Below are 144,179 nucleotides of genomic sequence, written 5' to 3'. Positions count from 1 at the left end.
TGAACACTCTTGTCAAAATGCAACTTGGGAAAAATAAGCTTGTCGAGGGATCTATTCTCCACCAACTAATGTGAAACGTTGCATAAACGAAGAGGTAATATAGGTTGGTTTCTCGGTTTTCTATTGTGAAGGTATGGATATGATTGGTGGATTGAGGTTATTTTATTTTGAAAAAGAAATATGTACAATCTTGAATCGGGAGCTTTATGATCGTCTTCAATGTCTTGAGTTCACAAATTCTTGCCTCCATTTATCACCTATTTTGTGGTGATTTACTTGAAACCTTTTTTTTAAGTTAAAATGTTTACCGAAACATAAAGATTAAGTCTTGACTAGCATTAGCCATACTTGACTTGAACTAAATTTGAAAGGGTTGCTATGGGTAAATGATTCTGTATTGGACAAAAAAGGGAAGTTTTGAAGTGAAATGGAGTATGTGGTTATATATGGTGTTTAAGGGAAGGGTTAAGTTTGGTTATATATTACCTCCTTTTTTATGCAACGTTTCATTATGATCTCGAAAAGCATTCCCAAGACAAGTTCTAAATCACACGAAACAAATGACTCACTCAATCCGCCAAAATGTAAGCGATGATATATTGTTATAAGGCTTGAAGCTTTGCTCACGGGAACGGAGGGATTGGGTTTAAATGCCACATTTTGCATAAAGTTTTTCTCAAGAAATATAAACCATATTTTCGGTTTTCACATTAAGTTAAAGTTGATTCGGTGGTTAGTTTGAACGAGCGCTTTTCGAAAAACAACCTTAACCCTTGGTTTTGTCAAAAATTCAATCAAGGCTTAGCGATATTTTATTTATTATTATTATTAATATTATTTTTTTATTATAAATTTTTTATATGACACAAATTAAATTTTGGAGAGATTTTTCAAAAATATTTTATTGGACAAAACAAAGTTCAAGTAAACCCCTCCCCACACTTGAATCTCACATGCCTTCAATTTGAAAAGAAATAAGCATAAAGTGTGTCATAAAGTGTTAGGAGACGAGATAAAAATGAGACTCCGCTGAATGCCATAGTATCCCAAGCGTGTGGTTGGTGCCCACAGTAGCCTAAAATGCAAAAAATTCAAACAAACAAAATATAGATAGCATAAAAAGAAAAATCCTACAAAGTCAGCAAGCATAGACACAACTTAAAAGGTTTAGAACGACAAGATCAACTAAAACCGGCTACAAAAAACCTAAATAAAGTACAAAAATAAACGATAGGGAACGGCTAGCGTTAGCAAAAGAAAACAACTCACGGTTCGGCTATGCATCCTCCGATCCCGACTTCCTAGCCATGTGTTTGCGCAAAAAAATGATATCTTGTTCCGCACGTTGAAGCGTGGTCGCGAGCTCGCTAACCTGGTGAGAAGTTAACTGTGCAATTTCTAACACCTGACGAGAGTTATTGGAGGCGATCAGAATGGCCGTCATGAGATCCGCCATGGAATGAGATGAAGATGCGGTATAATGCGACTGAGAGCGGGGTGGCGAAAGTGGAACAGAATGGTCCTCATCATTTTGATCAAGTGCAACAATTTCCATGGTGGTTTGAGTGGGATCATTCGGGTCCCAAACCTGACATTAGAATCCTTATAACGACGAATAGGGCCCGGTAAGTCGGCAATTATCCCCATACTTGAACAAAGCTCAATGGCCAACTTTTTTGTAGATACCCCGGTAGTGCCCTGAGTCGGCACTCCATAATTTTTATAAAGCTCGACAATCCAAGACCTACCAAATAACGGTGTTTTGCTCGAGACGGCGGTGCTGTTGGTTTTGAAAATGTGTCAAAAAAGATAAGCGATGTTGCACGGTTCCTTTGTCACCATGGAGTGAAGGGCAAAAAGGTCCCTAAAGGTGACGACTCTCGGCGTCTGACCACACGCGGTAGCGGAACGTGCAAGAAGATGGTGGACATACTTGTGAAGAGGGTCTTTTAAAGCCGTACTCCTAGTTGAACTCAGATTATGTTCCCCTGTCCCAATAAATTTCCAGAATGCTGTTCGTTGATAACCACTACCGTAAAAATCCCCGGTTTACTAATCGGAAAAGGTATGTTTAGCAGTGTAGAATATAGGCTCTTCGATCTCATCAACTGTGTAAAGGCCCAGATCAACTAAAAATTGGGCGATAGAGGAATTTATCCACAAACCTCCAAGGCGAAACTTAATGATAGAATCGTCCCATTGGTCCAACTTTTGAGTGTCGAAAGTGAACGACGCTAAGAATTCCAAGGTAAGCTAACGAACGTATAGACTATCGTGTTCAAAAAGACAGCGCCATGGGCTCGTTACAAGTTCGTTGTAACGATCCATTTGACCGACTTGTCTTAAAGTTTCTTCACAAACCCGAAAGTTGGGTTCTTCACGACGATTGAGGAGGATGTGGTGGCGATCACGACAAAATTTCTCGTGATCGAGTTCAAAGACCAATTAAACGTGCTCCATGGTCCTAGGATGACGAATCAGATGAAAGAAAAAGGATTGCAGATCGAACAAGTTGAGGCATGTGTAGGTGTCAAATTTCGAGCAGATATGTGCAGGCGAATGGGTGGGGAAAAAAACAAGAACCGGTTTTAAAAAACCTCAGTTATTTATTTATTTATATTTTATGCAGATATGACGATGGGCATGGCCCGTGTCCAAGGTAGGCGTGCCCCATGTTGGGCTGTTTCACATTAATCTATAGGCATGGCCCTGTGTTCAAAGTAGGCGTGCCCATGTTGAGCTGCTGCAGAACTAGATTTTAACATTTTAACAGCTTCGAAGTTGAATACTTTGGAAAGAAGAGTGAAAAATAAAGGGTAAATAAACATTAATAAACACCATAACATTTCATTAAAATAGTAAACACGATTACAAATCCGAGTGAGCCAAAACAAACAAAATTAGGCTCACGAATCCTAAATTTCGAAATCGTAAAAGGAAAAATTACAATAGATAACGAAAACCTACTAGAGGATAATACAACCGATGACACTACATGAAACGACCCCTACCCATCCCGTACTCAGCGGGTGGATGCGGATTTGGGAAGTGAGTGGTGCGATTAACGGGTTCATTGAGTTGGTTGCTAATGCGTGCAAGAACGGCACGCAAGCGGTTGCGGTCAAGAGGTTCATGGAGTTGGTTACCGATGCTTGAAAATCGGTACGCAACCAATTGAGTTTCTGGTCAAGATCAAACGTACGTCTCTTGGCTTGAAGATGAATTTTGAGCCTCATGAGGTCGACCTTTTGTCCTAACTCAACCAAACGCTTCTCGTTTGCAACACTTGCCTCTGCCACTTGCTTCATTTTCTCTAGCAAGTCGAGCAAGGTTTCTTCGGATGTTGGCACACGTCTTTCTTTAGCAGTTTTCTTAACCGGACGACACTCCATTCTTTCTCTCAAACAGTTTTAGAAGTGTTTGAAGGTGTGAGAAAACCCAATAGAAGCAACATGGATTTATTATGAAACATTAGCATCAGGCACAACCTAAGTATGTCAGAGTGCCTCCATGCTGACGTACAAAATCAAGGATTCAGACAAAGGATGATTTGGTAATCAGCGATGATCAAGGAAAAGATTCTCCTTTGACCAAGCCACATGCCTGGTCAAGGCATGCCCTAAGCCTGCTCTTTTATGACAAAATTCAGCTTCTTTTTAATCTCCTTCTTAGAGTGAGCTAGAGTAACTAACACATTTTGAGTTCGAAAATAAACCCGGTTATGCAAAATCAGAAAATTAACTTAATTGTTAAAAGGAGGTAAAAAATATAAATTATAATAAATAAATTCGAAACTAAAAAAACTTCATTCATAGGAAACGGTTACAAATTCAGGTGAGCCTAACACGGGAAATACGGCTCACGAAATATAAGTAAGTACTATCATAAAAAAACGACATTCCTAAAAGAGGTTTCCGTTGAATAGGTCGGCCGGGAACGAGGGGATCGGGTAGTGCGAGGTGCGGTTTTCAAGTTCCTCGACTTGAGCTTTCACAGCCATGAGCTCGTTCTTGAGCTCCTTGATAGTTTCACTCATCTCTACCATCTTCTTCTTGTTTTTGATAGCCGAACAACTGAGCTCTGTGATTTGAGTATTAGCAAATGTAATCTCATTTTTGACATCGCTGGCTGTCTTGCCCACCTCAATGAGCTTTTGACCATTCATAATCACCAAGCATCTGAGCTCCTTAACGAGTTCATGAAGACGAAGCAACATTGCTGTCTGAGTTGCTTCTTGCGTTTCGGAATGGGATTTCTTTGGAATTGGGCTGATAATACTAGCTTTGGAAGACATAATTTAGTGAATGAGAAAAGTGTGCCTAAACTGGAAGTGAAAATGGCTCTTTATAGCCAAACCTACTTGTAGGCATGACCTCATGCCTGGACAAGGCATGCCCCAAGCCTGCTTCACTGTTGTTTGCATTGATGAAAAATCAACAGGTGCAGCACATATCAAGGAGCAGGATCTTCTGAAACATAAGACCAAGCCTAGACTTTACATGACCTCTTCCTAGGAACCTTTTTCTTTTCTTTTCTTTTCTTATTTATTTATTTTATTTATTTATTTATTGAAATAAAGATTTTTAAAATAACTACTTACAATTTCCTAGTTTTGATTGGGTCTTGGCGAGACCTGAGCATTATTTATTCGTTTTTGGGATGGAGGTGGACAACCTCCAAAGTTAACTCGGCCGGTCTGTCGACTTATTGTTTTAGGCGGTAGCCTTAAATTTGAAATTGCTACCGTCATCATGTTCTACCTCCACGGTTCCGTATGGGAAGACTTTTCGGACCGTGTATGGACCCGACCATCGAGACTTCAACTTTCTGGGAAATAAACGCAACCTAGAGTTGTAAAGCAAAACACGATCACCCGTTTCGAAATCTTTGTTTTCTTTCAAACGTTTATCATGTAACAACTTAGTGCGTTCCTTGTAGATTGTGGAATTCACATAAGCTTGATTTCTTAATTCTTCCATCTCATGAATTTGCATGAACCGAGTCTCGCTCGCATCGACCAAGTCAAGATTAACGACTTTTAACGCCCAGTAAGCTCGGTGCTCAAATTCCAAAGGAACATGAATAAATCAACCTAAACAATGTGGTACCGATAGGAGTTTTATAAGCGGTTCGTAAAGCCCATAATGCGTCATCTAACTTTTCTGACTAACTCTTACGATTTTGCCCAACTGTTTTCTCAAGAATTTGCTTAATGCCCCGGTTAGTGTGTTGGGTCAAGACTTAATGGTTTGTACTTAGTTGGGGTTAATATTGGGCTACGTTTATAAACCGAGATCCTTATGGAGATCCTTATGGATCTCGGTGGGCTTTGGGCTCTTGTTGGGCTAGCTTGTTAGTTACTCTATATATAGATCTCTTGTATAGGGTTTTGGTTGTTTGTTGATTCGAGTTTTGGTCGTCTAACATAGCTTGTGGGTTAGACGAGTATTGTAAGAGATAGTGCTTAAGCACCCGATGTTAATAATAATGTGTGTTTTGAAGCATTCCTTTGTGTTCTTCGTTATTTTTGGTTAAGGATTTGGTTAATTTGGAAGTAAATTTTAATCCCATAATTTATGGGATTCAGATGGTGGTAAATATAAATCAATTTCTTTGTTCTCTTCCTCTGACCAAGTGTTTTCGGCCTAGTCTGCTTGTTCTCGGCTCGAAATCAGTGTTCTCGATCAAAGATTTGGGTTATCGGTCAAAGATTTGGGTTTTCGATCAAGGATTTGTGTTCTCGGTCAACTTTCTCTGGTTCTCGGTCAACCCTGGTTCTTGGTCAACACAGAACAGTGAACATATTTGGGCCTGATCAACTTGATTTGGGATTTGTGTATTGGACTTTAGAGTTTCCCTAGATTAAAATTACCTTTGGATTAATTGAATTAAAATGCAACAATTAACTAACGCTAATGTGTCATCCAATGCCTCACTCCATTAAGAACTGGACTCCATAATGGGGACCACCACTCGTGTGCCCCGTCTTCTGTCTCTGAGGGGTTTAGCGAATGGAAGTTTTGATTCGAGAAGTATGTTAAGATGAAAGATGCCAAAATATGGAGAAGCATTGTTAGGGGACCTCAAAGAATCACTTATCAACGTGAGAACTCAACAGAAGTTATTGTGAAGCCTATTGCTTTGTATGATTATGATGATGATCTTGCTAAAGTTGAGTAGGATGAAAAGGCAATCTCAACTTTAACTATGGCACTCTCACCTAAGATTGCCCTGGGTTTTAGAGAATTGCAATCTGCTAAGGAGTTGTGGGAGGCGTTGATTGAGGTGTATGAAGAAAATGAAGACATGAAGAGAAGTCGCCAAGACCTGCCGCGTCATAAATTCAATATGTTTAATCATGTTCTAGGAGAGTCGTTGGAGACTCAGCTCAAAGGTTCGTAGCCCTATTGACTGAGATGAAATCTACAAGCATCTATCTAGAAACTTCTGAAATAAACAACAAGTTGGTGAATTCATTGCCTAAAAGCTGGGATATGAATGTTGCTGTCATCAAGAAAACCAAGATCTCAACATAATGTCTATTTTCGAGATCATGGCTACCATTAAGGCATGTGACATGGATGACAAGCAACGTGCAATAAATCATGCAAACTCTTACAGTGCACCTGGGTACAACGTTGCTTCCAACAATGCCCTCATCTCACAAGACAGTTTCTCAATGTTCAAGACCACTCAGCAACTTCCACCCTAAGGAAATTTCCAAACGTTTAAAGGCCAATCATCTTCCATTCCATCTCAACCAGCTCCAGTGTTCTTCACTAAGTCTGCTAAATCAACTACTAAAAATGGTAAATCTCTATCATTTGGCGCTGTTCCTGGTCAGAATTCCAGTCAGATTCCCTCCATCCCAAAAGAAACTCAAGAGAACATAGCTCTAATGGCTGGGTTCATGAACTGCTACAATGCATTCCTTTGTTGGAGATTTGGTTCGACCTGTAGTTGCTGCTGAGGTCGATCAGATCCATCCTGATGATGTTGAAGAAATGGATATCTCTTGGCAAATCTCCATGGCAGTATTCCGGGCTAAGAAATTCACTAAGAGGACGGGAAGGAATAATTGGAATATGACAAATAATAAGAAGGTGGGTTTCATCAAGGACACTTTGAGATGCTACAACTGTCACAAGCCAGGTCACTTTGCTCGTGAATGCACCAACCCAACAAAGGAAGGAAACATGGAAAGGGCGTTGGTTCCGGTGGAAAATTCTAGAGGAGAAGTTGGGGGTAGTTCGGGAAATGGTGAGAGGGGTTTAGTTGCTCAACAATTCTCATGGGCTGATCAGATGGCTGCTCTCATCATCAACAATCAAACCGCTAACTTTGCTCATGTTGAGGACACTAAGGAAGAAAATGCTGCTGAGGAGCAAGTCAAGGAACTTCAATTTGAATTCATGGCTTCACTCCTCCCGGCTCATCTGAGGTAAGTCTTCAATCATGTTCTCAAGATTGCATTGATACAATAAATTTATATAAGCTCCACAATGATAACTTGATTAGAGACATGGAAAGAGTAAATTCTGAAAACTTTAAACTTAAGAAAAATGAAAAAACATACCTAAACAAAATAGAAGCACATAAAAGGGACATCTCTAAGCTTAAATCTGATTTCAGTATAAAAAGTTGTCACCACCTTGATGCCAAACAGGAAATCGCTGAACTAACTACTAAACTGGAAGCCTCTAAGTTAGAAATTTTGTATCTAACTAGTAAATTTGAAAGGGCTAAACTAGACCTTAAAAAATTCGATGGTTCCAGTAAAGTAGTTAATTCAATGATTGAAAACCAATTATGGTGGTAAAAAAATGAAGGTGAGGGTATAGGATATAGTCAGGTACCCCCCCACCATATAATCATAACTACACTGGTCTCCTCTTACCAAAGAGTAGGAAGAAAAGGTTAAAGATATCAAATATTATAAACTTGATAATACTGAGACGGCTGACTCAGTAAAGACCGTTGCGTCTACTTCAAGGGTGAATGATACTAATGTGTTTGCCCCATGCGCAGATGAAGTAATTATTAAGGATTTGACTGATGTGGATGATGACACGGGTGTTTCAAATAATAAAGACATTAAATCAAATGTTTCTGTAGATTTACCTGTTTTGAATTCTGTTATTCCGAATGTTTGTGTGGGCTCTGGCTTTAAGAGCAAGGATTCTTGTGTGGTTGATTCTGTTAAGACTTTGAATTCTAATAATGCTGTTCCTAATAAACCTAAAAATTCAAAAATTCCAACATGTATTCACCGCCTATATTTGTCAAAGAGGGATGCTCTAATGACAAACAAGGTGGTGAACATCATGCTAGGCAAGCTGGTCCACACAATCGGTCCAGACAAGGAGTTGCCCAAAATAATTTCTTTGTTAAACGTCAAACTTGTTTTAATTGTGGCACTCCCGGTCATATTGCCAGAAATTGTCCACATCATCCATATGTTCCTTATTATGGATTTTATTAGAGGAATATGCCCTACATGCCTCATAACACCTACAAGCAAAATTTCAGGCACTATCAGGCTAATCCCTCTGACGATGACTAGAACAGAAACAAATTTGGCAGGTTTAGTCCTCATCAGACCAAACCCAACATGTTTCGTAAAGAGCGTAGAAAAGGTGCTTCGGTTTTAAGAACGAACAAGAATTTGAAACCGAAACCAGTGAAAAGGAAAAAATCGGTTGTTTCTAACCCTAAAAAACCGGAGATCAAGTCATCCATTCGTACATATAATGCTAAATCTTACAATGGTAGACATGAATGGTTGCCTAAATCTCTGGTGCAAGAGATTTTGAATTCAATGTTAGACGATCATAAGGACATATCATGGCAACCTGTGACAACTTTGGATGAGTCAGGATCACCCAGTGTAACTATCGACTAGGTACCAAATTCTAACTAATCTCACACATCGTGCAGGAACAGCTATGGAGGAATATCATTAGACCTTGGTATGTTGATAGTGGCTGTTTCAAGCACATGACAGGAGACATTATCCAGCTACATGACATTCAAATTTTTAATGGTGGGTATGTGTCCTTTGCGGGAGGAGAAAAGGGGAAGATTACACAAAAGGGTACTGTAAGTAACGGTGTTTTAAAATTCGATAATGTTAATTTTGCTCCAGAGTTGAAACACAGTTTGTTGAGCATGTCACAAATCTGTGACAAAGGGTTTTCAACTCACTTTACTAAGAAAGAGTGTTTGATTCTGAAACCTGGTATTATTATGCCAGACGATTGGATTCTTGTTCGATCACAAAGAAAAGATAATGCTTATATGATCGACATGAACACAAATGTTTCTGATGAAATAACCTGCTTGTTTTTGAAAGTGTCAGAACATAATGCCATGCTTTGGTATCGTCGTCTTGGTCATGCAAATATGAAAAACCTGTAATGTCTTGCTAAAATGATTTGGTAAGTGGTCTACCCGTTAAAGATTTTTTTACTATTGAAAAATGTGTGGCAAAACATCATCGGAAAACTCACAAGCCAAGATTGATTAATACCATTTCATCTGTTTTTCAATTGCTTCATATGGATCTCTTTGGTCCGGTTCTTGTCTTGAGTCTTTCTCACAGCTCTTATTGTCTCATTATTACTGATGACTACTCACGTTTTACTTGGGTGTTTTTCTTGTCAAATAAGAGTGAAACTGCCGAACTGATCAAGAGATTCGTAGTGCTTATAGAGAATCAACTAAACCTGATGCTGAAGGGCATTCATTGCGAAAATGGTACGGAATTCAAGAATGCCTCGTTGAATCATTCTTGCTCAGAAAGAGGGGTGCTTCGTTAGTACAGCTCAGCTCGCACACCGCAACAGAATGGTGTGGCTGAAAGGAGAAACAAAACTCTTATCGAGGCGGCAAGGACAATGTTGTGTGACTCTAAATTTCCATTATTTTTTTGGGCTGAAGCTATCAATACAGCATTCTACATTCAGAATCGGGTGATAATCAACAAGTCTCAAATGAAAACTCCATATGAGATTTGAGGCCAAAGCTGATGACTGTTACTCTACTATTGCACATTTGAGGCCAGAATCGGGTGCCAATGGTCATAAGCCAACTTTTTCACATTTCCGGGCATTTGGGTGCTCATGTACTCTACTAAATCTTGAGTCAACTCCGTAATTTGAGGCCAAAGCTGATGACTGGTACTTCATCGGTTATGCTGGTCGTACTGCCTACAGAGTATACAATAAGTCAACCAAGCAGATTATAGAGTAATATGATGTTCGTTGGTTGGAAGAAAACGAGACTGATTCCCGTGTTGGTCCTGACTGGTTGTTCGATTACAAATAACTTTTCAAACCGTTCAACGTGCTTCTGATTGCCAACATAGAAACCTCAGGGGATGCTACTGTAGACACTGAGAAAGAAGATCAGCATGCGGTGTCTCAAATCTCTCATATTCTGGATGATGATCTGACAGAACCACCTGATGCTAATCCGTCCATGCCTGTCAATCAAACAGAAAAGGTTACTGCATCACTGTATCAACCAACATCATCACAAAATACTTCAACAGTTGAGTGGGAGAGTCATATTTGTCAAATTCTCAGGAGCACTCTATTTCCCGATATCATTCCAAATGAATACATGGCCAATACTTCGTACTCACACAATACGGCGACTTCTGGGTGGAAAACTCCTCTCATTGAAGTAGATGAAAATTTATCAAACCTATCTCCTACCGGAGTTGTTCCTGAGTAACCGATTCCAACTAGAACTCAACGAAATCATCCAATAGAGAACGTAATAGGTCATCTTGAAACAGGCGTGTCCACCAGAAGTCAGACTGGACTCATAAACAGTTGCCTATTCTCTTGTTTTATCTCTCAGATTGAGCCAAAGTCGGTGGAAATGGCTCTTCAGGAACCAAGTTGGGTGGATGCTATGCACGAAGAGTTGAATCAGTTTGATAAATTGAAGGTATGGAGATTGGTTGAATTATCGGAAGGAAAGAAAGCGCTTGATACGAGATGGGTTTTCCGAAATAAGCAAGATGGCTCGTGAGTTATTATTAGAAACAAGGCACGGTTAGTGGTTCGTGGTTTTCGTCAAGTTGAAGGGTTAGATTACACTGAAGTCTATGCTCCCGTGCCTAGACTTGAGGCAATCAAGATTTTTCTGGCTTATGCGTCATACATGGGTTTCACAGTATATCAGATGGATGTTAAGACCGTGTTTCTGTACAACGAGGTTAAAGAAGAGATTTACGTGGATCAACCACCGGGTTTTGTAAATTCCATAAATCCCAATCATGTCTAAAAGTTAGATAAAGCGTTGTATGAGCTTCATCAGGATCCTCGAGCGTGGTATGCTACGCTGACAACTCATCTTCTGGGTCATGGTTATAAACGAGGGACCATTGATCAAACTCTGTTCCTTAAAACTGTCGGAAAGGATTTGATTCTAGTTCAGATTTGTGTGGATGACATTATCTTTGGATCCACCGGTGCTGAGTTGTGTACAGAATTTGAGGAAGTATTGAAGAAAAGATTTGAGATGAGCTCCCTGGGAGAAATTACAATGTTTCTGGGGTTGTAGGTTCGTCAGAGCTTGACGGGAATTTTGCTGCATCAAGGAAAATATGTTGAAGATATGCTTACAAAATTTGAGTTTCAAGATTCCAAGAGTGCTACCACTCCTATGGCAGAAAGGCCACTTTTGACGTCTGATCCGGAAGGGAGTCCTATAGATCAAACGTACCATCGATCGATGATTGGGTCCCTGATGTATCTCACCGACAGTCGTCCTGACATCATGTTCGCTGTTTGCCAGTGTGCTCGCTTCCAGGCTAACCCTAAACTCTCGCATTTAACTAATGTTAAACGTATCTTTAGATATCTGAAGGGACAACCGAAGTTAGGTCTTCGGTATCCCAAGAACTCAAATTTTGATTTATATGCATTTGCTGATAGCAATTATGGTGGAGATGACATTGACAGAAAATCCACGTCTGTCGGCTGCCAGTTTTTGGGCGATCGTCTTATCTCATGGAATGCAAGAAACGACATACGGTATCCACATCAACTACCGAGGCTGAATATGTTGCTGCATCAGCTTACTGCTCACAGGTTATCTGGATGCAAAATCAATTGCTGGATTACGGTTTGGAATTTGTTGACACTCCTATTTTCTGTGATAATGATGCTCCTATTGCAATTGTTAAGAATCCGGTTCAACACTCTAAAACCAAGCACATTGTTATTAAAATTCATTTTATTCGCGACTGTTATTGTAACGATTCCGACGAAACCAGGTATACTCTAACCGGTAGACAATAGTTACGTTATATTTAATGTCGGGTACATGAATTACCATAGTAATTATACGAGAATACAGGGTTCACTGTATTGATTGTACGTGAATATATAATTCATCGTATTGAATATGAGATTAATCGATCGATAGTTATTGAAACCCGAAAGAATCGAGGGTTAAATTATAGACGATATCTATAATATTTAGTGATTTTACGGAGCATTAATGCTTCGGGATAAGTAAAATACGGCAGAGAAAAAGAAACTTCGATTTAATGGTACGTCGGTACATTAAACGAAACCTTTAATACCAAACCAAGCAAGAGACGATCGATCAAGCCGAAAAAGATGCACAATTATTAATAATATGATGTTTTAAGTTAATAAATGTCATGGTTTAAATTTTTAAAGTTTTTAAATCGGTTTTATATAAATTTCATTTTTAAGCCGAAAAAACGACCGTTTTAGCCTCGTTTTAAGCCGAATTAGACATTTAACCGAAAAACGAACTGAACCAGATTATCCAAAACATTATCCAGATTTCGAGAATCCAAACATGTGGCTAAGAATGGAGAAGTGGGTCCCACCCCACCCCCCATCTAAACCGATCGGACATAAGGGGGTGTTACCCCATTACTTGTTATTTTTTTTTAATCAAACATTCCATGTTCTTCCTTTCCTCTCCACAAGATCATCTAAAAACCCGAGTTTTTAGCAAGAAAACCGAGGTAAAAATCGAGTTATTTACGTTTCCATCTTCGTTTCTTGAGTTTATTTGCAAGAAAATGAGGTTTCAAAGATGAAAACCGATTCTTGCATGATCAAGTGATGTATACGGGTTATACAAGGGATCTTGGTCCAAGAAACGAGTTCAACGAAACAAAAACGAATTTTTACGGTTCAAACTTTAGTTTTGAAACAATAACCGAAACTATAGTGTAAGAGGCTTGATCGTGAGTGTAACTTGCGTGGTATTGTGGTATGTTGGTTGTAGGTTCTGTATTTAGTGGTAGATAAGGCGGAAAAACGAGAAAACGAAATGTATATTCGGTTTATGTTCGGTTATGGATTTTTGGACAGATTGTGAACGGTTTAGAGTTAGGTCATGAAATTTTACAGAGGTGTTAAATACATGAAAATAAGAGTTCTGTGAATATTTGGTAATTTTTGGACAAAGGATGAATATTTGGTGAATTTAATGCTTGGTTTTGGCTAAAAATGCTGAAAAATAGTTAAATATCATGAAAAATTCTGGAAAATTGTAGATAAGCTTTTTATATCATTTAAAAGTCACACACAAAATTTTAGGTCAGTTGGAGAAGTCTAAGTAGGCATTTCGGTTAAACGAGTTCTAGGGTTTTCTAGCTCGGTTTTAGTGAAAATGGCATGTAAAAAGAGATTTCGGCTCTGGAAAAATTACAGGGAACTATGGAGATGGCAGGGGTCATCCAAGAAAAATTTGGGATTTTTCTAAGTTTGTTTGGTATTTACGACATATTTAGTGTTTAAATGGTGTTTAAAAATAGATAAATAAATTTTATATATAAAGATTAATTCTGGAAATATTTTTATAAATTTCCCCACTGTCAAAATGTTATTTGTGCAAAATCTCAAGATCCGAGGATGAACGGATATTTATTTGGAATAAAAGTGAACTTTTATAATATAAAACGCGTAAACCAGCAAAGTTCGGGTAGACGAACTGACTGGTGTATAAAAACCCTAAAAATGAACTATTTTCATATAACTGAGTTAAACAAGTAAAAATAAATCATCCGAAAATAATTCGAATGATTTGGGTAATTTTAAACGATTTAACAGTTTCCGGTGCACTAAAGACGGAAACGGGTCCCGCGGCCAATCGGGGCGTCTAAACCGAGCTCTAATTTCACAACTACAATTAAATTATCAGTCAACAACTATTTTCGGGTCGTGTGTGACCAAACTCATTTTTGAAACGTAAAAAACGGATAACCGTGCTAGGCACGCAAAACGGGAATAATGACTAATAGTGATTTTGACTAGTGAACTCTAAACGATATCACAATCTGAGTCCGGAGAAGTGTTTCTGGGTTAACATTGCCCCCGGAACGGGTACAGTACTGGGTTAACAGTGTCCCCAGATGTACCGATTAACACGGTTAAAGTTATATTAATAATGAGTGTATAGTAACGATCGTAGGGATCATATTACAGATTGGACGTGTTAACTGATAATGATTGTTGTTACCTGCTTGCATGTGCTAAGGTGAGTTTCACGAGCCCCTTTTTCTGAATTGTTTTTAAATATTTTCCCGGGGCGGAAAGCATGTTACTATTGAAATGTTTAAGTACATACTTAACGCGTGGATTTGCGTGTATTTATAAATATTTGATTGTACGGGAATCGTACGGAATGAGTACAGTACTGGGTTAACAGTGTCCCCAGATGTCCTTAGAAGTGTTTCTGGGTTAACATTGCCCCCGGAATGGGTACAGTACTGGGTTAACAGTGTCCCCAGATGTCCTTAGAAGTGTTTCTGGGTTAACATTGCCCCCGGAATGGGTACAGTACTGGGTTAACAGTGTCCCCAGATGTCCCTAGAAGTGTTTCTGGGTTAACATTGCCCCCGGAATGGGTACTGTACTGGGTTAACAGTGTCCCCAGATGTCCCTAGAAGTGTTTCTGGGTTAACATTGCCCCCGGAACGGGTACAGTACTGGGTTAACAGAGGTTTCACTTGTGGGCTCAGCATAATTACATCGGTAATATATGATTATTATAATGATTTGTCACAGTTGTTTAAATTAGTGAAACTCACCAACTATTCGTAGTTGACCCGTTTTCTCACATGCTTTTCAGGTACGATTAAGATGAAGTGATTGCTTACGTGCTAAGTGCTTGTTGTGTGTAAGATTTGCGTGCGGAATGTTATGATACATTATAATAGATAGAATTATGTATCGTATTGTATGATGTGTGTATCACCTAGACGGTAATGAAATATGAAATAATGTAAATTGAAGTATATTAATGTATTCAGTTTTCTTTATAAACAATGTGGTTGATATCAGAGGTGTCTGTGGCGCCCCGTTTACGTTTCCGCTGCGGTTACGGGGTGTTACAGAACTTGGTATCAGAGCCATTGGTTATAAAGAATTAGGATGTCTTTAAAAGATACCTAAAATATAACCAGTAGCTCAAGTATTGTAGGATCTGAATATCAACTAATAATATATAGTGACGGGATCTGGATGAACTTGGATGGACAAGTGAGTTATTATGGTCCGGAACATAATAACAGACTTGTCCGCACGAGGGAATTCAGGGGAAGTCACGGGGTACATTAATAGGTAAAAATGGCAACATATGTGTAAAGTATATAATATTATTTATGCGTGCTAATGTGTATATATACATATATATGTACATATCTTGTGGATACATGTATTGAGAAATAGGACCCGGATAAGGAACCGGGGGAATAAATTAATAAAAGTACCGAGGATGCTGAAATTTCTAGAGCATCGGTTGATGATAAGTCTGGCTTATCGGGCCATAGTTATGATATTACCAAGTTAGATCTCCCGTTTGACGTTAACCAGAAATATCTAGTAACCGTCACTCTCAACCAAAATTGATAAATCCCTTACCCTACCAACACCGGTACCGTATATCCTAATAACCCCATATGTTCACCCGAACCGCCGACCTACACGTATGGACGAATCTGTACCTGAACCCATTCCTATTCCATTAAGGTAAAAAAAAAATAAATAAAATAATAATAATAATAATAATAATAATAATAATAAATTTGATAATAAATGAGCAGATAAAAATAATATATATAAATATATATGTGTATCTCTCACTCTCAAACACATGAGACATACCACCTCCAGATCGAGAATTACTGATTTTAGTGAACCTAGAACGCCTGAGGACATTGACTGAGCAAGTGATAGAGTTTCCCATAATAGTAATTGATAATATTTGAAGGCAACATGGGTTGCGCGATTACCTTGAACCTTGCAACTCCCTATGTTATCCTTACATCCGTTAGATGCCTATACCCATGAATACTCGAATAGAATGATTACCCATACACAAAGAGGTGTTGGAATCATTATGACATAGTTGGTTGTTCGTTCGTAGGTGGTATACCGTGTATGCCGGATATACAAATAGACACGGATATTATAACTCCGTGGTACGTAATCGTTTGGTGCTCACGGTGAGCATGTATCGGTTATGCTGTCATGCAGAAGGATATTGAAATCAAGTATATTAAACATTAATCTTTGTTGAGAAAGATCTATATGTCAGTTGGTGACAAGAATTATGAAACATACTTAAACGTTAACCGACGTTAGGTTAAGTCCATATGCTATTATATTTGTGGGACATATATACTAGATACTGGTATGTGTAATATGTATGATAATATTTGGTGTGTATGTGTACCTGTTGTTATGAGTGAGCTGGTAACGAGTTATACAGTGAGATTAATATTGATTACTGCGTACGGGATGAGTACGGCAGAATGACATAATGGGAGTAACTCCAATGATGGAGATTGATATGATTCAGTTGATTGCTCAAAGATAGCAGATGATGATACCGAATGTCGTATCACAGATCACTGCTAGTGTTGATGCAAATGTGATCGCAGAATTATAGATCGAGCAATCACATGAATATGAATATTTCAATTCTTGGTGGTATTACTAAGAGTGATAATGTCCCACCGAATACTATTATGACTACAAGTATTAGTTATAAACTAAACATGAATAGTAGTCGTAATGATTAGATCCGGTATGAAGGATATGTTTGTGGTTGTGTTAAGGAAATTATTAATAGTTTACTGATGGTAAAGGGAGGAATAGATTAGCGAGTGGATAGAAAAGATCGAAATGGTTAAGGATATTGGTAAGAGTCTAGAACATTGTGTAGTGAAATTTGCTACAGATATGTTGGTAGATTATGTTGTATCGTGATGGAACACGATGGTACAAAATTATAGTTAGAAAATTATTACTCAGATGATATGGTCAGAATTTAAAATTCTTGTGCTAGAGCACTTTTATTTGAGTAATTAAGTTCAGAGATTGGAAACTGAGCTATGGAAGATAGAAATGTTGTGTGCTGATCCCTTAGAACACGCTAATCGTTTGAAGGAATTGTCATGTCTGGTAACATGGCTAATTACTCCTGAAACTAAGCGAAGTGAGCGCTATATTGGGGACTAACTCCATCGATAAGGAGTATAGTCAATCCTGTAAAATGTACAACCTTTGGAAGGGTTGTCACAAGCCAGCATTGATATATTTGACTCCATGGGAAGCGGACTGGAAGGACGTTAGGTGAGACGTCGAGTGTTAAAGAAGAGAAATGATAAAGGTATAGTGCATGATAGGCTTCTGAATAAGTAGGTATGTCCTACAACCCATAATTATACTAAAGACTAGTTCTGGTGTGAAAACATGAACCGCATGAAGGGTCCTTCCCTAAATGTGAAAAATATGGTTATCGGCAGGAAGAAGAATGTCGAGTGATAGTAGGCCACAGGTGTGGTACAGATGGATGTAATGCCCCAATTGTAGAACCAATTGAAGCCATGTGAACCGGCAACCCCAACCCATTCGTGTACAACCACTCCGAACCCAACAGTTTCAATAACAATCCATCCAAAGAAATCAAATTATGCCAAACGGTTGTACTTGCTATGAATGTGGCAGTACAGAACGTTTCAAGAGAAATTGCCCAAAGTTGAACCAAGGTGTCGTTGGAAGACGAACCTCATGACAAACATCAACCTCTGATCAAGCAAGGAGCTGTGCTTTTGTGAGTAATTCGAATAAAGCACGTCATGATCCAAAGGTGGTATTAAGTACGTGGTAGTTTTAAATCAATAGGCTTCAGTGATATTTTTACGGTCGTCGATAGAAGTTAGTTCCTATTGACCTCCTATAATTTGGAAAGATACCGATTAGTGAAACTATAGAACCCTATACTGTAGAATCGCTAACGGTAAATCCCTAATGGTTAACTAAATTGTGTGGAATTGTCCTATTATTCTGAACGATTAACCTTTCCTTATTGACCTACGACCAGTAAAGTTAAGAGGTTTTGACGTAATAGTTAACATGGATTGGCTAACTCAACATGAAGCTGAAATCAAATATGAAAAGAAGATGATTAGAAGCTCTCTTTCGGATGATGAAGCGATTAGATACAGAGAAAAGTATTTAAAAGAAAACATATAGAAGATGTTTCGGTAATACGTAAATATCCAGAAGTTTTCCCAGAAGAACTTCCTGGATTACCGCCAACCCGACAGTTCGAATTCAGAATCGATTTAATGCCTCAAGCTGACCCTGTTGCTAAAGCACCCTACCGACTTACACCAACTGAAATGCAAGAATTATTGGATAAGGTTTTATACGACCTAGTTAGTCACCATGGGGTGCACCAGTGTTATTTGGGAAATGAAGGACGGAAGTGTTAGGATATGTATTGGTTAGGGAGAATTGAATAAAGTGACGATCAAGGATAGGTATTCACTTCTTCGAAGTAAATGATCTATTTAATCAACTGCAAGGGGCGATTTATTTTTTAGAAAATTGATCTTAGATATAGTTTTCACCAAATGAAAAATCCAAGAGGAGGACATTGCAACAACAGCGTTTCGGACTCGTTACGGCCATTATGAATTCTTAGTTATGCCTTTCGAGCTAACGAATGCGCAGGCAGTGTTCATGGAACTCATGAACCGAGTCTGTAAACTTTATTTTGACAAATTTGTCATAGCATTCATTGATGATATTTTGATATATTTGCAACGTAAATAAGAGCACGAACGACGGTTAAGGAAAATTGTGGAAGTGATAAAGCAAGAGGAGTTGTACGCGAAGTTCTCGAAATGTGATTTTGAATACAGAAAGCATAATCCCTTGGTCATGCTGTAAAGCAACAAGGATTTCACATAGATCCAAATAAGGTAGAAACCATTAAAATTGGCAGTCACCCAAGACGCCAAAGGAAATGCGCCAATTTTTAGGACTAGCCGGAGACTATCAGCGGTTTATTGAAGAATTTGTAGCATTACCCAACTCATAATCCTTTGTGCGACGCAAATGTACAAATTTTATAGATGATAAGAGACCGCAGTCTCATATTCAACGAGGATGGGTCGAGTTGTTAAGCGATTATGACTGTGACATCCGTTATCACCCCAGCAAGGCTAACGTCGTAACCGATGCCTTGAGTAGGAAAGATCGGGTTAAGCCATTGCGAGTGCGGGAGCTGGGGATGATAGTCCAGTCAAACCTTTCGGACCTGATTCGAGTCGCTCAACGTGAGGCGTTGAAAGAGGAACAATTGGAAAAGGAGGGACTTTACGGCAATGAGAAGAATTTCGAACAGCGCGTGGACGAAATTCTCTATTTCAAAAATCGGGTTTGGATCCCGACCCTCCATGACCTTCGCGATTTAATCATGGACGAAGCGCATAGATCGAAATATTCCATGCATCCGGGATCGGATTGGACTATTGATGATTCGAATATCTGAAAGGATTTTATTAATGGCCGAGTTTGGAGAAAGATATGGTTACGTATGTTGGTGAATATTTAAGTTATGCAAGAGATAAGGCTGCACACCGAAAACCCTAGGGAACGCCACAACGACAGAAAATTCGCCAATGATAGTGGGAATAAAATTACAATGGATTTCGGGCTCAAATTCCCAAGATATATCCAAGGCATGAGGTAAATTGGGTAATCGCGGATCGATTAACCAATCCTCGCATTTCATCCCAATCCATGACGATTACCACAATGAATTCTCGCCCAAATTCTTGATGGTGGAATGGCATCTCATCGTGGAGTACCATTTTCAATTATCTCAGATCGAAATAATCATCCTACTTCCATTATTGGAAGGCGGGGAAGGAAGCATCGAGAGCTTGAAGCTTTCTATGGGTGAAGTAATTATCACCAAATTGTTAAATTGAAAATGGGCGTCAATCAAGCCATAAGATTTGAATCGATTCGAGAAACAACCAATCGGATTTATAATATTTAAGATAAGTTGAAAGCAGCACGAGATTGGCAAAGGATTTATGCCAACAGTCAAAGGAAACCATTGTCACTGGAAAGAGGTGACAAGGTATTTTTAAGGCATCACCTTAGAGAGGTGATATGAGGTTTGGGCAAAACCGAAAATAACTCCTTAATATATTGGACCTCATGAGACTATCTCCATGATTGGTCATTTAGTTTATCGATTAAAGTACTCCAGGGGCTAAGTACTATACATGATGTTTTGCCATGTATACGGATTGAAAAGTACCTAAGCGATGAGGCAACGAAAGTACTAGTAATGGAAGTACTCATAGAAGACATACTTGTTATCATAAATAATTCCGTAGAGTTAGTAGACGGGAAACTAATCAGTTTGGACTTACCAAGCTTTTATTGATTAAGATCAAGTGGAATTCACAGAGAGGACCAGATAATACCTGGTAACGCGAGGGTGAATTCTGAAGGAAAAACCCCCACCTTTCTCTCGGAAGGGGATAGTGGGCGTGTAAAATTTCGAGGACGAAATTTCTTAACGGGGGAAGAATGTAACGATTCCGACGAAACCAGGTATACTCTAACCGGTAGACAATAGTTACGGTATATTTAATGTCGGGTACATGAATTACCATAGTAATTATACGAGAATACAGGGTTCACTGTATTGATTGTACGTGAATATATAATTCATCGTATTGAATATGCGATTAATCGATCGATAGTTATTGAAACCCGAAAGAATCGAGGGTTCAATTATAGACGATATCTATAATATTTAGTGATTTTACGGAGCATTAATGCTTCGGGATAAGTAAAATACGGCACAGAAAAAGAAACTTCGATTTAATGGTACGTCGGTACATTAAACGAAACCTTTAATACCAAACCAAGCAAGAGACGATCGATCAAGCCGAAAAAGATGCACAATTATTAATAATATGATGTTTTAAGTTAATAAATGTCATGGTTTAAGTTTTTAAAGTTTTTAAATCGGTTTTATATAAATTTCATTTTTAAGCCGAAAAACGACCGTTTTAGCCTCGTTTTAAGCCGAATTAGACATTTAACCAAAAAACGAACTGAACCAGATTATCCAAAACATTATCCAGATTTCGAGAATCCAAACATGTGGCTAAGAATTGAGAAGTGGGTCCCACCCCACCCCCCATCTAAACCGATCGGACATAAGGGGGTGTTACCCCATTACTTGTTATTTTTTTTTAATCAAACATTCCATGTTCTTCCTTTCCTCTCCACAAGATCATCTAAAAACCCGAGTTTTTAGCAAGAAAACCGAGGTAAAAATCGAGTTATTTACGTTTCCATCTTCGTTTCTTGAGTTTATTTGCAAGAAAATGAGGTTTCAAAGATGAAAACCGATTCTTGCATGATCAAGTGATGTATACGGGTTATACAAGGGATCTTGGTCCAAGAAACGAGTTCAACGAACCAAAAACGAATTTTTACGGTTCAAACTTTAGTTTTGAAACAATAACCGAAACTATAGTGTAAGAGGCTTGATCGTGAGTGTAACTTGCTTGGTATTGTGGTATTTAGTGGTAGATAAGGCGGAAAAACGAGTTTGTAGCTTGTAGTGGCGGAAAACGAAAGGTATATTCGGTTTATGTTCGGTTATGGATTTTTGGACAGATTGTGAACGGTTTAGAGTTAGGTCATGAAATTTTACAGAGGTGTTAAATACATGAAATTAAGAGTTCTGTGAATATTTGGTAATTTTTGGACAAAGGATGAATATTTGGTGAATTTAATGCTCGGTTTTGGCTAAAAATGGTGAAAAATAGTTAAGTATCATGAAAAATTCTGGAAAATTGCAGATAAGCTTTTTATATCATTTAAAAGTCACACACAAAATTTTAGGTCAGTTGTAGAAGTCTAAGTAGGCTTTTTGGTTAAACGAGTTCTAGGGTTTTCTAGCTCGGTTTTAGTGAAAATGGCATGTAAAAAGAGATTTCGGCTCTGGAAAAATTACAGGGAACTATGGAGATGACAGGGGTCATCCAGGAATAAATTGGGATTTTTCTAAGTTTGTTTGGTATTTACGACCTATTTATTGTTTAAATGGTGTTTAAAAATAGATAAATAAATTTTATATATAAAGATTAATTCTGTAAATATTTTTATAAATTTCCCCACTGTCAAAATGTTATTTGTGCAAAATCTCAAGATCCGAGGATGAACGGATATTTATTTGGAATAAAAGTGAACTTTTATAATATAAAACGCGTAAACCAGCAAAGTTCGGGTAGACGAACTGACTGGTGTATAAAAACCCTAAAAATGAACTATTTTCATATAACTGAGTTAAACAAGTAAAAATAAATCATCCGAAAATAATTCGAATGATTTGGGTAATTTTAAACGATTTAACAGTTTCCGGCGCACTAAAGACGGAAACGGGTCACGCGGCCAATCGGGGCGTCTAAACCGATCTCTAATTTCACAACTACAATTAAATTATCAGTCAACAACTATTTTCGGGTCGTGTGTGACCAAACTCATTTTTGAAACGTAAAAAACGGATAACCGTGCTAGGCACGCAAAACGGGAATAATGACTAATAGTGATTTTGACTAGTAAACTCTAAACGATATCACAATCTGAGTCCGGAGAAGTGTTTCTGGGTTAACATTGCCCCCGGAACGGGTACAGTACTGGGTTAACAGTGTCCCCAGATGTACCGATTAACACGGTTAAAGTTATATTAATAATGAGTGTATAGTAACGATCGTAGGGATCATATTACAGATTGGACGTGTTAACTGATAATGATTGTTGTTACCTGCTTGCATGTGCTAAGGTGAGTTTCACGAGCCCCTTTTTCTGAATTGTTTTTAAATATTTTCCCGGGGCGGAAAGCATGTTACTATTGAAATGTTTAAGTACATACTTAACGCGTGGATTTGCGTGTATTTATAAATATTTGATTGTACGGGAATCGTACGGAATGAGTACAGTACTGGGTTAACAGTGTCCCCAGATGTCCTTAGAAGTGTTTCTGGGTTAACATTGCCCCCGGAATGGGTACAGTACTGGGTTAACAGTGTCCCCAGATGTCCTTAGAAGTGTTTCTGGGTTAACATTGCCCCCGGAATGGGTACAGTACTGGGTTAACAGTGTCCCCAGATATCCCTAGAAGTGTTTCTGGGTTAACATTGCCCCCGGAATGGGTACTGTACTGGGTTAACAGTGTCCCCAGATGTCCCTAGAAGTGTTTCTGGGTTAACATTGCCCCCGGAACGGGTACAGTACTGGGTTAACAGAGGTTTCACTTGTGGGCTCAGCATAATTACATCGGTAATATATGATTATTATAATGATTTGTCACAGTTGTTTAAATTAGTGAAACTCACCAACTATTCGTAGTTGACCCGTTTTCTCACATGCTTTTCAGGTACGATTAAGATGAAGTGATTGCTTACGTGCTAAGTGCTTGTTGTGTGTAAGATTTGCGTGCGGAATGTTATGATACATTATAATAGATAGAATTATGTATCGTATTGTATGATGTGTGTATCACCTAGACGGTAATGAAATATGAAATAATGTAAATTGAAGTATATTAATGTATTCAGTTTTCTTTATAAACAATGTGGTTGATATCAGAGGTGTCTGTGGCGCCCCGTTTACGTTTCCGCTGCGGTTACGGGGTGTTACAGTTATGACCGAAAATTGATTCATCTTGAACAAGTTCACACTGATAATAATGTGGCAGACTTATTTACAAAACCTGTCGGAACAACCAAATTTAATGTGCTTGTGAGTTTTTTTAAAATGCTTCTTTTTGAGGATTGAGTCTTTTTGAGGGTAAATTTGAACATATTTTATTTTTGCACAAATTTAGGGGGAGAAAATAAAAAAAAATCAAAAAGAGTGTGTATGTGTCTGTGTTTATTATTAAAAAATTCAAAAAGAGTGTGTGTTTTCACTATTAAAATTTTATTAAAAGGTTACTTATTCACTTTCACTTAAAATTATGTCGGTTGGTCCAGTTGGAAAGACATATACCTGTATATGTTTGGTTCGGTCATCTACTTGTAGATTCACATGATAGCCATTTACATAAAGACTGAAAGCATCCGGGGCGATTGTGATGTGCTTTTGTGTTTTGAACTCTTCAACTTAAAATTATTTCGGTAACTCTAAGTTGGAGGGACATGTATTCTTATATGTGTTTGGTCCTGTTAACCACATGCGGATATACGGGGTGACTGAGTTTTAAACTATTTTCTGGGAAATGATATGACTATTCAGTTAACAGCTTCTTGAAGCCTCAAAATATTTTTAAATGAAAATTGATCCAACCTTTGGAAAATGATAGGAAAATTGTTTTTGCGTGGCTAACGGGTGAAGTTATTAAGCTTAAAAGGCTCTAGAACAATCATTGATTTGTGTGGTAGCTTTCCATGATGCGTAAAAGTAGAAGTGATACAAACTAATTATGCTGAACTTACTGTGGAGAGGCATTTTAAAGAAATGTGCATGTCTCCATATCTCTCCGAATGATAGGCAGAAAAGCAATTACCCAGTCATACACGAGCCCGTTAGTGTCTTTATCACCAAAAATACTGTGATGCCTTACTGTAGTGATCCTGATTTGGGACTTACAGGTGCCTGTTGTTATTATTATTCTTAAAAAAAATAAAAAATAAAAAAAACAAATTTTTTTTTGATCAAGCACTAGGGGGTTGGAGTCAAATTGGGGTGATCTGGGGAAAGCCAAATACGATTTGAGAAGAGATAGGAGACATCACAGGTCCATAAGTGATGTCCATCTAAGCTTTATGCCTAACTAAACCTAATCAATATCACTGACGCAATGAAAATAATGCTAAGTTTATATACCTGCTATCAACCTGTCTCTTTATGTCATAATAACGCTCAACATGAATCCTTGTGACAACATCTTAAACCATAAGATTCCATGTTCGGATCTTTTCATAAAGGCGACACTTTTATCAGAAACTGAAATTTGATCCCAAAATTATGTTATATTTCAAGAGGGCTGGTGTTTGTGTTTATTTTGTTTATTTCTATTTTTTATTATTTTTACTTTTACAAGTTTGTCCCCTTTGTTTTCATCTCTAAAATACTCTCCTCGAAACATTCGTTCAAACTGGGCCTTCTTTTATGTGATTAAACTGTTTTGGACTTTGATTTCGTCTACTGGATATGTTGGAACTCGGTTTTGGTCCACAATGGTTATATGGGCTCATCTGACTAGTCCCTAGGAGTTCTCGGCCCAACTGTTGAGAACATAAGAGTGTTTATGTTTGGGCCTAGTCTGGTTGGTTCTTTCTTGGCTATGAGGGTTCTCGGCCCACGAAAATTGAGATATAAAAGGTCTTGATGTGTTGTAAAACACACTTACTTTCCATATCTTTTTATCATGTTTTAATTGCTTAATAGTATAATTAATGTGACTTATGGCTTATTTTTACATGATCTTACAAAGATTGATGATTTGGAAGAAAATTTTTAAGTTTGAAGAAATAAAAAAATATATTTTAAAAATATATAATATATTTAAAAAATAAAAAAAAATAAAAAACCTAACACCCTAGCAGCTGGTCCGATCGGGATTTTGGCAGCAAGAAGAAAGAAAGAAAAAAGTGTTGTGCAAGCTTCTTGGTGGCTAGGAAAGGAAGAAGAAGGCTAAGGAAGACTTGGTACAACAGCTAGGGTTGATGTTCATCAAGAAACTCAGCCATGTACTTAAGTATTACATCCATAAACTTTGTGTACTTGTTCAATACTTATAACAAGTTAATTTGATCTTTTAACTTGAATTGTTTTGCAAGTAAATTGAAGATTGACTTGTGCTTTATTGTTATTGATTCTTGAATGAGTTTAATTATGTTTATGTTGAGTTTTATGATGTTTACTTTTATGTAAAGCTGCTGTCCAAATAATATCTTAGGCTAAATTAGTTAATTCTACCTAGGTTAGATGAATACTGTTAGGTTTTAGTAAGTAATATGAATTGTTGACCATCGTGCCTTGAATTGTTGATGAAATTTTGGTTTAATATTGAATTAGGTTGTGTTTAGTGGCTGTGATTTGATTAATTATACTCATATACCTCTTGCTTTGATTGATTGAATAGGTTTTGGTTGATTTTAGCTTATTTGAACTCTTTACTTTGTGTTTAGAGATTGTTTGCGGGGTGTACAACCGTAGGGTTTAAGTTGGTATGTTAATTAGTTAAATTAAGCGGGTAGGTACCTTCTTAGAGACTAAGAGGTGATAGGAAGTAGGGTCGTCTCATAACTTTTACTTGTTAGAATTAAGATCGCGCGAGAGCGGGTTCGGTTATTGTCGGGTTTGGGTTTGTGAGCGGTTAGTTGACCTAGTTTAAGTTAAGCTAAATGGTTCCTCTATCCTTGGTTGCGTAGTATTCGTCTCCATTAGGGTAGTGTGTCGGTGAGACCGTGAGGAGAGTCGACATTAGAACACTTTAACAATTCGTTCCCTGGTCGTTCTTAAAATCAACTAAGTATAAGTTAGGGTTTGTTAGTGAGACCGAGAGGTGATCTAGCTTTCTTGAGTGAACTTTAGTTGTGTCATACTTAGATACCGGTGTCGTGAGATTCTTCAATCCATTATCTTATATACCTTCAATATGATTCTTACCTAGGTAGACGTTTTCTCCAATTGCGCTTAACTCTCTAAGTTTTATCAAGTGTTTAGTTAAGTTAAGTTTAGTTAATTAATTAGTTAAAGTAAGTTAGGTCAAGTAGTTAATTAATAAAAATCATTTAAATATTATTAGGTGAGTCTTGGTTAGGATTAAGTATTAAAAACGTTTTAACGTGTCCTTGTGTTCGATACTCGGACTTCCTTAGTTCTATACTATTAGTGATCGGTACACTTGCCAGTTTTGTGTGGTTTCTTTAGGAGTTTTGTTTAATAAATTTAAAGCTTAGTTGTGAGTTACTTAAGAAGAGTATTCATTAGACACACATCAACTTTTTGGCGTCATTGCCAGGGACATGGTTAGAGGCATATTGAGAACGACTCGAGTTAGGACTTTACTTGTTTGCTACTTTTTTTGTTTTTGTTTTTCTTTTTTTTTAATAGTTTAGCTAATTTTAGTTTCTTTCGTTTATTTTAATAGTTGTATGCGACTTAATCGATCTCTAGGACCGCCAGAATCTGAGGGATTTTCCTAACCAGAGAGAGTAGCGTGAGAGGCGTTGTGCCAGACCTTCTTCCAGTTCTTCTACGTCCGTCGGTTACACATCCTCTTCTCCTACTTCAACTGAATCCGTCGTTAGGGATAGGATTATGGGCGACACAATTCCACCACCGAGGAGGACAGTTGAAGACCGGGCCCGTCCGGTCGATGCGGGCGCGAGATCCAACATTAATCCACCAGCCATCGCAGTTCTGACGAATTGGTAGATTCCATCTAACATTCTGAACACCATCTCTCATTCTGCTCAATTTCACAGGTTGCTCCACGAGAACTGCACTCTCATCTGACTCGCATTACACGTATTTGTGACACGTTTCATCTGGCTGGGGTATCCGAAGACGTCATCAAAATCCGCATTTTTCCGTTAGCCATGAGTGGATACCAGCGACCACCCGCTAAGAGTACCAAGACCGTCGATTCCCTATCACGCGGCATGCGTCCAATCGACACGAGCACCGCACTTGCAGCACAGGTTGAGGCATTGGCAAAGATCGTGAAGGACTTGCAGGTGAAAAGTAAATTGCGCGAGATCTGTAGAGGGGGGCATGATACCGTTCAGTGCCCTGTAGGTTTCCAGGAGGAGGCAGTTGACTTTGTTAGTAATCCGAACCGAAATCAAAACTCTTTCAATTCTTCTAATTCGGGGTGGATAGGTAACCAAAATTCCAACTAGAGGAACGGAAATCAGTCCGGATTCCAGCAACGTCAGAGTCTTTTCCAGGATTCCAGTGAGGGAACGAGTAGTGGGAAGAAGAAGCCCTACGTTAGAGGAGATGATAGCACAGCAGACACAGATGTTGTCGCAGCTTATGACTCGAGAGGATTCCTGTCACAAAGTGACCCAAGAAAAATTTCGGGAGCACGAGTCATTCATAAGGAATCAGGGAAAATCAATTCAAAATCTTGAGCATCAGATGGGGTAAATAGCAAGTCGTCTGAATGAGAGGTCGCCAGGTACACTTCCAAGTAACACTAAACAAAATCCGAAGGCGTTCGCGAAGGCTGTGACAACGAGGAGCGGTGCACGGGCACGTAAAGAGCCCGTGAATCAGGAACCTGCAGTTGATGGAGAGGAGCAGGTGGATGAGGAGATTCAGTTGGAGTCTCCACCAGGCAAGGTGCATCAGAGGCGAAGCCCAGGAAGTACAACACATGCCGAGAATCAGCCGTTACTCAGCACACCGGCGAGAGTCTACAAACCTAGACTTCCATATCCCGAGAGACTCTGCAGGGATAGATATGAGGAGCAGAACTCCAAATTTCTTGATCTTCTAAAGAAGCTTCACCTTAACATTCAATTCCTTGAGGCACTTAATCAAATGCCAAAATATGCAAAGTTCCTTAAGGATATTCTTTCGAATAAGGAGAAGTTAGCTGAGGTCTCTTCCATCCCACTGAGTGTTGGTTGCTCTGTAGTCTTGCAGAGAAAGTTACGAGAGAAGATGTCCGATCCTGGGAGTTTCACGATTCCCTGCATCTTGAGTGATAATACGGTTGTTCATGCGCTGGCAGATCTTGGTGCCAGTATTAATCTCATTCCGTATTCCGTGTATCGCAAGTTGGGTTTAGGCGAGCGGAGGCCTAACCGTATGAGTCTCCATCTTGTTGATCGTTCTGTGAAATACCCCTGAGGGGTGGTCGAGAACATGCTTGTTCGTGTCGATAAGTTCATCTTCCCGGTGGACTTTGTCATCTTGGACATGAACGATGATGATATTGTCCAACTTATCTTGGGCCGACCATTCATTGCCACTGCACATGCTTTGATCGATGTATGCGAGGGTAAGTTGATTTTGAGAGTTGGGGATGAGAACGTCACCTTTGACGTTCGACAGTCACTGAAACACCCCAAGTCTGCTGATGACTCCTTATACTTCATCGATACCAACATGGAGCATGTGAGTTTTTCAGCGAGATCCGTGGAGGATCTGCCTCCGATACCCAGATCTTAGATAGGGAGATTCCAGAGATTGAGAAGGTTGCCCTGACCAATTAGTCCTTGGATGATGACACCGAGTCGCATATCCCTTAATCTGGTGTGTCTGCTGAGATCGTCCGAGACGATCCAATGGACCGACCTTCGGTCGAAAGTCCTCCTTCTTCCTTAGAGCTTAAGAATTTTCCAACCTACCTTGAGTATGCATTTTTAGATGAAGAGAGGAAACTGCCAGTTATCGTTCCATCTACTTTGACGGAGGTCGAGAAGGAGAAGTTGTTGAGGGTGCTACGAGAGCACAAAGAGGCGATTGCATGGAAGATTATCGACATTAAGGGTATCAACCGTTTGTTTTGCACTCATAAAATCCTCATGGAGGATAATTTCAAAACTGTCGTTCAGCCGCAACGGCGGCTTAATCTGAAAATGCAAGAGGTCGTGAAGAAGGAGATCATTAAACTCCTTGATGCAGGGATAATTTCCCCATTTCTGATAGTGCTTAGGTGAGTCCAGTCCAGGTGTTTCCTAAAAAGGGTGGCATGACTGTCGTCGCCAACGAGAGGAACGATCTTATTCCCACTAGGACTTTGACGGAAGGCGAGTCTGCATCGACTATCGTAGACTGAATGATACCACCAGGAAAGACCACATTCCTTTACCCTTCATTAATCAGATGTTAGAGCGTTTAGCAGATCAGCAGTACTACTACTTCCTAGATGGTTTATCCTGGAATTTCCAGGTTCCTGTAGCTTCCGACGACCAGGAGAAAACCACTTTTACCTGCCCTTACGGAACGTTTACTTACAAACGTATGCCGTTCGGACTGTGTAACGCTCCTCCGCATTCCAGAGGTGTATGGTGGCCATTTCCATGATATGATCGAGGACTCCATGGTGGTGTTCATGGACGATTTTTCCGTATTTGGGAGTTCCATCGATCATTGTTTGTCTAATCTTGAGAGGATGATGTCCCGCTGCGTTGACACCAACCTAGTCCTTAACTGGGAGAAGTTTCATTTCATGGTTCATGAGGGCATTGTTCTGGGGCTCGGATTTCGAGTGCGGGGACTGAGGTTGACCGAGTTAAGGTCGAGACCATTTCTAACCTTCCCCTACCCACTTCTATGAGATCCATTCGTAGTTTTCTACGTCATGCCGGGTTCTACCGCCAGTTCATCAAAGATTTTTCTAAGATCGCGAGTCCCATGACCAAACTTCTGGAGAAGGATGATCCATTTGTTTTTTCTGAGCAGTGTATTGAGGCGTTTGATCTTATCAAAGACAAACTCGTTAACGCCCCGATAATGGTTGCTCCCGACTGGTCGTTACCATTCGAGTTGATGTGTGACGCGAGCGACTTCGCAGTAGGAGCGGTTCTTGGACAACAGAAGGATAAACACTTCCATCCGATCTACTATTCCAACCGGAATTTAAACGGTGCACAGGAGAGCTATACCACCACCGAGAAAGAGCTTTTACCTGTGGTGTTTGCATTCGACAAATTTAGGTCCTATATGGTTCTGTCCAAGACGATTGTTTACACGGATCATGCTGCTATTCGATATCTCTTCAGCAAACAGGATGCTAAGCCTCATCTTATCCGATGGATCCTGTTGCTTCAAGAGTTTGATATTGAGATCCGCGATATAAAGGGGACCGAGTATGTGGCGGCCGATCATCTTTCGCGTTTAGAGGGAGCAGAGTTAGGAGATTCTGGGGTCAGGATTGACGATCGTTTTCCGACAGAGAGTCTAATGTTTGTTATGGCACATGAGGAAGGTTTTCAATGGTTCGCTGACTTCGCGAACTATCTCGCTGACGGGTACCTCCCGAAGATGCCTTACCAGCAAAAGAAGAAATTATTTGCTGATATTAGATTTTACCTTTTGGACGACCTGTATCTTTTCCGCATCGGTGCTGATCAGCTGATTAGGGGGTGTGTAGATGTCAAGGAGGGATGGCGAATTTCTGAGCCATTGTCATGTGGGACCGACAGGAGGTCACCAAGGTGTGACTTCGACGGCGAAGAAAGTCTTTGATTCTGGTTTTTACTGGCCTTCTATCTTTAAGGACGCACATGCATTTGTTAGGAGCTGTGATCGTTGCAAGCGTGTTGGCAACCTTTCGTCGAGAAACGAAATGCCCCAGAATGCTATTCAAGTTTGTGAGGTTTTCGATGTGTGGGGCATTGATTTCATGGGACCATTTACATCTTCCTGTGGGAACAAGTACATACTCGTGGCCGTCGATTACGTGTCAAAGTGGGTTGAAGCCAAAGCTCTACCCACGAATGATGCCGAGTGGTAGTTCATTTTCTAAAAAGTCTATTTGCTCGTTTTGGTGTTCTGAAAGCCTTTATCAGTGATCGAGGTACTCACTTCTGCAATTCGTAGATGGATAAGGCGTTGCAGCGCTATGGGGTTACCTATCGGCTTGCGACCGCCTACCACCCACAGACTAGTGAGGAGGTGGAAGTGAGTAATCGGGGAATCAACCGTATTCTCGAGTAAACGGTTGGTTCAAATCGTCGGGATGTGTCTGACAAATTAGATGACGCTTTGTGGGCCTTCCGTACAGCCTACAAGATTCCGACTGGTTCTCGGATGATTTATGGAAAGGCCTGTCATCTTCCTGTTGAGTTGGAACACCGCGCTTCATGGGCCCTTCAGAGGGTTAATGTTGTTTTATCTACCGCAGAGGGAAATAGTTTTCATCAGTTGCACGAGTTAGAGGAGCTCCGGGATCACGCATATGCTCAGTCATTTAGGTATAAGGAGCACATGAAGGAACTACATGATTGAATGCTGAAGAGTAATAAGCAGTTCAAGTGTGGGGATAAGGTCTTATTGAATAACTCCCGGTTGAGGTTATTCCCGGGAAAGTTAAAATCCCGATGGTCAGGACCGTTCACGGTCACTGAGATATTCCCGTATGGCACTATTGAGATACACGTTCAAAGCGGGAAGTTTAACGTGAACGGTCATAGGTTGAAGCATTACATAGGCGAGCCAGTTGCAGATCAGACAGTCGAGGTGTTCTACCTTGACTCATTCACCGAGGCATAGACGTGTTGGATGAATCACTCGGGAAACAGCCCGAGTTGTAAAGTGTGTATTATGATTTTCTTTATTATTTGTTTTCTTTTTTGTTATTTATAGATACATAAAAATAAAAATACAAAAAAATTAAAATTAATAAAAATCTAAAACAATACAAAAACACAAAAATATGTTTATTTTTTATGTTTCTATTTTTTGTGTTGTACGCCGCTACATGCGAGCGAGTTTGAGTTATTGCAGGTATTATTATGCGCATGGTAGCTTTGATGGCATTTTGGAACTGGTTCTCCTAAGGTTGCGAGCGCGAGTGAAATGCTATACGGTCGTTCGATTGATACACAGCTGATGAAGAATCTGCATATAAACTTGGGGAGTAACCCGTTCTCTATTTTACTTTTTGTTACTTTAAGTTTCAATTTTATTTTATTTCTTTTCCTTGTTCTCATCGAGGACAATTTCATTCTAAGTGTGGGGATGGGAATTTATTTTTCTTAGTTGTAGAAAAAAAATTAAAAAGAAAAAAAATTTGTTTTGTTCTTTCGCTGAAAATAATGTCGGCTACTTAAGTTCTAGGGACATATACTTTTATATGTTTGGTCCTGTTTTCTACATGTAGATGTACGAGATAGCCATTGACCCGAAAACTAAAAGTGGCTGGGGCGACTGAATGTTGAATAAAAAGATTAAAAAAAATGTACCTTGAAAATTGTTTTTGTTCTACGTTAAGCAGGAGATGATATTATTACCGTTGTGCTAACGAACTCTCGGAACTTTTGAAATATATAATATAATTATAAAAGAAGGGATGGTTTGCATATCTGATTTGGGATGTGTCGGTAGGCCCAACTAGCTTTGATAGTCCTCTTTAGCAGTTTTTATATATATAATAATTTGAAAATGGTGAAACCGAATTTCGATGCTTAGGGAGGATTACCATAATCTGAAAACTTTGAGATGGTAAGACTTAGATGCACTCAAACTAGCACACCACCACATGTCCATCTTTTGACGAGCTTAGGAATAGTTATAAATTTTAGGGTGATATAAAAGATTGAAAAAAAGGAGTATGTTTTGAAAGTTTGTTATGAAAGTTATGTATTGTATTGTATTATAAAAAGTTGTTCAAGAAAAGCAAATGCTTGTGAAAAAAAGTTATGTATTGTAAAATGCCAAAGAAACATTGTTTATAGTTAGTAAAAGAGGCCAAAGATGCACATACTAGACGAGACTTAGAGTTTACGTTTTACCTTGGGGATAGTGACTCTGAGGATACACTATTGGGGCTCGAAGGTTCTTAGTCAATAAATATCAAATTAGGAATTTATAGGACAAAGTCTAATAATATTTAGGTATAGCTCGTACGACTTCCACATGACCATTCATCCATCAAAATTTCACCGAGTGCATCTAATTAGTACCATCAACGAGTTTTTGGCTTATGGTGATTTGTCGAACCAGTTTGCTTCGACTCTAGTTTTTCTAGCTCTCTTTGTCTGAGATGGGGTAGGTTTAGCCTTAATTTTTGGACTTAAAATGCTTAATGCAAAAGGGAGGCTTGATTGGCTGGTGGCTGGGTTTAGGTTGACACCAATATTGGCAATCGCGGTTAATATGTTGAGCTGTTTCTTGTGCTTTGATAATGATTAATATTATGAGAGTTTGTTGTTTTTCACTTGGTTATGATCCTACGTAGATTTCTTTTTCAGGGACGAAAAAGTCTTAAGTGTGGGGATGTTTGATGTGTTTTAAAACACACTTACTTTCCGTATCTTTTTATCATGTTTTAATTACTTAATAGTATAATTAATGTGAGTTATGGCTTGTTTTTGCATGATCCTACAAAGATTGATGATTAATTGTAGATTATGAGTTTTAAGGAAGAAAAGTGTTAAGTTTGAAGACTTTAGGGGACTTTCTGAGCAACTTTGAAGACTACAACTCAAGGCCCGACCCAAGCCCACAAGATCCAAGCCTTTTACATGATAATATATAAGATATTTAAAAAATAAAAAAAAAAACCCTAACACCCTAGCAGCTGGTCCGATCGGGATTTTGGCAGCAAGAAGAAAGAAAGAAAAAAGTGTTGTGCAAGCTTCTTGGTGGCTAGGAAAGGAAGAAGAAGGCTAAGGAAGACTTGGTACAACAACTAGGGTCGATATTCATCAAGAAACTCAGCCATAAACTTAAGTATTACATCCTTAAACTTTGTTATCTTGTTCAAGACTTATAACTTGTTAATTTGATCTTTTAACTTGAATTGTTTTGCAAGTAAATTAAAGATTGACTTGTGCTTGATTGTTATTTATTCTTGAATGAGTTTCAATCAATCAATCAATCATGCCCAGTGAAATCCCACCGACAGCAAAGCTATAAGTAGGGTCTGGGGAGGGTGGGATGTAGGCACACCGTACCTCTATCCAAAGGAATAAAGAGGTGGCTTCCAGAGAGACCCTCGGCTCTAAGTACTGTTGAGTTTAATTATGTTAATGTTGAGTTTTATGATGTTTACTTTGATGTATAGCTGATGTCCAAATAATATGTTAGGCTAAACTAGTTAGTTCTACCTAGGTTAGTTTAATATTGTTAGGTTTTAGTAAGTAATATGGATTGTTGATCATTATGACTTGAATTGTTGATGAAAGTTTGGTTTAATATTGAATTAGGTTGTGTTTAGTGGCTGTGATTTGATTAATTATACACATATACCTCTTTCTTTGATTGATTGAATCGGTTTTGGTTGATTTTAGCTTGTTTGAACTCTTTACTTTGTGTTTAGAGATTGTTTGCGGGGTGTACAACCGTAGGGTTTAAGTTGGTGTGTTAATTAGTTAAATTCAGCGGGTAGGCACCTTCTTAGAGACCGAGAGGTGATAGGAAGTAGGGTCGTCTCATAGCTTTTACTTGTTAGGATTAGGATCGCGCGAGAGCGGGTTCGGTTCTTGTCGGGTTTGGGTTTGTGAGCGATTAGTTGACCTAGTTTAAGTTAAACTAAATGGTTCCTCTATCCTTGGTTGTGTAGTATTCGTCTCTATTATGGTAGTGTGTCGGTGAGACCGAGAGGAGAGTCGACATTAGAACACTTTAACAATTCGTTCCCCGGTTCGTTCTTAAAATCAACTAAGTGTAAGTTAGGGTTTGTTAGTGAGACCGAGAGGTGATCTAGCTCTCTTGAGTGAACCTTAGTTGTGTCATACTTAGATACCGGTGTCGTGAGATTCTTCAATCCATTATCTTATATACCTTCAATATGATTCTTACCTAGGTAGACGTTTTCTCCAATTGCAGTTAGGTCTCTAAGTTTTATCAAGTGTTTAGTTAAGTTAAGTTCAGTTAATTAATTTAGTTAAAGTAAGTTAGGTCAAGTGGTTAATTATTAAAAATCATTTAAATATTCTTAGGTGAGTCTTGATTATGGTTAAGTATTAAAAACGTTTTCACGTGTCCTTGTGTTCGATACTCGGACTTCCTTAGTTCTATACTATTAGTGATCGGTACACTTGCTTGTTTTGTGTGGTTTCTTTAGGAGTCTTGTTTAATAAATTTAAAGCTTAGTTGTGAGTTACTTAAAAAGAGTATTCATTAGACACGCATCAGGTCTCTTAAACTCAATTATTGTTATTATTTTCAAAATCAATTTCATCTCATCTCTCTCTCACAAGTCATCAGGATGAAAACCCTCTCTTGCTATACTCATCACAAGATTTAATTGGTGTTCATTTCTGATTAATACATAGGTAATAACACAAGCTCAAATTGATTTTTTTGAGAGACCTAATGAACTGTGTTCTCATGGATTGATGGATAGATGGATCTCGTAAATGATAGTGGGGTTATGGATTGTTAGATCTCTGGTTGAAACAATGATTGGAACATGTTAGGAGTTAAAGAGTTTTATTGCAGGTCTCATGGCGATTTCGTGTAGTTTGGAGAAGACGACACCAATCTCGAGGGAAAATCCAAAGGGTTTTTCTGTTTCCAACCTGTTTGACCGAAAACCCATGGTCAATCAAGAGTTCTCGGTTGATTTTGTTGACTGAGATCTTCTGTCTTTGATGGAGAACTCATGTTCTCGGTTTTTTTTGACAGAGAACATATTTCCTTGACCGAAAACTCACCTAATTGACCGAAATCCCACGTTTTGACAGAGAACTGCCATTTTTGGACCGAATTCACTCTTAAATCATTGATTACTTTACATTTTTGGTCCTTATAATCTTGTTTTTGTCACAATTGGTCCCTAATGTTTGAGAAATTAAAATCTCTTAAATTTATGTTTGTCATACAAGTTATGTAAACACTTACTAACTTGACTCGTTTGTTACATAAATGGCTGATCAAGCTCCTTTAAAGTTCGTTGACACTCATAATATAGTTGGATATGTGTTTGATCCTTCTCCAGCACACAATGAGTTCAAGTCCATGATCGTTGGTCTCAATACTTGCAGGATTTCTCACGCCTTACGAGAAAATCTTGTCATTTGCAAGAAAATGATCACAGACTTTTGGAACAATGCTTCGATCAACCAGTAAGGACCAAGTGGTGTCGTGTTTATAGACTCCAAAGTGCAAAAGAAGGCGGTCTTCATCACAGAGGCCATCATACGGGAGGTTCTTTTATTTGGGGATCAACCTGAATGCCCAACGAAATACCCGACTGCTGCTGTCTCCGAGGTTTTTACAAGAATGGGCTACGAGGGATCCTATCCTCCAGCGATTAAGAAGCTATTCCACCCGTACTGGAGATTTCTGATACACACATTGTTTACGTGTGTGTCGGGACGAAAGGGAGGTTCCGATGAGATTAGCCACATGCAGATGTCTGTTGTGGTTGCTTTGATCATGGATTAGAATTACAACTATTCCAGGTTCATTCTCGATGAGATGATGAGCAATCTGAAGGGAAAGAAGAAAGAGATGTTTCTTATGTATCCATGGTTTCTACATATGATCTTTGATTCACACTACACTGACCTCGTTAGATCTGTTGAGACACTGGATATGAAGTCGATGGAACCCAACACCTTTGGGTTGATGAAACTGTCAAGAAAATGGGCTAAAGTTGTCTACCAGGGTCTTCACGGACTGGTTAAATTTGGCCGATTTGTTGAAATAGAGACTGTACCGATTATAGCTCAAGTTGCTGAAGAGCATGTGTCGCCAGCTCAAAGGCATGCTGCTACACTTGAGATTTCTGATGATGAAGATGAAGAGACAGAACACCGTGAAAAGGATAGTGCTCCGACTACTGAGCAAATAAAGGATTTTGAAATTTTTAAAGAATTACTATAGTCAACAGCCTTGAAGCCTTCTCAAGCAGCCACTGTGAATTAAAATGATGAAGATATTCATAAGGAACCAAACGCCGATCTCACTCCACGTAAACGAAGAAAGAAAGATCTGAGACCTGGCTTGATGATTTTTGATACTACACCATAAATAACAAGCCAACATCAACAACAACATCAAAATGAGTCGAACGTTCCTGAGAATCATGTTGACCAAAGTCCATCCGTTGCTGGGCCTCAAACTCAAGAAAAAATTTTCGATGACATTGCTTGTGAGTTTGATTTTGACGCCGACATTCCATACACTAATGAGGCATATATTCCACATACTGATGCTCCCTCTGGATCATATGACCCAACAAATCAGAGTCAGTCAAGTTATAGTGCCTCCGAGAAGCTTGCTCAGATTCTCGCCATGCAAGAAACCTATTTGCAACATAAAGGAAGGGGATTTTTCTTGAAGATGCTCCTGTTGATATTCAAGCTCTGCGACGTCGAGTTTTTAAACTCAAACAAGACTGAGTGGTCAAAGACATACGTATTCAAGAACTTGAAGCGAGTAACACTAATAAAGACTTCAAGATTAAAAAGCTTCAGTCTGGTATGTGAGAATTAACTGCTATATATTTAGACCTCCAACAAAAACTTGTTCAGAAATTTGGAGATGAATTCGAGAGCAATGATGATGTATCTTCAAAGACACCCGATGCGAATCAAGGTGGAAATTCCAGTGGTCGTCCAATTACCTACATAGATGAATCTGAGACGCTGGAACAATATATTTCTGCTCCTCCAATGACAAAAGAGAAATCGGATCGAGTTCAGAAAATGCTCCTCGTAATGAAGAATTCTAATCAAAACGTTGAATCGTCCGATCATCCAGACATGTTTATTGTCACTTTTCCAAAGGGATTTTCTTATAAATATGGTGATCGTTCTGGAGTCATATCTTGGGGATTTGATGCTGAGAAGAATATGTGGTGGGTTAAACGAAGGTCTGGGAACACCAAGTACTATAAAAAGATGAAAGACTTTGGATATTGGACAAAGGTGGACCTTAGTGACCTGATCAATGCTCCATTCCATAACCCAACTAATGATAAGAGAGGTAGTGATTTCTGGAACTTCTTGAGGAGCCAAGTTGATAAAGGATTTTCGAACATAACTACTGCAGAATCATTCTTGAAGAAGGCTGAGGTAGTTAGGGATCCACGGACAGGAAAGACCATGGTAAACGTTATGTGGCCAGCCACAAATAAGGCTACTCATATTCCTGTGCCTAAAGCCATTTCAGATGGTACCCTGGATAACATTAGGATCTGGGTGTATAATAGTGAGACCGCCACCGTTGTTATACGTTACAGAAGGGAAAGGGGCAGCTCAGATTTTGTTGATCCAAGAGACTTGCTTAAGTTTGGGGAAAGAGATATCAAGACCCTTATCACTTTTCAAATAATAGCCGGCCCAATTTTTGAAGCGGCTGCAAAGGAATTCACAAATATGGCAGCTTCCATTATCAGAACTAATTTTTGGGCAGGTGGTCTGAAGGATGCTGACATTGATTACATGGAGCATGATTAATAACAAAGCTACAAACCAAGGGGGAGATTATTGGGCCTAGACTTAATGATTTGTACTTAGTTGGGATTAATACTGGGCTACGTATGTAAACCAAGATCCTTATGGATCTCAGTGGGCTTTGGGCTCTTATTGGGCTAGCTTGTTAGTTACTCTATATATAGATCTCTTGTATAGGGTTTTGGTTGGTTGTTGATTCGAGTTTTGGCCGTCTAGCATAGCTTGTGGGTTAGACGAGTATTGTAAGCGATAGTGCTTAAGCACACGACGTTAATAATAACGTGTGTTTTGAAGTATTCCGTTGTGTTCTTCGTTATTTGTTCTTGAATCATCTTGTGTTGGATTTCCGCACCAATATCAAGATCAGCTGATATCATATTGAAATATCCTCCTCGGTACTTATATAGTGACTTCAACTTGCCAACTGGTTGTTGGTGGTATGATGTTGAGAATTGGTGGTGGACACCATAGCGAGACAATGCCTTTTACATCCGGGCATTGCTAAAATGTGTTCAACGGCCACTAATGAGTGCTTTTGGGACACCAAAGTGTGAGAACAGTTTTTTTAGGAATTTAACAACTACCCTAGCATCTTGGTGGGTAAAGCCTGAGCCTCCACCCATTTTGAAACATAAATGACAGCAACTAGGATATACTGATTTCCAAACGAAGTCGGTAATGGTCCCATAAAGTCAATCCCCCAAACATCGAAAACTTCACAGACTTGTATGGCCTTTTAGGGCATTTCATCTCGTGTAGAAATGTTGCTTGCCCGTTGGCATGCATCACAAGATTTTACAAGGTAATGAGCATCTCGAAAGATGGTGGGCCAGAAGAAACCGGCATTAAAATCCTTCTTTACGGTGGATGTGACCCCATGATGTCCTCATGTGGGTCCTTCATGACAATGTTGGACGATTTTGGGTGCTTCATCTCCGAACACACATCGACGAATGACTTGCTCAGCTCCAATTCTGAACAAGTGTGGATCCTCCCAAAAGTAATGTTTAACATCGGAAAAGAATTTTCTTTTTTGTTTATGTGTCAAACCTTTGATCATGACCCCACTTGCGAGATAGTTGGCGATTGTAACACTCGTCAAATTTAAAACTCGAAAACCCGACCCGTTTATTTTTCTTTTACATTATTTATTATTTGAACGTTCGTTACTAAATAAATTCCCGCATTGGTTTAAGTATATATATTTCGTTTATTTATTTATAACTACAACTACTTAGCTTTGACACTTTTAACCCAAAAAATAAAGTTCTAACCCTTCGGTATCCATCCTCAAACTTTAGGGTTCTAGCTGTATATATTTTTATAATCCATATTATAAAGTGGATATCCGTTACCAAACCCGACCCATATTCATGTTTTCTTGTACCCGACTCAATCAATCAATCAATTAGTTGTCAAGATTCGTTTGTAATCAACTCATGATTTAGGAAATCGTTTTCGTATATTAATCTAGGCCTCATCGACGATTTAATTATGCTAATTACACCATTTTGACTCGTTTTTCCTTTTTAAACCTAACCGACAACCCTAAATCATTGTTGAACACGAAATCATCGATATTATTTCAATTAATTTCATAAAATCATTCCTTGATTACTCGCCGAGATTAACCCCCTATATAATTAGATTGTATTGGTCGTGACATTACTCGTTCATCACAATCTTTGGCCGGCCCTGTTTCATACTCGTTCTCCCTCTTCTGTTCACCATACAAGGAAAACCTGTGGAATTCACCGCGTGACACCGATCAACTCGCTTAATCCGACAACTTGTTAACAACACCTATATATTTCATGTGAGTTTACATATCCCCCTTTTTCATCCTTTAAATTTTGGGGGTGGCATGTATACCCTATTTAAATTACTCATTTTTATTTATTCATCTATTCATAACACAATTCAATATATGTTTATATGTGATTATTGCATGCTCTATGATAATGCTCTATGTGCTTAATTGTTTATTTTATGTTTGGACGGTTGGTATCTCATCCTCATCTATCCTCATCTAGTAGGATCATACACTTACCCGAGTACTTTGATTTCGTATCAATAGGAACGAGTCCACATCTATTTACTTGTTTACATTTTTCATGGGAATTGTGATGCTCAACATTAACATATGAATTGTGGTTTTATCTATATATGAATCTCAACGAAAACTTATGTATTCTCACCAACATTCTTGTTGACAAACTCTATTTTTATACATGCTACAGGTACAAGTAATTTACATTGATCAAGATTGAAGGCTATAAGATAGGTGGTTAGATATAACGGCCTAGTAGCATGTTTAGGGTCCCTATACGTGATATGCATTTCGTGTTTGCACCCTGAATTATATTATTGATTGCAGTAGCTTAAATACTATTTAATGATTTAATATTATTCTTGTACACAAAATCACACACTTAATCCGAGGCTATGCCTCACTCTAAAAATTGTTTTCAAAGTTTAGAAAAAAAATGGGAAATTCCTTAAGAAGTCCCGCCTTTTCACTCCCTTCTCCTCGAGGAAGATTTGTGTGACGGATTGTAGTAACTGTACGAGGGACACACTTGTTTACCAAACCCTTGACACCAAGGCTTGCGAGCCTAAGGAAGTGCAATGTGCATAAATCTCAACCAACCGTGAGACCTGGTTGCCTTCCTGGAGTGTTCGGTAAGGGTGTGGAACTTATTAGGCCAAAGCATATCACACCAAACGAAACCGAATTTGCTACCCTCATTGTATCAAACGTGTTCATGTGACGATCACACTCTTAAATCAACGATGAGATTTTTGTTTAAATTTTCTTTTTATCTTGTTAAGAATGATTTTTTTTTTTCAAATTATCAATTTCATCAATACCCTAAGTTAAGGTTATTTAAATTTTATTTTATATTCTCATGAATTTTCACAAAACTCGAAATTTCACATAGTTATACAATTTTTCTTTTTTCCAAAAACATAATAAAATTTTCACGTGTCGTCATTGTAGCATGCCTTCTTCCCGCCTTATCAACCGTAACCGTCGCACCGGCAACTCTGGCCGCAGCATGTCGTCCCGCATTGCTAAAGGTATCGTGGAAGCCCTCCCAACGATCATCTCTCAATTGCAATCTGTGAATGCTTCTTCATCATCCACAACTCCGAACCCTATTGCTTACCCCCTCAAACAATTCAAGAGTGCCAACCCGCCCGAATACTTCGGTATCGACGGTGCTACCATTCTCCTCCAATGGTTCGAAGAAATGGAGAGCATATTACTCCATTGTGAATGTCCTAAGGTCAAGAAAACCACTTATACCTCGATCATGCTCAAGAAGAATTCCCTCAATTGGTGGAATGGTGAGAAGCGCACGCTTGGCGCTGAGGTTGCCATGGCCTTGCCATGGGATGACCTCAAGAAACTCATGCTCAAGAAGTTTTGCCCGAAACATGAGCTTTGGAAGTTGGAAGAGGAGTTTTGGAATTTGAAAAAAGAAAGTGGAAATGACACCATCTACAACGATCGTTTCCATGAACTAAGCCTTCTCATCCCTCACATGGTCACTCCCCTTGAATGTTCAATCGAAAAGTACATCTCGGGTTTGCCTATACAAATCCAAGATTCTGTCCTAAGTCGTGACCCTCAAACCCTCCATGATGCCATCACCTTAGCCGATACCCTCACCGAAAACCACGTTAAGGCCGGGACCTTGACGCGGAAAAATTCCAAGAATCCCAATGATAAGCCTGCATCCAAGCCCACTAAAGAACCTAAGCCTGAATCTCCTAAACCCGAGTTTTCTAAGCCCGAATCTTTCAAGCACAACAACAATTCTCCCCACTACCGCAACACTAAAAGAAACTCCAATTCCCAAAACTATGTCTTGGCCCAATCGCAAACCCAGCCCACCAAGAAGCCCTAGGCAGGACCCCACCCATTATGTGATACGTGTAACTTTCACCATTCACCTAACCTCAAGTGTCGACAATGCACCCATTGCAATCGGTTTGGTCACCTCTTTACCACATGTCGTGAACACAACCAACTTTTGATGCAACCATTTACCTCACCTCTTACCCAACCCCAAACTTTACCCTATGCTCAACCGTTTACTCAATTACCCTCAACTATTAGATCCTGCTAAAATTGTGGAGACCCTAGCCATTATTGTAATGCATGCCCAAGGCTCGCACACATGAACCAAATTCAATCCTACCCAACTCAAACCACTCAATATCAAGCTTACCAATCCCAAGTAAATCAACTTCATCCAATCCAAGCTCAACCCATCCAAGCAATTCAAGTCCAATCCATTCAACCAATTCAAGTCAACCAAACCCCGATCAACCAATCAACCTCAAGTGACCAAGCTACTCAAGGACATGTGTGTTACATCAACGATTCCCAAGTTTAAGCCTAACTCTTTATAAATACATGCTACGAAAAAGATGTTTCTTTTAATTAGTTCTTTTCATTTAAATCTAATGTATTGACTTCATTAAATCTCCAATTTTGTTATGAATGAGAATTTTGGGTATTTATAATGGCATTCAATCTCTCAATTATTCCTATTATGTCGTTTAGTGCACTATTTAATGTTACACAATTTATTGTCTTGATTTAAGTGGTCTATGACCGGTTATTTACAGGGACTATGTGCACGGTGATGTGCATAGTAATCTAATAGTACCGTATTTGTATCATAAACTACCTATGACCGATTTCCTACAAGTGTTTTGAAAATTGGGACTATGAACATGTGTTGTACATAGTTATCTAATAGGAGTCACATGTACAAATTTTATTTTGATATTTTAATGCATGACTACCCAAACCCTCCAAACTCACCTCATTCTCGCGTCACTCTTCTCTCATTCGATTTTATAATCTTGATTTCGAGCCTCATATGTTATTATATTTCTCTAATCATTCGTTTGTTATGTGAAACTGTCTATGTGAATACATATTCCTGAATTTTGTTGTCATCCTAAGTATTTCTATTCAAAATTCCCTCTATCTATTTATTTAATTTAGTTATTATTACTTTTGACGATTAACTTAGTAATTTCGCTTTATTTTGCAAAGTTGTTACTAGCTATTTATGCTAATCAAATTTCACTCATTTATTTATTTATTTATTTTATTGCTCTTGCTCAGATATTTTCATTTATTTATCGACTTTAAAAGTTTTTCATTTACCTTGTTTTTCGAACCCGCACAACGGGACGAACTATGTGCATCATGCGAAGTCCTAAATAATTATAAGTGCACACATAATTATCAAAGATCTCGCATGGAACTCATGGTGAATACAGTTGTGTGTTATAACTCGGAACCTAGGGTGATTTTGGGTAACGGTACAAATATCGATGTGATAAAGGCATGATGGATACGCCGTTGGTACATCCTATATATAAGTGTCCTTATCATGTCTTCCGTTTGTAGCGTTATTTGGGTCACCTGAAGATCTGTGTTATATATATATATATATATATATATATATATATATATATATATATATATAAATCTCTTGGCAATTACCTTTTTTTCATTATGTTTTTCTATAATTTCGGGACGAAATTTTCAAAAGGTTGCGAATACTGTAACATTCTTCAAATTTAAAACCCGAAAACCCAACCAGTTTATTTTTCTTTTACCTCATTTATTATTCGAACGTTCGTTACTAAATAAATTCCCGCATTCGTTTAAGTATATATATTTTGTTTATTTATTTATAACTACAACTACTTAGCTTTGACACTTTTAACCCAAAATATAAAGTTCTAACCCTTCTGTGTCCATCCTCAAACTTTAGGGTCCTAGCTGTATATATTTTTATAATCCATATTATAAAGTGGATATCCGTTACCAAAACCGACCCATGTTCATGTTTTCTTGTACCCGACTCAATCAATCAATCAATTTGTTGTCAAGATTCGTTTGTAATCAACTCAATTTAGGAAATCGTTTTCGTATATTAATCTGGGCATCATCAACGATTTAATTATGCTAATTACACCATTTTGACTCGTTTTTCCTTTTTAAACCTAACCGAAAACCCTAAATCATTGTTGAACACGAAATCATCGATATTATTTCAATTAATTTCATAAAATCATTCCTTGATTACTCGCCGAGATTAACCCCCTATATAATTAGATTGTATTGGTCGTGACATTACTCGTTCATCACAATCTTTGGCCGGCCCTGTTTCATACTCGTTCTCCCTCTTCTGTTCACCATACAAGGATAACCTGTGGAATTCACCGCGTGACACCGATCAACTCGCTTAATCCGATAACTTGTTAACAACACCTGTATATTTCATGGGAGTTTACATATACCCCTTTTTCATCTTTTAAATTTTGGGGGTGGCATGTATACCCTAATTAAATTACTCATTTTTATTTATTCGTCTATTAATAACACAATTCAATATATGTTTATGTGTGATTATTGCATGCTCTATGATAATGCTTTATGTGCCTAATTGTTTATTTTATGTTTGGACGGTTGGTATCTCATCCTCATCTAGTACTTTGATTTCGTATCCATAGAACGGGTCCAATTCTATTTAGTTGTTTACATTTTTCATGGGAATTGTGATGCACAACATTAACATATGAATTGTGGTTTTATCTATATATGTATCTCAACTAAAACTTATGTATTCTCACCAACATTCGTGTTGACAGACTGTATTTTTATACATGCTATAGGTACAAGTAATTTACATTGATCAAGATTGAAGATATTAGTTTTTACCTTAGGATATTTATCCAAGCAATAAATATAATGTAATTGTTTTGATTATTATAATGGTGTGCTTGTTTTAATATTAATGAATTAAATAATTATTGTCACTTTAATTAATGTCTTTTGAGCTACTTTCCAATCAATACGTTACGCCCTGGCATGTTCCGCCTTTGGTCGGGGTGTGACAGCGATGTCAGCAAACCATGAACATTCCTCTTCATTTGTTTGGATATTCATAGGAAGTTCGTGGGAGAAATTGTCATTTATATGGGACCCCACTAACTCTTGTGAAGCTGGACATTCCAAACGGGAGAGGTGGTCAGCTACTACATTCTCGGCACCTTTCTTATCTTTGATTTCAATATCGAATTCTTGAAGAAGCAGAATCCATTGGATTAATCGAAGTTTGGCATCTAGTTTGCTAAAAGATATTTAATGGCTGCATGGTTCATGTAGACAATGGTTTTGGAAAGGATAAGATAAGAACGAAACTCATCAAATGCAAATACTACCGCCAAAAACTCCTTCTCAGTGGTGGTGTAGTTTTCTTGAGCATCATTAACAGTTTTGCTGGTGTAGTAAATTGGATGAAAGAGTTTATCCTTCCTTTGATCCAGCACTGCCCCAACGGCGAAATCATCACACATGAGTTCAAACGGGAGTGTCCAGTATGGAGCTACCATGATTGGGGAATCAACAAGCTTATCTTTTAAAAATTGGAATGCTTTTAGACATTCTTCAGAGAACACGAAGGGCGTATTTTTTTCTAGAAGTTGTGTCATTGGCCGAGCTATTTTTGAAAAGTATTTTATGAAGGGGCGATTAAAACCAGCATCCCCAAGAAAACTTCGAATGGATTTGACGGATGTGGGTGGCTGGAGCTTTGAAATGGTCTCGATTTTTGCTTTATCGACCTCAAGTCCTGCTTGTGATATCTTGTGTCCCAAGACAATGCCCTTTTTGACCATAAAGTGAAATTTTTCCCAGTTCAATACAAGATTGGCTTCTTCACATCTTGTTAGCATTTTTCTCGAATTTTCAAGACAATGATAAAAAGAATTTCCAAAAACAGAGAAATCATCCATGAATACGTCCATAGAGTTCTCAATCATGTCATGAAAAATAGCCACCATACAATGTTGAAAAGTCGTCGAGGAATTACACAATCCAAAGGGCATTCGCCTGTAGGAAAATGTGCCATAAGGGCATGTGAATGTCGTTTTCTCCTGATCTTCAGGGGATATAGGAATTTGGAAGTATCCAGAAAAACCATCAAGAAAACAATAATACATCTTCCCTGATAAATGCTCAAGCATCTGATCAATGAAAGGAAGGGGGATGTGATCTTTTCTTGTGGCGTCGTTTAGTTTGCGGTAATCAATGAAAACTCTCTAGCTGTGACGGTTCTCGGAGGAATTAATTCATTCTTATCATTTGTTACAACCGTCATACCATCCTTTTTGGTACCACATTTACTGGGCTTACCCAAGGGGAATCAGATATTGGGTATATCAATCCAGCATCTTAATGACTTCTTTCTTTACAACGTCTTGCATGTTTGGATTGAGGCGTCTTTGATGCTACACGACTGGTTTGAAGTCCTCTTCCATCAGGATTTTGTGAGTGCAAAATGATGGACTGACTCCTTTGATGTCCATTATTTTCCAAGCAATTGCTTTCTTGTGGAGTTTGAGAACTTCAAGCAATCTTTTGTTTTCCTCATTTGATAAACAGGAAGAGATGATAACAGGTAATTGTGATTTACCATCGAGATAGGTGTGCTCGAGATGGGAAGGAAGTTCCTTAAGTTCAAGAACTGGCGGATCTTCAATGGAAGGTTTCGCCTTTGGTTCCAATTTACGGTCAACGACATTGTACGTCTCTTGATGTTCACTTGCCTCCTGATCCTCAGTGGATTGCTCCTCATGGATGATGGCGTATGCCTTTTCCTCAATCAGTAGAGTTTTGCATGCTTCTTTTTCAGTGGTTTCACGAAGGTGACAACTTACTTTATAGATCACACACGTCAATATAATACACTGAATCATCAGTGTGGTGTGGGTGTTTCATGGATCTGCCTATATCAAATGTTACCTCCTCATATTCAGCCCTTAGTGTAAGTTTGCTTGTGCAAACATAAATGAGAGCCCTAGCGGTGGCTAGAAATGGTCTTCCTAATATGAGGGGTATAGATTTGTCCTTGTCCATATCGAGGATTACAAAATCAACCGGAAAAACAAATTTATCAATTTTGACTAACATGTTTTCAACTATGCCCCTAGGATACTTCATTGATACATCAGCTAGCTGGATGCTCATGCAGGTTGGTTTTGGTTCTCCTAGTCATAATTTAGAAAAAAACCGCATATTAATGCTAGCTCCGAGATAAGCTAGGGCATTGCTGACAAATAAATCTTCCCATAAGGTTTCCATGGCATTTTGTTGTCTCAACTAAATAATGAATCATGAGATAATGGAGTTTAACCGCCCATGAGAGTTTCATGAAATTTTAATTGGTTCAACTAATTAATGAATTATGAAATCAAATATGGGTAGTTGGAGCATCTCGGGAACCACCACAGATGGTAATGCTCCAACAAAATATCATAATTTAAATGAGTTGAGAAAATGAATAGTTGGAGTGTCCATGGCTTGTCATGGTTTTTTCACTCAAATAAAAATTTTAAACTAATAATATAAAATAATTGCAATTATCAAATTTAGCCACGAAATCACCATGAATTCGATTTGATAATTTGGGGAAGGTAATCATCACATTGGTTACGTTGACCACTTAAGGTTCTGATCGTATGAAGTATGTTCCACTTTGGCCTATAGGTTCGAATACTGTGGTCGGGAATTCTCTAGGAAAGGAATAACATCTTTATTTTGATTCTCGGAATCGTTTTGTCAAGTCCGGACTCACAATTTCCCCCCCTTCTAGTTACTGCAAGAGCTAATCATACTCTCCTGCTTTAAGAAGAATGAGTAAAATAAAACATATAATGGAAATTCTTAAGGAATTTCCTGTAATTAAAATCAAAAAAATGAAATCTATGGTTTTATAAAAATTTAAGGGAGAAAATATTTTGAGATTGAGGCGTAGCCTCGGAGTTTTGTGTGCGTGTACATGATTAAATAATAAAATAAATAAATAAATAATAAGATATAAAAAATTAAATAAACACATTATTTATGAATGTCTTCTTTACAATGTGTTTTTTTAAATGTTTTCTTTTAACAACGCATGGTTTTTTTATAATTATTCCACTAATAAATACAAGTTTACAGTACATACAAGTTTACAGTACATCTAGAGGTGGTTGGGCTGATATGCATATTGTCGTGGCACTGAAGGTGAGGAGCAACAAAACCATCAAGACGCATGCACTTAGCCTACCACTAATAATATCATGTCAACATTTCATCCATCCATTTTACACGACAAGTCATATGACGAAGCGTGGCATTGACATGGTATGGAATTTTCATAAATTTGACAACATGTTGACGATGTTGTTAATGCGACTTGTGCTCATGATGTTGTTGTTGAGGTAGTTCATGTTGTTCCTTCTGTTGTGTCTAGTGCAACACATGTTAAAGAGGCTAGTAAATCACTCGAGGCTTCACATAGAACCAAAGACTGACTGAAGCCGAATTAAACGATACACATCTACATAATTGTTTGGACTTGATACCCATCTACATGTAACATCATACTTTTCAAGTAATGAATAAAAGAGTTCTATTTATTTAGTTAACTGCTATTGTTTAAATTTTTTTAAGTATTAATAAGGTGAGTTGCGGGTTTGAAAAATAAAAAATGGAGTAGAGGATGGTTATAGGCCTTAAGGTCCATGGGCTTGGGGTATTTAAACACCCTAAACCCTCCCTAAAACCCTCATTTCCACCATCCAAGCCTCCCTACACAGTCAAAAACACACACAAACATCCCCCTTCCATCCGGATCCAGATCCGAGCTAAAATGGAGTAGATTTCGTGTTTAAGCATCATCAAGCAACAAGAAACACGTTTAGATCTATATCTAGACTCGAACTCGAACATAAAGAGGTAAGTTTTAGTTTAAAGCTCATGTTTGTGTCGGTTTGCCAAACGCTTTGGTAGGCTGACGAATCAGAATGTAGGGTTTAAGAAAAACTTCAACTTGATTACAAGCAAGTTGTTGGGAATGAATCTGGATGAACAGGTGACGCTTGGATCGTGTAAAATGAGTAGATGAAGTTGTTATGGCCCATAACTCGTTATATCTACAAAACAGGCATTGGTACGTAATATTAAAATATGTCATCCTCTTCAAATATCATAACATTCTTCTCAAGATGCAGCCTCTTCAGTTCAATGTCATGTGTCTCCCTCAAGCTAGCTGCCTAAGACTATTTACCTGCATGCATACTAAAAGTCAGCTACGCTGAGTGAGTTCTAGTTAATCAGGCAACATACATTTCATTCAAATACATACTCATATGCATCGGAAGACGCATATTAGTTACTTAACATACATATACTTATTTCATGCATGCATACATGCATGCATGCATACATACATACATGCATGCATACATACATACTTACATACATACATACATACATACATACATACATACATACATACATACATACCACGTACGTACGTACGTACATACATACATACATACATACATACATACATACATACATACATACATACATGCGTACGTACGTACTCATTTTACATACATACGCTTGGATGGTGTAAAATGAGTGTTTTTGAATGTGAGCAGCAAGTGAGTATGTGTATATGACCTAATTTGATCATAAACTCGATATTTAACTAAAATAACAACTAACAAAAATCTCCTATTAATCCGCCACCTTCCCATTATCTTCATCCACGCCATTTGACCACGTGATGAACAAGTCCAGTAGCGAAATATCTGGTAGACTAGGCCTTGGAGCCGTTACACTTGTTAAATATCAACCTTCACATAAGAAAAAACCATTAGGAATATCAACTACTGAGGATCCTTGATCCTGATACAACTTTGGAACTCTTCAGAAGGATAATTGATCCAGACTTGTCTCGAAGAATAACATATTCTCAATACTTAATTATTGGTGACCTAACAATCGCCCCCAATTTGGCGATTGATGATAAAATAACAGCTTTCAAATTGTATTCGAATTTCAAAAAGCTGCAAAACATCAGATGAAAAGACACAAAGAGGGGTTAGAGCAAAAATAATTAATTAACTTAGGGATTAAAGATAAAACCCGACTCCCTTTTTATTCTTTTTACTCCGGAAGCTTCTCATATCCAATCCTCTATAGTTCAGGTAATCCTTAATCACTTCCTTCTTTTGTATTCCGTATCATTCAATGTCTATCGATAGTTGTTTCTCAAATTCGTCCAGCCATATGGACGAAGATATGAAAAGTCAAGGTCTATTGCAAAACCCTTCGTCGGAAATTTGCAGATTCACCGACTCTGAAATAGACCAAATATCATCCTTGTTTCCTTCTGCTACCGTATTCAGACCTTATGACTCTTCTACGCTAAGCGCCATATCGTCGAATGTATGGGTCTGTTTTCTGGCTTGCCCTTTCTTACTTGGTTACTCGTATCCATTCCCAGACTTTACCCAACGATTCTTTACCCTCACCGGCATTAGCTACATCCAAGCCATGCCAATGATTTGGCGAACCTTGTTGACCCTTGAGGAAATCATAATTGACCACGACCTAGATTTTGGACTCTCCGAGCTCTCGTATCTGTATTCTCTGTACACTCACGGTTTGAGCCGATTTTTGCTTAAATCCAAGCCTCATCAACCGATACCTCTCGACAAAGTGACCCAAAATGGCTCTTTCTGGAGAAGCCAATACTTCTTCGTTAGACGGGATTCGATTCCGAATGGGAATACACTTCCAAGTAGATGGATTAGGCAGGGTAGGGTTATTGTAATTTTGACACTCTTTAGTAGATGTTGAAACTTTAATGCTGACTTGCTTTTCTTTTCTGTAGTTGAAAACTTCGCAAAATTGGTTGAGCTTTCAGGAACTAAGAAGAGAGTAGCTGCATTCCTCGCTTTGAGCCCCTCAAGCCGGACTTTCAAAATCAGGATCCTTGATTCTGATTCATAGATTGAACCGTCAAACACCTCACTTCATAGTAATATGTCGCGTAAATAAAAGTGTAGAGATAAGTCTATTGATTTTGTAAATAGAAAATGAAAACTTATCTATTTTATTTTTTTGTAGACATGCCTAAGTCTGCCAACAAGCCTGCTGCTCAGTTCTCGTTTGATGACATCGATCATTTGATCTCTCCCAAGACAGTCAAGAAGGAACCATCCAAGTCTGCCCAGGCTCCTAGCCCTCATACTGTGACCACCAGAGCTAAGGCTCAGTCGGGGAAGAAGAGGAAGCTACTAGAACCTCAAGCAGAAGTCCAGGAAATCGAGAAGCAGCTTCAGGAAGCGGTTACTCAGGTAAGGATCCTTTATTCTTCTTGCCAGTTTTGTTAGATAATTGTTGTTGATCCCAGGCTTTTGGTTTATAGGGCATCCAAGATTTCCACTCTTACTACGGTTCAGTCATCAAGAACCTCGAGGACACTTTGACAGGAATGAGGACTCTTGCTGCCGCCAAGGATAAGCTGGTTGCTAAGTTTACAAAGGAGAAGAAACAAGCTGACTCCCAAGTTCTCGCCATTGAAATGAAGATGAAGGATGGGATCAAGGCGGCGACCAATGAAGCAAAGCTGTCCGTGGCAAAGCTATCTTGCAGGCAAGGATCCAGTTCGTGTCTGAGGCGAATGATCCTTCTTTTGACAGGGCAAACTGGGAAGTGGATGAATGAAAGAAGTCTGTGGCTAGTTTGGGCGTGGTAGAGGAAGTGGAAGATGCTTCCGAAGAGAACAAGGCTGCAGAGGAAGGTGAAGCTGGAACCAGTGGCGTGAAGGATGCGGGTGACAAGGATGAAGGAAAGGAAGCAGCTATTGATGGTGAAGCTGCTAAGGCGGGCAATGAAGGATAAGATAGACAAGGCCAGAACCCGTCTCTTTATTTTGCTGATGTTTTTTAAGAATATTTGATCGTGGTTTGTAATAGACAATAGTAATCTAGGGTAAAGGATCTATGATCCTTAAGACAATTGTCAGGGGTAGCAAAGGTGGAGGGATCCTATGTTTGTGGGGATGAAGCCATTGATGCACCTGTTTTTATTTTTCTACACTTGGTTGAATTATTAGTAACAACTTACTTTAACCCGGGTGGATGGTCCATGCTTAAATGGTGAAGTCCGGGTTAAAACTTTTGGTAATTTTATGTAAGTTTAATAAATAATATCTTTTTAACAATCTGTTGATTGTCTATTATTCCGAAATCATGTTTGCTATAGTTTAAGTCTTGTTAAAAGTTTTAAGAAATATTATTGAGTAAAAAGCTTTAAGGATAGAATATCCTTGAAAAAAAATAAACTAAGAATCTTGAATCCTTATGAAAAAGAGTTAATAAAAATTTTAGCTAAGTAAATGTAATATGATAAATAGAAACCATACCATAAGATTTATTAGACTTAAATTACCATAAGTGTTGATTCTTCAGTGATCTTTGTATAAATGAGTTATCTTAAATCTATAAGTATTGATCCTTCTGTGATCCTTATAAGTGAACTTTGGATACCTGATACAAATAACTTATGATATTAATTGGGATTAAACCCAAGAAACTGGGGACAAGCTCAAATAAACTGGGGACAAGCCAAAATTGGAGACAAGTCCAAACTAGGGACAAGCCCAAATAAGCTGGTGTTAAACTGGGGACAAGCCCAAACTGGGGACTGGCCCAAATATACGAATGTCAACTGGGGATATGCCCAAACGTAAGTGACGTGAAAACGCCAAAACCTTAGATAACATGAAAATGTTAGAAACCGTTGTCTTGAGATAACATGAAAATGTTATAAAACGGTGGTATGGTACGTCTACCATAAATTATGGCTGTCACTTTTAAATGAAACCCAAAATCCGACCAAGATATAGTTTAAAACACTCGTTTAAAATATATATATATATATATATATATATATATATATATATATATATATATATATATAAAATAAAGTGGTATTGGATATGTGAAGTTAACTAAATAATTAGCAAAGCCTTATTTTGTGAACAACCCTAAATAATTATTGCTAATCAAGACAAGGTCCTAGCTAGTAGGTTCAAGGAAGGGATTTATAAGATAAAACTCTAGAAATCTAATCGAAATGAGGATCCTCCATATAGCCGAAAAAAATGAAATTGTCAGCCATTAAGCGTGTACTGGTCCCGCTGCCTCGAACTATACATTGGATAATGAGCGCTCCAGGAGAGAGTGTAAAAACTCTAATTTATAAGTAAGGTGAAAACCTTTAAACCTTAGAAGATATGACCATCGGGGTTCACACCTTAATCGTGGGCTAGGCCAAAGGAAACATTGATGTACCTTAAGCTTGAGGGAGAGGTGTCCAACCTCTTGAACTTTGAACCTCTTACTGAAATCTGCATTGTTACAAAAAACATGGAAAATGTAAACGCTAAGAATATATTATCTTTAGGTTAATAATAAGAATATGAAATGAACAAGTGATTAGATAGATATTACCAATTTTAGGATCCTTGATCCTTTAAGGATACTTGATCCTTATTAGAAAAAGTACTTCTTGAGATGGATAACATTCCATGCACTTGGTGGCCTGTTGCCTTCCATAGTCAGCAAGTGATATGCCCCCTTTCCAGCTTCTGACTCGATTAGGTAGGGGCCTTCCCACTTAGGTGCTAGCTTTCCATCTGCCGGATTAGTTGTATTTTGGAAGGCTTTCCTTAACAAAGATATCCTTCTTGGAATCTTCGAATCCAGATACTCTTGTTGTATGCCCCAACTACCCTTTGTTGATACACTGCCATTCTGATCTTGGCTAGGTCTCTAAGTTCTGCAAGAGTATCTAGGTCTTCAAGAAGGATTTCATTATTGGCTTCAGGATCACGGATGCTTGTTCTAGCAGTAGGAACCACCATTTTTGTAGTGATTACAGCTTCCGATCCAAACACCAATGAGAAGGGTGTTTGACATGTTTCATCTTTGGTGTTGTTCTATCAGCTCAAAGAACATAAGGAAGTTCCTCAACTCACTTGCCTTTCTTGGATCCTAATTTCTTCTTCAAGTTGTTGATGATAATCTTGTTACTTGGCCCTGCTTAACCATTGGCATGAGGGTGAACTGGTGTAGAAGTGATCATCTTGATGCCCCAACTGTCACAAAAGTTAGTGGTTCTTTTCCCGATAAACTGGGAACCAGTGTCACAAATAATTTCTAAAGGGATACCAAGTCTAGTAATAATATTTCTTTTAATGAAGGGATACCAAATTCTGAAGGATATCACCTCTTTTTCGCGGACTTGAACAAAAGCTTCTGCTTCTATCCACTTTGAAAAGTAATCAGTCATTGCAAGCATGAATACTTTTCCTCTTTGCGCTTTAGGTAGTTTACCTACGATATCCATGCCACACTTTATGAAAGGACATGATAAGGATATAGGATACATAAGTTCCACTGGCTGGTGTAGTATGTTGCCATGTCTTTGACAAGCATCACACTTCTTAAAATATTCCATAGCATCTCTCTTCATGGTTGGCCAGAAGTACCCTGTTCTTAGAATCCTAGAGAATAGGGCTCTGCCTCCAGTGTGATTACCACAATCTCCTTCGTGAAAGTTTTTAAGCACCTCTTGAATTTCAGGATTTTCGATACACCTCAAGTATGGAACTGCAAGAGATTTCCTATACTGAACATCATGTAATAAAATGTATTGTGATACCTTAAGTTTGAAGGATTTAGTATTCTCTGTCGCGGGAATCTCTCCATCTTGAATGAACTTCTTAATTGGGAGGATCCAAAATCCTTGATTATTTGAGGATAATGGATCCCAAAGCACTATCACTTTGTTATTTGTTATCTCCCCAACTTCTTGTTCTCCAATTGCTGGTGAGAGTAAGTGGATGATTGGAATCTTCGTGGCTTCCGGAATCTTCAAAGATGAAGCTAGATTTGCTAAGGCACCTGCCCCAACATTTTCTAGATTTGCTAAGGCTGACAAAACTGCTAAGTGTTTAAAAATATAAACAAAAACAAGTGTCCATACCCGGTTTTAAACCTGGGTCCCTTAGTTCATTGCCAAGTGACCTAGCCAGTGGACCAGCTTGTTTATTTAGTTTAAGAACTAAAACAAAAATATATAAACAAGCATACAAGTTCATCTTCTTCCTATAAAACCCTAGAACCTTAAATCCGTTAATTGGTTCCATGTATGCTAAAACTAAGTTAGGGGTTTCGATTAGTGACTAAAAATGATTCAAATGCATGTACAAATTACATGTAAGTTTTCCAGAATGATGGTGAACGACGATTTGGCCGGAATGAACTTGGACGAACTATTTCTAGTATTCACAGAATGTTTTAGATTAATTGATTGATTGGAACAAGTTTTGATGTTGATTAGGGTCCTATTTATAGGTTCAACTGGAACGTAATGGTTTGATTGCTTGCTATTGGATTTTTAATATAAATCTCGGCTGTTATACAGTTTAATTGACTCATTATTCATTGTTAAGTCGTGGACGATGATTAAGATTTGCCATTAAGGTCTAAGCGTGTTACATGCTTTAATTGAGTTAATTTGCAAGTTAAATAGTATTTTAAAGGTTGACGAAACCGTATTCCAGCCGCCAGAAATGTTGCCGGGAATACTTGAGGGTAGGGTATGGTGGGTTGGGTTTTAATTTAAAATACTATAATTTAAATGAATTTTACACAATTGGCCCATGTAGTTTCATATTGTTATAAAACAGAATTTAAAATATAGTTACATTTGAGACCTTGAACTTTGAAATGTTGTATAAATGTAATAAAAGTTATAAATTTGGATAATTTCAAATTATATCCGCAGAGTTTGGAAATTGATTAAATTTAATAAAACAGTAAACCACAGAGCTTAACACAAATAGAAAATGAATGATCGATAACTTAAATCATCGGGAATATTATATTAATGATGAACAATGAACAAGAATACATTGAAATGAAAAAAGGGGTTATTTTAACGAACCTAAATTCAAATACAAATAAAAGTTGACGAACATCACCCAAAATACATGAAATGAATCTTGAGATTTATATATATATATATAAACAAAAATCGAAATTTAATATGGGTCGGGTTTTTCGGGTTTAAAAATTAACGAATGTTACAAAACATCATATAAAAATATCTTAACATTCTTCTCAAGACGTCAGCCTCTCCAGTTCAATGTCATGTGTCTCCCTCATGCTAGCTGCCTTAGCCTAGTTACCTGCATGCATAGTAAAAGTCAGCTACGCTGAGAGAGTTCTAGTTAATCAGGCAACATACATTTCATTCAAATACATACTTATATGCATCGGGAGACGCATATTAGTTACTTAACATACATATACTTATTTCATGCATGCATACATGCATACATACATACATACATACGTACATACATACATACATACATACATACATACATACATACATACATACATACATACATACATACGTGCATACGGACATACGGACATACGTACATACGTGCATACATACACATACATACATACATACATACATGAACAGGTGACGCTTGGATCGTGTAAAATGAAACACAGTGATGATTTGATAATATATTTCGGTCCAATAGGTAGATTTCGGTCATAGGATAGTGTTTCTGGTCAAGTATCCTCTGTCCAGTCCCACCGAGAACAAGAGTTCTCGGTCAAAGATGAGAGATCTCCCTCAACAAAAGTCAACCAAGAACTCTTGGTTTGACCGAAGGTTTTCGGTCAACATATCAGAGAGGAGACTCTTTGAATTCAGCCCCTAAAGACGTGTTATCTTCTTTAACAAGACCGATAACTCCATGGAAAGAAGACCTACAACAAGATCTTAAGACCACCACAATGGTTTCAATCAAATCGAACAACCAACACGATACGAGTTCATTATCTGAATCAATGAACAAAGGTCCGGATAATCATTGACATCTCATCTCAAACAAGCCCACTAATATTATCACAGTAGTATCATGCCACATCCTCCATAGATCTCTTACCTTTAATCGAACACAAAGAAGCTAAAACACGATCAGACTTGATTAGGATACCAAGAGATTAGGGTTTTCGGCCAAAGAGATGAAAAGTGAATGTGAATTTGAAATATTGACAATAATGGAATCCAAAACCGTTTTATACTCCCAATTTAGTGGGCCAAGAACCCATATGGTTCCAGCCAAACGAGCCTAATTTTAAAGGTTCAGCCCAAAACAATTTATCAAATAGACATTTAAACAAAATCAAGGCCCAACCTGTTTTAACCAAATCAAAAATAGCCCATTTATAAAACTTGTTTCGAGAAGAGTATTTCCGAGATGAAAATAAATTTAAGCAATATAAAAAAACAAAATAATAATAATGACGGTCTTTTTGTAATTTGCCATAGTTTTGGGGATCAAATTTCAGTTTTTGATAAAGGACTGCCTTTATGAAAAGATCCAATCATGGAATCTTATTGATTAAGTTACTTTCACAAGGATTCATGTTCAGCGTTATTATGACATAAAGGGATAGGTTGATAGCAGGTATAAAGACAAAGCATGATTTTCATTGCGTCAGTGATATGGATTAGGTGCAATTAGGCATAAATATCATATTGACATCACTCATGGACCTGTGATCCCTCCTATCTCTTCTCTAAGCGTATTTGGTTTTCCCCAGATCACCCCAATTTGACTCCAACCCCTAGTTCTTGATCAAAAATTTTATAAAAACATAAAAATTTTAAGCTTTAATGTTGAACGTTGGACTTAAATGCCTTTCATTCAGAGTGTTTAGGACTTATTTGAATGCCCTACCCTTGAAGTTCTAGTTTGACCCTTTAAGCTTTAGAAAAACCAAGATTTTAACAACTCAAATCATATACATACATATATTAATTTGTTTTTATACAACAAAATATTTTTGGTGATCAAGACACTAACGGGCTCGTGTATGACTGGGTAATTGCTTTTCTACCTATTGTTCGGAGAATTTTATATGGAGACATGCACATTTCTTTAAAATGACTCTCCATAGTGACTTTAGTAGATTTAGATTATATCACTTCATCGTTTACACATCATGGAAAGCTACCATACAAATCAGTGACTGTTCTAGAGCCTTTTAAGCTGAATAACTTCACCCATTAGGCACACAGAAACAATTTATCTATCATTTTGCCAAGGTTGGATCAATTTTCATGTAAAAAGATGTTTTGAAGCTTTAAAAAGCTATTAACTGAATAATCATATCACTTCCCAGAGAATTACAGAAGACACAATTTTAAAACTCAGTTACCCCGGTCACTCTTAGTTTTTCAGGTAAATGGCTATCCCGTATATCCACAAGTGGTTAACAGGACCAAACATATATGAAAATACATGTCCCTCCAGCTTAGAATTACAGACATAATTTTAAGTGAAAGAATTTAAAATTAGAGATAACCTAAGCAATCGTGTTAACAATGTTATTTTAGAATTATCAAAACTAGAGAAATATGTAACACCCTTGGCAAAGACAACATCGTCCCACTCTTAGGAAAATCCCACAACGGCTGTGGACAAGAGAGATCCTTGGTTCATAAGTAAATGTTCTGCCTCTTCAATCACCAACGTGTTTTGGGCTTAGTTGGCTGTGGAGCATATGAAAATTCCACAGTTAAGAGTGCTTAGGTGGAAGTAGTACTAGGATGGGTGACCTCCTGGGAAGTCTACATCCGGGGAACCAAAAACAAATCCGTGAGCTCTTCCTGGGCAGAGAGGACAATATTGGTGGTGCGAGGGGTCGGATGTTACAGGTGGTATCAGATCCACTCTTGTGTCGTTTGGGATGATGGGACACGCCTCATCGAGGACGATGAGTCCGGAGGGGGTTGTTTGTAACACCCTTGGCAAACACAACATCGTCCCACTCTTAGGCAAATCCCACATCGGTCTTGGACAAGAGAGATCATTGGTTCATAAGTAAATGTCCTGCTTCTTCAATCACCAACGCGTTTAGGGCTTAGTTGGCTGTGGGGCACATGAAAACTCCACGGTTAAGCGTGCTTAGGTGGAAGTAGTACTAGGATGGGTGATCTCCTGGGAAGTCGACATTTGGGCAACCAAAAACAAATCCGTGAGCACTTTGTGGGCAGAGCGGACAATATTGGTGGTGCGAGGGGCCGGATGTTATAGGTTCTTCTAAGTCCACACTTCACATCAAACAGTGACCTGCATATGCGTTGAAAATAATATAGTTTGTCAACACAAGGTTGAGTGAGCAACACACCAGTTCAGTTATATATATATAATAAAATACGTAGCTGCAACGAGTCATATGAGATTAACAAATCAACCAATGAGCAAATAAAATGAGATGTCGAAAAGTACAAGGCTATAACGACTAGCGTATGATCATACTATTTTATGAGATTATGCTGGACCTCTCCGAATGCGCTTCACATTGAGCACATAAACATATAACAAGTATGGCATGAGATTAGTTAACACATAAGACAAACAGTTGCAGTTTTGTGTATAGATAAATGTGAAAATATACTAAGTTACACATATGTCCCCAAAACGTGATAAAACGAGTAAAATGGAGGGGAATGTGGTACACACCTCAAAGATGAACGAGGATGATTAAGGTAGCGTGAAATAGAGAAACGAATCACGAGCAAATGTTAATGCCTAAGAGAATAAAGAATACATAGATACTAAGTTAATGAATCGGATAGAAAACATTTTACTATTCTTATGATTTCCTCACTTTATTCTTCATCTTATAACTCCTCATTTTTTATCCCTCTAGTATGTCGTCTCTAAGAAACCACCATCGTCACCAATGTTGATCCGATTCTCGCGATCGCCGCTTGGCTGCTAGAATCACAAAGGAATTTGCTGCTGCAATGCCCACAATCATCACTCAAATCCAAAGCCTCAACTCCAATGGATCTGCTACTTCGGCCGCACTGAACAATTCTGGTTTCCGCAACTTCCTGAGCACTAAACCCCCATCCTTTCTTGGTGAGGAAAACGCCACCAAATTGCTGCAATGGTTGGAAGAGATGGAAAATATTTTCATCCACTGTGAATGTCCGGAAGCCTAACGGACTAAGTTCGCCTCGAGAAAGTTCGAGGGTCGAGCATTCATCTGGTGGAATGCCCTGAGGAATGGCCAAGGGTCTGACTTGGTTGTATCCATGCCTTGGGAGGAACTTAAGGAAGCAATGAAGAAAGAGTTTTGCTCGGAACATGAGCTGCAGAGACTTGAAGCCGAATTCTGAGAACTTAAGCAGATTGGTGGGGATAACTCCACCTACTCTAACCGGTTCCGCGAGCTTAGCCGTATTGTGCCCCATTTGGTAACCCCCGATTCTCGCGGTATTCAAAAGTACATTCGCGGTCTTCCGATCATTTTCCGCGGTGCCGTGATGAATCTAACCCGTTAACCATCGGTGAGGCGATAGACCTAGTTGCCTCTCTCACCGATAGTCATGTTAGGGATAGAACCTTGTCTCTCAAGGATTCCAAGCCTACTCCCGACAAGACTAAGACCGACTCCTCTTCTAATGCTGAAATTGAGACTTAGCCTTCCTACAAAAATCACCGCAACTACAACCCCAACAAAGCGTAAAGCCTATGCCATTAACCAACCCAATAACCAACCACCTCCTAACCAAAACCAAACTGCCCCAAACAAGAAGACTTACCTTGGCCCTCATCCCCTATGTGCCAAGTGTAACTTTCATCACTCTCCCCAAACCCCTTGCCGACTATGCACTCAATACAACCTTTATGGCCACCTTGCTAACACTTGTCGTATTCTGGTAAATGTACAAGCCACATCACATGCTCAACCTAGCACTCCCAATACCCGTGCTTGCTATCATTGTGGAGACCCAAACCACCTTCGTAACTTGTGCCCTCAACTTATCCTTTCCCATCAAGCCTAAACCATGACTACACCTTACTACTTGACCCATGCTCACCAAGTTCAAACTCAACCACCTCATGTCTTGCAAGTCCCTTCCATCAATCCAAGTCAACTTTGCCTAACCCAACACTATCAAGCTCCGCACCCCCAAGCTCAAGCGTACCAAGCCTACTTTGCTCAAGCCCCTGCTATGCAAGCTCAACCTATTCAAGCTATTCCAAGCCAGTCTACCTCAACTGCTCCTGCTCATGCAACTTCTCATGGTACTTCAAGTCAAGTCAATTAAGCTACACCACGATCGTGAAGACTTTTGCCATTCTCTTTGTCTATCTTGATTAATTTATCTTTTTCTTAATTATTGTAACGCCGCTTTACGACCTTGGATTATTTCCCATTTGAACTATTCATCTTTTATAATCTATCTCACGACTAAAGTTCCTTTTGGTTCAATAGATTTTTTATTTTACTTTTATCTTATTTATTTACCTATAAGTGATGTCTCCTTCAAATACTTATATGTGTGCGATGTCTTAATAAAATTCATTGCTACTTTTGGAATCATTTTATACATTTACTTTCTGACTAAAACTCCTTAAAATTTGTTCCCTCAAAAATCATGTTTTACTTAAACGTTTTGTAACCCACACAATGGGACGAATTATGTGGACCATCCGACGACCTAAGTAGTTATGGATGCATACATAATTACCAAATTCCTCGCATGGAAATCATGATCCGAATAGTTGTGTGTCATAATAAAGAACCGGAAGTAGTTGAGATAACGGTACGAATGCAAAGATGATAAGGACATGGTGGATACGCCGCTGGTACTTTCTATATATAAGTGCCCTTATCGAATTTTCATTTGGAGCATTACATCTACTATTTAAGGTTCTGTATTATGTATTTTTATTTAATGTTGTTGTTATGGTGTTCCTTAATTTCGGGACGAAATTCCCTAAAGTAGGGGAGACTGTAACAACTCGGGTTTTTAAATTTATATTTTTATTAAATACCCGACTCGATTCAGTGTACGGATTATTTTTATTTAAAAGCATTGCGTATATCGAATTAGTTTGACTATTTTATTAATATTTAATTATTAATAAATATATCCTTAACGCTTTTAGACTTTTAGCCCATACTATATAGTTTATGCCCTTTTGTGTCCATACTTAAACACCAGGGTCCAATCTGTAAATATTATTATAACCCAGATCATCAACCTGGATACCCATCTACCAAACCCGACCCATAATCAATATCGTGAACCCGCGATCAATCAATCAAGAAATTAACAGGCCAAAATCGTTTATAACCAACTTTTGATTAAGGAAATCAATTTCGTGCATGATTGCATCACCGTTAATATAATTGAACTAATTAGACCCTGTTGACTCGTTCTTCCGTGTTTAGACCTAGCCCAAAAACCCTAATCTCGTTATCTATATAAACGATCTCATAAACGCAATTAAACTCACACCTACATTCCCTCAGCCGTCGCTAACCGAAACCCTCTCATCAATTCTATTATCATTGTTCTTTACTAGCTCGTTCGTAAGCTTTTGTGGCCGGCAACTGTTAGGTCTCGTTCACCATCAAATAAAACACGTTAAGGTAATTGTTTTACATGGCTGAGATCGGTTTTTGGTGGGGAATGAAAGCCCTAACATAAGAACTGATAAACAATCACGGATTAACCCAATTGATTGTTTAGGGTTTATGTTCTAGTTTGCGATGAACTAGTTCAGTTTATAACTAATTGAAACTGGTCTTTAATCGCACGTCCCCCTTGGGCCAGCTGGGTAACTCACTTGACTATGGGGGCAGAGATCGAGTGTTCGAACCCCTGCCACCCTGTTTTCATATATATATTTTTGGTAACTTTGTCTTTAAATCATATTCTAATAATAATATAAGAATAACTAGATAAACTATTTTTTTCTAAAACCCGCTTATATAATACTTTTGTTCTCGTGTCTCTCATCCGTATACGTATGTATAGGCGTAATTAGTTATACATGTTCGTATATATAACACCACGTAAACTAATGTTTTTGGTTATATATATATATATATATATATATATATATATATATATATATATATATATATATGTATACACACACGTGGACAAACTTATTAAATGTTTCAACAAACTAATAAATGTTTTTAAGGATGTAATTTACTTAAATAACATTTTTATATAAAGAAAATGTTATAACATAATAAACTAATAGTATTTTTAGAGATGTGTTTTATTTATATAGTATTTTTATATATAATAAAGTATTATAATATAACTTATATAATTTAACAAAACTAATAATTGTTTTCATATAATATCTTTATATATAATAAAATATTATATTAAGTATGATTAAAAAGAATATAATATGACTCAATAACTTTATAAATATCGAACTTGATTATCCGATCTAGTTTATTAACTTAGCGTATCTATATTCTATCTTCCTTTATAGGCCTTGTCATCAACGCGTGGTTTCCGCGATTTGTCATTTTTGATATTTCTTTTCACTTTGGTTCGTCTTTGAGGTGAGTACTACATTCCCCCTTTTTACTCATTTTCTCACGTTTTGGGGACATATTGCGTAAAATTTACTTTTCATATATACTTATATACAAAACTGCAACTTTGTTTTATGTGTTAACAACTTATACTTTACTTGCTTATTTGCTTTGTATGCTTCCGCATTCGGAGAGGTCCAACATAATCTCAGTCTAGTATGATCATACGCCAGTCGTTATAGCTTTGTGCTTCTCGACATCTCAGTTATACTTGCTTATTTGGTTAATTTGTTATACTCATATGACTTGTTGCAAATACTTATTTTCTATATGAACATTTAAATTGGTATGTTGCTCACTCAACCTTGTGTTGACAAAACCTTTCTACTTTCAACGCATATGCAGGTTATCATTTGATATTCAAGCTTGTTTGGAAGAAAAACTTAGGATTGCACGCTAGAGAAAATAAACAAGATTATAGACTTTGATATATTTGTATTGTCTTACTTATTGAAATATGGATTTTGTATTTGTTGTTTTTGATTATTTAATTAACGTAATAGATATTGTCACATTTATTATTGCATGATAGTAACCTTTGAAAAGTTGTGAGCAATCAGTCCGCCCCGGCATTTCTGTCGTAGGTTGGGGTGTGACAAAATAGATCATAGCTTATATCTCATTATTTCTAAGTACAACATAAAGATCCATGTTTTATCTTAAATAAGGTATCAAAGTATTCTTTTTACCATTTCTAGTTTCCAAGAACATGAGTTAACATGAATTATTATAAATCATCAACTTTTATGTATTGAGTTAAAGTGATAAAACATTTCTTCATCAATGGATAATTGTAAAATAACCATGTACTATACCAAACTAAACCACATGTTTCACATAATCATCAAGTAAAACAAAGTTTCTTCATAGATTATGGTAATTGGAGTTTAGCTCATGATGAGCATTGTTATGAACATAAAAAGAGATTATGATAACAAATACATGATTAAACTAGAACAATCTAACCAAATGTGGATGAATCTCCCTTCTTAATGATGATGGATTATGGTGATGTTGATGATGATGGATGATGATGATAACCTCCAAGCCTTCAACTCCTCACAAGATCTTCAATATGAGTGTAATGTGGGTGTTTTTATAAGAGAAACCCGTTTAGAGATCTTCTTCCAGCACACCAAGTGATTGCAACTTAAGCCTCTATTTATAGGTTGTCTGAGGGAGGGGCACGGCCCCGTGCTTAATGAGGCACGGACCCATGTCCATGTGTCCCAGTTGCATGTTGTCAGATCGTACATGATGGCTCACCACGAGGGCATGCTTCTGAGGCATGACCCCGTGATTTTTATTGACATGTGCTTAGATTCATTTTGTCTTATCTGAAGGTGACCATGGCCCCGTGGTTGAGGAGGCACGGTCCCGTGCTTTTGTCTTCAGCGTTTGTCGCTTCTTGTAGATTTGTGTCTTTCCTTGTGATCAGAAACATGGGGGCGTGTTTCTTGTTTTTCTTGTGTTTTCTTCCGTTTTTCTTTGTCTTTTTGCTTGTTTCTTCATTTAAGGCTTGGATTTACCTAAATTTGCATTTTATTATGATAAGTAACCTTCTGAGCTATGTTATTTGATAGAAGTTGCAATTTTTATAGATTATTTGATGTTGAAAAGATGTATAATTTTATATACATCAATAGGCCTGGGGTTGGCATGTCGTAAGTGTTCACTGTCTATTCTTAAATTTTAATAGTCGAGGGAAAAATAGTCAATTTACCAAATCCCGAACCTTTTGATTTTTTCCAAAAATTTCCTTGAAAACAAATATGAAACCCAAATCATGTTTAAAATTCTAACTTTCATTCGTTTGACATTTTTATGTCAACACTTTGAACCTGTAATAAATTTGATGATAAATCTATTTGCATTCTCAAACTTTTAAAAGTAATTAGATTTCTCATTTTTGACCCATAACGGATTATGAAACAAATTTAAATTCCACAAAACCTGAAACAATCATTGATAAAATCCAAGAAATTAAATATGATGAACTTTGTTATATATGAAAGTGATTTGTATATATTTACTAAATTAACCAAAAAAATATATAGTTTACTAAATTAACAGAAAAAATAAATTGATAGATTTAAAGGAAATACTTGTGATATAAAAATTTGTATAAAAATTTGCAATAATAATAATAATAATAGATAAATGGATTGATTTAAAAAAATTGGATCATCTGTTAAGCATAGATTTAGATTTAATATTAATAAAATTACTTTGTAAAATGAAAGCATGTTCGAGTTTTGTTTTCCTTTATAATCTTCAACAATATACATAGTAAAATATGTTAACGATAACCTTTTAAATTATATATTCCTTTCAATTTTTAACAAAAATGGTTTGTTGTTATTTTTTGGATTTCACCAAGTATTTTGAAATATCAAGTAAAATAATATGTTAATATTTATTATTATAAAAATGTATAAATAAAATAGAATAGGAAAGTGAATATGGACATATATTATAATCAATTAAGATTTGGAGGGAGGAGGGGTAGAGGACGACCTAAACTGACGTAGGATGAGAGGATTGAGCATGATTTGATAGACTAAAACCTTTCTGAGGACATGGTTGAGGATAGGAATTCATGGAGAAGTAGAATTAAAGTTAAGGATTTTTAGTGAGAAAGGAATTCCTTAGGGCTTCTATTTACCTTATTTTGGTAACATTTATAGTATTAGTATTAGTATTACTATTAGTATTATTCTTCCCATATACATAGTATTAGTATATTCCTTTCATATATATTATTATTAGTATTATGATTATTATTACTATTATTATTATTATCATTAATATTATTATTATTACTGTTAAACTTTGATTTCCTTTGTATTGCTTCATACATATGGACTTTAGAGCTTAGGGTCTCTCTGGAAGCCACCTCTTTATCCCTTTGGATAGAGGTACGGTGTGCCTACATCTCACCCTCCCCAGACCCTACCTATAGCTTTGCTGTTGGTGGAACTTCACTGGGTATGATTGATTGATTGATTGATTGATTGAATTAAGATTTGGAGGGAAAAAGGTTGTGAAGTTTAACCATAAACTAACATTTGTCACAATTATTTTACTTTATTAGAATAGGTTGATAAAAAATCCAAGAAATTAAATATGATAAACTTTGTTATATATGAAAGTGATTTGTATATATTTACTAAATTAACTTAAAAAATATATAGTTTACTAAATTAACCAAAAAATAAATTGATTATAATATACAAATTTGTATGACAATTTGCAGCAGCAATAACAACAACAACAACAACAATAATAATAGATAAATAGATTGATTTAAAAAAAATGGATCAACTGTTAAGCATAGATTTATGATTTAATAGTTAATAAAATTACTTTGTAAAATGAAAGCATGTTCGAGTTTTGTTTTTCTTTATAATCTTCAACAATATACATAGTAAAAATGATAACATTTTAAATTATATATTCTTTTCAATCTTTAACAAACATGGTTTGTTGTTATTTTTTGGATTTCACCAAGTATATTGAAATATCAAGTAAAATAATATGTTAATATTTATTATTATAAAAATGTATAAATATAATATAAATAAAATATAAAAGGAAAATGAATATGGACATATATTATGATCAATTAAGATTTTGAGGGAAAAAGGTTGTGAGTTTTAACCATAAACTGACATGTGTCACATTTATTTTACTTTATTAGAATATGTTATAATTATAATTAATTATTTTTTTGGGTTAAGGTCTATACATAACGAACGTAACTGATATCAACTAAATTCATGTCGTTTCGATCATAGGTTGTATGCAGGGGCGGACCCACATAGTTCCCATCGGGGTCCCGGGACACCAATGTTTTTTAAAAATTACTTAGAGACGATATATTAAATTTTGTAAGGACCCCATAAAAATTAATACTTGGAACCCATACTATTAAGGCTGAACTAGTCTAGTGGAAAGTCCCTTGTTTTTTCTTTGAGAGGTTGCAGGTTCAAGCCTCACCATACCCAGTTTTTGTTGTTTTTTTAATATTCTAGTCAATATTAGTTATTTAGTTAGGGTATTTGTGTTTTTTCTTTAGTTTATCCCATATAACCATTATCACTTTAGTTTATCCCATATAACCATTATCACCATGCAACATATATAATGACAACATGAGTTTTACATATACTTAAATTATTTATCTTGTGTATGTATATTATAATTAATCATTTATTTGTGTCAGAGTTAGTTTTTCATGTCTTGGTTATTCATGTAAGACCATATATATATAGCTTACGCTTATGTTTTTCGGGTATGAATAAAAATGAATTAAAAGTGTATGTTCTATCTAGTTTCTAATCTATATTCTTTCTACTTACTCGTTTCCGATGACACCATATTTTCGTGTTTTATTATGTTCCTCCTCTTGACCCGACCCGAATAACGACCGACCCAAAAATTTTGTAAACCGGAAAAATTGGGACCCCATTGACAAAAAATCCTGGGTCCGCCACTGGTTGTATGCTATACTGTTTTGGGCCTTTTGGCTTGTACGTAACGTAACGAAATTAACCGATGCCTACCATATTCTTGTCGTTGTACTGCCGCAACGCGGCGAGTTTGTTACCTAGTTAGATTATTAAGATCCACATCCACACAAGATTGGAAACATGTATATTGCAGGGTCCAAAAATATTGTGATATCTAAATGCAATCATACGGACCACTTTGAGATTCCTTAAGCATAATTAATGGAGAGTAAGCCAATAGGAATAAAACACACCAATTAGGAAGACCCAAAACCGAACATGAGTATATTGTAAGTCTTCTAAAAGAGGACACATTATTCACTGTCATAGGGTACATGGACCTTAGTGTCCCAAACACCCTAAATCAACTTACTCGTTTTCATTGGTTACATGGATGGTGTATGTTCCAAACGACTCAAATCAAGTTATAATCTTGTCTTTTAAAGTGCCCGTAATGTGGCAGATGAATACAGGGCAAGACCAATTCAGTGTTTGAGACCTATCAAGTCATACCTAAGAAACAGTAATCTCAAGCATATATTTCAAAAAGGCAATCATCACGTAGTGACTAAATAACTTAGTTAGGTTTCTCAACTCTTGGATCATATTAGTTAGTGGTTAAGTTTAAAGGAATAGCAATTTTGTAAATTATGTTATATTTTAAACCTTTTTTTTTGTCACTAAAGGGTAATTGTGTGATAAAACTCCTTTAATCATCTCTACCAAGGGTTGTTGCCCGCCTACCTGCTATATTGATGTAATATCTATGTTTCTAAAAAAAATATATATGAAAAACACTAAATTTGAAACTTAGGAACTAAAACACCCTATATAATAAAACACCATGGTCGCGTTTCTTGTCAATATCATATTATTGTTTGCCAAAAACTATGTTTGGAACTTATGAAATAAAACACAATGTTGAAACTTTTGAACTAAAATAGATTGTTGAACTAAAACACTATAGTCACGTTTCTTATCAATGCCATCTCTGCCAATTTAAAAACACCATGTTTTGAAACTTATGAATTAAAATTACCGTTTTCACTATTGTGTTTGCCATGATCAATTTAAGTCTTCGGGGAAATCTATTGAAAACAATAAACATATGATAGATGTATTGTGTAAGGAAAAAATAAATAACCATGCGTTCCCTTCGTTCAAAAATGAGATATATTTCTAGATAATTATCAAATTTTACTTTTGAGAATAAAAGACAATTTTACCCTTACGTGCTATATTTGAAACATGACATGTGGGACAAGGTTAACCATTGTAAACTCTATGGTAAAATCTAATCTTTGAATATACTAGAGTACAAATGGAAAAACGTAACTGTAGATTTGATAACTAAACTACGTTTCAACGATCGAATTTTTCTTATTTCTTTTTTTGAGGATCGACGAATCAAATGATATTTCAGTTCCAATTTTTGCCTCTTCTTTTCCCTCTGAATCAAACTTTTTTTTCCCATACTCGTTAAGTTTCTACTAGTATCCATGATACAAGTCGGATCCTAGATGTAGAAATATAAGATAAAAAGTTGGATCTCTTCTTCATCGAAAGAAATGAGATTGTCGCGGATACAAAACATTCAATTAAAAAAATTAACCAAATTTCCCTGATGTAGAGGCAATCAAGAAAGCTGCATAAGTAAATATATAACCTACAGAAAAGTGGGCTAATCCCACCAACCTTGCTTGTACAATGGAAAGTGTCACTGGTTTATCTCTCCGACGATTCAAATTGGCCAAAGGTGTGCGTTCATGAGCCCATGCTAAAGTTTCAATCAATTACTGCCAATATCCACGTTAGCAAATTACAAACATAAATCCAGTAGCCCAAACAAGATGTCCAAATAAAAACATTTATGCCCAGACTGATAAACTATTCATACCAAAAAGATTATATCCATTAATAAGTTGTTAAGAGTTTAACCATAAATAATCAGTTAAAGATAATGACAGTGTTTGCGTAATTGTAGACCATTTGATGACGAGTACTCACTTTCCGTCAGTTTGTGGGACTTTTACTTTGGAAAGACTAACAAAGATGTTCATCAGTGAGATAGTTGCTTGACATGATGTACCATTGCCAATGATATTAGACCAAGACACGCAATTCATTTCCAAGTTCTAGAAGACTTTTTGATGAGTCTTTGGTAACTAGATTGAATATCAGCATAGCATAACATCCTTAGAAATGGACACTCTGAAAGAACCCTTCAAACCCTGGAGGACATGCTCCATGTTTGCGTTATTGACAAAGACATATTTATTACATATTCTCCCGTCCCATTAAAGTGTCCATGTTTCCTTTTTATTTGTCTCATTACAAATTGTCAAATTTCAAAATTTATTAGTTAATTTTCAAGTTTACCCTTAAACACACACAACTAGCATTAATAAACAATACTGATAGACCCAATATCCAAGAGCATTATTGTAATTTGATAAGCAAAAAAAAAGTAATCATTCAATCTACTTTAAACTTTTTTTGTTTTTCAAGCTATGACACTTAAAGATAAACGAAAAGAGTAATATTAACGTGCTCATTGAGGTGGATCCAAATACCACTAATTTATCATTTACGTAATATATTATCAAGCTTCTTGATATGGAACTAATTTCCTTCAATTTATCACACTAGCTTTTTACAATTGGGATAAAGTTTATATTCTCACAGAATTCCCCGGAACCTACTTGATATTTCAGCTTAGTTTTACGTGAGTTTTTATCAACTAAAAGTTACACACATGACGTTCCTAACGTCTCACGTCTCGAAAAAACTCACTAGGGTGTTGAAGATATTTCGAAACATTGTTTGAAAAAAAAGGGTACAGAATCATCATGCATGGCAAGTGTTTGGAAAAAAAGGGTACAGAATCATCATGCATGGCAAGTGTGTTTGACCCTTTGTATATGATTTGTTCACACATGTCATTTTGTTGTATCTCATTTGTATAGGCTTGCTTGCCACATAGAAAATAAAAATCTTACAGATGGGATACGAGAATCTATCTATTTATATAATTGTTTATATTTAAAGCTCTCACGTTGCCCCCCACCCCCCCCCCCCCTCTCGTGCCACCAGATTACTCCATTTGTGAATACTTGTTTCTCATTCATTCTTTCCTATAAAATCCACAGGTCTTCGGCTTTTCTCATGGGTCAGGATACCCATATCATCAAAACGAGTTACATATTTTATCTCAAGGGTTTGTGCCATAGCTTCAAACCTCCACCTCTCTCCTCCACCACTCTCTCCATCTCTGCCCCTCAGCCTCCGCCGCCTCCTCCACACCCTCCGCCGGTCACCCCACACCCTCCTCCGGCCACCACAGCCGCTGTCGCTGGTTAATTTCACCGTCGGCCATCACAGCCGCCCCACACCCGCCGGCCACCAGAAACCTCAGTCCACTATTGCTTTTTTAATTTTGGCTACCACTTCTTCGATTCGTCAGCAAACTACAAGAAACGTCGCTCAAATCATCTTCCCCATTTTATTTTTTATATAAATGTTTTACAACATAAATAGGGTGTTAATTTGTTATCGATTCTCCCTGTTGCTCTCTGATAAATATACACCCACAATGTAACATTCGTCAATTTCTGTTTATTTGTTAACCCGACTCGGGCTCGTATTCGAATTCTTATTATTTATTAAACCAAGTTTTTATTAGTAATTTATGTTATTTAATTGGTTTTACTATTTAAACATGTCAAAACTTCCTAAAAACATGTATTTCAGCTTAAAAACACAATTTCGGTAAGTACATGGACTAGTTTTGACAAGATGTGAAAGTTGGTTGCTCACTCCGCCGCGTAACATGATCGGCAGGCCTGCAGCAGCTATGGTTTTTGGTTGCAACAGATCAACAGATGGTTCGTGTCTGGTGGTTTAGCTCGTTTGGGCTTGATTCAGCTAGATTGTCATATGATTCCTATCAAATCATCTTGGTAATTCAAATTTTGTGTTTATAGAATAATCCTAAGTGAAATCCTATCCTAAAACACTGAACACCATCCCGAATTTACAAAGTTATCTCAAATTTATATTTTATCTTATCAATGGTTCAAGTTTAAAGTGGGTTTATCTTTAAATTTGTGATAAACACAACCTAGATCTGTTCTCCTATATATACAAGAGCATTAGATCATTCATAACTTGTATCTCAACTCATAAATTTGCACCTTAATCTCGAATTCAAGCTCAATCTAAGTGTTCTTTCATAGTTGACCACACAAAGTCAAATGGGTCCTTTAATCCACAATCAACTAGTTCTTATTCGATTCTCATGTAAGTTTGTGAATATTTTCAGTTGCAAATCATCTAAAGAACAAGCCCCTCTATCAATTTTGATTATTGACGGGTTTTGTCGGTCAATTTCTGCCCGACCAACCATTTTAGGGTTCATTAAGGGTTAAAAACCGTGTTTTCTCAATTACTATATCTTCTGGTCAAAAACATCTTTCGGTCTAGGAGAGGTTTATGTGTATTTTTCATGTTTTACATCTGACGGACGAAAACTTGAACTCAGATTCGTAGTTCGCATTCTGATTCGGATAAGCTCTCTTAAAACTAGTTTATTCCATAACTCGAGTTATATTTATCCATGTGTTGTGATTTCAGTGGTGTTATTCTCGGTTTTAACTCTAGATTGTTATCTTAAATTTGCTGGTCTTTTTTGTGCCAGATCAGTCGGCACGTTAATTTACTCGTTTATTATTAATTTATTATTATCTCGCCTAAATAATAAAGGTGAGTAATTCACACCCCTTTTTCATCTTTTACTTTTGGGGGTAACATGCGTACCATATATATCAAATTTATCTATTTGCATATATACATCATCAATTACAATTCGATATTATGTTTTTATGGATTTATTGCTCATCGATGACATGTTATATGATTACGTGCTTATTTTTATTGTTTGGCGGCTGGGCCACCTCATCCTCATCGAGTATGCATATCTTACCCGGTAAGCTGGCTTTGTGCTAGACCGAAAGGGTCCACGTCTATTTATTTGTAATTGTTATATATTATTAATGTTGTAATTGTTTATAATCACATACGAATTGTTTGCTTTACAATATAATAATAAATCTAAACTTTTATATTGCTCACTCAACTTTATGTTGATCAAACTCTATTTTTACGCATGTTAGAGGTTTGCTAGTTTTGGATGAAGGAAGTTTGAATCAAGTAGATGATACATTTAGGATATCAACGAACATTTATCTAAAGTTTATTTGTGTTGAATTTTGTTAAGTTGGGATAATGTTTTGTTTGGATTGTGTGATGTACTTGAATATTTAAATTAAATAATTAGGTATTGTCACTATCTTAATGTTAGTGTCTTGGGAGCTAATGTGTAATCAGTTGCACCCTGACATTCTGCCGTAGGTTGGGGTGTGACACACAATCCTTCCTACTTTTAGTCTGCAATACTATCTTTAACCTCAAATTGGTTGTTTTTCAGTCGTAAAACATCCTCGGAGTTGCTCCGAAAGGTATAATTCTTACCTTAATTTTTCGTAATCATCGATTATTGTTTCATTATTATTATTATTATTATCATCATCGTCGTCGTCGTCGTCGTCGTTGTTGTTGTTGTTATTATTATTATCAACTTTCAGTTTATTATTAATATGTGTTGAGCAGATGAAGAATACTACGTGGAAGGAGTTAAGTGAGGCATCAACCACATATTTTTTCTTTATTTTGTGTTTGCTAGATGATTGATACAGTTTCAGTTTCAAAACTGATTGGATTCGATTTATTTTGTATGAATTACGGTTTAGGTTAAAGACGAATAGCCTCTTATTGTTAAGTGCATCTTTTAACTGAAGATGTTTAAGACTTCATTTGGGGTTAGTTTAGGGTTTTCGTCTTTTAAAATCATGATTAAGTACAACAAAACTGCTGTAGATAAACATGCTGAAATATCATATTTTAGTTTTGAAACTTGTTGAAACCGGTCTAAAACATGCTGAAACGAGCTGTTTAACGCGTTGAAACGTATTGAACTACTGATAAACGAGTTGTTTAACGTGTCGAAGCAGCTAAAACGTGCCGAAAACGTGTTGTTAAACACGCTGACACGTGCTGAACTGCTGATAAACAATCTGATTAAGTGCTGAAACGTGCTTAAACTTGTTGAAACGAGCCAATAAACGTGCTATTAAACGTGCTATTAACATTACACCGACGCTATGCCTCATTTCCAAAATTGTTTTCTAAATCCTAATTATTATTAATTTAATTTTTTTGGGAAATTCATTAAGATTTCCCTCGATTTTTTTCCATTATTCCTTGAGGATGATTCATGTGACGGGTATGTAGTAACTGGAAGGGGGCACACTTGTTTTCTGAACCCTTGACACCAAGGCTTACGAGCCTAAGGAAATTCAATGCGTATAAATCTCAATCAACTACGAGACCCGATTGCTTTCTTGAAGGGTTCAGTTAGGGTCTTGAAATATCTTTAGCCAATGCATATCACACCAAATGTTATATGAATCTACCAACCTCATTGAATCAACGTGGTTATGTGATCACATTCCTCGTTTATAACCGGATTCACAATGATATGTGTCTAAACTCGGTTTTCCCATTATTATTTTGTGGAATGAATGAGTAAAGTATAGGGTGAGACCTAAAATACTTCAGTTGTTCACTTCAACCCCTTCATCAAATATTTTTGATTGTTTTGTTGGAGATCCATGGTGATTCATGGATAACCCAACACCCAAATCTTGATTTTATTTTGAATTTTGATTGCTTTGTTGGATAATCATGGCAGTTCATGAAAATTCAATCATTTATTTCAATTATTTCAAATGTTATTTGTTGATTGAAACATGAAAATGGGGGTTCATGGATGTTTCAATTATCCGATAAATTTTTTAAACTTTTAACCTTTTTGTTGTTTTTATCATATTTAAGAATGTTTTAAATTTTCCAATCTCAACCTCAATCAAACCACAACCTCAAAATAGTGATCAAACATAAATTATTTTAATGTTTTATTCGATTTTCATAACAACCTTATGAATTTTCTCATCTTATAAAAGTTCATATTTGTCCTAATAGAATGTCTTCCGGTAGATACGTTCACACTTCTGGAAACAAAAAGAACTCCTAGAAGAAGATGGCCTCCTACTTCGCCAAGTAGATGGCTATAATGCTTCCCGGGCTCATGATCCAAATGCAATCCATTAATGCTGCCACCACAACCGCAAATTCCGTTGCTTGTTCCTATAAGCAATTCACCTCTGCTTATCCTCCCAAGTTTGTTGGAGATAAGGATGCTACTATCCTATGGTTTGAGCACATGGAGAGCCTTTTCCTCCATTGCCAATGTCCCGAGGACAAGAAAACCACCTATGCTTCAAGTGTCTTCGAGACGAGAGCCCTTACTTGGTGGAACAATGAAAAATACTCCAGTGGAGCCGAAGTCGCTATGGCTATATCGTGGGACGATCTCAAGGAAATCATGCTAACGGAATTCTGCCGTAAACACAAGATACAAAGGTTGGAAGCGGAATTTTGGGTACTCAAGCAAGATAGTGATACTTACAACAACCGTTTCCATGAACTTAGTTTGTTGGTTCTCTATTTGGTTACTCCTCTCTCCCGAGCCATTGATAAGTAAATAGTCGAATTACCTCTACAAATCCAAGACTCCTTCTTCAGTAGCAACTCGCAAAGCCTTCATGATGCCATCTCTCTTGCTGCTACTTTGACCTAAAACCACGTTAAGGCCGGGACCTTGAAGAGGAGAAACTCAAAGAAACCAACCGAGAAAACCATTGAGACGGCTATGACCGAAACTCCAAAGGAGGTCAAGGCTGAATCATCATCAAACCCTACCCATACCAAAAACTATCAACCCTCCAAACGTAGGTACTATGCCCTAACCAACTCAACTCCTACACAAGCCCATGAACCTTAAACCCAAACCAACAAGAAGCCTTACACCAGACTACATCCATTATGTAGCACGTGCAAGTATCATCATCCAACTACTTCGCCATGTCGTCAATGCTCCAATTGTGGTCGTCATGGTCATGTCACCTACACATGTCGTGATTTTTCGCAAACCCAACCCACCTATGGCTCAAACCATTACTGCACCTTTTGCTCAATCCCATGCCATATCGTATACTCAACCCTTTAACCAACCATTCCCGACATATCGAGCTTGCTACAATTGGGGTGATCTGAGTCATCTTCTTAATGCATGCCCTAGACTTGTATATGCGAATCAAGCTCAAGTCTACCCAAATCAAGTTAACTAAAGTCAAACTTATCAAATTCAAACTTATCATTCCCAAGAACCGCAAGCCCAAGTACATCAAGCCCATTTCAATCAAATTATATTCATGCAACTCATCCAAGCCCAGCCTATTCAAACCATTCTAGCCCAACCAAACTCAACTACTCAAATTCCGTAAAGATCAAATTCTTCAAGGTGCTCAAGGTCAGATGTTCCAAGTCAACCGCGAAAAAGGATTTCAACTACTCGAAAATTTTCATCACTCGCCTGATTCTATTTTATTTATTTTACTTTTTCGGTTTAAGTATTGTAACGACTTTTTCTTATTTGTGGTATCATATTAGAATTTTTATGTTTAACTAAAGTCCGTCTCAATTCTATTTATTTCAAGTTTATATCAAGTCTAATTCATTTATCGTTATTATTGTTATTCATATATAATCTACCCTCATCTATATTTCATTCAAATATCCCAACTAAAAGGCCTACGACGTGTTACCTTAAGCATTCATTACTCATTAAAACTAGGTGCTGTAAGTATCTCTATGATCATAGCTAAACTAATAGAAGTCGTATTGTACAATTTTCAACATTTTGTTCATCTATCTAAACTCAATTCATCTTAATTTTTCTTCTAATGTTGTTCACATTTATATTTATGACCCCAAAAGAATTCATCATCACGATATTTGTAATCTTTAAACATTTTCGCGTATTTGTTATCATTGTTTGTCGTTTTTTGTATATAACAAAGACTTTCTTTATTTTAAACTCAGAAGGTTCACTTAATACATTTTTGATGATGTTTGTATATTTATAACGATATTGTTGATGTATATTAAGTTCATCAAAGTTCGTTGATTAATTTATTTCGTGAAAAGATATATATTATTGACAACCTATGTTTTTATAACCCACACAATGGGACGAATTATGTGGACCATCCAACGATAAAGGTAATTAAGGTTCGAAACATAATTATCCAAGTCCTCGCATGGAAATCAAAGTATGTACGATTGAGAGTCATAACTTAACCGAACGTGGTTTTGGGTAGGGGTTACAAATGTAAAATAGTAAGGGCGTGGTAGATACACCACTGGTACATCCTATATATAAGTGGCCTTATTGTATTTTCATTTAGAGCGTTTCTCCGAGTCACGCAAAGTTCTATGTTATGTTAATTTAAAATAGTTATTATGAAGATTTCTTATAATATTCTTTTATTTTATTTAATCGATTTTTTTTTCCATAGTTCATCCTTTATTTCAAGATGAAATTTCCAAAAGTAGGGTATACTGTGACATTCTCCAATTTCGGTTTATTTGTTAACCCGTCCCGGGCTCGTGTTCGGATGTTTATTATTTATGAAACCAAGTATTTATTAGTAATTTATGTTATTTAATTTATTTTATACTGTTTTGATGTTTAAACATGTTAAAACTCCCTAAAACATGTACTTCGGCTTAAAAACGCAATTTCGGTTACATGGACTAGTTTTGACAAGATGTGCGTAAGGCTCTAATCCCCTTGCCCTACATTGTCGTTGGATTTACTCATAAACACAGTTATAAATATCATAGTTAATTAAAACTTTTACGAAAATAATAAAACTTCAATCATTCGTTACAAAACATTCAAACTTGTCTTTAAAAACAAAACATAAAAAAATATCTTATTTAATCATCATGACAAATTTTCCGATGTCGGCTTCCTCAGTTCCTGCCATGTGTCTCCCTCAAGCTAGCTGCTTCATTCTATTTACCTACGTGCATAGTTAAAGTCAGCTACGTTGAGTGAGGTCTAGTTAAACAGTTTACATACAACACATCCACATACTTACTATTACTTATCCGGAGATACATATTTCTTAATTAACCTGTTCATTCTTTCTTTCACACTTCTTCATATATTTTACGAGCATTTCGCCCTATAACATTCGCATATATTATTAGGGTCTGCTACCTACATTCGCAGATATTATTAGGGTCTATTCCCTTCATTCGAATATATTATTAGGGTATGCTCCCTACATTCGTAGATATTTTTAGGGTTTGTTCCCTACATTCGCAGATATAATTAGGGTATGTTCCCTTCATTCGCACAACCATACATTCATACGATTTCATACATACCCTGCTTTATCATTCATACATACCTTATACACAACTACATATTCTAACATTTACCTTCCTTGAAGATATATGCAAATATGAGTTACTATGAGTTATTATGAGTCGGGCTAGTGTTGGGTTAAATGGATATGGGTTATGGACTTGGGTTATGAAGGAAAGAGGGAAAGACCATGGGCTTAAGCCCATGATCCATAATTATATAAACCTTAAATCACCCATTTAATTGATTTTACACATATTCCATACACCACCAAAACACACACTTAAGCTCTCTCTCTAATTTCTCTCCTTTCTCTAGCCGAACCAAGATAGAAAACCAATCCCGATCCAAGGTAATGATAATATGATATTGTACGAACTCAATCCGTTAGATTTAGTCAGGAAACGACAAGCTGACACCTCTAAACCGTTAAAGTCACGAGATCCGGGTGGAATCGGGTATAAACCGAACCTAAGATAAGCTTCGGGGTCACCCTAACTCAGATCTGGATCGAACGGGACGAAAAACAGAGGAAAACAAGTGAGATCTCGTTTTTCCGGCGAAGTCGCGGTTTTCTGGCGAAGTCGCGGTTTTCCGGCGACGGCGGAGCCGGAAAACGGCATACGAGGATAATGAAGATGTCAGAGAATGTCTGACATTCTCCGACCTAACCATAATTCGTTAACGGAGAGTTAACGAACTAGGGGTAATTCGTTATGCGAATCGTTAGTGAAAGGTTAACTAACTAGTGTTCAAGTTCGTTAAGGAAAAGATAACGAACTAAACCCCAATTCGTTATGACCATTCGTTAAAAGAGATAACAAATTAGAAGGTTCAATTCGTTACATGGACGGATTCGTTATATGGATTGGTTCATTATATGGACTGATTCGTCAAAGGACCAGTTCGCTAGAGGGTCCAATTCGTTACAAGGACCAGTTCGTTATGATAAGCCTATTCTTTAAAGAACCAAGTAACGAACTAGAAGTTTAATGGAATTACAGAATGGTCCCTAGACGTAGAAAAAGAATGATTTAATTACAAAGAAGCCCTTGGACTTTTAAGTTAGCAAATTAATTAATGATTCAAAATCCTAATGCAATATGTGTTAAGACAACTTGACCCCAGCCAGGGGCTCTGCCCCTTGGAACCCGCTAGGGTCTGCCGCCCCTAGAACCCTGCTGCCAGGGGCGCTGCCCCCGGACCCCGTTCGTTGAGGGTTATAATTGAACTAGAATGTGATATGGATAGCGATAAAAATTAATAAGCGTAGTTTTTATACAGTTAGCCGTGCACAACTAAAGAAAGGGATAACCATTAACGGTGAACGTAATAGAGTTCAAGTGAGTTTCTAGCCCCACTTCCTTGTTATGTTTTATGGGCTGTGTGCATACTCGATGTGATAGTTAATACACTTACCTTAAGCGGTAAGTGTATGCTTGGTATGATTTATGTATGATGATTGCTTGACGGTGCGTGAATAGGGACCAGACCCCAATAATATCTGTGAGGATAGGGACCAGACCCAAATAATATCTGTGAAGATAGGGACCAGACCCAAATATTATCTGTGAGGATAGGGACCAGACCCTAATAATATTTATGAGGATAGGGACCAGACCCTAAAAATATCTGTGATGTTGGGGACCAGACCCTTAAAATATCTGTGAGGTTATAGGGCGGAATGCCTTATAAAGTATGAATAATGTACACACCTTCAGGCGTGTGTGCAAGTATGTAAACAGATTGTATGTAGTATGATTAACTAGAACTCACTCATCGTAGCTGACTTTTAGTATGCACGCAAGTGAGTAGAATGAGGCAGCTCGCTTGAGGGGAAGCACATGGCATGGAATTGAAGACATTGGCATCTCAATGAAATGTTATGTTATTTTAAAAGACATGTTTTTATGATTAAATGATTCGGATGCTTGTTAAGACAAGAAATGATGGTTATGTAATACATGGTTGAATGTTTTTGATATTCCGCGAATGTTTTAATTAACTCTGATATTATGAACGGTGTTTATAAGTAAATCCAACGTCCAGTGTAGGGCACCGGGAACGGGGCCTTACATATTAGGGTATGCTCCCTACATTCGCATATATTATTAGGGTCTGTTCCCTACATTCGTAGGTATTATTAGGGTATGTTCCCTACATTCGCACAACCATACATTCATACTATCATTCATACGATTTCATACATACCTTGCTTTATCATTCATACATACTTTATACACAATTACATATTCTAACATTTACCTTCCTTGAAGATATATGCAATATCCGAAGATCGTTCACGTACCGACAAGCATTCATTCATAACCTCAATAACTGTCACACGTATCATATATGGCATACACTTACCCCTTAAGGTAAGTGTATTAAATACTCACATAGAGTATGCACACAGCCCTGAAAACATAACAAGGAAATGGGGCTAGAAACTCACATGTAAACGGTTCCTCTATGAATTTACTGTTATGCCCTTCCTAAGTTGTGCACGGCTAACTGTGTATTAATCATAGTTATCAATTAATTACTTCTAGCTATACCATACTTCTAAGTTATTGTAACCCCTAGCTACGGGGGTCAGGGGGTAGCGCCCCTGGCAGCGGGGTTCTAGGGGCGGCATCCCATAGCAGGGTCTAGGTCAGCTTGGAAAAAGTTTATTTTCATTAATAAGTCTTTACTAAAAACCTCATCAGAAAACTGAAGTTCGGTCTTTCTTTCTAGGTCATTTCCCGTTTTAAACGTTACCTTTATTTATTAAATAATTGCTTATTTTAGTCCATATATTACATAAGTCCATATCTATTGTTTACGCACGTATACGATGTCTATCTTTCGTTTATTTTATATAAAAATTTAAGCGTATAAGTACATCTGGCGTATAAGTTCTCTTTCTAGAGCATAAGTACATCTGGCGTATAATTCCTCCTACCAGCACACAAGTACAACTGGCGTATAAGTCATACATACACATCCACATACATACATGTTACATGCATACATATACGCTGCGTGCATACATATACGTTTATATACATACACGCTGGTCACACTTATACGTGGCATATACATACATGCTGGTCATACTTATGCGTTACTCATATATACACGACGTATAATCTTATACATTGCTTATACTTATACGGCTATGTCATGCATATACGCTACTTGGAATTATACGCTGCAACTTATACGGCGTATAAGTGTAGGTCAACCTTCTTTCATGCGGTTTTATGGTTTTTCTTCGATTCCGGTGCTGTCGGCCGTTGTTAACCACCACAGTTGGTCGGGGTTTGATCGTTTAAGATCTAAGTAGCTTTGGGGTGTCAAGATCTGAGCTACGGTGGCACTTAATCTCGTTTTTGGTTGATCAAACACCCGAATAAAGCTAGATCTAGATCTAAACGACTCATACGACATCACGAGGCTATGGTGTCGGGCTCTAATATGTTGGGTCAGCTAAGATGAATGATTTCTTACCTTTGGTTGGTCTCGGATCGTTGAATATAATATAGTAGGGAGTGTTTGGTTTACGTGTGTGTTTTTGATGATGTAGGCTAAGATTTAAAGCGAAAGAGATAGATGGAAATGTTAGGGTTTTAGGATACTTATACCCTTGGCCCATGGACCTTAGGCCCATCTTTCTTGTCTAAGTCCATAATTAATTAAAGTCCATCATCCTTTAATCTTATTATTATTTTATTATTATTTCCCTACTAACTCAAATTAGTTCTTCCAACGTAATTAATATATTAAATATGATTCTAGGAAATTTTAGAATGTAACAATGTGAAAGCTGGCAGCTCACCCCGCCGCGTAACATGGCCATCAAGTCTGAAGCAGCTGCATTTTTGCTACAGTAGCTGCGTTTTTTGGCTGCAGCAGATCAACAAATGGTCTGTGTCAGCTGGTTCAGTTTGTTTGGGCTCGGTTCTACTCGATTGTCATCTGATTCCTATCCAATCATCTTGGTAATTCCAATTCTGTGTTTCTAGAATAATCCTAAATTAAATCCTATCCTAAAACACTAAACATCATCCCGATTTGCAAAGTTATCTCAAATTTATGTTTTATCTTATCATTGGTTCAAGTTTAAAGTGGGTTTAACTCTAAATTCGTGATAAACATGACCTAGATCTGTTCTCCTATATATACAAGAGCATTAGGTCTTTCATAACTTGTATCTTAACTCATAAATCTACACCTTAATCCAAAATTCAAGCTCAATCTAAGTGTACACCAAGAGTTGACCACACAAAGTCAAACGATTCCTTTAATCCACAATCAACTAGTTCTTATTTGATTCTCAAGTAAGTTTGTGCATATTTTCTGTTAAAAATCATCTAAGGAACAATACCCCTCAATCAATTTCAATTACTGACGGGATTTTTTTTCGGTCAATTTCCTCCCTTAGGGTTCATTAAGGGTTAAAAACCGTGTTTTTCTCAATTACTACATCTTCTAGTCAAAAACAGCTTTCGGTCTTGAAGAGGTTTATTTTTATTTTCATGTTTTACATTTGACGGACAAGAACCCGAACTCATATTAGTTGTTCGCATTCTGACCCGCATCAGCTCCCTTAAAACTTGTTTATTCCATAACTCTAGTTCTATTTATCCGTTTGTTGTGATTCCAGTGGTGTTATTCTCAGTTTTGACTCTAGATTGTTATCTCAAATTTGCAGGTCTTTTTTTGTCATATCAGTCGGCACGTTAATTTCCTCGTTTATTATTATTTTATTATTATCTCGCCTAAATAATAAAGGTGAGTAATTCACACCCCTTTTTCATCTTTTACTTTCGGGGGTAGCATGTGTACCATATATATCAAATTTATTTATTTGCATATATACATCATCAATCACAATTCGATATTATGTGTTTATGGATTTATTGCTCATAGATGACGTGTTATATGATTACGTGTTTATTTTTATTGTTTGGCGGCTGGGCCACCTCATCCTCATCGAGTATGCATATCTTACCCGGTAAGCTGGCTTTGTGCTAGACCGAAAGGGTCCACGTCTATTTATTTGGTAATTGTTATTTATTATTAATGTTGTAATTGTTTATAATCACATACGAATTGTTTGCTTTACAATATAATAATAAATCTAAACTTTTGTATTGCTCACACAACTTTATGTTGATCAAATCTATTTTTACGCATGTAATAGGTTTGCTAGTTTTGGATGAAGGAAGTTTGAAGAAAGTAGATGATACATTTAGGATATCAACGAACATTTATCTAACGTTTATTCGTGTTAAATTTTCTTATGTTTGGATAATGTTTTGTTTTGATCGTGTGATGTAGTTGAATATTTAAATTAAATAATTATGTATTGTCACTATCTTAATGTTAGTGTCTTGGGAGCTAATGTGCAATCAGTTGCGCCCTTACATTCTGCCGTAGGTTGGGGTGTGACACACAATCCATCCTTCTCTAAGTATTCTCTTCGATCTTTATCCTCAAATAGGTTGTTGTTCCATCGTAAAACATCCTCAGAGCTGCTAAAACGCACCAAAAACTGCTTAACACATTGAAACGTGCTGAATTGCTCATAAACAATCTAATTAAGTGCTAAAACATGCTTAAACTTGCCGAAACGGGCTGATGAACATGTTGTTAAGATGCTGTAACTGTCGTTAACGTGTGGTCAACGCGCTAAGTTTATTGAAATGTGTTGTTAATGAGATCAAATTGTTGTTAACATGTTTAACGTGCTAATTTTTCTTAAAAAGATTAAAGTTCAAGCTAAAGAACTTGGTAGTTGACCTAAAAAGGTCAATCGGGTTTATATTCCAAGTTTTAATGGGTTGATGGTCACGGAGCTGTCGTGCGTGCATGAAAGGGGCTTATTCCGAGTTTTAGCCTTAGGGAAAACCTCAGGAATGATCTCACCCTCTTCCAATTCATTACGTATTTACGTAACACCAAAATTATTTATGTAAATAAACGAATGATAAAGCTTGACAAAAACAATACATGCACTTCATAAGACAAATATTTGTGTTCATGTTTGTTCTTTTAAAAATGTATGTGTTTGTGGTCGTTTATGTTTGTTTGTTATAAATCTAAAAAAACCTATGCATCACAATTGGAATAGCTCAAACACTAAAATATAATGAACATTACAAACTAATTGTACTGAATCAAAACGAAACAAAACAAGTCACTACAAAAAATAATATAGCAAAATTATTAAAAACAAAAACCTTAAAAAACTCACGTATGAAGTGCATGGAGGGGGCTTATTTCAAGTTTTAACCTCGGGACAGACCTCAAGAATGATCTCCACCTCTTCCAACTCATTACGTGACACCAAAATCATTTATATTAATAAAAGAATGATAAAGTTTGTGAATAAGGACAAAAACGATACATACATTTTATAAGACAAATATTTCTGTTCATGTTTGTTCATTTAAAAATGGATGTGTTCATGTTCGTTTATGTTTGTTTGTTAAAAATCTAAAAACACTACGCATCACAATTGAAATAGCTAAAACATTAAAATATAACATTACAAACGAATTGTACTAAATCAAAATGAAATAAAACAAGTCATTACAAGAAATAAAAAAATAGAAAAATGATTAAAAACAAATACCTAAATAAACCCCTCATAACATGGGGGCCAATAACTAGTATATACATATATTCTAACATTCATAGCATGGGTAAGGTTAAAATACAAAGTATAACAAAAATGAGAAGTGTGAGAATGAATCTATTTCATTGATCTTAGATTTAGATGGTGAAGATTAATTTAAGAATAAAGAAGGGCATTAAGGTAATAACCCAATTATGATGACTTTTTCTCTCTACGTTCAAAGCACATGTCAATTCTCCCATCATTTTAAAACGTTCATAACTTTTTAATATGATTGTTATTAAAAAAAGAATTCACCATAATAACAAGCATATTTTTTAATGTTTTATATTAATATCATATTTTTATATATAAATTAAAAAATAGTGGGTTTTTTCACATTGTGTTATTTGGTTTTCATTGTGTTTTTTTTTCTATGCATTGTGTTATAAATTTTGGTTATCGTGTTGTCAATTGTTACGCATATTAAAGATGAAAATTAAAACAAAGATTACGTCATTGTGTCTTTGTGCTCAACATTTGTCTTTATACATATCATTGTGTTTAGTTTTTGTGTAATACGTTCATTGTTTTTTGTTCGAAATTGACAGGTGGCATTCATTTAATTGAGAAAAATGGTATTATGTATATTGTGTATTACGTTCAAGTCATTGTGTAATATTAGTTTCCATTATGTTATACGGTTCAGGTCATTGTTTTCTATGTATTCACCATTGTGCCTTACGTTTCGGGTCATTTTGTTATACATATACATCATTATCTTTTACATTTTAGGTTATTGTGTAATATGTATTCATCATTGTGTTTTATGTATTAGATTATTTGTTGGTATTTTTCATTATATTTACATATTATTTTTACACAACGGTGTTATTACTATTTAAAAAAAAACACAATGATGAGTTGAAAGACACAATGACAAACAAAAAGTCATAATGACGAAAAATGAAACAATGGTAAGCTGTAAGGCCTTGAGCTCGGTGCCCTACTTTTTATGTTGGATTTACTCATAAACGCATTTCTAATATTTGAGTGAATTAAAACTTCAATCATAAGTTACAAAACTTAACATTCTTGTTTAAAACATTCAAATTGTCTTAACTTAAAATATCATAAATAAAATCTCAAGTATTCCTTCTCTAGATGTCAGCCACATAGTTCCTACCATGTGTCTTCCTCAAGCCAGATCGTTTAACATATTTACTTGTGTGCATACTAAAAGTCAGCTACGCTGAGTTAGTTTGTAAGGTCGTGGTCCCGGTGCCATACTTTAGCGTTGGATTACTCATAAACACAGTTCTAAATGTCAGATTGAATTACAACTTTTCGCAGAATATAAAAATATCAAACATTCATTACAAAATAATAAAATCATAATTTTTAACTTTCAAATTATCTTAACATAAAACATCATAACTTTTCTTCACAAGATTCCAGTCAGCTTAATCCATGCCATGCGTCCCTCAAACCAGCTCCTTCGTCTTATCTTCCTGCGTGCATACTAAAAGTCAGCTACGCTGAGTGAGTTTTAGTTAATCAGGCAACATGCATTACATTCATATATATATACATATATATGTATGTATGTATGCATATGTATCCATAGATACATATTACATACTTAAGTTGCTTCTTTCGTTCATACATACATACTTCTATACTTTCATACTTGCATTCTTTCATACTTTCATACTTACATTATTTCATACTTTCATACTTTCATTCTTTCATACTTTCTTGTTTTAGCTTACTTGTACATAGATAATTATTTCTACGTTTTAAAGAGCCTTTCGTTCTATAACCTCACATATATTATTAGGGTCTGGTTCTTACATTCGCAGATATTATTAGGGTCTATTCCCTACATTCGCATATATTATTAGGGTCTGTCATCTACATTCGCAGATATTATTAGGGTATGTCCCCCTACATTCGCATATATAATTAGGGTCTATTCCCTACATTCGCAGATATTATTAGGGTTTGTTCCCTACGTTCGCAAATATTATTAGGGTCTGCCCCCTACATTCGCAGATATTATTAGGGTCTATTCCCAATATTCGTAGATATTATTAGGGTATGTTCCCTTCTTAACTATACAACCATACAATCATACAACCATATATACATTTCTTTATATATATATATATACACACACTTTCATATATACTTTTAACATTTTCTATATCATTCATATATAATTCGTATATCATTCATAACATTCATGTATTATACACTTACCACTTAAGATAAGTGTATTAACTAAACAAATAGGAGTATGCACACAGCCCCGAAAAACAAAACAAAGAAAAGGGGATAGAAACTCACCATTGTCCTGCTTCTTTCGGAATTGATGGTAACACCTCTCTTCAATTGAGCAGGGATAACTGTGTAACAAGGCACGTAAGTTTAACTACTACTCTCGTGCTTCTACGAATCTAATCTAGCCTCGGCCTTTCTTTCTAGGCTTTTATCATTTTTAAACATTACCTTTAGTTATTAATTAATTAGTTATTGTTGTCTTACATGTCGCATAAGTTCTTGGCGCACAAGTCATTTCCACGTATAAGTCAGCGCATAAGTTATTATGTATAAGTTACTTCTCAACGTATAAGCTAGGCTAGCGTATAGGTAATGGTGGCGTATATGTAATGTTAGAGCATAATTTTTGGGAAGTATATGTTATACGTTTGCATAAATTATGCGCCCGGTATAACTTATACTCCCATACTTATACACTTCATACATATACGTGGCCACACATATGTGCTCCCAGAACTTATACGTGATACATACATATGCGTGGTTCATACATATGCGCTCCTCATTTATTTACGTCCTTACTACATGTGCGCCTCTAATCATATACTATCACACATACATATACGTACATGTACACATATACGCTGGTATACATATGCGCCCACAAACATATACTGCACATATGTTCATATATGATTATCCTTAATGCGTTTTTTTGGGTTTTTCTTCGATTCAGGCGCCGTCAGCCGTCGTTTATCACCATGCTTGGCCGGATTTTGATCGTTTATAACTCAGGTAGCTTTGAGTGGTCCAGATCTAAGCTAAGGTGACCCTTAAGCTCGTTTTTGATTGTTTAAACATCCGATTAAAGCTAGATCTAATTTTAAATGGCTCATTCGGCATCTCGGAGCTGCGGTGTTGGGTTCTAAAATGTTGGGTCAGCTGAGATAAATTATTTCTACCAAGTTTCATGCAAAACCGACTTCGTTTACCCGTCTTTTTCATGAACCGAACACTACTTGTTTCACCCGAAACGAACCAACTAACCCGTTTACTATCAAGTTCATTACTTTATCAAGAATCATGGCCCGTTCTATCATCCTAGAATTTTTCATGCAAATCCGTACACGAAAAGTAAACCTTTTTAATAAAAACGTATTATGTTCGAAATTAAGTGATTCAAGTGGCCATGGAACCGTCTCGCCCCCGATCTACAAACCCGCTAGCTCTTCTTTACCAGAAAATGCCACGATAGTCGCCAGAAAAGCTGAACAGTGGCTGGAAAAGTCCATTTTTAGTTGCTATGGTTTTGCTGATAAAAACCGGACTTACCTACCTCTAATCGAAGATCTGATCGATGTAAATCTTAATTTATATGCCATGAACACGCAGTTAAAATTTGAGACCGATCTAACGGTTAGATCTCCCAGGAATCGTCGTGTCTTTGTGGGTTATTTTTTCAAAAATGGGAATTTGGTAAAGTATGAGTTTCGAGGCTAGGATGGGTATAAATGAGATGGTGGCTACATTTATAGGAAGAGGATATGGTTTCATGTTTAACTTTTCATCTAATAACACTTATTCCCCTCCTACTTTAGATCATTACATTTATCTTTCATAATTTAATTAAACCCAATTCCATTTAAATACCGACGAAACTTGGGATGTTACATAGTTCTAGTTAATCAGACAACATACATTACGTTCACTTATGTAACACCCCAGCCAAAGCGGAATACACCAGAGTGTGACATACAGATTGTTCAAAACACAAGTGACAATATTATTATTATTTCATTGATAATTCAAATAACATGTTGTTTTGAAAATAAGAAAGTTACAAGGAAATGAAACATATCAAACACTTTATTAATAATCATAAGTCTAGTGTCTTCTCTTGTCTCATACTCTAATAAGCATACCTGTAGCATATGTGTAGAACAATGTCAACTAACTTAATAGTTGGTGAGTTTACACAATTTGATATAAGTACATAAAAATCATACAATTCCATGAACAAGTGTAAATGAGCAAGTAAGGTCCTTTCCAGTTGGTAACAACCAACGTACTCGGATAAACGCTGGTAAGGTCCTTTCCAGTTGGGATTGTGCACCAACGTACTCGGATAATGAGGCCATTTTCCACTCATAACAACTAATGTCTTGAGCTCAAGGGGGTATGATCTTACTATCTTGAAGTAATTTATGAGCAAGTAATTTTGAGCATGTAATGAGTAAACACACAAGTCCATGTAACGAATTGTAGTTTGTAAGCGAAAAAATAAGTAATGAGTTTTGTAGGATACATATGTTACCCCCAAAAGTAATAAAAGAGTAAAAATGGGGTGTGAGAAACTCACCTTGAAATTAAAGCTAAACTAGAAATATAATTTAAAGCGAGTTAACGAACCCAAAGCGATCGAACCTCACAAACTATAATAGATAATACAAAAATTACAGACTAACTAACGGGAGTATAAGAGTTAAAATAATTTAGTTTTAGGGATTATGCATTTATTTTCTATTGTATCTTTTATGGCAATTGGTATTATAATATTTTAAAGATGTAACCGTAATTTAACGATTTTATTTATTTTAATATCGTTTAGATAACATGAGAATTATAATATTTGTTGAACACAAATTTTAGCGGTTTATTAATATTTATAAGTAACTTATTATAAATTTGAGAATTTTAATATCCAAGGATCATGACTTTATCGGACAAAGTTTATTTTGAAAACAAGTATCTTGATGTGTTATAAGGTTAATGAAAAGATATTTTAATAATAATATAATAATAGTCGGGTTTCACGAAACTTTAATGAAAATAAAAGTCTGTTTTTAGGTAAAAAGTGATTAACATAATTTATAACTTATTTTATTTAACATAAAATTATATTATTTAATTTATAATGATTTTTAACATACTTATTTGATTTATAAGAAAATAAAAAAAATGTTTAAAAATAAACTGTCACACCCTCAAAATCCACTAACGGAGTTTTACAGTCAGAGGGTGTGAACTGACAGGATCGGAATCATCAGTTATAATCAAACCATAAAATAAAGTTTCAAAACCATGAAAATGTTACGAGTAATTAAATGCGGAAGCGTAAAAACATTTAATCAAAAGTTGCGTCACGCAAGACGACTTAAAACCAAAGATAACCGTTAAAAATAAGTTTGCAGAACAAAAGCGTTTTCAATCAATGCATGTTCCTAAACCGCGCGCCCGCCTCGGCTACCTGAGAATAACATACTAAAAGTGTCAACACAAGGTTGGTGAGTTCACAAGTTATATAGAAATAAATCGTTTAGCGTTTGCGTTCAGCGTTACAGCGTTTTGCGTTACAGCGTTTTGCGTTACCAGATAGTGTTATGTCAAATTATATATCGATAGGTAGCTAGTCTATACAACAAGTATTACTAAGTGTTCGACACCGAAGCTGACTCATTTATTAAGTGCCTTGTCACCAGGTCCTCCAGACCATGGTACGTGTTAGCCAAGATTACACCCGCTCGACCTCCAGTCGAGTTTAGCGTTGGGTGGGGTTTTTCAAACCCAGTAGTACTACTCAACAGTGACTCGCTATTCTAAATATTAACCGGTTCGATGTGTAGGACTTCAAATGTTTCGTTTGCCACTTAGCCTTTACAAGTGATATATAATTTATAACAAAATCTTAATTGCATTGTGGAGTATGTTATCTCCCCCAAGTGAAAAGCGTTTGAAAACAGTTTAAAGAGGGGAAAGTGAAACTCACTGTTTGCGAAGAATTTCCCAAAATAAATCACCAAGATGCGCGTCACCGAAAAACTCTCTCTAACGTTCTAAAACAACAAAGAGATTTTTCTAAGTGTCGGAATATTATCGAGTCTCTAGACCCGGCACATAATACCTATGCACCTAACATGTTTCGTGTTTCGTTTGTGAATCGTGTGTGACTTTAACAAGTGTTTTTGTGACACATCACATTTGTAAGCAATCATATACGTGTCATGTATTCATAACGTACATTACTAGCAATTATTCCCCGTAAGGGCATTTTGGTCAACAAATAACAATTAACTAGCCATTATTCCCTATGAGGGCAATTTGGTCAAATCATGGCAATCAATTAGCAATTATTCCCCACAAGGGTATTTTGGTCAAAACATAACAATTATATAACAAGTATCATGTTTCATGCATTTTTACACAACTCAGCAGCTAGTTTCACCGAGACAGAAATCCTACTAGAAAGATTGTACTATTTCACTGATCATAGCATCTCAATTAATTTACCAAAAATCATCACAGAAGCACATATGTCTTAGGTTTCCAGAACATATTTTATTACATTTTTATTCCTCATAGTTTTCTCACAATCATCAAATCATTACAGCAAACTCATAACAGTCAAATTCATGCGCAACAGAATGTTATTTGCAATTCCCGTTAAACGAAAAATCCAATAAATGCAAGACCACTTGGGTTAGGTTCCTAACTCAATAAGTCAACTTCCAGAAGTGGAACCAACCCAATTGGTCTCGTAGTTCATGAGATAGAACATTTACAACACAACCTAACAGCAGGTCTAACAGCTCAGCTTGGCACAATGTTTTTGTAAAATCATAAAAGTTAACTTCTACCTGTCCAAAAATTACAAGTTTATATTCTTTAGAAACTAGACTCAACCTAGTTTACTGTAGTACCAACAATCTCAACCAATTTTCATGTTTACACTTCGTTACAGTCACTTAAACATCAAATACACATTCTGTCCAGAAACTGTTTGCATCCAAACTCAATATATTAACAACCTATGAACTATCATGCATTCATATAACCCTCTAGACTCCATAAACACCATCCATGCACATCAATTACATATTACATACTTGATTAGGGTTTTTGTTTGAACTCAAATCATAGACACAACAATCAACATGTAACAACATCAATACTAGTTATCAATCATCATTAATTCAACAACAATCATGTTAACTTCATACATACACATGAAATCGGCTCACTAGGGTTTGTAATTAACCCAACAAACATCAAAATCAATTAACAAGGATGTGAAGGATGATCAATTATACCTTCCTAGCACCTAGTTCTTCAATCAAACACTTGATTTGATGGTTGAATGTGTGTATAGAGTGGACGGCAGCCAAGGGAAGTGGGGGTGGGGTTTCCGATCGGACTTGTGTAAGAAGAAAGAATAATAAGTTAGGGTTTGTGGTTAATGATATATTTATAAACATACAAGTTACACTCAAGTCCCTCCACTTTCCAATTGTTGTTTTTCTAACTTAAATAACTAGTTTACATCTTGAGTTAACGTTTATAACCATGTTATCACATAACACATAAGTCTAACACATAATTATCACATAATTACTGTTTTGACGTTTTTCGTTTATTTATCAATCGTTTGCGTCAACTCGTTTGCGTTTCGGTGCAATTCCCGAAAGACTACACATGTAGTAAGTGTTAAGCGTCATTTAAACCCTAGTTTAAATGTAATGAAGTGTGTGTTATAGATTCAGTGATCTTAAGTTTGAATTGACGGAGTTGAGTTAACGGAGTTAACCTGAAATTAACGATTGTCACATAAACTACCAAAATGATATGTTTTGACCCGGGTTCAAACCCGGGTCCTTCTATCGATACTCATTTGTCTTAACCACTAGGCCAGTTGGATATTTGATTAATAATTAGAAATAGTTATTTATATAGAATATGTTTAAAGTTCATCATCTTCCTCACAAATCCTAGAAATTCAGAACTGATAATATGATCCTTGTTTGTTAAAATTGAGTTAGGGGTTTTGTTAGACGGCTCAATGTGATTCAAATCCATATAAACATTACCCGGTAAGGTGTCGAAAAGGGGATGAATGATGGTTGGTCGGAATCTTACTTCGATGAACAAGACGGGATCATGGAGAATATATTAGTGTAAATTGATGTTGTGGACGTGTTTATGTGATGACTTACATCCTAATTATAGACTCAATTGAAGCGTTTAGAGTTAATTGATCATTATTAGAATGCGTATTACATTTCCGACGGTTACGTGATTAAATCGGACATTATAGGTTGTAACGAAACATTATTTGACTTGATTACGAGTCCTAATTAGTGAAGAAACGTGTTAAACGAGATATATGGGTCAAAGAACGAGTTTTTACGGGGTTAAAACGGTCGCCGAAATAGTTTTGGATCGTCGGCGGCGAGCCTCGCTGGAAAAACGTGGCCAAGGGATGGGGAAGTGTCACACCCTAGACCCCGGCCTAGGCATGCGAAACTTATGTTAGTACCACATTTTAAAACAAATCAGAGTTACGTATTAAAATCGGAAGTCTTTAAAACATGTGTATTTAAAATATAATATTTACATTAACAAAAAGACGGGATTATAAAATACTCGTTTTAAGTTTAACAAAGGTATTACTTGCTTAATTACAAAACCACCATTTCATATTTTAACATATAACAAAAAGATCCAAGTCATCGGATATCTTGAGCACTTCGAGCTTCCAAGCCCTATTCTTGATTACCTGCAAAATGTTTAGAAAATACGTCAGCAACAAATGCTGGTGAATATGTTGACGCTAAAATATTTTCTTTTACTTGATTACCCCTCGAGACATAGTTATGTCTTGCCCAACGTGGCTTAGGAATAACCAAGCATTAAAACAGCACAATTATAAACTCAAGTCTCTGCACTAAATACCCCAGCAAACACCGCAGCGTTCAACACTAGTTAGGTAGCATTCGTATAAACATGGCCATGCTCTCTGCAAGTGATGATCGTCGTTTTAGTCATTCAAAAACCTAATTAAACTATATAGATAGAGTAAGCATGGTATCGTATCCACGAGGAGGATGTGGTCAGTGTTACAAAATTTGTTTGATTATTTAATCTAATTATAACTAACTAAGATGGACAAACGATGTCAAGCAGAAATTGAAAGATTGATTTTAAAACAATTAAGGATAATGCAACCTCCTCCAGGTTTCAGGTTCTAGGTTTCACATAAAACTCGTTTTATTAACTAGACACCACATAGATATGGTGTTGGAAAATCGGTTAATTAAGTAACCAAAAACAGATCTTTATCATCATATCTTTTATAATTCAATTACCTTATTTACCAGTATGAATCAAACTACTCTATGTCACCCAACAAGCTACCAGGTTTTGTCATCAACCAAACAAGTTGCAAAGTAAATATAACTAACACATGCAAATAGTTTAAATAACCAACACTTCAAATTGTTTATACAACGTTGTCAATGTCAAAAACAAATCCAAACATGAATAAAACAAAGTTTAATGTTTAACCTAAACGAACCGTTCATCCGGAGGAAGTTACAAATGGTTTAGCCTTGCATCTTGATCTTTAATAGCTTCATTGATTGTTGCAAGGATGATAACATGGATGATTATGATGATTGGAAGGTGTTATGATGGTGGAGAATTGCCCCAAAATCGCCCAAGGATGTCAGGGTATGAAGCATAATCGATTTAGGGATTTATTGGGCTTAAATATGGAAGAAACACAAGAAAAAATGATTTTCCATCAGACCCGGCCGTAGCTTACGGCCTTTGGTCACTGCCTTACGGCTGCTACAGCACCAAAACACCGTTTTCTTCATAAAATCTTCATTTCAACTCCGTTTTCCTCCCCGTTTGCGGCCACGTCTTCGTATTTTAATTCTCTATCATATCATATATCATTACTTTCTATTCCACTCCATCATGAATGATCCAAATTCGCTCCTTTAATCTTTTCTAAGCTTCGATCACCTGTAACATAAAACCAATCAAAATACTTTTGTTCGATACATATAAACAAGTAAAACACACAATATAAAACATTTAAAGCACGTTATTTCATCCTTACATTTGCCGGAAAGGGTCATATGACCAGGTGTGTTGCGGTGTGCCCACCGCATTTACCACATATATAAGGATCCAGACAAGCGTACACGACAACCTGAGGGCTAGCGCTTTTACTTTTGTTTATAACGTTTTAGAGACACGTAGTCCTATGTAAACCTTTTCATTTAATTCATTTGACTCGTTTTAAACAAGTTTGTAAAGTTTGGGGCGTATTCACCTTTTTCGATTTGGATCAGCTTCAATACACTGTCCATCGCACCTATAGTACGAGTATAACTTTTTTTTAGTCGGATATACAATCCGGCTTAAGAACTTTAGTCTTTTTATAATCTTTTCCTCGATTATATTTTCTTTACTTTAAAACCTCAGTTTAAAAGTATTCTTTCTTTCTTTTCTTTCATAACTTAAAAGTCTTTCTTTTAACTTATTTTCTGTTTTTTTCTTTAATAAGATAACCTTTAGTTAAATCTTATTTTCTTTAAAACCCTACGTTTCTTCTTCTCTAAGAAACATATTCTTTTCTTTTTGTTATTATTTAAGAATATTCATAATTACTTAAAATATTCAATAACAAAGAATTATATATAATCACATTGATATATATATATATATATATATGTATACGGATATATATATATATATTCATATTTCTTTCATTTTTTTTCTTTGTTATATTTTCTTTAATTTATCGAGGTATCGAGTATATCCTCGACTTAGGGTTTTAAGCATTTTCATTATTTTATTATTATTTTATTCGGGCATCGTGCCTACCTTGGTCGGCTTATAGAAAACCCTACACACTTTAGAAGCACTTCAACGCCGCCTTGACTTCTTTATCTTCAAACACCTTCCTTCCGACACCTTTTTCTTTGCACGCAAAACGAGGAACCAACACTTCTTCCCACGTCGGCACGTTTTACGAAGCGGGTTGTCGGGACGTCGGGATCGCAACACCTTCTTTGTTGGAACGTCATCGGTATGTGGCACGAATATCGAGGAAACGTCGGTATTTGAGTGCGGAAATCGAGGAATCAGGGGCACACTTTACGAGGTGATTTCTAGTGAGAGAGTGGATGTTTTAGAGAGCGAAGAGAGCTGTGAAAATGGTGTGTGAAATGAGAGAACCCATGGCCACTATTTATAGGCAAAATCATCAGGCTCATCGCGATACGCGATGGCTTTTGATCAGCCCGTCGCGTATCGCGACGTAGCCATCGCCATTCACAACTAGGTCCGCCACGTGACGGATGCGGTGCCATGTGGTGACACGTAGCGACACATAGTGCCACCATTTGATACGTGGTGACACGTGTCTTAGCCTCCAGACCACGTCATCGCGATACACGACGACGTTGGTTCTTTTGGCGATCGCATATCGCCATTGACCATTTTCTTGGATTCAGGACCAATCCCTTCGTGATACGTGATGGGCTTGTCCCTTTTCCCGTCGCGTATCGCTATCGAACAGAAAGACAAAATATCATTTTAAGCCCTTGATTTTGATTTTGACAATTTTGGTCTTTTAACTTTTGAACTTGGCTCTTTTTAACCCGAAACTTTCACATGTTATAGGAAGGGCTGGGTATGATTTATTTTATCATTTTATTATAATAATTTGAATAGTTTGCAGAATGGCCCCTGAACTTTCAATCTTTATTAAAGCTAAATTTGTATTATACTTACACTTTGAACCTTGAAATTCATAAATGTTATATAAACATGTTAAAATTCAATATCTTTGGACTACTTACATATTATACTCGCATAGTTTGGAGATTTATTATTTTATTAACTCCGACGTTTCGTTATTTGAACAAAATGTATGGAAATCGAACGAATAATAATCTTAAATCATCGTGGATGTGGTATTATTGATAAACAACAATAAAGAATATATTGAAAGACAAAACGGGTTGGTATAACGAATACAAATACAAAAGATATATGAAACGTAACTTGAGATATACATTACATGCTTATAAACAAAACCGAAAATTTAAAATGGGTCGGGTTTTTGTGTTTGTAAATTAACGAATGTTACAAGATTCACAACTTTTTGAAATTTCGTTCCGAAATTAAAATAAAATAAAAATTTTAAAAGAAAACAACTACTACATATAGTTGGTAAAATTTTAACATTATTTATATATATATATTTAAATGAAAGGAATAACGCCGATCTTTGAATAACATGGAAAACGCCACAAATGGAAAATATGACAAGAACACTTATGTATATGATGTACCAGCGGCGTATCCACCATGCTCTTATCATATTGCATTTGTCCCGTTTTTCTTAAATCATTCCAAGTTTCGAGTTATTGCACACAACTGTTCTTACTATGATTTCCATGCGAGGATTTTGATAATTACGTGTGCACTCGTAATTACTTACTTCGTCGCATGGTCCACATGGCTTGCCCTATTGTGTAGTTTTGCAAGACATCAATAAAAGAGAACTCTTTAATGTACAAAAACTTTATAATTCAAAATTACAGATTTTATAAATGAGCTATTGGGGTTCAAATTAACAAAAATAAATAAATGAAACTTTCGAAGTCAATAATACCACTGTAAATGTAAATATTGCCGTTCGAAAATAATAAAATTGATGAATAAGACTTTTGATTTCTGAAATAAGAACATGGAAGTCAGGAAAACTTAGGTTATCAATAACAACATGGATAACACAGCGAAGTCGTGACTGTCACAGTAATTAGTTGTAAATAACGGGGTTTGAGAATAACATGGCAACTTAATGTAGCATTGAGCTAACAAAATATCAACACGTAAATCGAAAATGCATTTTGCATAAAATAGATAAGTTAAACTTTAATATCGAAATATCAAAATATTTTTTAGTTCTTTGAGTCATACAACGTAAAACATCAATTTGAAACTTCGTTTAACGAATGAAAATTACCCATAAAACATCAATTTTTGAATAACAGCAAGATTAACCAAGTTTATACTTGAAACTTCGAAATCAAAGTGAAACATTGGTCTCGGATTGATGAGACATTAAGAAAATAATTCGGTGAAACATTGGACGAAAAGGGAACCACGCAAATAATAAAAACAATTCGTGTAAAAGTAATATAAACTCAACATGTATTTAAACATGTTTGAAATCCCAACTTCCACTAAACGGTTACGTTTATGGGAAATCGGTCATAAAACGCGAGATTGAGATAATAGTAAACAAATTTAGAAATGAAACCATGAATGATAACGAAAATGGCTCAGCAATCATAAATAGCCAAACTCAGTTATAAATTTCGTAAATAATCCTTGAAAGGTCCAAGGGGCAGGGTCGAGCTGTATCTATTTTGTAAGGCCCCGTTACCGGTAGTCCTACTTTCGTGTTGGATTTACTCATAAACACAGTTCTAAATATCAGAGTTAATTAAAACATTTACGCGGAATATAAAACTTTCATAAAACATTACATAATTCATAACTTGTCTCAAAACATCCTTTGTCTTTCAACATTAAAGCATTAAAATTAAAACATCATAAGTCTTCAGATGCCAGACTCTTGTTCAGTGCCACGTGTCTCCTCAAGCGAGCTGCCTCATCCTACTCACCTGCGTGCATACTAAAAGTCAGCTACGCTGAGTGAGTTCTAGTTAATCACATACTATACAATACACATAAACTTATATTCATTCATTCATACTTTCTTACTTTCTTTTGTATTAACTTACTTTCATATCTTACGTTATAAAGAGCATTACGCCCTACATTCCTCGAGTATTATTAGGGCTCGGTACCCTCCTTCCTCGAGTATTATTAGGGCTCGGTACCCTCTTTCCTCGAGTATTATTAGGGCTCGGTACCCTCTTTCCTCGAGTATTATTAGGGCTCGGTCCCTCTTTCCTCGAATATTAGTAGGGTTCGGTTCCCTAGTTCTCGAATATTAGTAGGGTTCGATTCCCTCTTCGATACCATACAACCATCCTTTCCTTCTTTTATTAACTTTATCACATTCATACACATAAGCATACATATCATACTTACCTTATACTTAGCGTTATAACCTGACAGTACGTGCAATATCCGAAGATCGTTCACGTACCATCAAGCAATCATTCATACATATTACATCATTCACATAAGGCATACACTTATCTCTTAGGATAAGTGTATTAACAAACATATCGAGTATGCACACAGCCCCAAGAACATAACACATAAATGGGGCTAGAAACTCACCTGAACACGGTTACGTTCACCGTTAATCGTAATCCTTTTCCACAGTTGTGCACGGTTGACTGTATAACAAGTATACATATCAATTAACTATCACTACTTATATCATCTTTCTAGTCTTAATTAGTACCCACAACGAACGGGGGTCCGGGGGCAGCGCCCCTGGCAGCGGGGTCTAGGGGCGGCAGCCCCTAGCAGGGTCCAAGGGGCAGAGCCCCTGGCTGGGGTCGAGCTGCCAGGTCAGCTTGGAAAAATTTTATTTCCATTAACTGTCTTAACACATTATTCATTAGATTTTTAATTTATTTTCTAATCGAACTTGACTTTAAGCGAAGTTAAACCTTAGGCGAACTTAGCTTTAGGCGAAGTTATCCGGCGAACTTGGCTTTGGGCGAAGTTAAACCTCAGGCGAACTTAGCTCTAGGCGAAGTTGTCATCAGGCGAACTTGGCTTTAGGCGAAGTTAAACCTCAGGTGAACTTAGCTCTAGGCGAAGTTGTCATCAGGCGAACTTGGCTTTAGGCGAAGTTAAACCTCAGGCGAACTTAGCTCTAGGCGAAGTTGTCATCAGGCGAACTTGGCTTGCAGGCGAAGTTCATCAGGCGAACTTAGCTTACAGGCGAAGTTGTCGTCTGCAGCTACTGTTCGTTCTTAAATCCCTTAATCACCTTCGTTTCTTAACCAAATAACTCGATTTAGGTACCCACGGGATCGTCTGACCAGCGCCTACAAACCCCAACCATCAAATCGACCTAACATCGATGTTTAAAGGGTGCGATTTAGGCATATAGGTTACGGGTTCTTTTTATCAATCGATTAACCTATCAAACCATAACCATTTTCAGTAAGATTAGCTTTGTTGGATTCGTTTTTACCATACAAACTCAGATCTATCATTTCTCAAATCAAACCGAACCTATACGAACGATTTCTAACTATAAACGTACCTTGAACGAGTCGAACTACGAACACGGTTAAGCCTTGATGTTGTTTTGGTCCGTCACGACGTTCCAGCACCAACAAGCTCGGGTTTTCGCCTTCGGATCTTGGTTCGGGTCGTGTGCGTATGGAATATGTGAGAATGAGGATTAAAGGGTGATTAATGGTATTTATATTTAGGGATCATGGGCTTAAGCCCATGGACTCTCCTTCCTTCTTTCATAACCCAAGTCCATAACCCATATCCATTACCCAACACTAGCCCGACCCATACCAACTCCTACTCTATTTATTTATTTCCCGATAATCCGAGTAAACTTTCCCTCTATTATTAAGTAATAAAATTAATATCATTTTGGAAATTTCGGGATGTTACATATTTTATGCATTTGCACAAAATAGCTAGGGCCAAGCTGTATCTTTAAACGGGTTTAATCGAGTTTCATTTGAGTCAAGTCTCATTTTAATCAAGTTCCATTTTAATCGAATCGAGTTATTATTCGATACGATTTGTTTCGTTTTTTGATTCGATTTATCTTCCAAACGAATTGAGTTTTCTCAAAAACTCGATTCGAATATGCCTTTCCATGCCTTTAAGCTATAAAGGTCTCTTTCAATCCTATATGACTGTATTATCAATATAATGGGTTCTGAGTTATACAACTTCATTTCCTTACTTTAACAAGGTCGGAACATCAGTAGTTCGTCCCGACTCATTCCAAACAACTTGTTTACTAAAAATTTTATGTTTTTTCTTACACCGTACATTTTTATTTCTCATCCTACCAAAGCGTTTTGCCAAACGATATAAATACACAACCTTTAAGCTAAAACTTACCTCTTTTGGTTTCGGGTTCGAGCCTAGATGCAGATTTGAATGTGTTTCTTACTTCGGATATGGTTCGACACTCGAATCTGACTATGATTCTTGTTTCTCGACAATGCAAGACTCAAAACCTACTCTCCTTTAGCTCGGATTTGAATCCGAAAATGGAAGGGGGAGTGTTTGTGTATGGAGGCTGGTGATGGAATAAGGGTTTTTAGGGTTTTAAAGAGATTTAAGGGTGTTTAAATACCCCTAAGCCTATGGATCTAACGCCATCATCATCCCTTATTTTATCTTTTATTTTCCAAGATCACACTCTATTATTATTACTTAACCTAATTAAATAATAACACACAATTAAGTAAACAAAATTCTTTTATATATTATTATCAAAAGTAGGATGCTACATAAGCAAAAAGACACAATAACGTAATTTTTGTTTTAATTTTATATAACAAAATCATACTTATATTAAAAATAAAAAATGCTTGTTATTATGGTGAATTTTTTTAAAAACATATCATATGAAAAAGTTATAAACGTTTAAAATGATGGGGGAATTAACATGTGACTTGCATATGGAGAGAGAAAATATGTGTTATTACTTTTATATACAATTTTTCATTTGGTCTCCACTTGACACATGTCAATTAGTTATTTTCAACTAATATTTTACCCGACGGGTTCAGGTCGGTAACGCACCTGGTAGGTTGAATTTGTTTATGCACCCCTTACGTTGCAGTTGTGTATTACGGTGGGTTTGGTTGATTAACATATAAATCATGAAAATATAAAAAAACGACATTTGTTCGGTCAGTAAAACCCGAATATTGTGGGTTTCGGGCGCCGCCAAATGAGTTGGTAAAACTCGGGCGATGGTAAAACCTAAGTGTTGTCGATCCCGGGCATTGCGGCGGTGACTCGACGCGAATCCGATCGGTTTGTTTACGTTTTTTACGATACCAAAAGTAAACAAAAAGGTCGATAAAACTCGGGCGTTGGTAAAAAACCTAATATTGTCCATTCTGAGTGTTTTATCTGTGAGTTGAGAGAATAACCATTTAATTATCAAATTTTGTTAAAAGAAAAAAACAAAATGATATGGAACGCTTTAGACAACTTGTACTCATAAAAATTACAAAAGTTTAGAATACAAGGTGGACATTATTTCAAGGCTAATTGCAAGAACAAACTTGATGGTGCTTATGAATACTTAAGTTGTTCACATCCCAACCTTCAGGGTGCACAGAGTGGTTACGTGGAGGAGGGCGGGACCGGTGGGGACATTGTCCCGCACTCCTCGGTCCCAATAAAAATCAATCACGATTGGAGTGTGTATGCCGATGCTCTCGTGCTTCAATGTCAAAGGTCAATGTGAGGCACAAGCTTTAGTGAATTTGTGATGATATTGACATGGTGAACTATGAGTAATCTTCGTCAGTGATAATTACCTCGATGGCCGTTTATCATTCGTCAAATTACTTACTTTTGTATAGATATATTGTCTCTCCTCTATTTTAGAAATGGACCGTTCAAATCCTACAAGTTACAGTTATATTTATAAGTGTTTATTGAAAGTATATAGAAGTAAGCTAATTTGTCGTTAAAAAACATCCATTTTACAATATATAATATTTTTTTAATATTTTTTATTTTCAAAGTAACATTCTAAAAGTTAATAAATAATCACTTTTGAATTTTATAGTATACCAACACTAGCTATATACACTATTTCACCTTCGCGGGACCGTTGATCACCTCCTACTAAAAATCTAAAATGAAAGATCCCATTCCGGTCGTGTCATTGTCGTGGGATATTTAGGTTCGAATAATTAAGGAACCATTCACCTTTGGTGCTCACTAGTTGTCAATAGGATCAAACCGAAGATCCCTTGTGGTACCATCCTAACCCATAGGGCAAGCATGTTTCGAAGTAAGAGTAGCATCCATACATTCCAATATATGATCTATCCCATGTCACTTTAAACATCACATGGCAGAAAAAGGAAACAATAAATAAAACTGCATATACTATTCATATTAAAATAGTAATGTTGGATGCGGGTCGTAGTTCATGTTTTGTTAGGTATGAGTAAAACTCGTAACTAGCGAGTAAAATTAAACCTTGATTTCTAGAGATGTCATTGGATCAAGAATGGGTGATATTATAGTGTTCTTAGTCTCATATCAAATTATAAAATTAGTTTGGTTTATAAAACTTACGATAATATCGTTAGTCAACATGATAGAGCTTGCTTCGAGTTATGCTTATTTATGGGTTTAAATATCATGTAAACAAACAACTTTTATAATCTTTTATAATAGAACAACAAAAGCAATCTAAGGTTTTGATTGACGAAACAGAAAAGACGAGAGGTAATGTCTCAAACATATTTAAAACAATACTTTAATTTAACTGCAATATTTCTCAATTTATGATAAAGTTTATCATTTATAGTATATTATAAAGTTAGGGAAATACAAGTTAATTATTTTTGGATTTTAAAAGTTTTAAGTTAAGAAGTAAATAGTATAACATTTGCGGGTTGCGTTATTTTGGGCCAATAAAAATTAGAATTGTGATAAACCATAATTATTTAACATGTGTCAGTTGGGGATAAAAGGAAAAAAGAGTATAAAAACAATTATGCACATTTTCTCTCTTCACATGTAAGTCATATGTTAATTTTTTCAATCATTTTAAAACGTCTATAATTTTTTCATAGGATATATAAAAAATATAAAAAAATTACTATAATAACAAACGTTTTTATCTTTAATATGATTTGTTATATAAAAATTAAAATAAAAATTACGTCATTGTGTCTTTTTGTTTTTTCTCGTCATTGTGTCTTTCTGTTTGTCATTGTGTTTTTATACGTCATTGTGTCTTTCAACTCATTATTGTGTTTTTTAAGTACTAATAACACCGTTGTGTAATAATAATATGTAAATATAATAAAAAATACCAAGAAATTATCTAGTACATAAAACACATTGATGAATACATATTAAACAATAACCAGAAACATAAAACACAATGATGAATACATATAACACAATGATTGCAAAAGTAAGACACAATGGTGAATACATATAACACAATGACCTGAAACAAAAAACACAATGGAAACTACATATTACACAATTACTTGAACGTAATACATAATGAACATAATACTATTTTTCTCAAATTAAGTTAATGTCACATGTTAATTCCGAACAAAAGACAATGAACGTATTACAGAATGACTAAAACGAAATGATAAGTAGAAAGACAAATGTTGAACACAAAGACACAATAATGCATTCTTTGTTTTAATTTTTATCTTTAATATAAGTATCAGTTGAAAAACACAATGATCAAAATCTATAACACAATACATAGAAAAACCCAATAAAAAACAAAATGAACAACCAAATAACACAATATAAAAATTCCACTATTTTTGTTATATTTATATAACATTATGATATTTATATTAAAGATAAAAAATGCTTATTATTATGATGATTTTTTTAATTGTCGTATGTAAAAATAATGGACATTTGAGAAATTGACATGTGCATTGCATGTGAAGAGAGAAAGTTATCATAAGTGAATTTTTACTTAAATGTCTTTCTTATCAATTTTTATTCTTAAATTAATCTCAATCATTCAAATATAAGATCGGCGAATTAGATTAATCTCATTTTTGTTGTACTTTGTATTTCAACCTTACCGTAACATTTGATACATTCAACTTATAAGTACTAATAATTTTTTAATTAGTATACAATATTTAATAAATATTTAATTAACTAATAATTAGTATACATTCTTAAAGGGTAAAGCATTAATACATATTTAATCAATGTTTAAGTCAGGAAGGGTTAGAGGTCTAGTTAAATTTTATTTACCTCATAAATCCGTAGTGAAACACGGACCATCTACTAGTTTAGTTAAATACGTTCCTATTAATCATGTCGGGCCCAGTCTCCACCCTTCCCTTATATGTTTCTTTTTCTCCAATAATTCATTCAAAAAAGTGTGTGTAAACAAAAATCGGAATATATATACATCTTTCTTTATCTTATCGGTGATTTAGTGGACCACGTACTATTGAGATTTATAGTCCACATCTCCTCTAGAAGGAAGTTTTATCCTTCTTTCATGCGGGTCTCCTCCCACACACTCTCTCTAGATACTATATTGTATAATGTATACACGCATAAACAAACTTGTGTTACACTCGTTCATACACGTACTAATGACCCCTTCTAATAGATTTCTTTTGTGTTAGCATTTAGGCAAGATACAAGAAGGTCTAGATCGATCATCTTGTATTGAGACTGTATGTGAATTAAACATTTTATTGTAAATAATGTCATTCGGATGTGAAGCGTGATAGAAATGCCCGACCCTGATAAATGGTGACTCTTCAACAAAGGCCAGTCTTTGAAGAAAGAAGAACTCATGAATTTAGAAACATTTTATGAAGGTATTTTGTATAGAAAATTATACATTTGAAAATATGAAGAAATAAACTTGGTAAATGAAATGACATTAAAAAGAACGTAAAGTTTTATTTGTTATAAATTTGATTAATAATAGTTGGTTGTAAAATTATTAAAGAAGTGGGAGTGTGGTGGTGACTATGATTGTTGTATTTCTGGTGGTAGTGATGGTGAATTGGTGGTGGGGACGGTGCTAGTGAGTAGTGGCAAGGTCAGGAGTGAACAATCTAACTTGCTTGTGATCGACCTAGTTAGTTACTTACAGTGGTGGATCTAAAAGAAAAGTTGAGTGGTAGCGCGGGATAAATATTTTTTGTTCTGGGTAACCGACACATAAAACGAAGATGAAAAGCAGGCTATTTTTTTATTATTATTTTTTTGTTTTTGGATAGGCTAGCTGATACATTGTATAGAAGAAAAAATTGCACTAAATGGTACTTCCCCAAGAAAGTTGAGGGTTAGCACGGGCTACCCGAATGCCTATGGATATTAAATGGGCACACTCGCTAAATTCTCGAGCCAAATGGATATTAAACTGGCCTGAACCAGAGGTTAAAAATAAGCTAGCTTAAAAAACATGTTCGATCTATAAGCTTCATACATCGAGCTTGCAAGCTCGTAAGCTTACCCGAGTGTAGGTCTTTAAATACAGATCAAACAACTAGTTCTTGAATCAATCTCAACTACAAGCTAGCGGTAATCACTTGTAGCAAACCGAGATCTTTGAATAACAAAGTCAATCCTACTAAAAACGAAGCTTTGGGACCTAGGAGCTGAAGAGGTTCTGTGTACGACACGTTGAATCCTACTCAAAAAATTTACAGCCTCTGAGGCCAGAAAACTAAAAGTATCAAAAGAAAATGGGAGAAAGACATAATGATTCTCTAAACAAGCTTTATCGTGTTTAACAACTTTGCTTGATTCAGCCTTCAACACCGCCTGACCAACAACAACCCACGGTCCCTTAACCTAACAAGAGCAGACACTCCTGTAAGATCCACACAAGCGTGTTCCCGCCCCCCCTCCCCTGCCCACCCGAACCAAGAATATCAGCTGGTCGTAAAGTAGACCTCCTTTCAAGAGGATCCGTGAGAAAGTTAACAGGGCCTCCTTTTTAGCAGAAATCCCTGCCCGTTTAAGAACATCACACAGAACATCCCTAACCAAATCATGTCTGTATTTAAAGCCAGACAATTTTTTGCAATGCACCGCATGGTCTCCAAAAGAATCCAAACAGACCTTGCGACAAATTGGGCAAGGCTCATCAGTTGGGAGCATAGGGATCATTAACCGGTACTTAAGGATAGCCTGATACTCCAAACCCGACATATGTTGGCCCAATCCTTCAATGGGGATGGCCGTAGAAAATCCTGAGCCCGAGGAGCCCGAAGACATTCAAACACCGCTTTTTGGAGTGGGGATAGATTAAACTTCACTTCTAAACTTTGGACAATTCCACTAAATAAGGCACTCGCCAAAACATGTTGGGCCTTAGGGGGGCGGTGTCCTTATTAGAGAACCCGCTAATATCAAAATCTTGAAGTGAAGTACGTAAACGATCCATATCATACCCATAATCAGAGTCCAAACCATAAATATCACAACCCCGAAAAATATAGTCTTGCAAACACCTTGATTGTGCTCTCGAAGCCATAAAAGCATATGTATATACATCCTCGGCCGAACATAGAACCAACCCCCTAAAACGGGTTGGAAGTGATGTCAACCTCCATTGGAGATCCCCGAAGAACGGTCTCCCACAAACCACGATGTCCTCAATCACCATTTGAAGGCCATTGTCAAATATATAAACAACTTCCCCCACATACATAGGTTGGCACGTTCTCAAACCAAACAAAAGCTTTGCGACTCCCATACATGAGCGAAGCAAAAGAAGGCGCATTGAGGATCCCGGAGTCTTGGGAGACAACTCATTAGTTCCACAGCGCTAGACGCCCTTTTCATAGCCAGACTGCTGATAAACCCCGCATCCCGGCTAACAGCACCACCAAGGAGTTTCACACCAAGCACCGGCCTTCCAATCTCGCAAGGGAACAACCCCTCCTGCACCTTCACCCCATTGCATGCAGGCCAAACTAACTCTGTTTTCTTAACGTTTAATTCAAAACCCAAACAAGGCCCCTCGGACCTGATAATATCGAATGCTTTGGCCACCTCTCTAGCGTCCCCGATAATCGTACCATCATCCAAGTACCAAGCATGAAAGAGAAGCTTGCACCGATCTCTAATTTGGTGAAAAAGTGTGTGCAAAACTAAGGCAAAAAGGAGAGGCCCAAGAGGGTCCCCCTGTTGAACCCCAGTGGTGGATTTAATGTAAGTATCACCCACATATAACCTAGCCGACTGCCCATATAAAAAATCCACCCAAAGAGAAATAAAGGAACATCGACTTCGGACCTCATGTAGAAGGGTCGTCCTATCGACTAAGTTTAAGGCATTAGAGAAATCAACAGTAAACATAGCCAATAGCCAATGACCCATCTGAATTAAATTGATTTAAAAACTTGTTCGCGCTATGGAGCACGGCCTCTGCTCCACTAGGGACTCCCACCCCAAATTGAAAGTCACCGAGGTATTTAGCCATCTCCTTCCCGACACGCATCATAGCCACTTTAAAATGAACATGGTATTCCTTTAGGTGAAGGACTTAGATTAAATTTGTTACAAATTCAATTTCGTCCAATCAGGAATGCAATCATTTAAAATTAGATTTATAGTTTTTCGAAAACAAATGGGTAAAGAACATATTTAAGATTTTCTAACGAAATTCGAAATCAAACGCACCTAATACAAACATTAGGTGAATCGGTGAAGATTATTGGGTGAATCAGTGGTTCATAAGTGAACCATGACCGTTAAAAAGAATAATTTTTTCACATCCATTGAGACAAAAAAAAAAGGAAAAAAAAAGGATTTTCACGTCTTTAGATACACGCATTGTTGAAACATTGATTAAAAGTTCATTAGAAGTTTCCAAGTATTTAAGTTCTTTTGTACTGAATCCAGTGACTTGACCAAAATCCATAAGATAATATCCATCGACACCTTTGTGGCTGCTGAGATAAACAAAGTTTGCTACTAAGTGGAAAATAAATGATAATCAGGAAATGATTTGTTACACACTATGTAATGCCCAATAAATATACCTCACTGTGAGACTAATTACCAGGATATGATTTACGTATTTCAACTAGAAAAAAATCCATGTAAAACAAACAATAAGAAAAGGCCCGCCACAACTTGGTAAGAAGTTAAATAACTTGTTTGAACCTTCAGTAAGTTTAATCATGCATGAAATCACTTTCATATTCGTATGTCACGTGTAACGATATCAATAATCGTATTAGTATTTTGCGTATAACGGAATTGATAATCGGATTACGAATTACCCAAACCTCCTTACTCTTAGCATTTCTTATTCAAATTTCTCATTACAAGTAAATCTCGATTATCAAAAATAGTATGATGACACTAAAATCACCGACATAAGTTTTGGTGATTCAAGTTTTACGAATTCCATGTCAGAGTTTCGTCAAGAAGTTTAAAATGCATCCCTGTCTCACCTTCAAAGGGCCAAAAAAGGATTTTTCAATCAACGATAAAAACAAAAACCAGCTGGGATGATCACAAAAGTGAATGAATTATTGCACAGGGGATTTTAGGTATGGTACCTAGCTACCTATAGATGATATACAGGCAAGAACAATGTTTTGCATGCGAAGGATAAGATTTTGACAGCTCTTAAGATTCCCACTCACTGATAGTATCTTGATTCCTGGTGAATAATCCTATGTTCTGCATGCACAAGATCCACCACCTTCTCCAGTACCCACCTAGAATGGTGTTAATGTATTTAACTCCTATATGTTAAAACTATTACACATTAGATCAGATGGTGATTAACTTAATCGTAGCTCGAAAGTCTAATGGGATTAAGCTGACCCATGTATTCTAAATCAACACCTAATTCACTTATAACTAGGTTTCGATGCTGAAGAGATATGACTAGGATTCACGGGTAAACACATATTAGGAGAACCAACCCGACAAAATGGCATGGCATGTGAGGAACGCAAGGAACAAAAGGAGTGTTCCCATTCGACCGATAGAGTTTCCGTTTAATAAATGAACCGGACATGGACAAAAAATTTTCGTTCGGTAAGCTTAACGGATGAACATGTACAAAGGCCGAGCCCGTTCAATAGTATTCGTGAACGTCCGGTAACGTCCGTTAATGTCCGTCCAGCGTCCGCTTAAGTATATTTGAATATTATGTGGTGTAATTACAAATTTGTAGGTGAAGCTGTTTGAATTTATGTTTGAAATTAATATGTAACCATTTATGTTTGTCCATTAGTGTCAGTTGTCCATTAATGCTCATATGTTCATTTGTCTATTAATGTTCATGTGTTTATTTGTTCATTAGATTAGTGTTTGTTTGTCCATAAGTGTTCGTTAACGTCCGTTTACAGTATTAACGAACGGACACGGACATACACAAACAAACTCAATTTCTTAATGGGCGGACACGGACATGAGTTTTCGTTCGATAAAGTGTTCGTGAACCGTCCATTTGTCCTTCAAAAGCTTAACGGATGAACACATACATGGTCTCGTCAGGCCCGTTTCGGTCCATGTACACCCCTAGCTATCATATACCGTAAGGTACTAAGTTCGTTCACCTATGGGGACCGATGACTTAGATGGTGAGATCAATCCTAATCTCTAAATTATAAATATAAATGTGAAAGAAGATATCCGGTTTGCTCTCATTCCAACTTACACTAGTACTTATCAATTCATTTCCTCCAAAACAATTAAAGTACTGATACTTATGCCGGATGATTGATCACAAAAGAAACACTCGACTTGTGATGACACTGGCAATGTTAGCTTAGTTGGGTGATTATCAAATGAAGATTGATTAGAGAGTTAATATCTTGGAAGGATTATCCACGTTAGCGGACCTATCTTATGGGCAGGGAGTGTGCCATCTCCTGTGAAAACATTTTTAGTAATATATATGTTAAAATCCCGACCGAACCCTGTGATATTTGACAATAACCATTGTGGAATTTTGAGAATGATAGAACGACCCATATAGAATTTCGAGAACGACCCCCATGATATTTCGAGACCAATCTTAATTAAAGAAATTTACACATTTATATTTATAATTATACAAATGTATCTAAATAAGTTATCCAATTAAATTGAGTTTAATAATAACATTTAAGACAAAATGTCCAATCAATCTATACTAAATGTTTAAGCTCAAGCCCTGTAACGATTCCGGCGAAATCAGGTATACCCTAACCGGTATATACTATTTATGTGTTATATAATAATGAATATGTGAATTATAATGCGTTTATACGAGTATGTATGATTCATAGTACGAATTATACTCGATTATACAGTTAATCGCATTGGAAATACGATTAACCGATTAACGGTTATTGAAGCCCGAACGAATCGAGGATTACGTTATAGACGGGATATATGATATTTAGTGATGTTACGAAGCATTAAAGCTTCGGGATAAGTGAATTAAAGCACAGAAAAGAATTTTCGATTTAACGGTACGTCGATATGTTAAACGAAACCTTTAATACCAAACCGAGCAAGAGACGATCGATCAAGCCAAAAAAGATGCGTAATTATCAATAATATGATGTTTTAAGTTAATGAAAGTCATGGTTTAAGTTTTTGAAGTTTTTAAATCAGTTTTATATAAATTTCATTTTTAAGCCGAAAAACGACCGTTTTAGCCTCGTTTTAAGCCGAATTAAACGTTTAACCGAAAAACAAACTGAACCAGATTATCCAAAACATTGTCCGGATTACGAGAATCCAAATGTGTGGATAGAATTAGAGTTGTGGGTCCCACCCCACCCAACCATATGTTCCGATCGGATGGGGGGGTTTAACCCCTTATCCTTTTATTTTTTTCTTTCACAACACTTCAACCATCTTGAATCCTCTCAACTCCTTGATCAAAAACCGAGACTTTTTAACAAGAAAAACCGAGGTAAAGATCGTGTTATGTACATGTTTATCTTTGTTTCTTGAGTTTTCTTACAAGAAAATGAGGTTTCCAAGTGAAAAAGGGTGAAACCCTGAGATGGAACCGATTCTTGCATGATCAAGTGATGTATACGGGTTATACAAGGGATCTTGGTCCAAGAAAGGAGTTAAACGAACCAAAAACGAATTTTTACGGTTAAATCTTTGTTTTTAAAGCATAACCGAAACCATGAAAGAAATGGCTTGATTGTGGGTGTAACTTGCTTGGTGTGGTGTTATTGTGCTTGTAGGTGTTGTATCTAGTTGCTAGCAAAGGCTAGAAAGCGAGATTCTTGCGATTTGAAGCTAGAAACACAAGGTAGTTCGGTTTTGTGTGATGTTTGTATTTTTTGACAGATTGTGATACGTGTAGAGTTAGGTCATGAAATTTTACAGAGGTATTAGATATATAAAAATATGAGTTCTGTGAATGTTTGGTAATTTTTGGATAAAGGATGAATATTTGGTGAATTTAGTGCTCGGTTTTGGCCAAAAATGGTGAAAAATAGTTAAATATCATGAAAAATTCTGGAAAATTGCAGATAAGCTTTTTATAACATGTATAAGTCACACACAAAATTTTAGGTCCGTTGGAGAAGTCTAAGTAGGCTTTTCGGTTAAACGAGTTCTAGGGTTTTCTAGCTCGGTTTTAGTGAAAACGGCATTTAAAAAGGGATTTTGGTTCTGGAAAAATTACAGGGGACTATGGAGATGGCAGGGGTCATCCAGGAAAAATTTGGGATTTTTCTAAGATCGTTCGGTATTTACGACATATTTAGTGTTTAAATGGTGTTTAAAAATAGATAAATAAATGTTAAATATAAAAATTAATTCTAGAAATATTTTTATAAAATTCCCCACTGTCAAAAAGTGATTTGTGAAAAATTTCAAGATCCGGGATTAAACGGATAATTATTGGTGCAAAAACAAACTTTTAAAGCTTAAAACGCGTAAACCGGTAAAGTTCGCATAAGCGAGCTGACTGGTGTATAAAAACCCTAAAAATGAACTATTTTCATATAAATGAGTTAAATAAGTAAAAATGAATCATCCGAAAATAATTCGGATGATTTGAGTAATTTTTACCTGATTTAACAGTTTCCGTTGCATTAAAGACGGAAACGGGTCCCGCGGCCAATCGGGGCGTCTAAACCGAGCTCTAATTTCACAACTTTAACTAAATTAGCAGTCAACCACTATTTTCGGGTCGTGTGTGACCAAATTCATTTTTGAAACGTAAAAAAACGGATAACCGTGCTAGGCACGCAAAACGAGAAAAACGACTAATAGTAATTGTGACCATTGAACTCTAAACGATATCACAATCTGAGTCCTGAAAAGTGTTTCTGGGTTAACATTGCCCCCGGAACGGGTACAGCACTGGGTTAACAGTGTCCCCAGATGTACCGGTTATCACGATTAAAATTATATAAATAGTGAATGGATAGTAACAAATTTAGGGATCGTATTACAGATCCGGATTAATAGCTCACGTACTGTGATACCCAATTGCCTACGATAAGGTGAGCTTCACGAGCCCCTTTTTCTGAATTGTTTTAAATATTTTTCCCGGGGCGGAAAGCATGCTATTACTGAAATGTTTAAGTGCATACTGAACGCATGGATTTGCGTGGATTTATATATATTTTATTGTACGGGAATCGTACGGAAATGTACTAAGATGGTAATTGTCTGAGTTGCTAACATTCTAAGGCCCCGGAACACGAGTGATTAACTGAAAGCCGGTAGAGTGTGGATAGTACTATTGGTCTGACAAACCCAACTGGTCCGGCATGGATTTGCTGATGTTTCCCAGCCAGTTGCACATGTCTATTTTGTTGTTATTTATTTTGCTATGTAATGTTAGACATAGCGGTTTGGGGCAGTTCCGTGGGCGGGGGATATGCCACGAGTCCGTGGGCGGGGGATATGCCACGGGGGTTGTGTGTGATAGTCAGAGGTTTTACTTGTGGGCTCAGCATAATTACATCGCTAATATATGATTTATCATAATGATTGTCAATGTTTATTTACATTAGTGAAACTCACCAACTATTCGTAGTTGACCCGTTTTCTTTGCATGCTTTCTAGGTACTCCCAAGCTGGAATAATTGCTACATGCTTGTTGATGCGTGCTTTTAGTGGAAGCTTAGTGTTCATTTTGTATTAAATATGTTAATGTAATGTTGGTAAAACTTATGTGCTATCGCCTAGACGGGAACTAAACTTGGAACAATGTAATATGATGTAAATTAATGTAGTGGTGTTTTCTTTATAAGCAATGCTGTTGATATCAGATGTGTCTGTTGCATCCCGTTTACGTTTTTTCTGCCGTTTCGGGGTGTTACAAGCCCTAAACTCCCAACTCAACCCAATCCACATTTAACCTAATTAAAAAAAATAATGGCATAAGTAATATTTTCGGTAATTTCAACAGTTTATAAGCTTTAAATGTTTCGACTTTCTATATACATTGTTTTGCTCGCCAACTTCATTTGCATTGATATATTGTTTATTGAAGTTAACTTTCGTATTACTCGTCGCAACCACAATCATTGAAACATGCTTTTCGGCGATGAAGTACGTGAAGTCCGATTTGCATAATTAGATGGATGATGAAAACTTAAATGACGGTTGTATTTGTTTAACTGGGAAAAACTTGCTTATGAATATTAAACTATATGATGTTTTTGTTATATTTTAAAAATGAAAACCAGTAGATAACAACTTGAGATATATTTATTTTAAGGGAATATTTCCAAAATGTCATGCGCGCTTATGAAGAGAGAATTCATTTTTATCCTTCAAAACTCCAGGATTCCAAAAATGTCCCCTCCAAACACGTAGTCGATGGCGTGTAAGGTCTCTGAACACGTAGTCAAAAACGTGTTTAGCCAATTATTTTTTTTAACGTTATATTATTATAATTAATTTGACTTATATTTGGTTTTTCTTTTATTACTTATATTATTCCAAGTTTTATATAATTTCGAATATATCATTAAAATGTGTTTTACTTTTTTATCTACGAGTTCACTTAAATTTTATTTAAAACCGTGTCGGGTCATATTTGTTGAACATTTCGATATTAATTTGGCATGGTTTGGTTTTGAGTAAAATTTATGTCGATGGGTAGATAAAAATAAACATGTTTAACTGGGATATTCAAAATTATATAAACTTTATATATTAAAAGTTTAATATATTAAAAGTTATAAAAGAAAACCAAACATGAGAAAATTAATTATAATACTAAGATATTAAAAAAAAGTCAAAACATGTATTTGACTATCGGTTTGGGCGCCAAACACGCCGTGAACTAGGCGTTTGGAGGCCAAACACGTCTTTGATGATGTGTTTGTAACCAAACTTGAAGTTGACGACGTGTCGTCAAAGACACATTCAGAGGCAAATACAAGTTTAGAGGGTACATTTTTTGAATCGTAAAGTTTGGGGGACAAAAATGGATGCTTCCTCCATAAGTAGGACTGTTAGGATTCTAGATCTCAGTATATGCTAATGAACACAATTCACAATCGATGAAACTAAAACAACTGATCTAATTCTTTTTATGATTAGTATCACTTTAATTGAAATCATATTTGAACTATAGTTCAATTAGTGTTTTAATCAAACTGTTTATGCATCGGAAATCATAAAGAATAATAAGAGGTTTCATGTGGAAGAACAACTTTGTATTAATCATAATTGAAAGATTACAATACATTGCTCCCCCTCAACCTTAGCTGGCCGTTCATTCACTAATATTTTAGTACAAAGTACAATAATCTGGTGAATGTTGTGATATGTGAAAAAGTGTTAATGAAGAAGAGACTCTCTTCTTCACTATATATATGTGTTAAACAACTGATGAGCAAAAGGTGAAAGCAACATCTAACAAAACGGTTTCAAAATACTGATGAACAAATTACATACAACTGACGAACGACAATCCTATTCTAACTAATGATCTTTGCTGAAACAACTGATGTTTATCCCATTAGTTGTTAGACCTCAATTGTTTGGATCTTCAATAGTTTGATCAGCTGTTGTGTCTTCAATTCTTCTATTAGCATATTGCAAAGTCATATGTATGGAGCAACAGTTTGCCAAAACTTCATAATGTAGAACAACTGATGTTTGTATCATCATTTGTTTGGTATTTGGACATTGGTTATTTGCAAGGTTCAACAATCTCCCCCTGAACTGATATTGCCAAAACCATTTATTCTTTTTACTCCATTATATTATCTTAAAAGTCTTCTTTGGGCTGAGTCTTTGATGAATTTTATAATGTCATCCTCTTCCATTTGCAATGGAAGGTTTAATAAGCTCCTTAGTAAGCTTTCATCCAGCATAGTGTAACATCCCAAAATTTCGATCCAAATTTAACAAGCTTCTAAAGACAAAGGACTAAAAGTGAAAAAAAAACTGATAATTTAACCCATCGCGATACGCGACGGGCAAGACCAAGGAACCATCGCGTAAAGCGATGGAGCCTCACAGAACCCAAAGCTTGGGCGGTGTCGTGATACGCGACCACCCAAGCCATAACGTCATCGTGATACGCGATGACGTGGCCCGACAACAGGGACACGTGCCACACTCTGGTGACACGTGGCAGGTCACGTGTCAACATGTGGCATTCATGCAGAAATGGCGGCGTCGCGATACGCGACGTAGCTAAAAGAGGAGCCCTTCGCGTACCGCGACGGGACCCAAAATCAAGTATAAAAGGGAGGACCACGGCTCATTCTTTCCACACACATTTCCACTCTCTCTCTAGATTTACACTCTCCCTCTACATCGTTTTACATGACAAGCACCGTTTTGCGTGCCACCGACCCGACAATCATCACCTCGTAATCCGTGTCAAATACCCGGTGTTTCCTCGAAGTGTGTGCCAACCAGAAGTAACCCGACATTCTGTCTCATAGTACGTTTACAACTCGGCAACACCTACATATCACCTCGATTTGCGTGCCAAGGAAGGTGGATCAAGAATGCCTCGATAAGCGTGCATATAGAGTAGAAGTGCTGCCCGTATAAACTTAGGAATATGTAACTCCGAATACCTGTGCGAGGTAGGGGTTCTGCCTAAGTTATTTTTATTATTATTATTATTATTATTATTATTATTATTATTATTATTATTATTATTATTATAAATGGCTTAGACCATAGTCGGAGATATAGCCGAACCTTTATTACAATATAATATTATATAACTTTTCTTAAGCAAATGTTATATTCAAAATATTGTTTCTTCTTGATTAAGAAACGTAAGCAATTACATACAAAGGGTATCATTAAAATGTATTTCTTTATTATTAAGAAATATAATATTCAAAGAATATAGTTAAATTAATGTTTCTTCTTGAAGAAGAAACTCAATATAGACGTTTCTTCCTGAAGAAGAAACATAGTATATAATTGGTAAATAAACAAGAGGACTAAAGGTCCAAATGATTTATACAAACAAATGTTTTTATCAAGGTTAAAGCTATACAAAACGGACTAAAGGTCTGAAGCTAGATCGTTGATCTAGTTATTTATACAAAAGGTTATTCTAGTACTATAGGTCCGAGATAACAAAACAAGAAGCAGAATCAGAAAACAGGAATCAGTATCAGAAATTGATTATAAACAAGACAAGGTGAATACGCCCCAAACCTTTTACAAAATCTTTTAGAGTCAGAATGTTTGCATAGGATTTACGAATTCTTAAAACTTTGTGTTACAATAATAAGAAACGGACACTCTGATTAAGAGTATACATGTGTCTGGATCCATTCATACATGGTGACTCGGAATTTTCCCGAGGCCATTCAAATCATCAACATGTCTCCGGAAGCTTTATGAGAAATGACTTGTGTATATAATTAATTGTACAAGGTACTTAGGGTAATTTGATCCCAATTTAGTTGGGTGCCTAATGAGTAGTCACAAAGGTATTATTGTTGGTTTCACAAAGGTATTGAAAAGATTTTTAAGAGTCAGCGTCATTCACCAGCTGTGTGCTGACGTATTTTCCAACCCATTTTACAGGAAAACAAGAAAGGTTAGAACATACTAGCAAGAAGGAATAGAAGATTGGAGTTATAGTCATTATATGCTATCTGACGGCTCAGATATTTTATTTCAAAATATTATAAAGAGTTATGTTTTATAAAGAAATGTATTTGAAATATCAAATGGGTATTTAAACCCGAGTTTTTAATAAGTTTTCAATATAATAATATTTGATTAAAGACTTCCGCGAAAATGAAACCCGAAACTCTGATTTATTTACAAAACAGGTACCAACTATTGGTCACACGCCTAGGCCCTACTTCGGGGTGTGACACATAGGCACATCTTTAAGATATACCCTTTAAGAAATACAAAAATCAAACTCCAAAGTTACATAGGAGCTTAAGTTTTCTTCATTTAATAACTTTGGAACATGACTGGCTTTGGTCTGCCGTTTAAGCAATTGCCAGTGTTGAAAAAGAAGATGAAGAAGATAACAAATTGATATCATATTTAAAGCACATCTTGGCATCTGTGTGAATGTCCTTGATGGCTTAAAGTCCTTCTTCTTCTTCTTCTTCTTCTTCTTCTTCTTCTGTCAGTTGCCTTCTTTTGGCATATAAAGCCAAGTTTCTTGCTTTAGTCCCTTCTTGTGCAAAACTTGGAATCAGAGTAGTAGTTTGAGTAGATATTTGCCTTTTGGAGAGGTTGATTGTAGTTAAAGCTTTTGGTTCAGGGAATTTGTTTGGGTTCTTCTTTCTTGTACAAGATCCTTGTAAGCAACTCTCAGCTTATCAATGCTCCATCTAGCAGTCTCTCTTCTTGAGTGAAAATTATCCTCAACCAATTCAGTCTTCATCTTTAGGATTTCTCTTGCCTTTTCTACAGAAATCCTTGCTTTTACTACCTCCCAATCAGGTTCAGGATGATCCTGATTAGGGTCTTGCTCATTGAGCTTTTCAACTCTACCACATTTAACTTGTAATTCTTTATAAGTCTAACCTCCGAATTTGTAGAGAGACACCTTGTACTTAGCATGCTCTTTAATCCATAAAAGAGTTGTCTTCTATGTTTCCATCATTAGCTGCTTATCGGCTATTGGTCTTTCTGAAACAACCAGACTTCTATCATAAGCTTGTTGCTCAAGATATTTTGTCTCTAGAATCTTATTTTGATATAATCTTGCAACTTCTTCATCAGACGTGAATTGTGCTGCTTCTGCCAAAGCCCTTGCTGCCTCTCTCTCTTAATGGGTAATTAATTCTTCAACATTCTTAGGCTTGAAGTTTTTAGCAGGAGAATATGGTAGAGAGTCATCATCTTCTGGTAGAACCAGCCTTCTTTTAGAACTACTGTCATAAGCCTTTTATTGACTAGGCTTCGACTTCAATGTTTCAACTACTTTTGGAATAGTAGTTGGTTATTGTGTTACCTTGAGTGCATCAACAGTCTCTAAAACTACTGTTAGTTCTTGTAGAGCACTAGTAGTTTGTTGTGCAGCATCATCATCAACAGTTTTTGAAACAGTTGTTCTTGAATCAATTGTTGGTGTAACAACTGATTGACCATCGGAAGTTTGATGAACTGCTGCTAATTCTTCATGTTCATCAGTAGTTTGGGAAACTACTAGTCTTTTTTATTTTGTTTTTCCACCCTTTTGTCCACCTTTAGACATAGATTTTAGCCTTTTTTGATTTTGATGATTCAATTTTATCAGAATTTTCTCTTAAATCTTTAACTAAAGCCTTCTACCAAGCATGTCTTTCTTTTCTAAGCATCTCCTTTAATCTAGTAGCTTCTTATGCAGCTTCGTTTGCTGTATCATCAGGTTTCTTTTCAGCTTATTTCCTTGAGGTATCCAGGATGTTCTCCCCTTTTTTGGCATCAGCAGCAACATCAGCTTGCTCTAGAAACCATGGAGCAGGAGCCATGAGGAGCAATCCCTAAAAGTGCAACCAGTTGATTCTTTTGATCTACCATATTCTTTCCTAACTCATTTGCAAGAGTGTTTGGAGAGTTTATTAGCATGGTGGTATCAATATTAACCTTAGTTTGAAAGATTTGGAATTGTAAGTAGATAAAGGATATTAGCTCAACATACTCTAATGTAGAGGTGGTTATACTCTCTTGTATGCTGGAGCTTTGAGTGGTTGGTGGTTTTTGAGTGACTAAATGTTGGATGTAGTTTTGAAATTCACTTCTGATGGAGGCCAACAATTAGGTATTATCTTGGGGTTGTTGGACTTGAGTTTGTGTCATTTTGATGATGAGCTTCTTCATCTTCATGACCTCAGAGCCCAAACTTTGAACTTCATCTGTGAATTCGTGGATGATTTTAGCATCAACTAATTTAATAGTCTCATCTGATGTCCTGCTATTCGTAGTTTTACCTACATTAGTAGTTTTATCTGCAACAAAATTAGGATTTTCATCTTGATATTGTATAAATGAACCTTTTTTTCTTGGTAACGGGTATTTCCAACTGTTTTTGATATAAAAATATCATCATTTGGGGCCAGGATAGGAGTGTTAGTGCCTAAACTATTGTCCAATTGAGAAAAAATTGTTTCAACAATTGTAGTAGTTGCTCGTAATCCCATATTCAATTCACCTGTAGTGAAAGGGATATCAGCCTTCTCTTGCTCGGGGTTAGTAATACATATCTATCTCATCATCAACAGCTTGGATTGTGGTTTGCCTTTCAGGTGATTTGGTAAATTAATGATTGCTTTCGGTGAGGTGAGATACTTTGATAATTACTTGAGAAACTTCTTCAGGTGTAATGATATGATGATCCAAAGGGGGTGAATGAGTAGTAGCCCTGGGAGAGGGGCTTGGAGTTGGAGTGCTAATTAGCCATTCAACCCCGGGAGAGGGGCTTGTGCTTAAAACAGTTTCCTTTTGTGAGGAAGACTAAGGAGTTGGCTAGGGTGGAGGTGTAACATGCTGTGAGGAAGTAACAACACTTAATTTTCTTTGTGGTCTTTGTGTTACCATAGGTGATTCAGGCACCTCATGTTCCTGAACTAACATTTTGGGTTTCCTTTGGATTTGGCTTTTGAAGTTTTGTTTAATAGCTTCTTTGTAGTGGTAGATGTTGCATTCAAAGTGCTAGGTTGAGCACTTTAATCATCTTGAGCAGTGGAGTCTGTTTCTGTAACTGTTGTTGCCAGAGCATCAGCAGTTTAAGAAGGTTCCTCTTCATTAGCCAATGCTGATGATTTAGAATCCTGCATTCTCGTAAAGATCTCATTGCTGAGACTTAAACTTTGAACAGGTGATCCTTGGATCAATCTAAGTTTGGTAATACCTTCACAAGGTATACCATCATAAACCTAGGAAACATTAAAAATGGTTTTCCTTTTGTTGCTGCATTGCTTTTTTACGTTATTAACAAGATCATTAAAAGGTGATTGTGAAAAGAAGTAATTTTCACCGGTAAGAAAAGAATACACCAAATATTGAACATTCAATGGTAATTCTTTCAAACAAGTGGTTTTGCATGACATATACTAAAGTAAAGTTTGAAAAAGGAACTTCATTGGAGAGTGAAAAAAGTTTTAGAAAAGTGTAGCATATTGGGTAGAACCCAAATAGTCTCTCTCAATGAGTTCAGACTTCAGTGTCTGTGCAGCAATTTTAAAAGGAAAATCATCATCATTTAACTCCATATTTTGAGAAAGGAATGGAGATGACACAAATACCTCTGTCTGACCTACTTTTGTTTTCATAAAATACAACGTCTTATCATCCTCAGCATATTGAATGGAATCATTCTTCAAGAACTCATTGAGAGTTTATGGATAAAGATCAAGATCAATAGTTAAAAGGTTATAGAATCGACTTCTAATGATTGTCCTGATCATGTTGTTATACTCACTGTAGTTAGGGTTAGTGGTAAGGTATGTTAACAAGTTATGGGGATTCTTTAATTGAAGGTTTCTAGGGTTTTGTACCATATTTTCATAGTATTATGAGGATGATTATGGTAAAAAGCAAGTTGGATGAGTGAGATTGATGATGACAAAGTGTAATATAGGAAAATGTTTTTTAGGATTAAGAAAGATCAATATGGAAGGTAATATTTTGATTGGCAAAAAATTCTATCATAATTAACCCGTAAACAATCCTATCGTATCCCGTAACTCTCAAATCAAACAACCGACTACCAAAATCCAATTAACCTCAACCAACGATCCCCTGATCCGAACAAACGCAAATCCGAACCAAATCCATTACAGTTAACTGTAATAATCCAATTCAATCCTCACACATCAACCACAATCCAAACCGAACACAATTACACTCAATACAATCCTCAATCAACATATCAGAATGTTAATTCGATCAAATTCAATAAAACTAACTTTAAACCAATAACTAATCAATAAACACCAAATCATTTATCAATTTACCTTAACTAAGAGCAACCTAACTTAGGATTAGCTCTGATACCACTTGTTGAACACCACTCGGATCCAATCAACACATATTCGTAATAGGTTGATTAAAATTTAGATCTAGTTATATGATATGTTCTTAATTATGTAATTGATAGTAATAGTAATAAAACGAAGTATTGACGAGAGAGAGTTTGGACAGAGTTTCGGTGTATATCTTAAACAATACTTAAATTAACTAAGGCAACACAGCCTTATATAGACGATGGATCACATTCGTTACACATCCCGTAATGAATGGGCTGTATTCGTTAACATTACATAAGTTAAACGAAAGGTATAGCGAATGACTCATTCGCTATACCCCCATTCGTCAACATTCCATGACGAATGTGTTACATACATAACGAACTATGGTCCATTCGTTAAACATCCTTAACAAATGGACTGTATAAATAACGAATTGGCTCATTCGTTAAACATCCTTAACAAATGGGCCTATACATAACGAATAAGATTGTAATTCCATAAATAGCCCTTAACATTAAAATAATAATAAATTACAAACGATAAGTTACAAAGACTCGAGACGACAAAATTGTGCATTAACAAAAATAAACTTAAAATATTCGAGAATAACCGAGCAGTCCTTTACTCGTTGCTTGGCTCGTTTGCAAACCGAACCAAGCAGAGCGGCTCGTTTACAATCGAGTGAAAAAACGAGCGTGTATTTTCCATGTAATTTCCGAACGAGTTTGAGCGACGGACGTTTTAGATGGCCCTATCTTTGACTTTGCCTGCTAGGCCCTTAATGGGCTACCAAATTCCAAATGATGAGAATTTAGCATTTAATTCATTAAAGTCTTCAACGAGGTAATTCATAAAAATTAAAAAATTTAATAGCAAAGTGGGAATCTCCTAAGCTCATTAATATTTACATTACACGCCCAGGCTCGATCCTAGGCAACCACCAAAAGAGGGTATCCCACTATGCTAAAGCCAGGTGCGGGTAATTCAATTTATAACTTGGAGACATTGAAATATAATAATAAGAGAAAATTATTGTTTGCGTTAATGTGGTTTTAGGGTGGAGGATAATGAGTACCCAGAAAAAAATGAGTTGGTTAAGTCTCTGTGGTTTAAAAAATGAACAATCTAAGTCCCAGCCGTTAACTAGCCATAAATTATAAAAATGAAATATGTGGTTTTAGGACGGAGGTACGATTAGTTCCCAAAAAAAATGAACTGGTTGAGTCCATGGGGTTTAAAAAATGTACCATTTGAGTCGCAGCCGTTAACTGACCATAAACGGTTAAAATCGAATTACTAGTTTACCCTTTCTTAAGATAAGTATGAGTCCAAGTGGTTTAAGTGTTTACTCAGTTTTATTCCATCATTAAAAATTACTTTTAAATGCAAAATTAACCACCAAACTATAACCAATTAAAACATAATAAACCAAAATTCCACCAACCAAACCATAATCAACCAAAAATAAATGAATTGAACTTTATTTTAGCAAAAATAAATAAACCGAACTTTTTTTCCACAAAAATAAACAAGGTGAACTACTTTTTAACAAAAATAAACGAACCTAACATTTTTATACAAAATAAACAAACCGAACTATTTTAAAACAAATAAACGAACAAGACTACTTCTATAATAAAAATAAACGAAAATAACTACTTTTTTTTAACAAAAATTAAATGAACTGAACTACTTTTCTAACAAAAATAAACGAGCAGAACTTCTTTCTTAACAAAAATAAACGAATCAAACTTTTTTTCACAAAAATGAACTACGCGAACTATTTTTTTTTAACAAAAATAAAGAACCGTACCTTTTTTTAGCAAAAATAAATGAAGCGAACTTAGTTTTTAACAAAAATAAACGAACGAAATTACTTTTTAACAAATATAAACGCGCCGAACTATTTTTTGGCTTGCTTAGTTTAGTAAAAGAGTAGTTCGATTCGTTTATTTTTGTGAAAAAAGTTTGGTCAGTTTACTTTTGTTAAAAACGTAGTTTCGCTCGTTTTTTTTTCTTAAAAGGTACTTTGACTCATTTATTTTTGTTAAAAAAGTAGTCATGTTCATTTAATTTTGTTAAAAAAGTAGTGCGGTTCGTTTATTTTGTTAAAAAGTAGTTCGGTTAGTTTATTTTGTATAAAAAATGTTCGATTCATTTATATTTGTTAACAAAATTAGTTCGGTTATTTTATTTTTGTTAAAAAGATAGTTATGAAACCACAAGGACTTAGATTGACCGGTTATGTAAATTTTGGACTTAGAATAATCAAGTATATTTATATAGGTGAAATGTCGAATATAACTCTGAAGCTAACACAATCAAGTAACGTCATGACTCAAATAATTCATTTTTAAAACCAAAGGAACTCACCCAATAAATTTTTTTTCTGAACAGTCATTGTGCCTCCGCCCTAAAACATAGAGATGCAAACAATAATTTTCTATAATAATAATAAACTCCAATTTTTACACTAATAAATAAGAATTTTAACCAATTTCCCTACACCAATCTATATTTTTTACATGGCTAAGCCTTAAAAAAATGAATCGTCTACACAACGATTTATCTTCTTGAGAGATTGATGAGGCGGTAATAATCAAAATTGTTTGAGTGGGAGTTAAACTTTAAATCCAAGGACAACCAAGCATCACTACCCGAGTCACCTAGGCAACGACAACCACTATAACGAAAACAAGTGGAATTTTTTTTTTTATTAAAACGTTCTACTATTTAGTTGTATTGTTTTATTATTTAAGTTATTATGTTTATTGAATAATAAAATACTAAGTAAATAAAAAATGATTGAGTAATAATTGTAATTAGTTAAAACCACTAAATTTGATTTAAAAGAGGCGTTAGTTAATTCATATTTGTCTTCATGGAGTCTTGGTGATATCTACCTATACTATTAAAACAATAGAGCTCGTGTCTACATGCTCTCTTCCTATTGGTCTATTCTTAATCTTTCCATTTATATTAACCACTTCTATATTTTTCTTGACAATAAAATAATTCTAAAACAAAATAAAATATTAAACAACTCATTTGTATTAATTTCTATTATTCTATTATTGAATTTTTCATAAATAACTTGCAATCTTTGAATTTCTTACTATTAATATAATTATATATTAAATTTAAAAAAGACCTTTTATTGAATATATGCACCCATTTATTATATCTTATAACTCATGACTCATTTAATCTGAATATGTCATGACCCGTTTGTTAGTTATATGAGATAAATAAATAAAACTGATCATTGATAATTCATATTTTATTGTATGATTTTATAAATGGTGACATTCGTCAATTTTTGAACCCGAAACCTTACCCGTTCCGATTTTTGGAAAATGTTTTTATACGAGTATTTAGATAGTAAAACGTTTTTTCAAATTTTGTAAACTTAATTTTTATAATGAGAGGCTATTTAAACTTGTGCTTATGACGTAATAATAGCATATTAATTGTTAATAACGGTTTAAATTATTATTCTTTCTATATCCCTAACAAATAGTTAAATAAGCTAATAATTAGGAAATATGTTTTTCAATTAAATAATTCAAAAATAAATTAAAATGATATCTATTTTAAAATGTAAATCAATAAATTCATAATTATGATCATTGGTCAACGATTTATTAATTAACAATGAATTCTACGTTTTGTAGATATTAATGCTTGAATTTGTAATATATTTTGACTCCCTTATAAATTTTGACTCCTTCCTTTTCAGTTTCTCAACCAAGAAAGAAATCATAATTTGGATTACATTATTTTAAACCGTTTATAAATATATAGATTCCTACACATGGTTTTAAATACGGTATAAGACTTTGTGTTGTCCAATGCCATTCTCGTAGACTATCCATATATGCATCTATGGAATTCACTTCCATACTTATAATTTCCACATGTTCACAATAAATTTTAAATCAATGATATTGAGTTTTATATTTTTGTAACTTATTTTAGTATTTAAATTTTAAATCAATGATATTGAGTTTTATATTTTTGTAACTTATTAATGTAATTATGATATTAATTATTCTAATTATTATTGGAAATCAAAACTTACTAAATCATCTCATTCACATTATATAAACCTTAAGATTGGAAAACCTAATTATTTTAATCTCTCTCTCTCTCTCTATCTATCTATCTCTCTCTCTCTCTGTTTCGGATTACTACCACCACCATCGCCTATTCCGATAAGGGAGATTAATCAATTTCCTGTAAAGTTCTATTTGATACTTTAATGGCCAATTCTCACATTATTCATTATTTCAGTGACAGTTCTTTTTCTTTTCCGTTTTTGTTTGTATTGATTTTTATTATACTATTTTTTTATAATCTCTTTAGGTTGCATATTAAAATCAAATTTAAAACATTGACTTGTAATTTTTTTGACTTATTTTATGAATATCAAAGCGATTATCATTATTTGACATAATCAGTTACTAAAACCATTTTTTAAAGTATGTACCTAACAAATTAAGTATAATAATATAAGCACTCAATTTTAGCTAATTTAGAGGAATAGTAGTTTATCAATTGATTATGTTTCCATTAGTTTTTTCAATTTGTTCCATATTTCAAGGCTTTCAAAATCCATAGTTATTTTATGTAATGATATTTATTTTTTACATTCCTCTTTTGTTTAACTATCCAAAAATATTACTTCTATTACCTGTCTATATATATTGTCACTTTCACCCCAAAATCTTCACACCAGCTTTTGCAACATCCTGTTTGTTTCTTTGTAAGGTAGATATCTTTCGTCATACTTATGTAATTCATTTATTACATTATAAACCTTATTTAAACATGTTAATTATTATAAAACTAATAGTTTGTTTGAATTCTTATTTTTTAATAATGTTATTGAGGATAACAAGACAGACCTTTTTTGAAAGGAGCCGAGCATGGCTATCGAAGATGAGAATCCAAAAGTTGATGTTTTTGGCACGGAGAAGAGGATAATAAATTGGTTTGAAACAACAAGTCGTTATCTTATTCAGCCACTTTTGTGTTATTTTTAATTTCGTGATATGACTTCTTCAAATGTTTTTTTTATGTTATGTTTGGATTGTTATCATTAAAATAAAGTATTGAGTTTTAATTTCACATCATTTTAAATTATTTATGTTTATGTAAATAATCAAATGCTTGAAATTTTTGGATTTTGGTGTTTGTGTATCATGATTTATGTTAGGAAATCATGTCATGTGTTTTAACCATCAAATTAGGTTAATATCTTAATTTATATTAAATGTAAAATTAATAACTATTAAAAACTTGTTGTAAATTAAAAATGGGGTTTCTATGTTAGAAGGAACTATATTGTATATATTTTGTAATTTTATTTATAACCCCCATTTTAATTTATAAATTACAATAAATCCAATTATAATTACTTATTAATAAGGTAATATATTTTATTGCATTTTGATTCTTATTTACATTTAACATTTTAACTATTTTTTATATGGTACAATATATTTTATTATGTTTAATAATTACGTTATAAATTATATGTTCGAAGTATATGTTACAAAACCTTTTTTGGTAGATGACATGTTTTATTAAAGATCATATATGGTTGATTTTATATTACAAAGTAAAAAATTACACATTTATTACAAAGTCATTTACATGTTATAATTTTCTTAAATTATGTGTTTGACGTTATATAGTATTATTATGTTTTGATTTTATATTACAAAGTCAAACATTACATTTAGTTTCTAATATATATATATATATATATATATATATATATATATCTTTCCAATAAAATTTAAATTTCAATTAACAAACTTTATTAAACGAAACAAGTAGCCCTCAAAATTACCCGAATTTGATGCTTCTATTATTATACATAGATTTTTGACGAGTTCAAAATTTTAATATTTGTCTTCCAATCATTTAAATTGGAGGCTTGTATTTTGGCTTGATTATTTTTCTTCCAATTATAATTCTAACTCTCATAAAAGCCCTCATAATTTTTCCGTTTATGAAAAGATTGTGCGATTTGTATTAACAAATGTAATTGTAATTCCGTTTTTATAATACTCAAAAAACGTTTAGAAAACATAGATTTATTAATCAATGTATGGTTTCGCTTATCAAATGTCTACCAATAAACTTTTTATATATTCTTACTATTTAAACTACCAAGATGTTTACATTTTTTGTTAACACATTTTTCTTTCATATAAATTCACGGCACAATAATAATATAGAATACACGATATTGGTTGTTTTAAATATATAGGGAGTTACCATAAATCCCAACATATATAGTGTGACATAATTTAATGTATTTTACTGCATTATAATTTGTACGCTTCACCAATATGAAAACCCTTTTTTTATCTTGTACCGTATATTTTCGCACGTTCAATACTTACGTTATAAATTATGTTTTCAACATATTTATTATAGAACTTAGTTTTGGTAGATGATTTGTTTTGTTAAGATTATATAGTGTTTATTTTGAGATGATTTTATATTAGAAATTCATAATTACATTTTCCTAAAAATCTTTATTTATTACCATAAATCTTAGAATTTCAAATTCAAAAACCATTAAACAATTTATTACCCTAAATTAGAGGCTTATCTTTTTATATTTATTCTGTTAGTTAAATATTTGAAACACGTTTTTGGTAACAAATTAGTTAAAGATATAGAATTTGTGTATTAATGATAATCACTTTCATATTCAGAAATACAGTCTAACCAATTACCCATGAACTCAGTCAATGTTTTGACTGAATCAAATGAACTCTATGAATCAAATTCTAGCGGATAGAGGAGCAAAACCAGCTTAGTTAAATTGGTCGAACTTTTTGTTAATGTATATTTATGCCAAAGAATTAGCTTTGTCTTTTCGTAACATCGGTTTGTCATAAAATTACTAACCATAAATTATCTTTGAAAACTTAAATAGTATTTAACATACACATTTTTTTATCTCCATTCAACACACAATCTTTTAACACACAATATGTCAACAGTCAATCTTGGTGGTTTACAATTTCTTTTGATGAAAGCTTTTCTAATTCTTCATGCCGTTTTAGGTTAAACGATATTCTTTGTTCGGAGTAAACAAAAGTATGTTGGTTTTTTGTGGAGTAAAATCCTTCATTATATCAATACAATCATATGCCACGTTATATACGTTTTTATTGTCTACATTTTTAAGTTGTTCATATTTTTCATATGATAACCTTATTATATTATATATAGATGTCTTCAAAATCAAAGAAGCGAAATATTATTGAATCATCATCTTCCAATAAGAGAAGTAATTCAAACGGTTAGTCAACTTAATATTTTTTGTATAACCTTTAAACGCTACATAATAATGTATTTTTTGAAACGTGCAATGTCAACGGCAAGACAACCACTCAGTATCATTTCCAACGTGTTAATATTTCAATTTTTACACGTTAATAGGATTTCGTATCTTTATATGTATTTTGTTTTGTTATTAAATTCTACCTGTTCAATAACAAGAAATCCGGATATTTGCAACTTAATGAAGAAAAGAGATCTGATTACTTGGGACGAGGCTCCTATGACCCATAAACATGATTTTGAAGCCTTGGATGAGACTTTAAAATATGTTTTAAAAGGTGGTCACTGTAACAGTTATGAAGATCTTTTTGGGGGGAAAGTTATTGTTTTTGGGGGTAATTTAAGACAAATTATATCAGTAGTACAAAATGGACCACGGAGTGACATTGTTAATGTTTCACTTAGTTCATCCCACATTTGGTCCAAATGCAATGTGCTTAGGTTAACAAAAAAGATGAGGTTAGTTGTCGGGTGTCAATCATTAGATTTGGAAGTTACCAGAAGATTTTCGGAATGGTAGTTAGAACTTGGTGAAGGAAAACTTGACGGTCAAAATGACAGCCAAGGCATTATAGATATATATACCAGAGGATCTTTTGATTGGTGATTCATCTGATCCGATTTCTACTTTGATTGATTTTGTATATCCATCATTATTGGACAATTTTAATGATATTACATACTTTCAAGAAAGGGCCATACTTGCACCTTTAAATAAGGTTATCCAAGACATTAATAACAGATCTTTATCGTTTTTTTTTCCGGAAAAGAAGTTGAATACCTCAGTTCTGATAGTATAGATCAGTCTGATAGTGTTGGGCCTGGTTTTGATCCAGCATTACACTCACCAGATTTCCAAAATAGTTTAAAAATGTTTGGAATGCCTAACCATAGATTGGTTCTAAAAGTTGGTGTCCCAATAATGTTATTACGAAATATTGATTAGAGAACGGTTTGTGCAACGGTACTATATTACAAGTAATTAACTTGGACATGCGTTTTATCAAAGTAAAGGTTATTTCAGGTACTAATATTGGTTATCGAACTTTTATAACTCATAGTGGTTTAACCCCTTCGGATAAGAAACTTCAATTCAAATTGAAACGAAGAAAATTTACAGTTGTAGTTTGTTTAACAATGACTATTAACAAAAGTCAATGGTAGTCACTAGCAAGAGTTGTCATATACCTGCAAGAACCGATGTTTACACATGGTTAACTATATGTAGCTTTATCACGAGTGAAGAGTAGAGACAATGTTAAGATGCTTATATTAGACAAGGAAGGTAAAGTTACATATAAAACTACAAATGTGGTTTATAAGAAAGTGTTTAGTAGTTTATGAATTTTTATTTTATATTTTTAATTATGTTTCTAAGCATTGTAAATTGAATGCTATTTTGGTTGAAAACTATGTTTAATAATAATTTATTTTGGTACTGGTATTATTAACAATTATATATCATGGGTCTGTCACAAAAAATATATATCATAAACTATCTTGTCGTTTAAAATCACGTGTGATTGTTATACGATTTATATATTTTCACATGTGTCGTACACGGGTCAATAGCCTAGTTTTAACTAAACAACCACTACACAATCTAATTCAACATTTTTGTTACATGATGCAACATTTTTTTTTCAATTGCAACTTTTTAAGACAACTCTTTAGAAAACGGTTGTATTAGGTAACAAAATTGTTGCATTAGGTCTAATGTAACATTTTCTAATGCACATGTATTTTTGTAAAATGTTCAATTATACCAGATTTTTAGCAGCATATGTTGTTCAATTAAAAAGTTGTTATGTTTCTTTTTTTTTTCTTGTTGTTTAGGGGACAACTCAACTCAAGGTTGTAAATAAAGTTAGCAAAGTCAAAACACCAAAAACCTACAATATTGTTAAGTTTCGAATTGTAATTACAACTTTGGTTTTTGGAACGTTTGATTCACTTGTTGGTAACTAAAATAATCACCTATAACCATTTTATCTGATCTAACTTGGGATTATACATTCTAAATAAATTCTATATAATTTGGAATTTTAATTACTAGAATTTTGTTTGGTCTTATTTCTTTCAAAGTCGTTGTAAAGAGCATTTTTTTTCTGATTAAAATTATCTTTTACTGTTGTAAATGTTAAAAATAGTGTCCAACCTTAAGATTTATCTCATAAAGTTATTTGTTTTTTCTTAAGGAATCAAATCATTTAAAGTTGATATATGAGCGGTCTCTTAGCAAACAACTCATGGGCGTGTTTATTGTTCTTGATAAACAAATTATTTTTGAATGACATCTTTGAATTATCAAATAAGGGGTAGATGTGTACAAATCGGGTTTTTCAAATACCCGGGTTCAGGTAAGACCGGGTATTGGAAAATCGGGTATTGGTAATACCCGGGTCGGGTTTGGGTCCGAGCATTGTCTCTAAAAACCATACCCTATGCATCGGGTTCGGGTCATGTATAGAATTGGGTATTCTAAAACGGGTATTTGAATACCCTTTTTTCGGGTATTGAAAAAACCCTATTATCGGGTTTTTTGGGCTTTTTTCCGGGTATTTTTTGAGTATAAATTTTTTAAAAGGTTGCACTTTTTAGGGATATTTTTCGGATATTTTAAAGTATTTTTCGAGAATACATCGGGTATTTGAAATACCCGGTTTCGGGTATTTGAAATACCCGGTTTCAGGTATGGAACCGGTTTGGGTTTTCGGGTACTACCGTGTACAAATCGGGTCGGGTTCGGGTTTTACTATCGAAATGCATATCCTATCCGCACCCTATGGATAGGATTGGGTATTAAAAAACCGGTTCCGAATTTTTAGTTCGGGTCTGGTTCCAGATTCGTATTTTTTGTGCACCTCCGTAAGGGGGTGTTAAATTACATATTCGATCTTGTCAATTTTATAATTCTTATTATATATGATTATGATTATTTTTCTTCTCATTTTCATGTTGGGCCACTCCTGTTGTGAGATTATGGATCCAACAACCAACCCATTCCCTAGTCCCTACTAGAGATGTTCAAAACGGTTTGGGACTAGGAACCGGAACCGATTCCTAACCAGTTCCTATATTTAAAACCACCTTTTAAACCGGTTCTAGGCTCGAACCGGTTAGGGAACCGAACCGGTTCTCCCACCCTCGGACCCCTAACCTATCTAACCGGTTCTTACCGGTTCCTAACCCGGTTCCTGTACCGTAACCGGTCAAAAAACGGCTATTTTTGACCCCAACGGTCAAAAAACGGCCAAAAAAAACGGTTAGGAACCGGTTCCGGTTCGGTTCCGGTTCCTACCCGCCCCCACTCAGAAATTCAAGAACCGGTCACGGATCATCGGGTTGAATCAGATAGGGTCCGGTTCCTACAAAAAACGGGTAGGAACCGGTTCGGGTCCGGGTCCACCGGTTCGGTTCCAGGAACCGGTTTTGTTGATCATCTCTAGTCCCTACTACATAATTATGGACCCAAAAGAACGTTTAACCAACGGCTCCGACTCTTCTACGGAAGCTCCCGACGTAACATGTAGAAGGTTCGGCATGTGCAACCAACGGCTACTCTGTTCTCCTTCTCCCCACGGCTATTGATTCATCATCTCCGCCAAGGATTGAGTATGGAATCACAAATAAACGTTCTTGCTTATTTAATTATGACTTATTTCTAAAGTTTAATTATGGACCCAAAAGAACGTTTAACCAACGGCTCCGACTCTTCTACGGAAGCTCCCGACGTAACATGTAGAAGGTTCGGCATGTGCAACCAACGGCTACTCTGTTCTCCTTCTCCCCACGGCTATTGATTCATCATCTCCGCCAAGGATTGAGTATGGAATCACAAATAAACGTTCTTGCTTATTTAATTATGACTTATTTCTAAAGTTTATAACCCGTACAAGTCATCTCCATGTTGTAGATGATTTCATATTTTGTTCTACTATTCTTGTATTGCTCAATTTACCACTCTTCAAATCTTCTTCGATTTTTATGTAATCATCTCCGGGTCAGGGTCGGGTACACTGGGTCAAGTCCGGAACGGAACTGGGTATTTTGTGCACCTCTAAATTTCAATAAAGATCATACCATTTCTTCTTGGACAATGTAATTGCCATTCGCTCATTCCCAGGAGTGAATAATAATATCTTCCAAACATTAGGCTTGCCGATTGGATATATTTGAAGCAATAAGTCAAAAATAGCATTTGCTATCAAGTCAAAAATTGACATATCTGTATTTATGTATCTACAATCAGACCGGGATTACATGCATATGATACGAACCCATGTTCCTGTCAAATAGTCAAATACACGTGCTGCAGGTTACGAGTAGAAGTTAGGAATATATTTAGCGGGTTAGTCACTTTTCCCACGTTTCATGTTAAGGCTTGCATGTTTTTCTTGTTATTCTCCAAATAAAGTGCATCCAGTGTAGGCTAGGATTTCTATTTAAGCATTTGTACTTCAGGACATACAATTTGAGTACAAGTTTTTTTACGTTTAAATTCACCCCTCCAAGGGTCATCGTTTTCATCTATATTCTTTTGAGCTTGATCCACTTAACGGATCCTTATCACATATCATAATAAATACAGAAAATTTACAAGTTCTTATGACAGACACCAAAAACTAGATAGCAAATGTTCAAAAAAATGAATAGGTACTTTGGCAGTTTGGCTTAGTTATAACTATGACATCTAATTATTTACCGCCCACGAACAAGATGATATATACTAGTGTTGCATATGGACATATAACAAATCATCAATACGGGTGATGACTCTGAACATGACACTTAAATAGAGGCTTCAAGTAATCCGTCGACATGTCTATTTACTTATACAAGTTGACCTTCCAACCCATTTATTCAAACAAATCGACACACCAACCCACCTTATTACCACTATTGACACATTTACAACAAGTCAATATAGATAAATTGGTCAAGCAAGTCATTTTCACGTTACGCTATATAAAATACTTTTGGGTTAGAGCTGATTTTAATGACACGAGTAAATAAGTATGTCATGTTCATGTTAAAAAATTCAATATTCCACGTTGCCAATGACACAAGCTGTCAATGACACGAATGACTCATGTTAATTTCAACACCCTTTAGTCGCAATATTCCTACAACTTACATGTATCTTCGTCACATGTTAGTACATTATCAAGTCGAGTGACCATTTTCTAATGCGAATTTGATGCCATTCTTTCATAGAATCTAACATCATCGTACTGGCTAATGACTCCTAAATAATACTAGCATGGGATAATAACCTTAAATATGATCAATATTAAAGTGAACTTTCTATCTTTCAAAATTTCTCTCCCAAATGCACTGAAAGAAGCCATGAAAACACGTAGAAGTTGGGTTATCAATGATTTCTGTTACAGGAGATGTGCCCAAAGGAAGTAGCAGCCTGATTAAAGAAGAAATCGATGAGAGAGAGGCCATTAGATCCATTAATTATGAATGAGTCGATTTAGGTCATGTCTGACCTATAATGGGTCAAGTGCTAACTAGGAAGCATAGTTAATTACACGGATGTCCAGGTGGTTTTCCCATACGGCATGTTTATTCCCCACTTTTTCAGAGTTACACTGTATGTCCTACTCTTCACTTAAAACATAAGACAAATGGTCCTTGGAGTGGGTGGAAGTAAACTTTTCTATTAAAATTTTAATAAGTAAGACCAAGATAACCTTAATGTAAAAAAACCAAAATAAAATGGGTTTTATGAGACCCACATTTTACTATTTCAAATGTTGACTGAAAGGCATGTAAAATGGACAAAGCACATGGATCATCCGTTTAATTAACTCAAATCCTTTTATACAAATAACTCGATATGGTTTTTGTAGGCATATGTATCACATGCATTATCTATAAAATGAAAATTTGACCAAAAAGTGACTGGACCAAAAAAAAACGTACCAATTTGGCCCATATAAAAATATAAACTCCTTTTAAGATGAGCTTCACATTGTACCTGATCATTGCCAAATATGGGAACTGCGTAGGTACTCTTCCTCTTCTTGCTACAAGCTGCGTTCACTATTTCCACCCTAGATTCTTCGTCAACAAAATTTTGGTCTATCTCCTCTACAATGTTAATAATGATTATGAAAAAAGTATGAATTAGTAATTCAAATATTGTCTCACATGATCATGAATGTCATGGCGTAAGTGCATAAGTGGGCTAAGATCTAGACCCGTTAAGGCGTTAATCATGGCATTGGCCCATTGGGCCTGGACCAGCCCACTTCAAATAGCCCATGGGGATTAACATCATGTATGTTGCATACATGCTAGTATGCTACCAAAATTACAAATTAAGACTAGTTAAGAAGTAAAGAGCATGCATGCATTTCTCTTGCTTTTACGTAATAAAAGCACCTGTGTTATTGCAACTTGTTGATTCTTCTGTTGCTCCTTTTTCATTTCCATTTCTAACATGTTGGATCCATGGATTACTAAACCAAAGCCTGTTATGTAAAACCCGAAACTGAAATATACAAGATGTCAGAAAATCTATCTCAAGTACGAATATATACCCAAAAGAGAAGACGAAAGCAAATTGAACATAAACGGAATGTAGTGTCAAAATTAACGTTTAACGAGCCTATTATAAGTTTATAATCAAAGAAGGGATCCGGTACCACTTTAGTGTATATCTCTTGTTTATCATAAACTTATACTTTTGTGCATCAAATTCTTCCATAAATATGAATTTGAACGAATGGACATTCGGTTTATACGCAATTTGCTATTTCAAACCTGGCCAGAAGGGCAATTGTTGTTGGCATAAATTCCCCTAGATGATGTCGAATCTAAAGAGCACTCGTTTTCAATTTTCCAATTTCGCGTATCCAAAGAATTATATAACTGGTCAACGAAAGAAGCTTCCATTGACTTTAGGTATAAACTATGTTTTTCATTTGTCCATCCTGATGATCCTCCTTTTCGCAATTCCTGAGGTGACAATTGCTTAAAACGTATGAAACTGAGAATAGAATTTACGCAGCATAAGGTTAAATATATATGACTCTAAAAAGTTGGCCATCAAAGATATCTAAATCGCAACAAAGGAACATGACTGACAAAAACATGTCGATAACAAATGCTGCATAACAATGCATTTAGATTTTGGCCTAACGACTCCCATGTGTTTGTAATCATTTTAATTACACATTTAATTATTTTCTTGAATGTTCTACACACCTTTTGCCCGTGCTCCAAATTCTTGTCCATATCTAATACTTAATGGTGTTTAAAAAAAGGTTTTAATTAGTACAATTTCATGAACGGTATAGCCTTGATTATTGTTAGAGCCCGCAGTTCGATCCATCTCAATCAAACTCACAACTAATTAAATAATGGTGAAAACATGTCACAAAATAGAAAAATGATCCTGGGCGGTCAAGAAACGAATTTCTAACAATTTAGAACAAAGACTTTCGACATATATAGGCGAACTATCACAAAGATTCTGTTGAAATTGCAAGTATTCGTGCATACAGTATTTGTTGCTGGTTATAATTGTAGTTTCAAATATTACTTCACAACTCAATAAATAAACCCTTAAATCCACCAAAAAATAAAATCAAAATCCCAAAGTTCATGCAATTCTAAAAAAACGAATTCCAACTAGTAAGATTAAATCAAGAAAATGTTCACTGAAATTGATGGATCACAACTCACAAGTTACTACAACATATTGAGTCACTCTGTTGTTTTTTTTTTTACATTTGAAAATTGAAACCATCCCAATACCCGAGTGACCTGTATACTGATTTTGAGGCGCAAAAGCTAACTCACCCAAGAACACTATCAACCCCATATCATAATTAATTATTATTATTATTATTCCTTAAAACAAAATAAGAAATATAATGTTTATGAACATAGAATTAACTAAACAAACCCTGACTTACAATAAATGAACTCTCCTCCTTGTCCACAATGTCAGTCAAACCACCGTCGTCTCCGGTGGTCTCCGGCGCCGGCGAAGACAACTGCTTCTCCGTCTCCGGTGGAGGAAGCGTGTGCTCCATAATAATGGGTTACAGTTTGCAAAGACAAAGGGAGGTGAAAAAGAGGGTTGGTGAATTTGAGTTTGGGGGGGAAGTGCCAGATGTCGTATGGTTTCCACATGGTACGATGCCACGCAAGCACAGGTTCATGCTTTTGGCGTTAGATATTTTTTATTCGCAGATGATCTTTATTTGTACGGTGTAGATATTTTTGTTGCTTCTCAAAATATCAACCGCTTGTACTTTAATTTATGGCAAAATCCTCTAAATAGCTATTTTTTTACTATGGTTTTTACATACAGTCTGAGAGCATTCTCATCCAACACTTCATATTACGTGAGAAGATGTTTTTATAATTTAAAAAGTGATTTAAGGTGTTGTGAGTGAAGAATTTTTATATTTTAGAAAACGTAGTGAATTTTCTGTATATTTGAAAAGTTATTGTTCACCCCCTACAATTTTTTAATATATTTTGAAAGTGGTTATGAGTGAAAGAAAGAGAAATGATAATGATAAAGGTATAAAAAATCATTATTTAATTGAAAAGGAGAGAGAAAATGTAGTGTGTTTTAGTGTAATTTAAATTTAGGGATAGGGGGTTGGATGAGAATGCTCTGAGACTCAAATAAAATATTCAAAATAGTTAAAAAGATTTTGTTGAATTCGACTAAAATCATCTCTGATTCGACTGAAATTTTTGAACCTTTAAAATCGCGCCACATGTAAACGTTTCTTAAAATTTTGAATTCTTCATCTTTAACCTCTTAAACCTAAACCTCCATAACCAACCTTCTCCATATTTCTTATTTTTTCAAAAAATCAAGCAAATTGTAGTTCAAATCGATTAGTTTTTCGAAAAGAACACAACCATAGTGTTCAATTTCACTCTAGAACTCGAAATAAAAAACCCATCGAATTGAAAAAACAAGGGTTCGTTGGACAAATTAAACAGTCAGATCCGAAGGAAAATGAACTGAACTGTCGGATCCTACTGTCCTTTCCTCCGACGATTCGTCTGTCTAATCGGTAGGCCAAAACCTTAAAACGTCGGATTCGATGGAACATCGGGAAACATAGCGCGTCGTGATAGGTTAAAAATTCAGTCGGATCAGTTAGTGTTTTGGTCAGATTCAACAAAAGAAATGGCTGGTTTTGAATTTGTTTTGGTCTTTGGCTAGAATCGAAAAACCTTGGTTAAATATGTCTATTTAGGATTTTCCCTTAATTTATTCATTCATGTTAAGGTGTCTATTGTGGGAACTTGGTTGGACGCTTCATTTACGTAAGTGACACATATACACACTTTTTTCTCACTTTTTAATAAAAAAATTGGTTTATATTTTTATTGGTGACCACATGAGTAGGGATGTCAATGGGTCGGGTTTTGTTCGGTTTTAGGTTTCCCAAACCCATACCGGTTATTAAAGTCCATCCCAAACCCGTCGGGTTTTAATCGGGTAATTACCGTCGGGTTTCGGGTTTTCCATCGGGTTTCGATAAAATACTCGTCGGGTATACCCGGCTCAAAACCCGTCAGGTTGATAAAATATAGCTAATCGATTAAAAAGATGGTTACCATAAAGATAAAATATCTCAAATAATTAACATAAACAAGTTTCGACAAATAGTATATTTGGAATATAGTATATATATAATATAATAAGCTATCAGGTACATCGGGTATAGTAGGTCCTATGACCGGATCTAACAACACAACAACTATTACTAGTTATCTTGGATCAACCTCTACACTTGTTAGCGGAAATAACTAGTTATGACCAAGATCTCGGATCTTGTTTGTGTGTGTTTATTGCCGTGAGGAATAAAGAGAGAAGCGAGAGTTTGGAAGATAAGATTTTGCAAAAGGTTTTGTTGTGTATGAGATACACACACTTTATATAGTGTGTGTGCTCATGCACATCTAATTCATGGCCTTGGGCCCAAACATACAAAGATAAGTTTAGCAAGATAACAAATACATAAACATTACAATACATACAAATACGAAAAAACAAATCTAGAAATGGGACTTACAATCTCCCTCTAGTCTTTGGTATTTGTCTTGTTAGCTTCCATCATCACTCGGACTCGGACTCGAAGATATCGTCTCTTTCATGGAAAGGTTGATGTTCACTAAGTAGACGGACAAACTTGTTGAATTTCCCGACGATTGCATTCGTGTTGTCACGACGGACGTCTTTGACAGTACACAAAGGTGACTCGACAAGCTTCTTCAAGTCACTAAGCCCAAAACCTGAAAGTTCGTGCTCATCGAAGAACCGCAGCTCGTGAGTGCGTTCATAGTGAATTATGACTTCACCATGCATGTTGTCAAACTCCCAAGCAAGGAAGTCAAAGAGAAAGTCGTCACCGAATGGCATGTCGTGAAAAATTGGTTCTCCATGATCGTCTGGCATATTGTATCTTCGACTCTTGGACGACTTGTTGGTGAAGGAGTTTATCTCCTTTGACTTGTAGGACCTACCCAGATTGACAGTGAACTTCGAGTAGTTGTTCTTCCATTCGTGCTTCAAGAAGCGCTTGAACCATGACTACAGTGTGTCTTTGTCATCATCTCGACCCATGGTTTTTCTGAAGTAATTCATGTTGAGTAATAACAGGGCCAGCCTAGACCCCATACCGGGCTCGGCCGCCGTCTAGGGCACGGTCTTGACAAGGGGACACAGAATTATTAAAGTATATACATGGTTATATACTTTAATATGCAAAACCAAACAAAACATTAGTATTGTTTTAGTTCAACTGGTTGAAATAGGCTTTTCAAAATTAGTTTGTTGCTGCCCATTTTGACGCGAGTTCGAATCCTTTACTCCTCAATTATTTTTATTTGTAAATCAAAGACTTTCTTAAAGAACTTGTGTTTTCTTTATTTTTATTTTTTTGAATAAGACTGAAGGCCAGTCATGTGTTTGCTTTATTGCAACATAATTAGTTAACTTAGTCTTGAATGAACGAATGCTATTTTTGAATTTTGATTATTGAATTTGAGCACTGCTTTTGCTTTGAAAAATGTTAGGACGTGATCCGCTAACTACCTAAAATAGGCCATTTTGGTAAAAAAAAATGATCTTGTTTTAAATGTGGCCGGTTTTTTAGTACCTATTTAGGGCACTCAAAATCTCAGATACGGTCCTGAGTAATGACAAAGTGTGCATATCTTGATAGGTGAGATATGTTAGATCACCATTCGCACGCCGAATAGCCCAGCTTTTGCTATCTTTGTGCCACTTTGCGTAGAGAATTGCATGAGTCATAATAAGGCTTTGATCTCCATCTTTTGGCTAGCCATCCTGCTCACGCTGTAGTATTTGATACATTTTGAAGACTTTCCTTTGGCAGGCTTGGGAGTAGGAGTGACAACAGGTTCTTCGACAGCAGGCTTCACATTCACCCTTTCCGGTGTATCTAGATTGGGTGAATAATTTTTTCCGTCATATCTGTCATCATTTATTTCCACGGCTTCCTTAACTGGTGACTCGGTACCTGCAGCAGAACAAACGTTAAATAAAGAGGCAATTTCAGCCTCGATTGCAGCATCCGTTTCGCATGTCTTTTCAGCTTCACTTGGCGGTTCATCCTCAACCGCCTTATTTTCTCTAGTGGAGCCACCATCACCACTATCATCACCATTTCCAACATCACTACAACGAGGATCATCAAAACTGTCGTACTCGTGGTCATCATCATCATCATCAACTTTCTTATCATCATCTTCCTTATTATCATCGTCATCACCATCATCGTTCTCATCATCATCAACACCGTTTCCATCATCTCCACCACCGCCTTGTGCTACTTGTTGTTGTGAAACATAGGCAACTAAAACAATTGTAAACGCAACACTAACTTGTTCAACAGTGGTAGGAGCAACAAGTGGTGAACTTGTGGAACTGACCTGCCAAGATGTAGCGGCAATAGTAACCACAAGTTTAGTACTCACGATTGTTCCAACAGCAGTAGCAGGCTCATGAATACTAGCCCTCACACCTGATCCACCTTCACCAGCATCCTTTCTTGGTTCACCCATGTATAGGAAACCGTACAAGTTTCCTCGAGCTCTGACCCTTTGGGCATTAGTGACCAGATTAGCTAGAGCAGTTTTTCGTCGGTTTCTCTGCTCGTTCCTTGGCTCATTTACACGGAGAAACCCATGAAAGGTCTCCATAAGATGCATTTTAAAGTTCTCCACGTCCTCGTCAGTTAACCGCATCACCTCCATGACTGTAAGATAGCGGTTCACCGACGATTCATTTATGTGACCTTGAAAGTCGCGCTGATCCTCCATTTCGCCTTCAAGCTGCTCAATCATGTCACGCAGCTTCACACGCTCACCCATCAATCTGTCCACATCCCGTTTGGTTCCACCTTCCAATAAACCAACTCTTGAGCCCAGTCGCTCAAAGTCAAGCCAAACTTTATCAAGTGTGGAGTCAAGTTTCCTCCTAAAGCTGCTTGCAAAGTTAGAGGAAGAGGGAAGATCAGTCTCTAATTTGGATACCCTTGATTAAATACTTTTCATCCCATCATGTTGGTCAGCATTCTCAACGAGTTGCGATTGATCAACTCTTGCTGATTGTTAATTCTATGCTGTAACCTTTCAATCCACTCCTTCTGACTTGTAATTCGGGCTTGATCCAGATCACGCTGCTCTTGTATAATGGCAAATTGATCAGCCAGTTCGTCACGTTGTCGAATAACTTCTTGATTGATAGCTTGTTGATCCTTGATGAATTTGATCAACATCAGCTCACGCTTGGCACGGTTCTCGTTTGCTTCCTCCAATGCCTTAATCCTATAGAGGATAGGATCTCGAAACATTGGTGACTTCTTCGATTTGCCACTTGAGATTGGAGTGGAAGCTATGACATGGCTCTTATGGGTTGAGGGAGGAGTGGTTGATATGGTTGAGTGTGGTGTGGTTTGTATAGGTATGGTTAGGGACATGGTTGGGAGTAATTTGGTTATGGCTAACAGTAGGATGGTTGTCTCGGTTGTGGTTTCTATAGTTGATGTGGTGGTTTGGGATTGGATGGATGATGTGAATGTAGAGGACCAAAATTTTGTCCCTCTAATAGGTAAGTGAATTGGTTAGTTGTTGAGGTAAGGGGTGCAGTCGTCCTAGGGGAGGTTAAGGTTTCAGCTTGGGTGGTTAAGGGAATGTTTTCAAACATATATGGCATGGGCTCATCTAGTCGGGTTGGTGAGGTTTCGGGGGATGA

Source organism: Bidens hawaiensis, unplaced genomic scaffold (genome assembly GCF_021521415.1).
Source record: "Bidens hawaiensis isolate Kalapana, Puna unplaced genomic scaffold, B.hawaiensis_p1.1 tig00021370_1, whole genome shotgun sequence".
NCBI classification, from domain to species: Eukaryota; Viridiplantae; Streptophyta; class Magnoliopsida; order Asterales; family Asteraceae; genus Bidens; species Bidens hawaiensis.
This window is presented reverse-complemented; position numbering follows the sequence as displayed.